At 31.7% G+C, this 144,179-nt stretch overlaps 6 protein-coding genes across 8 annotated transcripts; 4 read left to right on the forward strand and 2 right to left on the reverse strand.

Moving 5' to 3' along the window:
• The first annotated feature begins 3,260 nt into the window (after positions 1-3,260).
• LOC127706174 (uncharacterized) lies at positions 3,261-8,601 on the forward strand. Of its 2 annotated transcripts, XM_052210613.1 has the most exons (3): positions 3,261-3,356; positions 4,625-6,593; positions 7,993-8,601. In XM_052210613.1, the coding sequence occupies exons 1-2, from the start codon at positions 3,350-3,352 to the stop codon at positions 6,562-6,564; spliced, it is 1,947 nt and encodes a 648-aa protein (XP_052066573.1). In that variant the 5' UTR covers positions 3,261-3,349; the 3' UTR covers positions 6,565-6,593; positions 7,993-8,601. The 2 variants fall into 2 exon arrangements, with proteins under 2 accessions (XP_052066573.1, XP_052066572.1); XM_052210612.1 differs by having other exon boundaries at positions 4,625-8,601.
• Positions 8,602-16,730: 8,129 nt separating this feature from the next.
• On the reverse strand, positions 16,731-26,552 carry LOC127706176 (glutathione hydrolase light chain 1-like). Its single transcript, XM_052210616.1, has 9 exons — positions 26,355-26,552; positions 24,835-24,995; positions 24,119-24,265; positions 22,105-22,244; positions 20,654-20,841; positions 20,263-20,362; positions 18,884-19,027; positions 18,460-18,573; positions 16,731-17,148 (listed from the first exon to the last, which is right to left on the reverse strand). The coding sequence occupies exons 1-9, from the start codon at positions 26,405-26,407 to the stop codon at positions 16,969-16,971; spliced, it is 1,227 nt and encodes a 408-aa protein (XP_052066576.1). The 5' UTR covers positions 26,408-26,552; the 3' UTR covers positions 16,731-16,968.
• A 12,699-nt stretch (positions 26,553-39,251) lies between these two features.
• Positions 39,252-59,642, reverse strand: LOC127706177 (DDB1- and CUL4-associated factor 7). The gene is made up of 9 exons (XM_052210617.1): positions 59,507-59,642; positions 48,241-48,411; positions 47,162-47,263; positions 46,157-46,255; positions 45,291-45,404; positions 44,406-44,538; positions 43,052-43,203; positions 42,204-42,321; positions 39,252-41,399 (listed from the first exon to the last, which is right to left on the reverse strand). Exons 2-9 carry the CDS (start codon positions 48,400-48,402, stop codon positions 41,227-41,229), a joined length of 1,053 nt encoding a protein of 350 aa, XP_052066577.1. The 5' UTR covers positions 48,403-48,411; positions 59,507-59,642; the 3' UTR covers positions 39,252-41,226.
• A 231-nt stretch (positions 59,643-59,873) lies between these two features.
• On the forward strand, positions 59,874-101,460 carry LOC127706173 (PAX-interacting protein 1-like). Of its 2 annotated transcripts, XM_052210610.1 has the most exons (21): positions 59,874-60,060; positions 65,872-66,009; positions 66,587-66,630; positions 68,136-68,196; positions 68,951-69,064; positions 69,821-70,210; positions 74,162-74,371; positions 75,175-75,313; positions 76,897-76,988; positions 78,297-78,392; positions 80,973-81,107; positions 81,917-82,038; positions 82,854-83,035; positions 84,417-84,460; positions 84,951-85,042; positions 85,536-85,635; positions 87,932-88,100; positions 89,213-89,313; positions 90,508-90,639; positions 92,569-92,644; positions 97,820-101,460. In XM_052210610.1, the coding sequence occupies exons 1-21, from the start codon at positions 59,956-59,958 to the stop codon at positions 97,900-97,902; spliced, it is 2,625 nt and encodes an 874-aa protein (XP_052066570.1). In that variant the 5' UTR covers positions 59,874-59,955; the 3' UTR covers positions 97,903-101,460. The 2 variants fall into 2 exon arrangements, with proteins under 2 accessions (XP_052066570.1, XP_052066571.1); XM_052210611.1 differs by lacking the exon at positions 74,162-74,371.
• A 4,721-nt stretch (positions 101,461-106,181) lies between these two features.
• LOC127705397 (uncharacterized) lies at positions 106,182-117,291 on the forward strand. Its single transcript, XM_052209702.1, has 7 exons — positions 106,182-106,545; positions 108,260-108,688; positions 110,229-110,333; positions 111,557-111,638; positions 112,499-112,714; positions 114,255-114,425; positions 115,723-117,291. The coding sequence occupies exons 1-7, from the start codon at positions 106,392-106,394 to the stop codon at positions 115,724-115,726; spliced, it is 1,161 nt and encodes a 386-aa protein (XP_052065662.1). The 5' UTR covers positions 106,182-106,391; the 3' UTR covers positions 115,727-117,291.
• An 8,212-nt stretch (positions 117,292-125,503) lies between these two features.
• On the forward strand, positions 125,504-136,790 carry LOC127706997 (uncharacterized). Its single transcript, XM_052211760.1, has 7 exons — positions 125,504-125,951; positions 128,043-128,411; positions 129,018-129,494; positions 130,549-130,659; positions 130,839-130,920; positions 132,207-132,422; positions 133,336-136,790. Exons 1-7 carry the CDS (start codon positions 125,894-125,896, stop codon positions 133,559-133,561), a joined length of 1,539 nt encoding a protein of 512 aa, XP_052067720.1. The 5' UTR covers positions 125,504-125,893; the 3' UTR covers positions 133,562-136,790.
• The last annotated feature ends 7,389 nt before the right edge of the window (positions 136,791-144,179 follow it).

Genomic DNA, 144,179 nt, shown 5'->3' on the forward strand with positions numbered 1-144,179 from the left:
AGTTACGAATTGGCTTATAATTCCCAGTTCTATCAACATCAATAACATATCGTTTCACAAGTATGCTATGGCTAATTTGTAGATTCTTTTTTATGTTCTCCCCGAGTTGAGCCTAATTAAGACTTTATATGACGATACTTGTGACATATGAACACGACAATTTGAAAATATATAGAAAATGTGTAATTTGGATCCGGTATATCAAATCAAGTGACGTTCGGTCCTTCATTATTATCAAGAATGTAAGCTTAACGAGTTTCTTAATCATGGATGCTGTCGTTGCAGTTGCAAATCGCTAAGAATTGATAGTGAAATTGTAAAAACCCATCTGTAGTATACGAAGAAACTGCTATGCTCAGTATTTGTGTTATTTATGTTTCCTTATTGCCTATAATGGGAGCTTTCAGGAATGTGCCAATATATTCCCAGTTGTTATATCAGTTTTCGAGACTACGATAATTGAATGAAGATTAAATCTGTCCTTCGTTAAATGTAAAGGACAGACAAGTATTATTATGACATGAAAGAGATAAGGATTCAACTTTCAGTTAACATAAAGTTAACGTTAAAGCTTCGTAAATGATATAAGTCAGAGATGGACCCATGGTCCGAGAAAAGAGGGCGTTAGTGTCTAAATTAGCACAAAGCGTAGTACGACAAATTAATATGGACAATTTTACGACATTCGTTCATGGTTTTAGATCTTTAGAATACAGTTCAGTCGTCTGATCAGTAATTTTACCGACAGTGTCCTTTTTCTCGATTGCGACATTTTGACTGGGTGATAGTTTGCATCGGTGTTTATGCAAGTTCTTCAGTTTTCAGTTGTTTCCTTTATTTGTTTCTTCCATATCGATTGGGCAACTCAAATACTTTTGTTAAAGAAGAGTCATTCATGGACCGTGTCGTAAGATTAAGAAACGATATGATTTTGTCTATAAACAGACCTTACATAGTCCAATAGATTTTAAGAGCTTTCCTAAAGAATAATAAGAATGGGAATGGAGGATATCTTTCTATGAGGGCAAACAAAATTGTTATTTATGTTTTTACAGCTGTGATTTTGTCTTATGGGTATACTTTTAAAAGACGTGTCTAATATACCCCTTGACGTTAAAATATAATAATTCGCTCTTCTATGCTACAACCATTATGTTCTGGATCACGAAAGAAGTACCACATGGAAACGTAAAATTCGTATAAGTTAATTTTCAATAAATTGTTTTATTAGACTTGGCCGAAAGATACCAGAGGGACAGTCAAACTCATAGATCGAAAATAAACTGACAACGCCATGGCTAAAAAAAGAAAAAGACAAACAGACAAATATAAGTACACAAAACACAACATAGAAAACGTAAGACTAAGCTACACGAACCCCACCAAAAACTTAGAGTGATCTCAGATGCTCCGGAAGGGTAAGCAGATCCTGCTCCACATGTGTCACCTAACGTGTTGCTGGTGTTATTACAAACCCGGTAAATAGTCTAATTCGGTAGGTCACATTCGTGAAAGGAACAGTATTGTACTTACGACATAAGGAACATGTCCGACATCATCACCAATTTGTTGCGTCGAATATTCAACCTTATATCGTTTCAGAAACATATCCGGTTGCATACGTAAACGGTCGAAAAAATATTGCCTTAAATTTAAGAGTTTTATGATATTAATCATACATTTCATTGCAGTAACGCACCAGTCTTTTTTATTTGGTTTTCTATAAAAAAAATTTCGGAAACTTGGGGTTACCATGGTTACAGAGTTACTTTTAAAAGAATTTTTAGAGAATTTTATAAAAGCTTGTGGATAGGTAATAAAAAAAGGGTGAAGTTTGATTGGTTAATTTTCAGCGATGGTCATCAATAAAATAAAGCAATAAAATGTGGTGTGAAATTTTGTCTGTAGGCATGGAATACATGGAATAATGTTAAAGGGTGTACACATGATTTTTATTACAAGAGCACACTATGTACATTCATTAATATCAATGGCGATGCATTTTATTTTCAAGAAAAATATTTACCATTCAATTCCAAGAACATAAAATGTCATTTTTAGAAAGAATACAATTTCTATATTTAAAACAGTTGTTTGAAGTTTACTTTTACAAATGCGTTACTTGGTCGTTTAGTACGAAGAAACGTAATAGTAATACTGCAGATTCTTTCATATAATAAATTCAAAAAACATACATATCTATAATACATGCACACAAAAATCTCAATTGATACCGCTGGTGTGAGTATTCGACAAAAGAAAATACTACTACACGCAATAAAAAGCATGTTAGATCAATATAATACGGAATATATCATAATGGCGCATCCGGCAGGCTCAGGTTAGGTTCCTCTGTCTAAAGGACAGAACAATACAATCAAGTTATATATGTTTTATTGCGTGTGTATATTAAGTTGTACTCAACATAAGATATGGCATAAACATAAATGAAATTGTTTAGTGTAAATAAATTTCAGAGGAACTTATTTTGGAGGTTAAAAATTGTTATATGTGTATTTCATGTATTTGGATATTAACATGGCATGTTTAAAAATGAAGAACAAAATGACACATCTTTTCAAATACCTTTTGAATATGAAAATTAATTATCTGATTGCAAATTAATTGTTGTAAATTTGCATTGACTGTACATCATTTATGGATGATGATCTGTATCTTTTGAACAAGCAAATTATAGTTTAGAAGCTGAGATGTGAAAATATGAGTTGTTTATCTTGTGGTGGAGAGTAAGAGTAAGATGGTCTTCATCGGTTTGAATACAATCATATCCCGTTTTCTGATATGTCGCGTAAACGATACCAAGTGAGAGGTTTTATTCTCATCAGAATGAGCATTTGTTATTAAAAAAACAAGTGAAATTATCTCTGGTTTCTGATTTGCCGATTAAACGATAAATGCCAATAGTAGAGCAGGTTTAACTAAACATGATTTGCAAAATTAATGATATGTTCACATGATCAATGATTTGCAAAATTAATTATATGTTCATATGATAATAATTTGCGTGTTTTTAATTCAATATAGATTAAGATAGATTAAAGTTTGAATTTGAATCCATTGAAAAATGTTTAAAATAATATTTTAAAATATCAATGCATGCCAGTGTGTAGTTATCTATCAAATCTATAAGATTGTGTACATTGTGTCATTAAGTGAACCATAACATAACCTACCGACTTTTTGTATTATGGATACTTTATAGAATTCATAACGCGCACTATCCATTAGTACATAAGACTACCTATGAATTGGTTATCACATATCTGATCTATTGTCAGAAACAATCATATATTAAATTTAACACATTTATGTAGGATTAAAACTAAAAATGGAAGGTAATTATTTAATTTAAGAGACATGTTTTTATTTTGATATCATATGTTTGGGACTATAAAGCCATTGACTGAAATATTAACATCACTTCTCTGGTATTATAGACCAACTATAAAAAAAATACTTTTTTGTAAGTTCAAATGGTCGGAATAAACAATTAAACTTTTAAAAAAATCAACCAAAAAAATCTATTGTGAAATTGCATTTTTCTGACATCTATTTCGCGTTATTATTATTATTACATATAGCAACAATATATATAATAAATATATAATCAAGACACTCCAATTGATACACATAATTACGTGTGATCAATTAAACATCGTTTTCGCTTATTTTGTGTAATTTTCTTATGCACACACATATTATAAGTCGATTGCAAGTCTCAGGAATAATTCCTCTATTCGTTTGCTCTAAATTAAATATATGCAACAATTTTTAAACCTTTGAAAGCATCTGAACCAATAAAGGACAAAGCAATAAACATGTCTTTTCGGTAAAACTCAAGGTCGATGCCAACATATGTAACATGTCGAACATATGTGCCACTACACATAATTCAAGCAATTATTATATAATTACCATCCCATTATGGTTTTTGTTTTTCAAACCAGAAATAATGATGTTCATTTAAAGAATTCCAATCTTATGACACAGTAGAATTTTTTTATATAAACTTAATTATAATTCTGTTATTTGCTATACGAATAGTTTAAAGCATTGTCATTAAAATTATTGTTACCAATATTTCCTTACTTATATTACGTAACATAAGCTAGGTTAGCAAACTTGATGATCTTTCTTTGGTTTAAGTATAATATGAACGCTAAAAAGTATCTGCGCACGTCAAAAACATTTGGCTAAATTTGACATGCTTTCTCAAACATAACAAAAACTTAAATTTTGTAAAACTTTGAACGAATAACGATGGGCTTTAGTTCATTTTGACCAAGCCACGATACAACTATAATTGATTTGACGCAAACAATAGCAAAATACAAACATTTAATATTTTCCTACTCTTTTGTGAAAAAAATCATTTTCATAGATAAAGGTGTACACGTTTCAGTGTCCTTCACAAACATACATATTTGGGCGAACAGTTATGTTATATGGACACATTTGGAGGATAAGATAATTAATCGCTGTCGGTAATACTCATGATACTGATATAGAGTATATAATATTCAGATGAGTAATATGTCATCTCAGGTGTATCTAATTAAATTTTATAAATATTCCTTCTATATTGCTTTTGAATTTATTACAGATGACTTATCGAAATGCATTTCGTTAGCTCTGTACCAATATATGTGTCAAAACATAGTGGGATCAGAAAATTATGTAAGGACAATACGAATGATGAACACTGTTAGGGACAATTTAATTATCAACGATGAATGCGTTCCTATTACCGGAGGAAGTTTTGGAGAGGGACTTGATTTACGTGGGGGTGACATTGATATCGTATATGCGAACAAATATATCGAGGTTTATGAAGGTCGGAAATTCGCTTTTGATTATCGCAAAACATATTTGAAAATGGAAACTGAGACAACACAAGCAGGCTACACTATGTTACATTGTATATTTACTAACAATAACAACGCATTGCAATGCTGTGAGAAGATAAATGGGAAATATTACTTTTCAAACGCATTATTTAAACAAAGGTTTTTACTCGATCAAAACATGCTTATGGTTATTCATGGACCTTGCCTTTCGAATGAACAGGGAGACTATGACTTTGCACAAGCATTGCATAGTAAATTATGGATATCTGCTGCAAAAAATTGGATAACAAGATCAAAAAACGTATGGCCAAGTTATGAAGTCAAGCATAGTATTGTAAAACATGGTGTATTGTTTGTTCCAGTAGGCTATAAGGGATCTCCAAGCGAAGAACTTCAATGGAGGATATCCTTCAATGTGGGTGAAAAACTATTAATCTATACCTTTACTCATTCACAACTGCTCTGCTATTGTCTTTTGAAAATTCTTCTGAAAGACGTCATAAATGAACACATGGACGTAAAGTATCGTGAATTACTCTGCTCTTACTTCCTAAAAACCATTATGTTTTGGGTCTCAGAGGAAGTACCACCATCAATATGGAAACCAAGAAACCTGTTATCTTGCTTTATGAGATGTTTTAGCAGATTGATTTATTATGTCGAATTTTCCGTTTGTCCGCATTACTTCATTCCACAAAACAATTTGTTTGCGAACAGAATCATAGGACATGCACGCAAGGTTTTGTTAGAAAGACTTTGTTCATTATATAAATCTGGATGGGGATGTTTTAAATTTTCATATTCACTTTTTCTCCCGCGAGTCCGAAGATTTTATACTGAGCCTTGTATGAAATATTTAGAAAGAATTAAATTAAGTGTGTCTAATCTAATTCGAACAGACGCTTCTTTGATAGACTCATTTAGTTGTTCATGTTGTTTACAAGGGGCTATTACAGGAATGCATCCGTTGCTTTCATATAAAAATCCTAAAATACTGTATCTTTACAGATATAGCATGTCGATGTTATGTACACAAAAAGCCCAATTGATACCATTGAAATGTATTGTTGGGAACAAATACTGCTACATGAATTACAAAGCTATCCAGTATAATTTGTTGCAGAATATTTACCATGATGCTGTATCTGGTTGGCTTATGTTAGCTTCGTTTTTCTATAGGACAGAGCAGTACAATAAGGCAATTTATATCATATCGAACTGTGTTAACGTAAAGTTATATCCAAATTCAGAAATGATACAAAAATACATTAAATTGTGTACCGTGAAATCATTCCAAAAGAGATTATATCCTTTGTTGAAAATAGAGATTTGTAACGTAGTGCGGTTTAAATCAAAGTCTACGCTTATACCTCAAGAATTACAAATGGAAGTAGAAGACATATCACATTGTTTCCCATCAACTTCTTACACTCATTTTCTCCGTTTTCTTTGTCATTATCACATGGTCAATCTTATAGAATGTAATGAATCTCTGAGAGATCTTCAAAGAACTATAACGAGTTCAGACCGTTTAGACACTCCGACGTCAAAAGCTTTATCTTTCATATGCCTTGGAATAGGATTTCAGTTGCTTGGAAATAAAGATTCAGCTAGGAAAGCTTTTAATCAGGCGTTTAAATTTGAATCGTTTGGTGTAAAAAAAATTGCTAAAAATCGACTATTGATGATACAGTAGTTTTAACATTACTCTGTTATATCAACGTGGTATGTTTAAAAGTTTATGATTTTTACTTCGTATCAACATAAGATTGAAAGTTCATATCTGATTACAGTTAATGCCATATTGATGTAAAGTTTTTTGCCACTTGTTCTGATTGTAGGACTGGAAAATTTGTTCTGTTATTTGAAGAAAATCATCAAAATTATCAAATGCAGACAAATTAAGGCTTCATCTATTGTATGGACTATTGTCTATTGATAAAAGCTGAGTGATGTTCCATAAATGTCTTGAGTAATATCTTTGTGTGGTTTAGTTGTTGTCTTTAAATGAATACCCCACATCTCCTTTTATACATAAAAGAACATATTTTGTTTTACCTGAAAAAAGTATATATAACGAGTATACATTTGTGTGCTTTTTCTTGAACATTTTTTTTTTGGGGGTTTATTCTTAGATTGATAGTATACAAATAATGGAACTTAAAAGGGAGGGAAAAAATGAAAATTGCGTGTCCTTGTTTTTTGGGATATAATCAATTGAAAAACTGTTTTATAAACTATAGCTAGTCTAACAAATGAAATGTTAGTTGTAAATTAATAGAAATTAGGAGATAAAAATGGAAAATTCTTAAACAGTGACAAGTGATAAAAAGTGCAATAAAATGGCCATTGCTTAGATTATATCTATCGAATGAGCTGATTGGTTCTGTTTTAAACATTGCTTAATAAAGTCAATGATCTATTCCAGAGCACATGAGATCACCCCAAGCTTTTTGTGGGGTTCCTATTGCGCAGTTTTTATTTTATTATGTTGTGTTTTGTGTACTGTTGTTTGTCTGTTGGTATCTTTATTATTCTAGACATGGCGTTATCAATTTATTTTCTATTTATGACTTTAAATGTCCCTTTGGTATCTTTCACCTCTCTTCTAGTCACTTATAGAATACATTGAACAAAACCAAATAAAGGACATCAATAGAAATGTTTATGTGTCCTTTGAACTGTAAAATTGAAAGCAAGAATATTATCAAGGTCACGGTAGGTTATTAAATTTGTAGGTCCGAAAATGTGATTCCTAACAATACAGGAACACGTCTGCTATAATAGGGGTGCCACAAGTGCCCATATGATTACCCCTATTCTGATTTACTTTAAAGCCGAAACTTTTAAAGATGAGAAAATTTAAAGTTTGAATTATTTCTTTATAATTCCAGTAAGTATATCTGTTCGAATACGGATCTGTGGTATGACTCCTAAATAAAACAATTATCAATCAGATACCCAATAACGTAGATATAAGCAACTACGGGTCACATTACGGCCTGCAACAATGAGAAAACCCCATAACAAGACAAACTATTAAATAATTCAGTCGAAAACACCAACAGTCTGACAAAACCCTAAACGAAAAACAAATTGACAGACAGCAACCTCTAAATTACAGGTGCCTGAATTCGGGCAAACAATACAGAATGTGGTGGGGTAAAGACATGTTTGTGCTCACTCAACCCACCATTCTACTCCGATAGTGGCATATTAACCTTTTGATTACAGAAGAAAGCTTACCAAACCATGAATATGAATTGCAGCAAAATAATTTCGATCGCAATTTTCGCATGAATCATCAGATTGAATCAAAAATCTTTCTTCGGTAATATAGTGTGGGAGTAAAGTGTAGAGAGGTGGACAAATCATAACCTTCAACAGCACGTAATATATCTTAAACTGCCATATTCGTTCCTTGTTTTTAATGGAACAACTGTAAATACGCTATGTACTATAAAATTCGTTCAACAGTATTGTTAAATCTATATAAACTAAAATATTTAATTACTTATTAAAATGATTGGCCTGCATTGCCGATAGACAATTCTTCCATTCCGGTTATCTTGTTTATAACAAAAAATATAATGGTTGACTCAAGGTTGTTTTTTTCCTTCATGTTTATTTGGAACTGTTGACTACAAACATAATGTTAAGAACACGTAAACAGCATTTATTTTTTGTTAGCCAAATCAGTATTACTTTATTAAATATACGTCTATTTATAATTTATATGTTTTATCTCTATTTTTGGTTAAAAAAATTGACAAACCGTTTTTCGTGCATGATATGAGTTTCTTAAATTGGTCGAACTTTTCATTAGGTACGCTTAAGCCATTGTTTATGACAGCCAGGTAAATACTGCTACTTTTTGAGGACCAACAAGGGGTCTTTACTAACGTAACATCAAAACTGTGTATATTCCAACTTAGCCTGTAGAAGTTTTAAACAGCTGTGTTTAATTTCATATAGTACAAACAGAGTGGAATTAGTTCAGAGATCTTTTTTGTTGGTTAATTTGTGCACTGAATGCTAATGAATGACCACCCTCTAAGCGTTTTTGAAACCTCTATGAAATATTGAACAGAAGTTTTTACTTTGAGTCAATGGTATAGTCGTATTTCTGGGGAAGTCATGTTATACTTAAAAATTAAAGTTGTACGTGTTAGGGTTTTATTGAATTGCCTCCATATATTGACCTGATTTTAGGGGTTCATACATCATCAACAGTCAGTTACATATCGAAATCGCGTATCATTTTTGGAAATCTACTTCTCATCAAATGACTGATAAAGTACTTGTGTAATTCCACAGAGGTGGAGGGGACAGTTGGCTAGCGTATCGTCTTCTTTATTTTATATGAATAGGATATCAATAAAAGAAAATGTTTAGTAATCCGTAACTCAATCCAACAGTTCAAAAAAATAATATATTTCGTAGTCAATATCATTTGTTCTTATACGTCTCAAGTGGTTGTCAAGAATTTGCCAACATAATTTCTTTAATTGGTTCAGTTTCAAAGCTGAACTAACCCCATGCAAGCATTTAAAAATCCCCTGTCTTTTTTAATATCATACACAACACTGTGTGAATAGAAATATTTTGTTAAGGTTAATATATGTAGATTACTCGCGGTATTTAATAGTTTATTGCTTCATTATTATTCGACTATATTTAGCTCTACATTTACCTATGTTGTAAATATTATATGCCGAAACGAGTCTATTAGTATATGTATGTGTAATCTATTCGGGATAGAACACAAAGCAGTAGAATAAAGCATAACAAAACATATAGCCTTACTGTATTTATTTATCCGTCCTGATCAATGCATACGTAATAAGGTTTACTGATTCGCACAATGAATATTAATAATTGACTATTTATGTCTCATTATGATATGTCCATTATACTTTCATATATTTGCGAAAACAATATCATAGTATAAAGAAAAATCAACACCGATTGGAAATGGCAGGTAATTGTTTAATTGAAGAGACATACATATTTCTTATCAACTATTTTTGGATCATAAAACAATTGAATTCCAATATCAATTTTTATTATACTGTACTTTTTGAAAAATAATTTGAGAAAGTATAATTTATATATGTCAATAAAAAAAAACAGGTTGCAACGTTAACATATCGAGGAATATTTTTACAGTGAATTTGTCATGAAATGGTTTGTACAATTGACCAATATTGATGCAAAAGGCGCTTTACCGGTGCAATTCGTGCATATTAGATTTATGCGAAAGCTTTGTGGAATGAAACCGCAAAAATAATATGCCGCCGAAATGTCCTTGTATATAGTATTCATGGTATTATAAATCATGTGAATTCTACTTGAAGACCAATAACATTTTTTCAATAAATCTGATTAAATTTTGTAAGACCACCTATGGGTGTATGATTTTGATAATTGACAAGTGAAGACAATTAACATTCCGAAACTGACAGTGAAACCTAACAATCAGACGCACGTTAAGAATTTCTTATCAAACGTATAAATAATCTTTTCCTAAATAATTTGTTGAATGCCTGCCTCGTGTACGTTTGGTGTCAGCGGATATAGCCTATGGAGCAAGGAATCTGTGTTTCTTTCCTTCATATTTCTTTGTTATATTTGTTTTTTGTTTTTTGTTAGTTTTTTTTTTTTTGAAAATCAAATATACGAATTTTATATGCAAGAATATATGGTTAACAAATTTTGCAACTAGAAATAGAATAATATACAAAATATATGTTTATGTTTCAAGTGGTCGTTTAATGTTTGCTTTAACATGTTTAATGATATTTCTGTATAATAAAATGACATTGTCGGAGAGTTTATCACAGTATTTGTAAGATGTTTTTCCTTATTATAGAAATGTTGATGCTACCCTGCATCTCACTAAGTCTTCAATACATATGTGCAGCGTTTTTGACAACTGACAAAGATTTGTCTCCAAGCAATACTAAGGCGTGCATGAACTTATGTAGAGTTTTATATATTATTATGTTACCTTTATGAACTGCCAATCCTGTGTTTTGATGAGTATTCTTTTCATAGGAATAAGGACTTATCTGTTGTTACCAGCTTTGAATAAGTCACCAAGAATGTCATACGTAAAAGGGAGGCGAAAGATATCAAAGGAACATTCAAACTCATAAGTCAAAAATAACTGAAAACGCAATGGACCAAAACACAACAATAATATACAAAACACAACACAGAAAACTAACGACTGGGCAATACGAACCCTACCAAAATACGGGTGGTCATCTCAGGTGCTCTGGAGAAAGTACGGTTCACTTATTCGGTAAAAAGGCACAAAGTTAAGTTTTATAATCTATTTCAGAACGGACAACTTCAAACACATTATCAATATTGACAGGGAAACAATGTTCATGAAAAATTATGATATGAACCATGACAAATTTAATATAAGCCGTGCCAAATATGATATAAGCCATGACAAATATCGAGTCCCTTAACTAATATGAACGTCAATCGAGCATGCAAACTTTTGAGATTTTCAACTTTTGGCAACTTCTTAGTATAATATTGATTAAAATATATATTTGCATTTTATTCTAATTTTTAATTTTGTATGGTTGGCTTATGTTTGCTTCGTTTTTTATAGGACGAAACAATACATTAAGGCAATGAATGTTTTATCGAATTGTGTATATTTTAAACTGTACCCACGGTTAGATTTGGAGTACTCAAATCTTCAATTTTACAGCGTGAAAACATTTCGAACGAATTTTTTTTCCGTTAACGAAAATGATGCTAACAGATGGCATGTTTTTCCATTCAAAGTCAACTCTTATACCTGAAGAATCACAAATGGAAGTAGAGATTAGGCAATTATGTTTACCACCGACTACGTATACTCATTTTCTACGCTTTCTTTGTCATTATCATCTGAACAATCGTAGAGAAAGTCGTGATTCTCTCAGGGATCTTCAAATGACTGTCACAAAGTCATATCGTATACATGATTCGACGGCAAAAGCCTTGTCCTTTGTATGCATCGGAATAGCGTTTCAACGTTATGGAGATGACGATTCAGCTAAGAAAGCTTTCCATCAGGCGTATGAACTTGAATCGCGGGGTGTTAAAGACGTAGCTTTAAAACTGCTCACGTTGTTAAAGTAATTCTAACATTATTTTTGTCAAGGATGCAACCACGGTGTGTTAAAAATTGTAGGAATTAAAGTTCGTTCACAATACAGTTCAAATTCATTTATCCAATCAGAAAATTGGTGAATGATTAACATGAACTCAAAAGGTAGCAAGAACGAATGCATCGACAGCAGAGTCAGTGCTTACTGCTTGACATGCATCTTCCACCTTGCTTTTCCAGACCTATTCAATTTGTGATTGCAAAACCTTTAGTAGTTCAGTCGTTTGTCCTCATAACCAAACAAAAAAAAAACGTGATTTCATAAATATATTTAAACTTAAATAGATATATGAAAGTAAGAAAATGTGATATGATTGCAAACTATCCACTATAGTTCAAATGAAATGGGTTTAAGCAATTATAGGCAACCATTTAGTCTTCAACAATGAGAAAATCCCATACCGTATAAATGGTATAGTCGGACATAAAAGGCCCCGACATGACAAATATAAAACAATTCAATTGAGAAAACCTAAATCAATTTACGAAAAACAAATATGACAGCCATGAACCATTAATAACCCCTGAACTACAAGCTCCTGACTTGGGACAGGCACATAAAGAATGTGGCGGGATTTAACATGTTTGTGAGCGCTTAATCCTCCCCTAACCTGGGACAGTGGTATCACAGCACAACATAAGAACAAACTAAAAATAATCAGTTTAAAAAGGCTCAACTCATCAGATCGATACAAAGAAGAAAACATCTAACAAAAATACGGACCAGACATGGCAGGGTATTTATACATCTATCAACAAAAAGACACAAAGCACAGATCTGAGAGTACTCACAGTTACTGACAGCTAGTTCAAAGCCAATAACAACTAATAAAAGAAATTATGTATCTTAGACTAAAATATCAATCAGTACACATCCAACATCTGATGGATTTAGTGTAAAGACGTCATTAATAGTCAGGCGAAAATATGACCTTGTGCAATGTCAAAATATAGGTATCGACAGATTGTAGTACCTTGACAGTGCATATGTGTATAACAATACTATTTAATATGATTTTAGTTTACTGATAATAAAAATCAATGTTTATACCAATAGAAACAATATTTACAGTTTTATCTAGTTTGCAGGTAACCGGCGTATATATACATGAGGCTAGCCTGCAACGATATGCATGAGATGAGTCGACGTCCGATGAAGTGCTGTTGGTAAATAGAGATTAAGATAATAAAAATAACCTTTTGCTTCATATACGAAATATATCTGTTTATAACTATATACAATGTTTTATCAATAGGCAACTTCTGAAATTGGAATTGAACAACATTGATAATTAACTTCAAAGTAAATAGAAAAGGAATGCCTCAAACTGTATCAAACACAGACCGATTTCTTAAACATAATATGAAATAATAATAAAAAAAGATGATAATAATTTAAGTAAGATATAGTGCAAAAGCGATTTAATGTGCAAATGATTCTCTAAAGCAAGATATCACATGATCATACAGAAAAAAGCATGAAAACGGTTCTTTATATTATGTGTGTATCCCGTAAATTGAAATTCAGTTATTTTTATTGAATTCATGTTTTTATAGTTATACAGTACAGATATAAATATGCTCTATGTTAGCATTCCTTTCTTATTTACTTTTATTTTCAGTGTTTAACAAGACTTACAAGACGCAGACCTTGCAGAAGATACATATTGAGTAAAGCGTTAAGTAGATTTAAATATCAGAACCAAATTGGATATGATGTACAACAAATTTTGTTGTTATTATTATTATAATAATTTCTTACCTACAACACCTTATCGAACGCAGATCATCTCATAAATAGTACTAGTATCATCTTACCTCCTATACATTTCTAGGAATATGATTGGTTAAAACCAACCGCGTGGAGACCGTGTATATTCCATATTAGGTTAGTAGGCGGAACTTTTTTCAATACACGGTTAGTAGTGGTGTTACGTCCCTTTATAAAAACAACACGGTGTTGAGGTAAAATCTTAAAAGGTTTCAACAGACGAAAGAATTGATGATGAACGATTGAAATAATTCATAAAACAAATTTAAAGCTAACAAATTGTTATTGTTGGCATTTGTTTTTGTATAGACCAATTGAAGTAGGTTCATTTACTAACGTATTGAAGACTTGCTCACTTTGATAGGCCACAAGTCTATATACCACAAGTTAAGATAGCCGGTAAGATAAATTCGTTACATAGTGTGCTAGCGACCTAATACGATATATATGGGGTCAGTAAATTCCATATGGGGATTCAAGCTTCACTCTCATCCCATATGGAATTTACTGACCCCATATATATCGTATTAGGTCACTAGCACACTATGTAACTAATGTTGCTGGTTGGTTTTATACGATTATATGAATAACATCACACTAGTCAGGATGTTCATAGATTTTCAAGAATATTCTACTAGGTACTTAGTATTTGTAAAAGTCCTTTAGAATCTTTCATGTGCTTTTTTGGATAGAATAGCTTGTTTTCATCAAATTTTATTTATTGAATCTATGTAATCCAGTTTCGTCGTTTTATGTTTTATAAAGATCACATTAACATTAGCCGTGCGTATAAATCATAAACCACACTTTCCATCGCTACGTGGTTTAAAACTCAGATAAATTAAACTAAATCCTCAGGTGTCAGTAGTTACATAAATAAACTTCATTTTCACATGGAAGTTAAACAGTCTGATGCTTGAAAATGCCATACTTAATATTTTTCGTTTGAGTTACTTTAAACTTAATATTTCAAATATGGTATGAATGAAAAAGAGAGGCCAAAGGGACATTTAAACTCATAAGTCGAAAATAAACTGACAACGCCCAAAAACGACCAAAAGACAAACAACAGTACACAAATGACAACATAGAAAACTAAAGACTGAACAACACAAACCCCAGCGAAAAGCGGGGGTGATCTCAGGTGTTCCGGAAGGGTAAGCAGATCTTGCTCCACATGTGGCACCCGTTTACTGAAGATGTGGAAAAAAACACAATTCTAATTTGAGTGTTGAGTTACCCTACGACTCTATTACTATATGAGACAATAATAAAAGAGTATTTTATCATGGAATTATGCATGATATAGCTTTCAAAAGGAGTAGAAATGAATGTAATGATTGGTCAGAATGCGTTTTAAGATATTTAAAAAACCACTGATGAAAAGTTTTTTATCTATTATAAATCAGAGCATGTGATCCTACTTTTCGTCAATCATTCCGCTTATATGATTGAAAGACTTTCGATTCATTATTTCAGAATATGACGAATTGTTTATTTTTTATTTTTGCTTGTACACCAAAATGATGCAGCATTAATCAATTTCAGTATGTTTAACCATTCACAACGTTGCCATGTACACTTTTAAAATAGATACCCAGAATGCATTAGATTCAGAAACGGTTAATCGACTATCTTTTTTGATAGATGTTCTGTCGATCGTCAGGATAAAAACAGAGTAACGACGAAAACACTTTCAAACTAATAACGGGAGTGCTCCGGAAGGGTAAGCAGATCCTGCTCCACTATTGCCATCCCTGGTGTCGCTCATGGTAAGTACACATTCGGTAATAAGTCTCACCTTATCGCATGCGATCTTTTGTAAGATAGCTTACTAGTAAATTCAAAAATGTTTTCCTGAATTTATATTGCAAATTGTTGGGCAACCAAACGCAGAAGGTTCTTTGTAGCGTTTCAGGAAAGGCCGTTCACAAATAAAACTATAATAACTTTTAATGAAATACCTGTCTGTAATTGTTTCCCGCGTTTCGCAACACTTAACAAACATGGCAAAGTTCTGCATTTACAGTATCATATAAGTAGAATAGAAACTTGGTCATATGATTACTATTATGAAAAAGAGTTGCTAAAGACCAATGCTGATACTATAATCTATATTAACATAAAGAGTGTGAATTGTATTTCTATGCAAAAATCTGTTATCCACTGTAAAAAGCAAAATAAAAAAAAAACGAAATTCAAAACAGAAAGTTACTTATCATATGGCAAAATCAAAAGCTCAAACACATCAAACGAATGGAAAACAACGGTCATATCCCTGACCTAGTACAGGCATTCCTTTGTGTAGAAATGTGTGGATTAAACCAGGTTTTATAGCTAGCTAAACCTCTCATTTTTGTAAGAGTACATATTTTGATATCAATGCCTGACATAGCTTTAAGTTTTTTTTAAAGCGCTTGGTTTCGCCTCGTTTCGGTATTACTATGCATTTGGTTTTCCATGTTATATATTTCTGTCCATTTGACAAAGTATTTTTTCGTTCGTTCAGGTGGTTTGTTCGTTCTTGGTTACGGGAAAGTTCAGTTTTTGTTCTTAACGAAGCAACATAAATTCATCAAATTAATATCCTAACAAAGAGAGGCGAAAGATGCCAAAGGGATATTCAAACTCATAAGTCGAAAACAAACTGCTGAGGTATGGGTTTTGCTCATTGTTGAATGCCTTATGTCGACCTATAGTTGTTAACTTCTATGGCATGTGCTATTTTGTGGAGAGTTGTCACATTGGCAATCATACCACACCTTATTATTTTTGTATTGACAATGAAATGGCAAAAAAAGAGAAAAAAAAAAAACAACAGAACACAAAACAGAAAACTAAAGACTGAGAAACACGAACATCACAAAAAAACGGGGATGATATCAGGTGATCCCAAAGGGAAAGAAACGAAATATAATTATCTTTTGTTTACTTTTCAAGTTCATATACATTTTTACATCAACTGTGACAATTTACAACAACTTTTATCAAAATAATGCAATTTCATTACAAACTTAACTCATGGCACCTTCATTTCACGTCCCTGAATTCAACAGTTCCTAGAAACACTTTATAATTCTGGGACTAACGATTATCTTTACATTATGGTATCGTTTTAAGCATTGTGCAATTTACTTTAAGTGCAACCAGTATCACGTAAAAACATCTTCTTCGGTAGTATAAAACATTGCTTTTCCTGGAAATTTTCTTTCATCGGAAAACCCATTTATCTCCCCTGTGCGCATGTTTCTCGATACAGCTTGAACAACCGACATGTAAGTTTCTTGTATCTTCAACTCGTGACCATACTTCTTCAATTCTTCTAAAATGTCCTGTAATTGAAAACAGCTGTGTTTAAAAAAATACAACGGAATACCAAAATATACAATTGAATACCAAAATCTGGCATATTCTTCAAATACTAGTAGGTCATTATTGATTTTGAACTTAAATGTCTTTGTATTGTGATTTTTTTAAGATGTAAATTTTCGAACATGTACAAAATGAAGTGATATACAAACGGGTAATAGAAGCATTGAAATGCTTATTAAAGATTCTTGTCCTGTTAAAATTTTCACATTTACACATCATTTTGATATCTTACTAAGACAGCAAATATAAATGTACATGCCTTTTCTTTTGTTATACTTCAGTGAGAAACAAACTATGATTAGGTGATTATTTTGCATTTCAATTAAATTTTCATCTGTGTATAAGTTATTAACAATATACTTGATTGATTGAATGATTGGTGTTTAACGCCACTTTCAGCACTATTGTGCTATTTTGTGGCGATCAGTTTTTATTGGTGGAGGAGGCCGGAGAGAACTACCGACCTTCGGTAGGATAACTAACAATCTTAGTCAAATGAAATTGGAGTCGAGCGCACCTGCCACGTGCGGGATTCTAACTTACAACCTCAGTGTTGACAGGCTAGTGATACAGTAGTTCGACTACTTAGACGACTTGGCCACTCACCCCCCCCCCCCCCCCCCCCCCCCTATGGAATTTGAAAGTAACGCTAAAAACACAAAAAAATCGGCAAATAGTATGCATCTATTGTCCTATTTGAACTCAATTGTATGTCCTACAGTTGAAATTGGTACAATGAAGATGTCAACTTCAAAGTATCATATAAAATTGTTTCATATTTCTATCAATTCTTCATATACACAATACATCTTGTCAAATTTAAATTACAAGGACGCCATTTTATGGTAAGAATTATACGCATTGTTTCCCTGTGAAGTTGACATTGGCACACTGAAGATGTCAATTTCAAAGTATCATATAAAATTGTTTCATATTTCCGCATCAATTATTCATATACACAATACATTTTGTCAACATAATATTACAACGACTATTTTTTATAGTATGAATTATACGCATGGTTTCCCTATGATTCAGATGCCTCACATTCATAACAGGTCTTTTTGTAAACTTCATGAATAGCTGAACATTTCAAATTATGTTAACTTAGTTAATGAGTTACTGTCGTTTCTGCAAGGTCTTCTCCTAGTGTTACATATATATTGTGAAACGTTAAGACGTTTATTGTATTGTATACAAATTTGTCATTGAAAGGAAGTGCATTTCTATAAATATACTTATTGATATCATTTAAAAAAAAAATTTCTCACCTGTGGATATCCAAACTCGTAGACTAGATAATTAGGGTCAAGTTGATGATGTAATCTCTTTTCCCGGACTGCATCATCTATGTCCTGCCCCATCCATAAATTTCTAACGGCTACCTATATAAAAAACAAATTGCATACTCAATAACGTATTTCGTAGTTCACCGTCTTGATGGCTTTAGTAATGAAAAATTTAAAGGTTTAGTCCCAAAAATAAACAATCTCTTGATAAAAAGTTACATTAAAAGCTGAGAATGAAATTACCTTTGAAATATCGTCACTTAACATTTTCTTGATAATCATTTGGCTGAATCTATTTCATGCATGTACGAAAACAGGAGCCTGGATAGATAAGCAACAAGTAAAAACAACCCTATAGTATATCTTGCTAAATGTGAATGCCTAGTTTATATAAAATAAAATCAACCTGTATATTTGTTGTTGTTATTCGAGATCCTCCTGCATTGCCGATAATCATTTTTACACTTCCGGTTTTCTTGTCAACAAAAATGGCTGGTGCCATGGATGACAAAGGCCTTTTTCCTGCTTGTACTTTATTTGGAACTGTTGCCTACAAGTAAAATGTAAAGTTAATCAAACAAAAACAAAATTAAAACCATTGATAGCGAGAACTGTAGTAAAAGAACGTCTATTTGTATTAAGTTTTAATCTACCATTAAGAGATAGACTTCTTCGCTTCTGGACTGGGCCTATTCTTCATCGGGTACAATCAAGGCCCAACGTTAAGATAACTACGTACATGCTAATATGTATGGTGTATCCCAAAGGGGTCACTGCTTAACAACAAAATCCCTTTGTGTGCCGCTGCATGATCAGTAACGGAACGACCATTTAACCCGGAGGGGAAAGAGGTATAGTTTTTCTCTACAAATTATTCTGATTCCCAACATTGAAAAAATAATTATTTTGATCAAACAGAATGAAAACAAAAATCTAGATCCGAGCTTTTGCCTTTAAATTTGATGTTCAGGTCTAGAAAAATTTCCTGCGCTTTCATGCCAAAAAGCCATATACATATTATACACACACAAACTTGCAGATTGTTCAAGTGGTCATCTTTAATCTAATATCCTTGGATCACAGTGATTCACTCAACACTAAACAGAGTGATTTTAACCATGTCAACATGTTCCAAATTGTATGCACGTTATGAACTAATATTTTACTAAAGAATATTATACAATCCATGCAAGTAACGAAGAATAGTTCAAGAACTGTAAAATATAACACTTTATAAATTTGGTGAGTTGGATGACTTTTCATGATGGATTCATCAGGAACGCTCAAACCAAAAATTTTAAATGTATACATACTTAATACTTGAGAAGCTGTATAACCAATTAAAAGGGAACCAAAATAAAAATAGCAAAATCTAGTTAACGTCAACTTTGCCTAAGTGAGTTGGGACCGTTTTTTTTTTATCAATTCTAATGTTTTAATCAACTGAGAATTTGATTGTTCGGAGATTCTGTAACTTTGAAAATCCTGGTCCAATACCCCTCACCCTAAACAATCATCCAAACTGTAAGTTGAAAATTGACCTGCATGTTCTTTAATCTGAATTCAAATGTACATTTATAGGCAATAAAAACCGAATCATTGATTTGATCACAAACATAAAATGTCGGCAAATACATTTTTTTTGTACATCCATAAAGGTGTCTATGTTTGTCAATGGTATAGATGCAAACTGACAAAGATATAACATTAATTCTAAAGTTGTGCATTGGATATGAACAGAAGATAGTTAATTTATGTTCTTAAAATATATAATGCAACATTTACCTTCAGACCGAAGAGATTGCTATCATCAAACAAGGAGAAATCCGCCATCTCGTTGTTCCATATTATTCCAGTGGTCTCCGAAACCGTTAAAGATCCGAAACTAATAAAGAAACAAGTGTGTGTAAATTTACTTTAACAAACTATCTGATTTTAAAGTAAACGCCATTTAGAAACAACAAAAAAACATGACATATAAATCGAAAATGTGGTACCAAACATAATTATAAAATGGTTTTAATTATTTTTCTTGATATTCTAAAGTCTACAGTCTTAAAAGAATAATAGAAATTGTACACAAACGGTGGATTCATCTTTGTAATTCTATTTGCGATACATCTAGCTTCGAATTATTGTTTTACTCTTTCAACTATTTTCTAAGTTATATTCTTACTATGTATTAACTGTGCTCGTTACGGATACAGCATCCCCTTCCGGACTTAAGACGCTGACATGCGCAGTGCCTTGGTCATGTGCTGCCTCAGTCGCATTTGCATAATATTCTATATCATGAGTTTTGGTAAGATCTATTTTTCCACGTAAATATGCAGCGAATTCTTCAGATATCATCCTTTCTACAAGCTAAAAATATCAAAATTGTATTTATTTTCATGTTTTTGATTATAATGAAGATTGGGATGTAAAATTATATCTAAAAAGTTAAATCACAAAATTACTGAAGTCCGAGGAAAATCCAAAACGGAAAGTCCCTAATCAAATGGCAAAATCAAAAACACAAACACATCAAACGAATGGACAACAACTGTCATATTCCTGACTTGGTACAGGCATTTTCTTATGTAGAAAATTGTGGATTGAAACTGGTTTTATAGCGCTAAACCTCTCACTTGTATGACAATGAAAATGTATATATTTTTGTTATGATAATTGTCCGTCGTATGAAAAATAACAAATTAACGAGCAGTTACAAATACCACAATACAAAAACAGCAGCGAAAAATACAAAGACATGTGGTGAAACTAGAAAACAGTTGTCATACATGTACAACAATAATTTTTATAGAATACATCCCATTATTACTAGGTAGATATCGATAAAATCGCAAAACGCATAAAAGATACCATGCATATAAATGTGTACGCCACACGCGCGTTAAGTCTTCAAAAGACTAATCAGTGACGCTGGAATAAAAACAAGAATGTGTCCATAGTACACGGATGCTCCACTTGCACTATCATTTTCTATGTTCAGTGGACCTTGAAATTAGGGTCAAAACACTAATTTGGCATTAAGATTAGAAAGATCATATCATATGGAACATATGTACGAAGTTTCAAGTTGATTGGACTTCAACTTCATAAAAAACTACCTTGACCAAAAACTTTAACCTGAAGCGGGACAGACGAATGAATGGATGGACGAACGAACGAACGGACATCCGGACGCACAGACCGAAAAACATAATCCCCATAAATGAGGCATAAAAAGTTAAAAGGCCAAATAGATGACTGATTATTGATTGGTGGTTTTTAAAGCCACTTACGGTACTCTTGACTACATCATGGTTTCAAGTTGTATTGGTGGAAGAAGCCGGAGTACCAGGAGAGAACTACAACATTCGACAGGAAAACTGGCAATCCTGGTCAATTGAGATCGGAGTGGAACACACGTGCTTCGAACTCACAACCTCCTTGTTGACAGGCCAGAGATCACTGTAGCGGAAATACTTAGACCACCCGGTCAACGAGGCCTTTCAAGTATCTCTAGTGTACATGTCGATGAAACATAGCATTGCTAACGTAATCGTAACGTGACCAAAACTTTTTATGTTTATATGTTTGCATAAAAATATACTATTATCTACAATAATTTAATTTAATTACCTCTTTCACTCCATCTACAAAATCTTCATCTCCAAGCTTAAATCTTTCCCCATATGCCAATTTGATTGCTTCGATCATTTTATGAAATGCTAACGCTTTTGAGGGTGTATCTTTCAAACTGTCTGCGTTGATTCCCATGCCTTGTAAGATCAAAAAATATTTGTTTAATTGAAAACTTGCTTATATTGTTATTGGAATGTACACTTATTTAAATCAATATGACTATGGGCAACTGTAGAAAATATTAGAAGAAATAGTATTTCAGTTGTTTTATCAAGCGTTAAACGAAAATGTATGCATGTAATTGGGATTATTACAAAAGCAGTTATTTTGCAGAGTTTATTGATTTGATGCATAAACTCCGTCTTTCATTTAAAAACTAAAGAAAAAAGTTCTTTTCGTTGACTTTATTCAGTTTGTGAGTGAGTCGGCCGGTTTAAATATCAATAAAGTTGTTCAAAATAAGCTTTGTTACTATAATAACGTTGTTTTACGGACACTTACATAATTTAACGAGGATCCGGGTGTGTTCCAGAATAGAGATTAAAGGACAAAGCATACAGAACAATAGGCCCCAAAAAAATAAATACAAAACGGACCAAGATTATAAAGAATAGAGCATAGTTGGGTGTTAAATCATAACGAATAGAGAATAATGAGAAAAAACTAAAACAGAGAAAAATAGTCTATATATGGTGTTTATATATCTCAACTTGTTCGATTCGCTCATGTTTGTAACAACGTATTTGATTTCAACGAAAGAAATCTTTGTATTACTGAAAAATTATTACACCAGGGTTTTCTATATCACAAACTAGTCAAAACATTTACTAAATTTTATCATCGGTACAAGGACATCATTCGTAAATATAAATCAACATGCAGACATCTAATACGTTCAGGTATTTCACATCCAATATTTTATGGTAATATTCTTTACAAAGCACAAACATGTCGGCATTCACCTCAAAACCTAACTAAACGCTTAAACAGACTTATTCGGAAAGGATATAGTTACGATACTGTTGTCAAGTCAAGGATTGCATATTTTGGTATTAATATTGATTCACTCATAGGGTCTTTGCATCGGAAATAAACACATTTATTCTAAAACCAGTTGTTGGCATGATACGGGTTATGTTCTTCTCATATATTTTATGATGGTATGCTACTAAACCCCTAACGGGAGGGATTGTACTTGATTTTCATATGATGAAGACATAATCTTTCAATCAGTTTAATTGAGGTTTGGAGCTGGCATGTCAGTAACTGCTAGTAGTCCTTGTTCATTTATGTATCATTGTCATTTTGCTTAGTTTCTTATATTACCTTTTCTGACATTGGACTCGGACTTCTTTTAAACTGAGTTTTACTGTGCGTATTGCTATGTGTTTCTTTTTTCTACATTGACTAGAGGTATAGGGGGAGGGTTGAGATCTCACAAAACATGTTTAAACCCGCCGCATTGTTGCGCCTGTCCCAGGTCAGGAGCCTCTGGCCTTTGTTAGTCTTGTATGTTTTTTTAATTTTAGTTCATTTATATGTTTTGGAGTTTAGTGTGACGTCCATTTTCACTGAACTGGCACACAATATTATTTAGGGGCCAGCTGAGGACTACCTCCGGGTGCGGGATTTTCTCGCTGCATTGAAGACCCATTGGTGGCCTTCGGCTGTTGTCTGCTCATTAGTCGGGTTGTTGTCTCTTTGACATATTCACCATTTCCATTCTCAATTTAAAAAATTTAAAGAATACAGATATGAAGACGTTCTCCTCAAACCCCACCCCATCTCACTCAAACCAAGACCCTTAAAACTTGGGTATTCAGTAGAAGAAAGCTAAATCCAGTTCTTAAATGTTAACTTCTATGTCATTTGGTCTCTGGTAGAGAGTTGTCTCATTGGCAATCATACCACATCTTCTTATTTTTATATTAAAATTCCAAAGGAACATGAAATAAAATAAGTTTCAAGATAAGATCAAAATAAGTAAATAGTGATAAAAAAAATGTCAAACCTTCAAGAATTTTCATTGTAAGACCCATAACAGGTCCTCCGCTTGGAGCGCCATGGGTGAGCAGTATCATATCTCCTAGGTCAATCTGTATTCCAGAACTTTCTTTCACGGAATAGGATTCAAAATCTTCTTTTTGAAATATTCCACCTACACGAGTAGTAAAAGTAAAATGTCAAAGGTTTGAAATACAAGATAGTTTAAATTGACTTTCTTTTATTTATATTACGCTGTCTTTTTCATTAATTCGCACATTTGGAAGCAACATGTTATTAACCTAAGTCATTTTTGTCAGTAAGCCGATGATGTCCTTCGAGCTTCTTCAGCCATTGTTTACTCCATATCCAATAAAAACTCAAAAAACGGCATTTCAATATTAAATAAATTGATTGATTGGTTCGTGTTTGCTTTACGTCAAGTTGCAATTAATACATAAGTAAGTTCCTGTTATAGGGGTCGACAAGGATGAAGGGCGGGAAAATTCGGAATGTCACCAATGAATAAACACAATAGCCTTACTGTCGTTATGGGTACGTTGCTGTTTCAAGATTTCCTATTGTCTATCCTTGTCTCAAACATTTTGCGTAGTATTTGTTGATAGCTGACATTTTGTTGTTCGCTAAAACAAGAAGTTTGAATTTGTTCAAGACATTTAATCATATATATTTTTTTTATAAATATCATGATATTATGAACTAAATAGCATACTGACAACTGACCTAAATTCTTGATTTCCTGTGCCATAGTTTCTGCGACCTTGCCCTTATACATGTAATCAGGACCTACATCTGCTAGCTGTTTGTAAGTTTCTGCTAATTTGGGCCATTGAACAAAGCTTCCTTCTGGTAAAATTTGCCCCGTCTTATCACAGAATATTTCACTGAAAAATAGAAGAAAAAAAAAATTTTCAAATAATTTCATATTTGAATAGAGAAAGAGAGACTAGAAAAGAATTCATTTATAGGGCAACAATCACAAGTGTATGTCTAAATGAAAATTTCGTTGAAGTTCAATATTTTGAGGGTATGTTTTACCTGGAATATTCACATTAAAGTTACACCATTTTTATCACTTTTCCTTATTTTGATTACGACTATGCTGGTGCAAATAACATGTTCATGTGCTGACGCCAACCAGGAACATCGTTGTTATATCTTGTAGTGTTTTATCATTTGAGGACTTTCATATTGTTGGCACATCTTTACAAATCTTCTATATCTGTATTTGTTTGGACACAGTCTTCGCCATATTCATATGGATGTATTTTAATTATTGTGTTTTTGCAGTGTTGGGTTGCTATCTCATTGGCTTTTTATAAACTCCACATGCAAAAGTACAACATAACAAAGTATTTATAAAATACTTAATCAATTGTAACAATGGAATACAAATATGACGTACGACCACGAGAGAGATCGTCCCTTTGATACATTGAACGTATGTGGAAACATAAAAAACGGGGTTTTTTTTCCCATACTATAATAAATCTCTCTTCCTGAAGTAACGTAAGCATAAAACGTTTGAACAATTTGAAATGTATGTTACTGAAATCCCGATATTTATTATTATCGCTATTTTACGAAATTTTCCTTTGATCTTACTGACTGATAATTTCCTTTCTCAGCACAGTAGAGTGATATGAAAAATTATCGCTAGAAACTAAGGGCGCACGTGCTGTTGTCAATGAAATTTACAACGTCGTCATAGGTAAAATAGCGATAAACAGATTATCATTGGTCATCTCAACTCGATTGCTTTTCTCACTTTCGCCGTACCGGCTCAAGCGAGAAAATCAATCTCGTTGAGATGACCAACGATAATTAATCTATTTATAAGTATAGTTTTTGTTTTGTACATGTAGATAATGATAAAACGGTAGTATAACCATTGCATCAAAGATAAACTTAAATTTACTGAGGGGTATAAAGAGACAACCAATTGTTATTCGGGGGGAGGAGGATTTTTATAGATTGACTATATATTTTCATCTGCTGTTACGCATGCTTATTTGCACTTTTGTACACGATTGATTCCTGCACTTTGTGTTGCATGCAAGGTTTTTTTTTCATTTTCCGCTCCAGGCCATATTCTTTTTCAAAATCCTCCTGCCCCCTCCCTTCCCAGAAATCAAATGATTGTCCTCTAAAGCATCACATATATAATAATACCATATGTAATTTTCTATTTTTTTAAATAAATTATAATAAACTTTTTTTGAAGTATATAAACTGAAACATACCCAATTCCCCGTATTTCGCAGACACTATTAGTAGCAGCCATTACGCGCTTCATTGCACGTTCTACGGCATGTGAAACGTGGAATCCATTTTCTAGGAGGTCTATCGATGGTTCGAATAATCGTTTCCATTGTAATTTTCCATATCTTTGATGTGCTTTCCAATATGTTGCAATTTCACCAGGAACAGCAATGAATTTTGGACCTGAATAATTAATATACAAGATGCTGTAATTCTTTCTAAGATAGCATATTAAGTGAGACGTTGTTTCCATCGAAATTGTTAAACATTCAGTATTGCATTCTGAAACGTTCGAAAAGGACATCCTCATACATTGAGACATGGTCCCAATGTCTTAAGCTATATAAAGCAAAATACAAAATTGTTTCTAGAGCCTTATGCCTTTTCTTTTTACTTCAACACATGTATGTTTCTAGAGCCTTTAACCGTGTCTTGCTATATTTTAGAGCCTTCCCCATATCTTGTTACATCCTTAAGACATGATTGTGTGTTTCTAGAGCTTTATGTAGATTTTAGAGCCTTTCCCGTGTCCTGTTACATCCTTTAGACATGAGTGTGTGTTTCTAGAGCATTAACCTTACCTATGTACCCAGATTCGTTGACAAATGTTTCTTGTGAAGAACTTAAAGGTGCTGTCTCTCTTCCATCTATTACTAATGTTTTCTTGTTCTGCGCATCGTATATAACCATGAAACAACCTGCAATTAACATGTGTATCTCTTAATTTTCTTTACATTGTATCTTAAAATGAGGCGAACGATACCAAAGGGAAAATCAAACTGATGAGTCGAAAATAAACTGACAACGCCATGGTTAAAAAAAGACAGACTAAAAGACAACCAACATTACACAAAACATAACATAGAAGATTAAAGATTGAGCAACACGAACCCCACCAAAAACCGGGGGTGATCCTCAAGTGCTGCAGATCTAACTTATTTCTTTTTTGTCGAAATGACATTTTCATTTTTTTCATTATTTTTTTTTCTTGCTTAATGATATACACATGCTTATTTAATTCTTCTGCAATACGTTTATTTACTGTGCAGAATCTTTTCTCTGCAGAAAGGAAGGAGTCGTCCTGGATATACATGAAATGTTTGCCACTAGACGTAATCATTTTTGTCAAATAACATGCCCTTCAGATGTTGATTCGATTTTGCTAGAATTCTCATTAACTTGATATACATTATTTAGTTTTTAAAAACCTGTCGAAACAACTGGTCATTCATATCGAATCTAATTTCAATATGTTAAGTTCTTTTTTTCTGTACTGAAATTAAATTACATGTATATATGTTTTCGATTTGCTTTTTGTTATTTCAGAAATAGGGGAATTAGGGAAGACCGAAGATAAGTTTTAACTTTCTAAACACGCTTATTTTTTATGTGTTTTTTAACAATCCAGTGGTTGTTTCTTTCATCTGTATATTTATTATTATTGATAGCAGATCTTTGGTAATATCGATAAGTGATTTTTCTTACACTTCAATCGATTTGATATGAGGGTGTGGATTGGGTTTACAGAGAAGGAATAATGTGCAAAAAAGTGCAGAATAAAGGGTAAAGACGTAAAGAATAGAGAAAAATAGGGAAAAAATAAGAATAGAGAATAATGGGGTGCTAAAATGTAAAGAATAGAGAATAACAGGTAAAATATATAAAGAATAGAGAAAAATGCCATAAAAATTAAAGAATACAAAAATGAAGGACCACCCACCCCCTCCCCCAATCCAGACCCTCTTATATATATTTTTGTAATCGAAAAATCATCACATACCTCCACCTATCCCCATGCTATGAGGTGCCATGATACCGTTACACAACAGAGTAGCAATAGTAGCATCGACAGCAGATCCACCGTCTACTAGTACGTCCCTGAAAGAAGAAGTATTGAAAATATTCAAAATGTGATATTAACACCATATGAAGAATTATTTGCTACTAAAATCCATATATCAAAAGAAAATTTATACGAACTTGCATACAAATACTCCCTGTAACTGGATAACGCACAATAATTTTTGTCCAACAGATCTCGATATTTTGATATTCCTTGTAACGCAGCTGCTGCGATACTTATCTAGCTTTACCCATGTTAAGAATGAACTGTCATAAAATATTTTAAGTTAATTATTTTGTTATTTGGAGATTTTGGTGTTGATGGAAAATCTTTGATTTTTTTTCTGTTTTTTATAGACACCTGCATAATGTTGACTGAATGCTGCCTTTTAGATGTAATTTGGTTATTTTTGTTGGGTAACTTGTCTTATTTACGTTTATCCTGCATTGTCTTTATTCCTATTAAGCTGAATACAAAATCCTTCTAAATTAACCTTTTGCAGGTGTTATTTGTAAGTTCGTATAAATTTTCGTTAAATATATGGATTTTAGTATAGTCATTTAAGTTCTGATCTGCACAATTATTGATCTATGGAGGTTCTATTTAAGAAATATAATTTTTTTTTATTATAAATTTGATATTTTCCATAAGAGTTCATTCCAAAATATGAGAAGTAAATTACAAATTAAAAGTAATTTTGACTATACCAGATTAGTTAAAACTGAACTAGTGATTCATATTGCATTTATGTATCTTTGCTTGGTAAAACGTACCTTCCAATTCTTGAACAAACTTCATGATCAGCAACAACCGCTCCCTTTCGTACTGTGATTTTTCTAGGCTGACCATTTCCTCCCTTACTCCCAAGAGTAGCTGCCAAAATTATCACTATAACAAGTGCCAATAGAAGACTGGCTAGCAGTCCATAAATTACCCATCGGCGCCTTAAAAATCGTAAAACTTTGTTTTTACTTTTTCGCCGGTCTTTCTTAGATGAAGGTGTTGATGTTATGAAACTACAAAAGTGTAAATGAAGAGGATTCAGAGTTTTGATGAATATTTCTCATGAGCAACACTGTGTTAAAAAAAAAGGTTTATTATCTGAAGAACAACTGTTCTCTTATGGTTGTGGCTTGTTATCTATTTCTTGCATGACTAGATATTTCTCCGAAAAAGTAATACGAAAATCTGCGTTAATTTGATTGGCTTATCCAGCATCTTAAGATAATATTACGGCATTTCCATTGGCTATTCGTTAGGTCATTGATGACTTTCAAAGGTTAAGACGATGTACATTTCGTCCATGGCAACGGACATATGTGATTTCTTCAATAATGTGCAAAACACTCACACTTTTCACCTGACAGTCTTCATTTTGTCAAATTTTAATACATTCTGAAGCGTACTGAAAGTCTTAAAATGTCTGATATTAAAGTTTGACACCGGAAAAGGACACATGACATCATACTGGTGTGCCAGTGCAAAAGACTAGATCAACGATTTGCGGAGTTTTTAATTTAACACAAAGATAGTGTTGACCATAAGAGAAATACTAGTAAGTTTAACAACTTGTGAGTATTGGATGTCGCTTGACATCAACTCTCGTTATTTAATTTTAATAGTAATAATAAACTCGCCGTTGGCTCGTTTATTATCATATTATTATTTATGAAATTAAATAACTCGAGTCGATATCAAGAAATATCCCATTCTCACTCGTTATGAAACCTATTAATATTCACTGCGTATAATTAAACTTCATATCAAAATGCCAGTTTATGGTAACAATCTAGTATAACACATAGCTCATGCAACGAGTAACATTTTTTAAATGTTAACCACTCGTATTGTTAAATCAATAAAAAATACCCCAAAAAAATCGATACTTTCAAGACAATACTAACATGTTTGTATCTTTCAGAAATCAAGAGCTAGTAATTCAATAGTTGTCGTTTGTTGCTGAAAATTATATTTGTTTTTCGTTTATTGTTTTGGACATATATCAGGCCGTTAGTTTTCTCGTTTGAATTGTATTACATTTGTCATTTTGGGGCGTTCTATAGCTTACTATACGGTATTGGTTTTGCTTATTGTTGAGGGTCATACGGGGACCTATAGTTGTCAACATCTATGTCATTTGGTCTCTGGTGGAGAGTTGTCTCATTAGCAATCATACTACATCTTCTTATCTTTTTTTATAATAGAACATTCAGTATTATTATTTAGATAACGCGTATGTGAGAGGGTCATATATAAGAGTGTTACTCATATATTAAAGCATTGTTAACCTCGAAGAATATATAGACATCACTCTATTGTTGAAGACTTTTGAACTTTTGATGTATTTTTTGTTATTTTGACCGTTGGGTTGCCGTTTCACTGACGTATATCCCGCATCTCCTCTTATTCGTATAAACTCGTATGCACCAAAATGCGTCCTTTTGCACAACTTATCTGCGCTAGGAGTACGTTTGCGCCACTAGTTTTCAAAATACTTAGAATCATGTGCGCCAAAAAAATAAAGTATACATCTGTGCCAAATCTACAGACATGAAAACCAACGTCGTGATCTGTTGTCAGATGAACTGCCAGTGGTATCTTTAAAATAAGTGTAAAATAACCTGTTTATTTTTTAACTATATTGCTGCTTTTTTATGCTTTTTTATTTTATAAATATAGTACTTTACGGATAATCAGTCAATTATATCATAAATGCAGTTATAAACATACAAACATCATTTACTTAAAGCCCGTTTACTTGTTTATAAGATGGCTTCTGTATCACTCGCTGTGTTCGATATAAGAAGTACAATTAAGTTACACATCGATTTTTTGGCGGAGAACGAACTCAGTGTAAGGCTCAGACAGACATTTTTAGAAGAAAACAAACACAAACTATACAAAAGAGAACCAATATAAAGTGTATCATTCGCCGAAGGGATAAATAATCTTTATAGTTTTAAGACTTTTTTTTTAAAAATAGAACGGAAGAAGATTTATTTCAGATTGCATGGATTGGGCATGCACAAGTAATACCGCGGTGCACGTGATCATGAACGTTGATTTAATGCCCCTGATCCATGTAAAGTAATAATTCGTGCACATACAGTAATTGATCGTGCATGCGCATACATTAATTAGTCGTACGCATGCAAATAAATCGCACCAATGAATGAATTATAGAAGCGTAAGAACTTTACATAAGGACTAAGATACCCGAAGTTTAAAAAGATATGATTTTAATCAAAAAAAATTATAATTAATTTGCGAAATTGAAATATCATTTACATGTGTTTACATATTTAAGAGTGTTAGTCACACATACCTGCTGTCCTCTGCTCCTGTCATGTTTGTAACCTGTAAATAAAATGTCATTTTGCCAGGTTAAATCATGTTGTTTTAACTGTACAATTTGCTTGTGGTCATATTTCTATATATAACTTTCAAAATAACCTAAACTATGAACGTGAATAAAAAATAAAAGCGAAAAATGAAACATTTCTCTTTGATGGTGATAGATGGATGGATGGTTGTTTAACGTCTATTGAAAAATCAAATGCATATTAAAACAAGACTTTATTTGTAAGAATATTAACCCTACTGTGTACTAAAGCGGTACACTAAGGAGACTCTAAAACGTGCTAGCTAACAAGGTAACAGTCTGCAGGAGGCCATATCACCTTTAACAGGATACATTACTCTGACCTCGAGCCAACCAGTTTTTGCTTTGACTCCCAAATGTCACGCGTTTAGCGGAGAAGCAGCAAATATCGATTTCCAATTTTTTGGTTTGACCCGACCGTAATTTATCGACGAAACACTAACACGAGAGTCACAGACCACCGATGCGGTTTCTTTTTAAGAGATCTTTAAAAAAAATAATAAGTAAAATGAGAACCGATACTTATATGTTTGAAGCATTCAGAGAGAATAAAAAGATGCAAAGTTAACATGTCTTTACATGTTCTTCGCATACTAATTTTGGAATATTATCCGAAGACTTTGTGTCCAGTCTTTAAAATGGGGAATATTGAATATATTGGAATTATCCGACGACAATTTTGACACTGGACGTTAAACAATCAATCAATCAATCCGACGATAACTCTTTACTAGCATCAGTCTTGTTCAATATATTCACCGTAGCTTTTTCACTCCTTACTAAAAGACAATTGTCAAACTTTCCTGATATTTTAAGATTGCCAAGCTGGAAATGTTTTATATCTGACGGGAAATTTGAAATCATTGTGAAATAGTTGCATGGTCTAATTTGAAATTGTGTTTTTCGTATGTTTCAAAGATGAGTAAAAAAACAGTTGCGCTGTAATTTCTACCTCACGTTTTGTTTATCTGCAATGTTTGCTCTCTACTAGCTGTTACATAATTTGATATATTTAAACTTTTGAAAGGGCGAAAGCACGATAATATGTCGTGACATTATTGAACAAATTTGCATAAATTAAAGTAAATATACGCACTAGTTTTACAATCGTGATGATGAATAAAATCAAATGTGTAGAAATTTTGATTTGAAATTTAAACTACATCGATCCTTGTCCTTTTGTTTTAGGTGGAAAGTTATCGCTTTGTCAATTATACAACGCGTCTACTTATTTCTACATTAACACAAAATACCAGATACATACCTAGCAAGCTTAACGTGTCCAACTGTAAAAAAATATGTCTCACATGTATATTTTCTTGACCGATTTTATAAGCTTTTAATGCCTTAAGGATAATTTAAGAATAAAACAGGTTAATCTGTTTATTATTATTTGAAGACCAGACTATGAATTATTGACATGATTATAAATCCTCCAGACATGGAAGTTCCAGTACAAGCTATTGTTGAATTGTGTATTTTAACTGGGGAATTGCTTTTGGCGCACGTGTCTTTGACCTTTACTACATATTGTGGGACCGGTTAAACCTGCTTGTGGATATTTTCAGATTTTGAAACCAAGTTGATGAAATATTTGTTTACTAGTGTTATCACGAATTAATGCATGATTAAATATATTTTTTTATAATATGTTCATAGTTGGGTTTTTTTTTTGTCAATATTCTTTCTTCGTAAATCTTTTTTACAAAAATGTGTTAATACTTTTCCCCCTACTCTCAGCTCACAATCATGGTGTATTGACGTTGCAAGTTTTGCACAGTTTACATGAGGGTGAGGATGGGGGTATACAGAATAGAGAAAAATGGGCAAAATATATAACGAATAGAGAAAAATGACCCCCTCCCCCCCCCCCCCCCCCCCCCCCCCCCAAAAAAAAAAAAGAAAAAGAAAATCAACAAATCAAAGGATACAGAAATGAAGGACACTAACCAGACCTTCTTACATATAAATATAACATTTTATTTGTTGTTCGGTTAAAGGAATATGATCGAAGGAAAAGATGGACAAAAAATGAATTACTCTAAAGAACAATCATTTACGTTCACCATCGTGTTCATTTCTTCTTACATTAATATGTTTGTTCCGAATAACAAACTAATAAAATAGGCATTATATATTCAAAAGTTTAAGTCACTACTGTCGTTCAATTAAAATTGTATATCCAAACTGATTAGTATATATTACGTATTTTACATGTCTTCTTACCTTAGAACGAACTTTTCAAGTCTAGTTGGATGTTTGCAACGTGATGCATGCAAACACGACAAAATTGATACCTGATCCTAACTTAGCCAACAAGATCAAGTAGCCTCAATAACCACTTTCTGGTCAATTTGAATTTCCAACGTGGCGCAAACACGACAAAAATTCATACCTACTGCTGTCAATACTTACTATCAGGCCAATTTGAACTTTTCCAACGTGGTACAAACACGACAAAAAAGTCATACCTGACCCTAAGTTAGACATCAAGATTAACTTACCTCAATACCTACTATCAGGCCAATTAGAACTTTTTCAACGTGGTGCAAGCACGACAAAAATTCATACCTGACCCTAACTTATTTTTACAAAAAAGATTAACTTACCCCAATACGTATACTTTCTAGTCAATTTGAACTTTTCCAACGTGGTGGTGCAAACACGACAAAAATTGATACTTGATCCTAACTTAGTCAACATTAGTAGTTTAAAGATGACCTAGATATGACTTCTTGGCCTGCTATTTATTTTAAAGAAATTGATGACAAAATAATTTTGACTGAGATATGGTTATTTGTTGTGTGATACGGTTGTGATTTGTCTTCCCAGGACAATATAACTGGTAACTTTCATTATGTCCACTTCACGCTCTAGTTTTTCTTTTGTATGTGTATCAATGCATCTGGCTCATTTGACTGTGATAAAAAAATAATAAAACTATGATGTTCCATGATAATTAAGGTATTGATAATATAAATAGAAAAATAGATCTTAAATTCTAAAAGTAAATCCATTGATATAACTTCGCGTTATCCACTAACCTGTCATGTTTCTGACTGATAAATAAAAAAAATAAAAATAGAAAAAAGTATTTTATTTTTTTCTGTTGATTATCTAAGATTGAGTGATTCATGAAAACGCGTATCACTTTAATTGCATGTAGTTGAAACCCTGTTTGTTCTATCTCGGAGCACCTGAGATCACCCCCAGTTTTTGGTGGGGTTCGTGTTGCTCAGTCTTTAGTTTTATATGTTGTGTTTTATGTACTATTGTTTGTCTGTTTGTCTTTTTCTTTTTTAGCCATGGCGTTGTCAGTTTATTTTCGACTTATGAGTTTGAATGTCCCTTTGGTGTTTTTCGCCGCCCTTTTTCTACCCTTTTACCACAAAAACAAGTGTTGCTCATACAAACATCAAGGACTTATTCGGTTCATTGAATAATTGATGGCTGCGTAGCGTCCAGTGGCAAATATTAAACGAAGGACAATAACATGTTAATGAAACACGAATACTAGTATACGCTTGTTTGTTCATGGCCGACACATTCAGTTGGATTTTGCAATATCCCCCTACCAAGACACCTTATTTTTCTAGGAATTTAATATAGTATTAAATATTTTGATGGGTTAAATTTGACTTAACTACCAACAACTTTACTTTGGTCATGTGGATCAGTGAAAAATGCAATTTTATTTCTTGAAGGATTTATTTCTAAACTGGGTCATATTCTAGAAGTTGTAATCATATGTTTGATTAATATTTAAAAAGTGATGACATGACGGCCGTTACATTGGGTATATTTCGTCATTTCTCCAAGGATTGATTTCAAATTAAAAACATATAAGATGAAGCCGTTTGCGGCCAATTCGAAATTCGCGTTTTCGCGTTATTGCCTTTGTATTCCAAAGGCGAAAAAGGGAAAGCGAAAACGCAAAATTGCAAAATGAATTCGAAAACTGAATTTGATTTCGCGTTTCCACCTTTTTGCGAAATTGAACGCCCCGGCTTCCAATGTAAATAAAGCGGAAATGAGAATTTATTTTCTAGGTAGAAAGGAAACTTGACATGACCACGGTCAACTTTTTAATCCTTGAAACATGTATATACGCTTTCCTTTTTTTCTTTCATTATTATTAGATATATATTAGGTAATTACTAAACACAACAAATAGTGTGATGACAGTATTTACACTTACACGTATTCTCAAAGCTCTTTGAGTTAAGTTTGATTAATCAATTACTGATTTATTAACCCAATCAGATAAATAGGAACTTGAACTGTGCTGAGCTGCTGTTTTTTAAATAATTTGTTTTGTCCGCACAAAGAATGATGTGGTTTTAATATCAGATTTGTGACTATAAGAAATTCTATCCTTGAGACGTAAACTAACGATTTTGGAGATGGAATAGGTTGTTTTAAGTTTTTAATAGAGTAGCAGGCGTCTGCTAAAATTGAAACAATTACTTCGAAAGTAGTATGATCACCATCAAGCCAAGTTAAAGATTGTTTTTTTCTAATCTGCCTACAGGCATATATTGTCACAACTATAACAGACCTACCCTTCTTTGGATTAATCCTTACTGTTGCTGTAATATTTGTCACTGTACGATAAACATTCAGAAAGTGCGTACAATGTATACATGATTGTTTTTAATTTTAGATGTGTTAATTAAAAAAACTTTATCTTTGGGCCTACATGTACCTTCTCTTTTGTAGATGATATTAGTTGTTTGAAACTTAAAACACAAAGAGTAGCAGGCGAACAATAAAACTGAAGCTATTACTTAGAAAGAAGTATGATCGCCATTACACCAATGCAAGGAATGTATTGTCGCAGATACCCACACGTAAATTAACACAGAAAAAGTAGATGATATATATAAAAAAGAAGATGTGGTATGATTGCCAATGAGACAACTCTCCACAAGAGACCAAATGACACAGAAATTAACAACTATAGGTCACCGTACGGCCTTCAACAATGAACAAAGCCCATACCGCACAGTCAGCTATAAAAGGCCCCGAAATGACAATGTAAAACAATTCCAACGAGAAAACTAACGGCCTTATTTATGTAAAAAAATGATGGATAACAAATATGTAACACATAAACAAACGACAACCACTGAATTACAGGCTCCTGACTTGGGACAGGCACATACATACAGAATGTGGCGGGGTTAAACATGTTAGCGGCATCCCAACCCTCCCCTAACCTGGGACAGTGGTGTAACAGTACAACATAAGAACGAACTATAAAAATCAGTTGAAAGAGGCTTTACTCATCAGATGGATAAAAATACAAATACTACAAACACAAGTGAACGTGGCCGGGCACTTGTACATCCAAGCAACAAAAAGACACTAAGTACAGATCTGAGAGTACTCGTAGTTACTGACAGCTAGTTCAAAGCCACTAACAACTAATAAAAAAAATCATGCATCTAAGACTAAATGTGTATGCATTTCTTTAGTGCCGTGAATTAAGAAGTTTACAACAAGGTACATCTGTTTACTTTTTGCAGTGTGTATGTAATTTTCATCACACGGTGTCAACCTGTCAGGAATCAACGAGCCTTTCTTGAACAGAACTTCCAGTGGCAAATATTTCATCCATATCCGTATGAAAAGAGTAATTTAAACTATAAATCAATCAGGCAGGTTCTGCAAAGTACATATACGAGATGAGGACAGAAAGTTAGAAATGTGTGTATGCTGTAATCAGGTAGAAATTTTGCATTGTAAAAGTGAGGCGGCTCTTCATGGGGGTGTCAAAGTAATCACATTTTGTTTGCCAATATAATCACATAATCATTAATTTTTTTTTAACAAGATAATCAAATAATCAAAAATACAGTCCTAGATTATCAAATAATCATGAAATATTTGGTCTGGTAATCAAATAATCACTATAAAAACGGCAAAGTAATAACATAATCAAAATCCCCATGAGGAGGCTCAAAAGTTCACCCACGGTCCCCTCAAAAATTTTTTTCAGAGGGTTCATTTACATAAGAAGAAAGTTACGTCCTCCACCTTGCCCCCAAAAATAAACAACAAAAAAACTCTGCACTGAAGTCAACATCTCCGTTCTGACCAGGTGTTATATTAATACTATAACAGACCTATTCTTCTGGGGATAAATCCTGTAATTGGATGTAATATTTGTCACTGTACAAGAAACCAGCTATCTGTTTTTCTGCCCAGTGGTGTAATCTGGTCAAAATGGAGAGATTTACTTCTGTGTCTATTTTGACCCAAATTGTATGAGAACTCCTTACAGGAGTAAAGGAGTTCTTGCCCTTAAATGACCATTTTTACAATTGTTCTTAGTTTTTGCCCATCATCTTGAAAGCTATCTTAAAAGAGAAAAATAATCAAAAAGACAAAATCTATAAATATTCATTTTGGGCAAATACTTCAGTAGTTTCAGAGAAACTGTGGACATCAAAGATCTATGAAAGGATCAAATATTAGCTGAAAATATAAGACAACCCCTTATATGAGTTATAGCCCTTTAATGGTGATTTGTTTTCCCCAATTTCACATTTTTGGCAAAAACTATTGTATAGATATAGAAAAACTGTTAATAGCTAAAATTATTGAAAGTTAATATAGCCGAAACTTTCAGTCAACTCCATACATAAGTTATTGCCCTTAAATGAGGATTATTTACCCTATTTTTATATTTTAATAAAAAAGGATGTGACAACAGATGCCAAGTGATGAGAAAAACTCACACTGGTACTTTGGGAGAATGAACAATCTGCCAAAAATTTCCTAAATTAGAAAAACTCAGTAAGATACAAGAAGACAGTTGAAGTTTTTTTTTCACAGGTTCAAGAACATATGGTGGGGTCAACCGATTTTTGAGATCTCAACCCTACCTGTTTGCATCTCAATCAGTTAATGCATTTCCTCAAACATAACTTATAAACCTGGGTGATTAATACATGTATCTAAACTGCTCATGTATCAAATCAGAACTGTTGTTGCCATTTCTTAATTTTTCCAAGTAAGTCAAAGAATTTAAATCTACAGTTATCACAAGCCTTCAACAATGAGGTTGTCGGTTCCAACCCTGCCCGTGAAAGGAGTGTTTGACTTAAATCTTACTTAACTAGGATTGCAGGTTTTGCTGACAAACGTTGGTTGTTCTCTCCAATACTCCAGCTTCCTCCACTACTGTATATAATCAAAAGTGTTGAAAGTGGCATTAAACATCGGTTAATCAATATAATTGTCCCATAGGATATACATGTGGATGTTTTAAATGTGTGTATACCTTGTGTACATGCATATCAAATAGCATTATATGTTGTTTTTGTAGTTTTCTTTTTTAAAACAAGCACATTTGGTTTTTTTTCTCAGTTTTATAAAACATGGGGGGTGGGTCCTTCATTTCTTTTTTCTTTAATTTTTTAGGCCATTCTTCTCAATTCTTCATTTATATTTCTCATAATTCTCTGTTCTTTTTTTCGTCCATTTTTCTCTATTCTTTTTTTTTAAATTTTGGCCCTTAATTTTTCACTTTTTACCATTATTCTCTATTCTGTAAGCCCCATCTAGACCCTCAACCATGTATGTCTTTATGAACTGCTCTGTGACAATATCAACTTTAAAAAATATCATAAAATGAAAACTCTATAATGACAAGTAATATTTATTCAAGACATAAAACTAAAAGACATAATTTGGTAATGCCAAAAGCAAACACATATAAGACATACTATAAACATACAAATCCTGAAAAAAAGGAAACTAGATATTTCAGATACCGGGTATAAATTTTCATGTTATGAAAAGAAAATGTGAAAAAATATTTCTTTGTGGATTTCATAGTTAATAAAAATTTTATAAAATCATAAAGCATATTTTTGTATTGGTAACTGTTCTGCTTAGTGTTTGAAAAAATGAAAAATGCATAAAAAACTTAAATCCATGATTGAAAGAATTTTCACACAGTAAACAGAATGAAAATGAGGCTAAATTGTATCAAAATGAGGCCACCCTGTTAAATTAAGTAAGTAAAACAAAATACACTAACCAAGGCTCTGACAGTTCAATGGCGGTAAACTGATTTTATACTTCACAACTTTTTGTCCCTTATGACCCCAAAGTCAAGTAAGAAATGCCCGTCTGCTGCCAAATCTTAAAGGCAGCATTTTTGTGATGCAAATTTTACTTATTCAGGCAAATTTTCTGGTATTTTTTGTATTTTCAAAGACGTTTCACAAGTAATTAGAAGCAAACATATATAAATAGTACTTAAACCATAATGACATTTAATAATAAAAAATTATATACAGCTACTTACTAGAATACTATCTTACTATCTAAATGTTTAAATAAACACTTCATGTCAAAGACTGCTCTACATTATACACTTTTTGTAAGCTTTTAATTATTTTCAAATCATAACAGATCGGGAGATATTTAAAAATCCTTAAATTTCTTGAAACCAAAATTATTCCTGTGGATCAGGTAAACTATTTTATTTTTAAATAGGATAAACTCACCTTTAACAAGAGGTCCCTATCTGAGCAATTATACATTTGTAATTTCAAGAGTAAACATTATCCTTTTACATGTTTTAAGGCTAAAACATTTGACAATTTTTTTATACATAATATGTCAGGGTTCACTGAAAATATTGGCAGCTATATAACAGGAAATTAAATTTCAAATAAAATGCATATATACAAAAGACATGAATGATTGGCATGTTTTTTACATTTTTATGAGGAAAATGAGTTTACAAAAGGGGAACGGCAGTTTATGTCCTTTGTTAAAGTAAAAAACCAACATTTCGCTGAAATATAAATAAGCCTATATACATTGTTTGTGTGACTGGAATGAAAAACAAATAAAATTTCAAAATTTTTGTCAAAATAATTGGGATAAAATTCAATATATGAATGAATGCACATATGATTACCAACAAGATATGTTTTTAATACATCAGATGCTTAAAAATTCTGACAAAGTTTTAATTTTGTTATAATTTGTCATGTATTTTCAGGACATAGTTTTTTGTGATTTGGAAAACATTTGTAATGACAATAGTCAGTTTTTTTACTTGATGGTTTAAACTAACAAAAAAATACAATTATAAAAAATCCAAATCTTGTTTAATATTTAAATCTCTTGAATGTCTACCTCTTTTTATGTAAGTAATAAAAATCTGGTATATCAGGAACAATATAAAATGAATCCATAGGAACCTGAAACACTGAAGGGGTAAAATCCTCTTTATCCAGAAATGAAATTGAAATAATAAATATGCAAGGGAGATTACAAAATAGCTATCTATTTGGCCTTTTACATGATCAAGGGTAGATAATTCAAACCATGTTTTTTGTCTGAAACGTAAAAGTATTATCAGTAAAATTACATATAATTCAATTGTATTCCTTAAATACAAACATGTAAATTACTATTGGAAGATGTCTTTCCTTAACCAAATTACCAAAGGGAGATAATCCATAAATTCCATTTTTCTAAGCAGAAAAAGGAAACTTTTTTTTAAATGAGTCCCCTTAGAAACTTGGTAAAAGGAGATACCTCTGACAAATAAATGTTTACTAATTCAATATGGTTTTACATGGAACATTCTGATAATATATTACACTCTCAGAATCTCAAGACTATTGTTATAACATATGGCGATCCAATCTGGCTGTGTTGATGACCACTGTATCTGATTTATCTCCCCTGCTGCTGTATAGGCCAAGATAGGATCCTCTATTGCCCTCGGCATGGACTGTATATCCCAAATCAATGCTTGATGGTCATCAGCTATAAATGAAAATTAAATAAGTTACTTCATTTCTTAGGGCTTTTCCATTAAAATGTGTGTGGGAGGGTAGGAAGGGACTTTCAAAATATCCCTACAACCAAGAACCATTTTTTAGATAATTTTGCATAATGGTAATAGACGCATACTGAAAAAAGACCCATGACCCACATTCAATTATTAAACTTCCCTTCCTACCCTCCCACATACATCTTAATGGAATAGCCCTTAGGTGGATTTAAACGCTTCATGCAGCCAAGAAGTGCATGAATCAACCTTTTTGTTTACTTCACCAAGTTTGAACAGAGACAGTTATTCTGTTTATCATACATTAACCTATATATATTGTAAATTGATTTTAAATTTGTTCTTTCATATTCCAAGTATTGGGAAGAAGAAGAGATTTAACAAGGATGAACAATATACACAATTTGATTTAGAAATAAACTGTTGTCGCACAGATATTTAATATCTGTATGTAACTTGGATGGTATAATGCAAATGTTGAAATATAAATTGCCAAACTCTAACATGTAGTTAATTATCATTAACTGTGGGGACGGGCCAAACAAACTCTATGGAAATGCTAGAACAACTGTATACCAAATATCATTATCTTTCCACAAATAGCTGCCAATGAAATCCCTTCTCCATTAAAAAAGGTATAATAGCTGTTTTACATATACAAACAATATTTTTTTCAGTATTTAATTAAGAATAGTGAAAATTTAATCCTTCCATGTTATAATTGAGCATATCTTCTATTACTTCTCATAGAAGACATGCTCAATTATATTAACTCTTACCTGCTGTACAAATATGACAACTAGAATGTGGAGCCCAGGCAATACTGTTGACACATGCTCTATGGTTGTTCAATCTAGCTACTGGTGTACAAGGTACCCTCACATCCAAAATCACCACCTAATATATCAGTAAAACATTATAGTTCAAATTATTATATATGCTGTGTCGGACAGAAATTGACCTTATGCAAATGAATATCAATACATCTGTTATATTATTTTGGGTTGAAAAATTTCTATGCAAAGTCTGAAACTGTTTGAAAATTGAGATGATATAAGAGCCCTACACAACATACCAAAATTGATCTTTTATTTTGTATTTGAATGTTCTAATATCAATCAAAGTTATTTGCCAGTTGTACGGTTGCCTATATGTGCACTTGCATAAGATTGATGTCTATCCGACGTAGCTCATATTTTAAATTTTAACAGAGAACTGGTTGACGGATGCTTAATTTGAAAGGCAACTATAACTGGCATATTTAGGACGATAACATGTTAATGCCATTTACATTTATATACAAAGTTTCATGAAAATCATAAAATAGGTTCAGTGATATACAATTTGTTCAGGGCAACATTTTCATTTTTCCATCTTTACTGTTTCTGGCCTTCGCATAATCTTAAAGCAAAGAGTCTCTTCTGAAATGGGTGTTGGTTAAAAAAAAACTTCTTGAAAAAGATCTAGAAATGCTGTTACTTTTAGAATGCAAACATTTCGTCAATTAAAGTAGAAATCAGATATGCTAAAAAACTAATAATCATAAATGTCTCAGGAATTGTTTTGCGTAAAAAAAAAGAAATTGAACAAGATTTCCACAACCATAAAAATAAGTTGCCATGGTTACCTCTAATGCGTCCATTGCCATGGTTGCAAGGTAGTTAGGATCTTGTTTGTTCCACCCAAGTCTTAGTAATGGATGGTGCTGTGGGTCTTCATAGATAATTGTAGAATGTTCTAGATGTCGAAGGTCAAACATTCGAACTGAACCGTCTGCACCTGAAAGATTCCACAAATAGTCGTAATAAAATTCTTTTTCTAATGGTAGTATCTTATAAAAGAGCGGAAGAATATATCAAAGGGATATTCAAATCCATAAGTCAAAGATAATTTGACAATGTTTTACCAAAAATTGAGAAAAAAAAACGACCAAAAGACAAACAACAGTCTAAAAAACACAACATTTGTTAAGGATGTTTGCTCCTCTTGTTTTTGATTTTTTGTCAGATAATATATTCGGAATCCTCTGGTTTTATCCATGTTTTTCCATTAAGAAATTTTGTCCACCAACCCCTACTTTTCTTTTCATGATTTTATTACATATAGTTTAAAAAGCCATATTTGAAAAAATTATAAAATCCTTGTTACTTTTTCAATGTTTTTTGAAAGAAAAAAGGTGCCAATGTTAAATGTATGAAAAATCTAGAGAGAATCATTTCCCGCCAAATTTTCAATGGCTTATATCTCGAAAACAAGCACATGGACCCTTCATTTTTTTCTGCTTTTTCAGTTCCTTCATTTATATACTATCCATTTATAACAGTCTTTCAAAAAGCTTTTGAAACAGAGTAGCGAACATCCTTAAAATTACTTTCTGGTGAGATAAAATTGGTACTGTTAATGTTATTACAACAAATATCATCAATGAATTAATCAATCTTGTGACTGGTCATTTTAATTTAACAAGCAAATAATTGTCTGATGTTGAAATATATCATGTTAATATTACTCAGGGCTGTTCAATAAAAACAGACATGAAACCTAGGGAAGACACTTTGAAATCTGAAATATGGGTGGTAGCTTTTTGTAATGTGTAAAAGTGTCAAAGAAATTCAAAAATTGCCTCTACAATTTACCTAAGTCCCTACTGAACAATGTTGGTTTCAACACCTGAAAAGTTCTGTAAACAGCTTGTCAAAAGGGAAAAATGGAGTGCCACTTAAAGTTAAATTGGTAAACATATAGTGGTGCTTTTGACTATTTTGCCATTCAATCTATTTAATGATTTTTTTTGTGTGTCCCTAAATGAATTTTAAATATCTTATTAAGTTTGATATAAAATTATCAATTGACCATGGACAAGGCCAACTTGTGTTATTCAGAATTTTGAATACAAGTGGCAAATAGGTTCAATCTAATTATTTCAAACTGTAATCAGATGATTTTTCTAAGGTTTAAATGTGATGTGAATGTGCCCTTACCAACACTGGCAAACATATCTCTGCCACCTCCTGCCCGACTGAAAGCGATATCATACACCTCTTTATCATGTGCTATCAGCTGTGTCTTTACATGACCAGATACCAAATTGACTCGTCCCAAGACCTGGCCAGTCTGAAATGAAACAATATTTTTTCCTTATAGTTTCTTTTAGCAAAATTAAAAGTAAAATACTTCTTACAAATCATCTGCCTCATTGAGGTCATCAAAATTTTGCTTTTTGTTGTTGTTTAACAAACATGTAGAACTCCAAGTTTAACTTTTCATTAAACTTTGATAGAATTCAATTGGAATCAGACAACCAAAAATGAGGTAAGTTTAATATACAAAGTTAATAGAAATGAGTGAAAAACCCATCTATACTGGTAATGAAACAAGTTCATTAAAATTGAGAATGTAAATGGGGAATGTGTCAAAGAGACAACAACCCAACCATAGAACAGACAACAGCAGAAGGTCACCAACAGGTCTTCAATGCAGCGAAAAATTCCCGCACCTGGAGGCGTCCTTCAGCTGGCCCCTAAACAAAAATATATACTAGTTCAGTGATAATGAACGCCATACTAAACTCCAAATTGTACACAAGAAACTAAAATTAAAAATAATACAAGACTAACAAAGGCTAGAGGCTCCTTTGCTTACATTAATATGAGTGAAGGTAAAAAAATCATTTTATCGATTATATTAAGAGAAGATGTTGTTATTATGTCTTCATTCAAAGCATTGAAATAAACAGATGTTTAGTGATATATCATAACTTGATATAAGTTATATTGTAATAAACTTTTAATCATTGCCTAGAAATATGTCAATCAATTTTTTTTAAAATTTGTATGAGCCAAAAAAGTCCATCTCTTTATACCAACCTCAAGTCCCCAAATTGTACATGTTGTGTCTATACTTGATGTTCCAAGAAGGTTTGGATCAACTTCATTCCAGTCAAATGATGTCAATGGTGCACAAAAGTCTGAGTTTTTATTCTGAAAAAAAAAAAAAATACAGCCAAGAAAAAATTATTGCAGGGTCAATTTAAAGCAAAATAAATAGGAAAAGAATGCAGTATAGACATACAGTCTAGCAGATATCGCAGCCAGAACACAATTTTATTGTTTATCAACCAATAATAATCTTTTCTTTTTATCATGTTCATACTGTCTAAAATTTCTGTTGATTACATCAAGAACAAAGATTGCTTTTGTTATTTCCTGAAGTAGTCCATTGAAAAAAAAAACACATAAAAATGTATAAAGAAAAACAGATTCTTACATTGATTCTTGTTCAATATGTCATTTTTCAAATGATGACAATTTGACTTTCTTTAAATGTTCACCAAGTCTTGTATTTTAATGTATCATTAATTCTTAAGGGAAGAAATGGCTTACCAAATTACCTTTATAAAATTAGAAATTAAAACTCAATGCACATGTGCAGACAATCCACTGTGGATGGATCAAAAAAGCTAATCTTCATGTACTGTAGTGTATATTTATGATTTTATTATGTTTAAACTAATAACTCATCATAGATTCTAGGATTAAAACTTTAAACAACAGATGCGTGTTTCATCTAAAAAAGACTAATCAGTGACATTTGAATAAAAAAAATGAAAAAATTTCAAATAAAGTAAGAAGTAAAAGAGATTTGGTATGATTGCCATTTGCCAATGAGACAACTATCCAACAGAGTCTAAATACCATGGATTCAAGCAATTATATATAGGTAAATTACTTACATTGTTTAAGAGACATTCTAATCTTGTATCATTATCACTCACTCTCCATACCCTTAGGTAATCACCACTGGTAGCTAGCAGATCTGGGAAAACCCCTTTCTAAAAATAAAATACAGATAGATAATGAAATGTAAAGGTTATCTAATACAATGCATCTAAAACAAAATGAACAGCTAATCTTACAAACTTTTCTTATTTGTTTTCTTACACAAAATTTCAATGAATTCATAATATTCATTTTCTTGATATTTTTCCCACAAGCTTGATTTTTTATTGGTAAAAAGACAAGGATTCCATTTAAAAACAACTATATGCATGCAGAAATTATCTTTTGCTTAATGAGCCTGTCAGTTTAACAGTTTATTTAAAATATGCATAAACTGGAATAATTTGTAGATCAGGACATAACCTTGAAGTAAATCATTCTAACTCTGAAGAAGACCAATCAGTTTACTTAAAATTGTTGACCTTTGTCTGATTGTAAAAGTAGTTAATGAATATTTTATTACAGAAAAATTCCCAAGGGTACTTTTAAAAGCTTTAGCGCACTAAATTACAGCCCAAGCGCACTGGTGAAATTGATATACAGGAGAAAGGGATAATTGATCTAAGTAGGAAAATTACAGAATAATTTGTCAAAATATGGAAAATAAATGAAATTAGCATTTGAAGATCAAAGGAAACACCAAAATCACATAAATAGGTAATAACTAAATTTATCAAATCACTGAACTAGGTGGTAATGAAATCACTTGTGGAGGAGGATCTGCTTACACTTCCAGAGCACCTGAGATCACCCCCAGTTTTTGGTGGGGTTCGTGTTGCTTAGTCTTTAGTTTTCTATCTTGTGTTTGGTGTACTATTGTTTGTCTGTCTTTTTCTTTTTTAGCCATGGTGTTGTCAGTTTACTTTCAATTTATGAGTTTGAATGTCCCTCTAGTATCTTCCGCCCCTCTTGTATAAGTAGTACCCCTGACTGTTTAAAGAAACTATCATATTACTTACTGCATCAGGAATCCACATGATTTTGGTTGTAGGATATGGATGATCAAAAGTACTCTTGGCTGTAAATTCAGATGTTTCTTCATCAAGGGAGACTATTTGTACCTATAACATAACAACAAAATTATCAATCCTGCCATTTTTTTTAATCAACCATTTGTTACAATTTTACAAATGATTAATGTATAAAGTGTATTTATCAGATTTTTGTACAAGAACTATAGATTTATTATTATTTGTGGGGTTACCAATTTTTTTTTGCTTTCAAAGGTTAAGGGTTAATATAAATTCAAAGATTCAACCAAATATGAATTTTCTCTAGGTCTGTTTGTAGATGAGGGAGATTCCATAAAATAAAATATCTACCAAAATACACTTTCCCTGCAATCCACAAAAAAAAATATAAGAATCCACAGTACTTATTAGCAGTATATAATAAAGTACCAAAAATAGCATAAATTTGTTTTAAATAAGTATCGAAAACTCTTATGAAGCATGGATTAAAGAGTTTCCATATTCATCATGTTCATAAGGATAATTGATTTGAATTTTCTAATTTTTACAGTCATGATAATATTGTTAACATTTAATTGATTTAAGAATTATGTGGATACTTGAAGACGGGTTCAGAAATCTGCAGTCTGTTTGTTTATCACAATGAACGTATATAAAGTCTTGTAGCATCCAAATTTTGATATTTTTAACCTTAACAAGTACTATTGATTTTTTTTTTTGTGGTACATGTATTAAGATATTATCTCATTCATTCTACAATGTATATTGTTTTTGGGGTACAAAGAGTAGATATAGGAATATGTGGTATGAGTGCCAATGAGACAAATCTCCATGTACAGTTCAAATTTTTCAATACAGAGAAAACTAATATTTTTAAAATACTCTCTAAGTGCAATAAAATTGGTAGACTTGTAGATTCTGCAGAATGGTGAAGCATGTGAAGTATATTTGTATATGTATGGCAAATTTATGTCAATTTTTAATACATGTAAAAAATGTAACAATGAACAAACAGTACAGATATACACAACAGTTTTTCTATTTTAAATAGCTTTCTTTTGTCTTACTTTATTGTTATATTCCTCCACAAAACTACCAAGAGCTAAGCGAAATCTTTTATCAGGCCTAATGCTCCAGTTCATGCTATATACTGTCCATGGGGCATCATACTTATAAATCTCTTTCCTCTTTCCAGGGGGTGGAGCAGGAGGGGCTGGCAAGGCACACATTTTTTATTGCTGAAAACATATTCGTAAAAATATCATCATTATGGAAAATTAATTGTATTGTCAAGCTTGCATAGTGGTACAACAATAATTACTAGTCAGAGTTCAGACATAAGGAGCCTGTTGTTCAGTGGTTGTCGTTTGTTGGTGTGGTTCATAGGTGTTTCTCGTTTTTTATATACATTTTGTAGATTAGACCATCAGGCATTGGTTTTCCTGTTTGAACTATTTTACACTAGTCATTTTGGGGCCCTTTATAGCTTGCTGTTCGGTGTGACCAAAGGCTCTGTGTTGAAGGCTGTACTTTGACCTATAATTGTTAACTTTTGATACATTGTGACTTGGATGGAGAGTTGTCTCATTGGTACTCATACCACATCTTCTTATTTATATAAACAAGCCTTTTTTTATTCCCGACTTGTAGAAGTCAAATCATGTATTTTGATAAATATGATAAAAATGCATTTACAATTTTGGGCTTGAAATGACAGACTTGTTTGAGTCAATTTATGCTTTACAAAACAGGATCAAAACACATTATTTGACTTTATGGTACGTACAGCATTTACGAGGCCCCTCATGGGAGTGTCCAAGTAATCACATGATCACAAATGTTTTGCCAATATAATCACATAATCATTAATTATTTTTTTAAACAAGATAATCAAATAATCAAAAATACAGTCCTAGATTTTCAAATAATCAAATATTGAAATAATCATGAAATATTTGGTCTGGTAATCACGGTAATAAAAAATCACTATAATAAAATGCTCCGCAGGGCGCAGCTTGATACGACCGCAGAGGTCGAACCCTGAACAGTTGGGGCAAGTATGGACACAACATTCAAGCTTGATACAGCTCTGAATTTGGATTGTGATTAAATATTTGACACAGCATAGGTTTCTGACACAGAATGAATGTGGTCTAAGAACTTAAAAATTTTAAATTGGACATTCACCTATTATGGTCCAATATCCAAAATCTAAATACATGGTTAGATTCAGCATATCAAAGAACCCCAAGAATTCAATTTTTGATGAAATCAAACAAAGTTTAATTTTGGACCCTTTTGACCTCAATGTGGACAAAGTTGATAACGGGGCCCAAAAATAAAAAATCTAAGTACATGGTTAGATTCAGCATATCAAAGAACCCAATATATTCAATTTTTGTTGAAATCAAACAAAGTTTAATTTTGGACCCCGATTTGGACCAACTTGAAAACTGGGCCCATAATCAAAAATCTAAATACATGTTTAGATTCAGCATATCAAAGAACCCTAAAAATTCAATTTTTGTTAAAATGAAACTAAGTTTAATTTTGGACCCTTTGGACCTTAATGTAGACCAATTTGAAAACGGAACCAAAAATTAAGAATCTAAATACACGGTTAGATTCGGCATATCAAAGAACCCCAATAATTCAATTTTTGATGAAATCAAACAAAGTTAAATTTTGGACCCTTTGGACCTCAATGTGGACCAATTTAAAAACGGGGCCCAAAATCCAAAAACTTAATACACGGTTAGATTCATCATATTAAAGAACCCCAAGAATTCAAGAATAAAACCCCATTGAAATTGATCAAGAAATAAGCAATTTATACGAAGTATCTTCTTTTGCACAATACTGTGCAATTGAATATTTCTTGCTATTGCGCAATACTGTACAATTGACAATTTCTTGCTATTGCGCAATATTGTGCCAATGGATATTTCTTGCTTTTGCGCAATACTGTGCAATTGAAGATTTCTTGCTATTGGGCAATACTGTGCAATTGAAGATTTCTTGCTATTGTGCAATACTGTGCAATTGAAAATTTCTTCCAATTGCACAATACTTATTATATAATAATTAAAACATCCTGTTTGGTGTTTATCTCCTACCATATCATTATTATTTGCTTTTAAATATAAATCAGAAATAACCAACTTAAAATTGAAAATTTTAAAAGAAAAAAAAAAAGGAAAAAAAGAACCCCCCCCCCCCCCCCAAATTTTTTGAACCCCCTTATGATTCATCACCCCAAACTCAATCCCAGCCTTCCCTTTGTGGTATGGTACCTTGCAGTACAATTTCAGAGAGATCCATACACTTGAACACAAGTTATTGTCTGGAAACTAGAAAAATGCTTATTTTTGGCCCCTTTTTGGCCCCCAATTCCTAAACGTTTCGGGCAATTACCCCCAAACTCAATTCCAGCTTTCCCTTTGTGATATGGAACCTTGTAGTACAATTTCAGAAATATCCAAACACTTACACACAGGTTATTGTCATGAAACTAGAAAAATGCTTGTTTTTTGCCCATTTTTTGGCCCCTAATTCCTAAAATTTTGAGGCAGTTACCCCCAAAATCAATTACAGCCTTCCTTTTGTGATATGGAACCTTGTGGTACAATGTCAGAGAGATCCATACACTTACACACAAGTTATTGTCTGGAAGTTACAAAAATGCTTATTTTTGGCCCCTTTTTGGCCCCTAATTCCTTAACTGTTGGTACCATAACCCCCAAAATCAATCCCAACCTTCCTTTCGTGGTATTGAACCTTATGGTAAAATTTCATGGAGATCCATTCACTTAAACTAAAGTTAGAGTGCGAAAACCAATGTGTCTTCGGACGACGCCAGACGATGCCAGACGAGGACGACGACGACGACGCCAACGTCATACCAATATACGACCAAAAAATTTTTAATTTTTGCGGTCATATAAAAACGGCCAAGTAATCACATAATCAAAAACCCCATGAGGAGGCTCATCTACAGGTAACAATATATGACGATAAAATCTTTTCTGAGAATTTACAAGGACCTAGTCTATCTACATTGAAGTATTGATTTGAATGAACAGTTTTTTGTTACATCTTACATGTCTAAGTTTTATTCCATTTTAGTGGTTACATTTTACAGTGTTCTCCCCAGATATTTCATTTAGCATCTTGGTAAACAGGGAAATTAGAAATACCCATCTTGTTTCTAAAAATTATAGCTACATCCATAACATAAATCTATAAGAAAATCAATAGACAACTTTCAAGTTCGTTGCATTTCCGTAAAAAATTTTGGTTTTAGTGAACATCTTTCGCGCGTTTAGGGGCATCATAACTTCCTTCCCATGTTGAGCGAGTGGTTGAAAAAACATAATGATGTATTGCACGAATTATTCGACAAACTAAACTTTTTAATTGATAATCAGTACTGGTGTCATTAGGGAATAATGATTACATGTAAGTACCTACGGAACAAACATTACTTTTATCCTGCATAATGACGATCATGAAGACGCTTGATGAACTTTAATAGTGCAGGGATACAGGCGATCCCCTCTATCTGGTAAATGAAGTCATAAAGGCCACATAATTGACGAACTTTTCCGGTGAAGGACATAACTTGAATGTGGTCTATTCAGATACATGTAGCATCACATTACCATAATGCTACAAGGCCCTGGGGAGAACATTGAGTTAACTTTTATAAATGATTATATATTAGAAAGTGATTGAACATTCTTCTCATTTCTTAGAATCGAACTCATATTTTTCTTCAGAAGACAAAGCATTGCCTAACAATGTATCTCTATTTTCAAATAAAGGGAGAGAACCAATGAAACATACAGACTTAGACCTCTACGAGTCAAGATCATAATTAGACTTATTTATGTCTGAGCTCTGACTGATTACATGTACATGGAATAAAAAGAAAACCCTTTGTGATTTCTTTACCTTTCTATTATCTAAGTGATTAGTTAGGGGTCTCTATGACCTATTTGACTTGTAGAAGTCTAAGTTTGTATGTTTCATTGGTTAGGGATCTCTATGACCTGTTTGACTTGTAGAAGTCTAAGTTTGTATGTTTCATTGGTTAGGGGTCTCTATGACCTGTTTGATTTGTAGAAGTCTAAGTTTGTTTGTTTCATTGGTTAGGGATCTCTATGACCTGTTTGACTTGTAGAGGTCTAAGTTTGTATGTTTCATTGGTTAGGGGTCTCTATGACCTGTTTGATTTGTAGAGGTCTAAGTTTGTATGTTTCATTGTTTAGGGATCTCTATGACCTGTTTGATTTGTAGAAGTCTAAGTTTGTTTGTTTCATTGGTTAGGGATCTCTATGACCTGTTTGATTTGTAGAAGTCTAAGTTTGTTTGTTTCATTGGTTAGGGATCTCTATGGCCTGTTTGATTTGTAGAGGTCTAAGTTTGTATGTTTCATTAGTTAGGGATCTCTATGACCTGTTTGATTTGTAGAAGTCTAAGTTTGTTTGTTTCGTTGGTTAGGGATCTCTATGACCTGTTTGATTTGTAGAAGTCTAAGTTTGTATGTTTCATTGGTTAGGGATCTCTATGACCTGTTTGATTTGTAGAGGTCTAAGTTTGTATGTTTCATTGGTTAGGGGTCTCTATGACCTGTTTGATTTGTAGAAGTCTAAGTTTGTTTGTTTCATTGGTTAGGGGTCTCTATGACCTGTTTGATTTGTAGAAGTCTAAGTTTGTATGTTTCATTGGTTAAGGATCTCTATGACCTGTTTGATTTGTAGAGGTCTAAGTTTGTTTGTTTCATTGGTAAGGGGTCTCTATGACCTGTTTGATTTGTAGAAGTCTAAGTTTGTATGTTTCATTGGTTAGGGATCTCTATGACCTGTTTGATTTGTAGAGGTCTAAGTTTGTTTGTTTCATTGGTTAGGGGTCTATGACCTGTTTGATTTGTAGAAGTCTAAGTTTGTATGTTTCATTGGTTATCTCCCTTTATTTGGCAAATTGCTAATTGATTCAATGTCACTGGACCATGTCCTAAAATAAGGGGCAGAGCCTCAAAATAGTTGTCAAACTGATATGTACTGATTGTAATGAATATCATTGATCTATCACAAGTAGATCCTATCAAACTAACTTAAGCAGAAATTTTAATAATTGTTGATGCCGTGGCGGGAAAAGCAATCCTTACATACCGTCTTTTGGTATGTACATGTATAGTGCACACATTTATACCCAAGGTCATGTTTCTTGTAAGGGGGTGCATGTTATACGTACCTACAGACAATTTCTTAGTCTTTTTTCAGGTCCAAACTCCGACAAAGAAATTTCCAGGAGAAGTGAAGAGTACGGAATACTTTTGCTAAAACCTCGATTGTTTTTATGTTTTACATGTTATATTTGTAATATGTATCTTATTGTTCTTGATTTGTCATGTTTTATTCAAATAAAAAATATTTTATATCTCTGTAGTTACTTTTATCGTGTAAATATGTCCATCTGTTTGCAATCCGGAAATTTGCCATGTCTTAATAAAGACACAATAAAGCTTTTGTTGTCGGTTGAATTAGCCTTTGCGTTTCTTGTTGTCATAACTTACTGTTTTTGTATGTGTTCATCACGGAGAGTAGAAGAAAAGTGTATGAAAATTGAATAAACCACGCTCGTTTTGAAAAGATAAACCATTTTTTCTAATGTATTAGAACATTAATTTGGATATTTAATCTTGTCCTTGATACTCAAACAATTCATTAAATTTGGTTTTAAGAAAACAAACTTAAATGTAGATTTATCTCAATCTAATAAAATTCTTATTCATTTATCAGAATATTTGTAATTTCATATTAATTAAGTATTCTGTACCGAATTCTCCGGTGTCCATTTAAAAAAACTTCCTGTTTACCGATAGACTTCCTGTTTGCCGATTTTGGAGCTGTTACTTTTCCGAAAATGTCTTTGAGTCTTATACGAACAATAAACTTTTTTTCTCACGTTTCTTGGACCATAAAGGGGGTGGGCACTATACACCCCAAAAGACGGTACCTGTCAACCCTCCCGTTTTGAGCGGGAGTCTCCTGCGCAAACGAAGAAATTCCGGAAATCTCCCACTTTCGGATATTTTTACCTGAAATGACCCGCATTCGTAATTCTTTGGCTTTTTCCTTACTGTCAATAGAAATAAATAAACAATCGGCGATCACTTGAAAACTTTGATCAGTAATTTTTATTTTCGATTTATAAGTAATGGAAATTCATTTCTGCTATGTCAACTCCTACAAGATAGAGGTCTTTGTCTGGACCAAGCTGCAGTGTAAAAAAGAAGAAATAGATAATTGCAAATCGAAATGTCAAGCACTGAAGCAGATTGAATGAAAGATAATTTTAAATTTTTACAACCAAGTTCACTTGGTAATGAATCTTCATTTTGCACATCATGTTCAATCAACTTTTTGGTTTCTTCTGGTGGTCTGTACGACATTTGAAAGCATGCTTAGTGTGAGACTTACAACAAAATCCAAAATACGGAATGTTATGAATATTGAGACTCAGCATGCTCAGAGGAATTGAAAAGGCAAAAAAAAAAAAAAAACCTTGTATAGATTATTACAGTGAATTGAAGAAATAAAGTATATTTATTAACTCTTGTTGGTGTTTTGTAGATGAATAAGTAAACAAGTCATATATTTAACTTGAAGATGTTGTTCACGCAAAATCTTCCCCTCAGCTGTCATACATATGTAGCTGTGGGGGAGATCTCTCTCTTTGAAGGTTTCAGAGGTTGGCAGGTATGTCCTTACATCTCACTTTCTGCGACTTTCATTACAGGCAAGACAAAACCCAGATACCAGACATATACAAAGTGGAAATTTTAACTTATTACTTCATACATGTACATTCATGTATAGTTTTCCTGTTATGAGTAATGGAAAGAAATAATGCGTAATTAAGTACCTATAAAATAATTAATTGACTGAAATTGTGGGCTGTTTCAGAAGAGCGACAGTAGGAAATCAATTAGAATAAAGGTTTTCTTGTAACATACACTTAAAATGTGTGCGCATGTGCTAGGAAATGGACGTCTAAATTGCAGCTCTCAAAAATATTTGGAACTTACAGCTTTTTCTAGAGTAATAAATCCCGGAACTTGCTATTACATCAATATTTGGCTTACATTTGTCATTGTGTGTATGAAATTATCAAAAAGTTTGATATTTCCTTGTAAATTAAAATATTTGTATACGTAAATTTTTGATTCACATTTGTACAGTGGCGGGAAAATTATTTTCCTTATATGTAAACAGTGTAAACCACTTCCGGTTTACTTTTTTGTTTATTTTTGTTTTGATCGTCAAACAGAGTCTCTGTGATTAAATAGGTAATAATATCCTATCTATCAATCCTTACACCTTATATAATATGGCTTCCTAGTGTGTTTATCCTGTGTCCTTGAGTCGCCCAAGGAACGAAGATCTAATTTGTCATCAACTACTAACTGTCTTATTAAACATGTTATGAATGTGTATGAGAGTCACCATCCTTCTCTTCACTGATTATATTTTTGTGACACTTAGACTCTGTCAAAATGTTTAAACATAGCTTAGTCGTGATTTGCTCAACATTTTTTATTTTTCTGAGCACAGTCAATGAGTTTAATATACAAAATAATATACTAGAATCCAACAAATATGAGGGTATCACTATCAGCCTTCAATGTGACACAACAATTGAGGTATCTACCCAGATTTATTACTGGCACTTGCATGTGTCCAATTTTAAAAATAGATGTGTTTTTGGCAAATCAGATCGCCACATTCATCTTTTGATTAGAATTCTTTTAAGCAACCAGGTTGAAACCAACCCTGGCCCATCAAACTTGAACGACTCCAGTTATCCATGCTCTATTTGCTCGCATGAGTGTACCTGGGACAGTGATGCTATTGTTTGTGATAACTGCGATAAATGGTGTCATATTGGATGTGTAAATATAAGTCCATCTATGTATGAAAAGTTTGGAAATTCATCAGCACTTTGGATATGCCCGATATGTGATACTCCTAATCACTCTAGAACCATTTTTCAATCATACCTCTCATCAGGTAATTCTATTTTGAACCCTAACTCATATTCAGTACTTTCTGATAGTTCAGCTTTTTCCTTAAGCTTCAATATAAATGATAATCATGAAAATTTTGGAGACCCAGTTGCTACATCATCACCAAAACCACCAGTAACGAAGCAATCAAAAAATAAGAATATTAATAGACAAAACTCATTAAGACATGTAAGAGTTCTTCAGATCAATTTTAGAAGTTGTAAAAATAAAGTTCCTCAAATTGAAAATTTATTAACGTCATCTAAACCAGATATTATTATTGGTAATGAAACTTGGCTAAACAAAGATGTATTATCTTCTGAAATTTTTCCAAACACACTATTTGAAGATGTATTCCGAAACGACCGGGTCGGAAAAGAAGGTGGAGGTGTATTAATCGCCATTAAAAAAGGTATTATTTGCCAAGAAGTATATAAAAGCAAAAATGTAGAACTTATTGCTGCCCAAATTAATATAACTGATACTAAATCCTTAGTTATTATTTCTGCATATAGACCACCAAATAAAAATGATATAGACTATCTCAAACAAATGATCATTGAAATTAATGAACTTAAATTAAAATTTAAAAATTCCACCTTCTGGCTTGGTGGTGACTTTAACCTTCCAGACATAAAATGGCCGGAGCAAAATATACCTGGCTCATTGTATACTAAGGAGCTGAATGAAGCATTTATAGATATGCTGAACAACTTAGGCATTGAACAAATGGTTGATTTTCCAACTAGGAAAGATAATATCCTTGACCTTTTCTGCACAAACCAACCTGCATTGATAACAAAAATAAAATCCATACCAGGTATATCTGACCATGATATTGTATTAGTGGATGCAATCTGCAAGCCCCAAAGATCTAAACAATCACAACATAAAATTTATTTATGGAAAAAGGTTGATATTAAAAAGATAAAAGACATAACATCTCATTTTATATCTGAACTTATATCTCAGGCTAATGAAAATTTAAATATTGACCAATTATGGAATAAATTCAAAGAAGGTAGTAATAAAATAATAGATGATAATGTACCAAGCAAAATAACTAAATCTAAGTACACCAACCCTTGGGCAAATAGGGATATAGACCATTTATGTAAAAAACAACGTAAAGCTTACAACAAAGCTAAAAAAACTGGTAAACAAGAACATAAAGATAAATATAAAAAGTTAAAAGCTACTGCTCAAAGAGAAATAAGAAGAGCCCAGAGCATGTACATGCAAGAAATAATTAGCCCCCAGTTAGAAGAAAAACCTAAATCTTTCTGGCAATTTATAAAAAGTAAAAAAACAGAAACATCTTCACCATTAAGAGGAAAGGATGGCTTATTATATAATGAGCCGAATACACAAGCTAACATCATGAACATCCTAAATGAACAATTTAAAAAGGCTTTTACTACCGAAGATACATCCTCTATGCCAAATAAAGGTACAAGTCCCCACCCCACTATGCCAGACATATTTATTAGTAATAATGGCTTATTAAAGTTACTTAAAAACTTAAATCCACTGGCCCTGATAATCTGCCAGCATATTTTTTACATAATTTTGCAGAAGAATTGTCTCCATTTTTGACATTCTTTTTCCAAAAATCTATTGATACTGGTAAAATCCCAACTGATTGGAAGCAGGCTAATGTTGTACCAATATTTAAAAAAGGTGACAAGCATAACGCTATTAATTATAGACCAGTTTCACTAACTGCAATATGTTGCAAAATTCTAGAACACATTATAACAAGCAACATAAGGAAACATCTTACAATTAATAACATATTAAATGATAGTCAACATGGGTTTAGAAGTAAAAGGTCTTGTGAGACCCAACTTATCATCAGTTTACAAGATCTTGCAAAATCATTGGGATATGGTAACCAAATAGATGTTATACTTTTAGATTTTTCCAAAGCTTTCGATAAAGTCCCCCATCAAAGATTAGCCCAGAAATTAAACTTTTATGGTATTAGGAATCAAAATTTAAATTGGATAAATGACTTTTTAGCCGACAGGCAACAGCAGGTACTATTAAATGGTGTTAAATCTTCAAAATTAGCTGTTGATTCTGGTGTCCCTCAGGGAACAGTTTTAGGCCCAACATTATTTTTACTCTTTATTAATGACCTACCCGAACATGTAACTTGCAATGCAAGACTTTTTGCAGATGACTGTTTATTGTATAGAAATGTTAATAATAGTTCTGATGCCAAATTACTTCAAAAAGATTTATCTAGTTTAGTACAATGGGAAGAGGACTGGCAAATGAATTTTAATCCTGAGAAGTGTTATGTTATTCATATTTCTAAAAAAAGCAAACCTTCCACTTTTGATTATATATTGCACAATCATGTTTTAGAAGCAGTAAAAGATAGTAAATATTTAGGCGTAACTATAAGCCATGATCTTGATTGGGGAACACATATAAACAATATTACCTGTAAGGCAAATAAAACCTTAAGTTTTCTTTGTAGGAACTTAAAAAACTGCACACGTAAGGTTAAAAACCTTACGTACACATCACTTGTCCGTCCAGTCGTCGAATACTCTTCCCCTGTATGGGATCCGTACAAAAAGCAACACATCACTCAGGTTGAGCAGGTACAGCGTAAGGCAGCCAGGTTTGTCTTCAATGATTATAAAGACAGATCACCTGGAGCAGTTTCAAATTTAATTAAATCATTGGAATGGGAAAATTTAGAAATAAGAAGGAAAAAAGCTAGATTAACTATGCTATATAAAATAAATTGGGGGTTAGTGAAAGTTCCTAAGGACAATTTAACAATATCTGATAGACGTACTAGGGGGAAACATAAATTTAGGCAAATATCAACAAATAAAGATTTCTATAAATTTTCTTTTTATCCTCGCACTATTTCGGACTGGAACTCACTACCTGAAGCAATAGGTATGTCTGACACCCTGGAATCCTTCAAAAGTGGCATATCCACTCTAACATTTGAAGGAGCCACAACAACTTATTAAACTACAAAGCCACTGTACATAATGTATATATGTTATTGTTAATGATTTTTCTTTGTCATATTATTTTTAAATTAAGTCCATATGTACATAGCACACAAGTTCCGGGAAGTTTTACACTCCTACCTAGGAGTCTACTCCCGTATTCGGAAGAAGAAGAAGAAATTGAGAATGGAAATGCATGTTTTAACAAAGTCGTTTCAAATGTAAACAACGAAAGATTCATGAAAAACTACGAAATTTGTAGCAAGAAAGCCATATAATTACCGATGAACTGTTTATCGTTGATAGATGTAGAACAAAATCACATTAGAATGTAAAGAAGTAGTTCATTTTGCCTGATTTATGACATTTTTTGCTGTTTAAAACACTAGCCTGGAAATGTCTTGGTCAATAAAATAGAAGTACGACTATCGTAAATTCCGAGTTTTAATTGCCAATCATAAAATTTATGAAATACTTATTAATTGTATTTGATAAATGAATAACAATTAGTTAACGATTAAATTTATCTCTTTCGATTATATATTTTGATTAAAAATTATTTTGTTTACGACAACAATCGTAAATCGATTTTAAATCGACGTATAAGTAATGCTTTAAAATGTCTCAATAACTGATCGTAGTCGAAAGCGTTTAACAGATTTTTGTATGTTTTATTTTGGGCAAGCAAAAACATTCAGCGGGAAATGCCTGAAATAAATTAATGAACGAAAATGACAGAATTAGAAGGATCGGAATCCCGGGAAAAGCCCTTAGACGTTCCTGAGGCTCTATTTAAGGATGTGAAATACTATGTTGTTGGCGATATTGCAAAAGAGGTCCAAACATATATTCAATAATCAACAATTTTACCTACTTTTCTACTTTTACTTTTAGTGGCTAATAATTTCTCTTTGCCTGCATTTCAACTGAAATATATGGATTTTATATTCATTCTACTATATTTTTAAAATGACTATTGCACACATTTTCAAGGTTTAGAATAGAACACAGGTGCTATTTACAAATGAATATTATTTTTATGAAAAGCAACATGTATGTAAATTATTTGATTGAAGCAGGTTCTACCTTAGTCCAAATAATAATCACGCCTTGCAAGGCTATTTTTAATTTTTTTCTGTGATGCCTTCGGAGTTCCTACGACGTCATAATGCTGAAGCTATTTTTTACGTCTGGACTTTGAGAATTTTGGGGGGAACTTTGAGACCCAATTTTGGCATGAAATCTTCATACACCTTATCGCTGTTTGTCCGCCATTACTGGACATCACACAAGTTCCCGGAAAAGTGATTGTTGTATGACGTCAAAAGTTCGAGCGGGACAGATTCTCGGGTCAAGCGGTAATAGCGATAAGGTGTATTGCTGGCTAGAAATGTTTGCATAGTTACAAAGTTTAACCGTTTTTGTGCTTATTGATGCACGATATCTCCAGAAATATCCAAAAGTATGATAAATTAAGATACGATTCCATTTGAGGTGAGAAAATATTTACCTTAATTTCAAAATGGTTTCCCAGAATTTCCAAAATACGTCACATCCGGAGAGTATAAAATATCAAAATCGGTAAAATTTGATGGACCCGAATTTCTGGAACGTTTGATTTGTATTATCCGGAAATTAGCGTCTGCCGATATTTTGTATCAATAAGCACAAAAAAGGTAAGACTTTGTAACTATGCAAAAATTTCTAGCCGGCAATGAAGATTTCATGCCAAAATTGGGTCTCAAAGTTCCCCCAAAAATTCTCTCTTAAAGTCGACGTCAAAAATGGCTTCAGCGTTATGACGTCGTAGGAAGGTGTCACACAAAAAAATTAAAAATAGCCTTGCAAGACGACATAATTATTAGGACTAGTTCTACCTGATCATGCCTGTGAGCTCCAATAGGTAATTGATGGACGTTTGTTGAATTTACCATCATCAGTTCGTTAATTAGATAACAAATTTGCAGGGGAAATTGTATATTCCTCAGATACAAATTTGTTCGAAATCATATGCTCCTTTATGACGTGTATGATGTGTTACCAAAAATCCCAAGAAGGAGTATTGTCACCATATCAGGCAGCCCTCAACGTAGGTTTAAATACCAGGTAGCCTTTTGGCCAACAGATATAAAATTTCAATAGCCAATTCAAAATTTTAGTGGCCAGAAAATAATTACAGGTCACCTAAGACAGTCTGCGACGTTAAGTGGTAGCCCGAAGCCCCTGACTAGTAAAAATCTCATCGGACTTGTGCAGAAGCACTGGTGATTGCCCGACCGGTCTAGTGAACATCTGAAATCGTTTGCGAAATTGTAGCCGTTATTTTATTGAATCTATGAGAACAAGTTATAAATTGTTTTCATCCGTTAACTGGTAACCCTATTCAATTATATACGGTTGATCACCCTTCTAATAAAAGGAAACCAGTCATCAACGCGATATAACTAAAGACCAACGAAATCGAAAACGAGGCTCAACCACGTGCTTGCAATAAACACGATCTATAAATACCGCTCAATGTAAACAAACAATCAAGAATTCGATCTCATTCGATACTGAAATGGAAACCGGGGTCTATCCCAGGTAAAACATTGAAAAGTTGAAAATTCCAACATGAATAACCGGAAAAGTTTCGAGTTGCAAAAGCCTATGCAGAAAACGATCTAGGCATTTTATTATTTTTTTAAAAACAAAATTAACGAAAGTGACAATATAGAGGGTATTGATAGTTTTTTTTTAGGATAAAGAATAATGGGCAATAAAACATAAAGAATATTTGTTTACAGAAAAATTGCCTAAAAAATAAAGAATTGAGAAAAATGAGGTTTTAAAATAGCATAACAAAATAAATAATAAAGAAATGAAGGCCCCTTCCAGATCCAAAAGAAGTGCCAGACTTGACTGACTTACTTTTCCCCCTAAAAAGTAACAATCCCTAAGTTGAGTAATAATTTACTAGGGCTTATTTTACTTGAAATGATACAATTTTATGGAAAAGAATTTTTTTTTTTTTGGCAAAAGAACTATTATAATTTTTTATTGGAGAAAATAAGAATTTTTCATTTGATCTGGAGAAAAAAACAAAATTTTTTGATTAGCTATATTCACTTTCAGATACAAAAATGTAACCTCAGAATGCAGGATTTTACATCTAATCTTCCTAAATTTTCTTGGGGGGGGGCATGCCCCCAAAATTTAAACCCTCCTAGGAGGTTCGGATCACTTCGTGATACTCACCAGTGACACAAAATTTTTCAGGTCTAGTATACATCAATTCGGGCTAGGTAATTTTTTAATCAACTATGGGCTACTGCTAAGAAATAAATTTGTTATAAAAGTCTAGTCAGTAGAGCTAATGAAGACTAGTAAAAAAAACATATCAATAAATTTTGTAATATTTTTCTTATTCGCTTAATCAATACATTAGAAGATGTACTTGGCTCTTCAGAAGCCGGAGTTTCTATGGAGGAACTCTCCGCCCCTTCTTTTTGTTTCTTACCTGGTGAAACATCGTTGTTTTGGGTAGTTGTTTTGAAAAATCTGGACAGCAAAATCTGTTTGGCTGCCATGATGTATTGGCACCGAAAACACTTCATCAGACGCTTGAATTCCCAGTTAAGTTAAGCGCTTTGTAGACCCTGTTAAACATGGTTAAGATTAAAAATGTGTGAAATCATATTCAAGATTTAGCATACATTCGAGCGCTCGTACATGTATGACTGTGAATAAAAATATGACCAGAGGCAGGTTGATTATCTGGAATTTTACAGTCGCCAGGTCCAAATAGTACCAGTCGCCAAATGGAAACCAACAATGAAATTAAGGTCACCAGGAGGCTTTATAGGTCGCCCAGACGACTGTTTTAATAGCCTAAATTGAGGGCTGTCAGGGATCAGGCGACTTGGGCAAGGAAGTCACTTTCCTGTCCATCAATTTGCCTTGCCGACTGTCCAAAGCGATATGTTGTGCCCGTGTGTTCACCAAAGTCGCTTTTTCATTGCCTATGTTTACTAAGTCGAAACAAACTTTTAATTATGACATTAAACAGTATTAAAAATCCCTAATACTTAAAAACCATTTGTAGTTTTGAAAAGAGGGCTTGACAATGAATTCCTCTTTAATATGAGGCAGGTGTAACTGTGTTACCTGTGAAAGAGGACAAAGTCCATATTAATTGTTCTTTTTATATTAGACATTTTTGCAAAATTAAAACTATATTGAAAAACAAAATATATAATCCCAAAATAACCATGATACATGTAACTGCTGTTGAAAAAATAACTGAAATACGAAAATGTATCCAATTTTTGTTCTGTTGATAGGAATTTTATTTATGACGTTACTTTTAATGTAAACAAAGAAATGCAGTCTGCTTCAGTTAACATCTTTTTTTTTCATAATAAAGTATCATTTAATTGATTTTAAGTATGATAATTTATACCTTAAAAGACGAAAAAATTGGCTTATCATTATTTTACATGCAATAGAATCAGATTAGCAGTCATGGGACTTACTTAAATGAGTGATTTTCTAAATCACTGATTCAAGTAACATTATGTCCTTAAAGGTTGGAAGTAAGAGTTGTCTTTCTTTAATAATCACCTATTTAAGTAGTACAAATTAATCACTAGACTAAGTGATTTAATTTTATTGTAGCTTTAAATATAGAATACTAATGATCCAGGGACTAATTATGTTGCTGAAATTATCAGAACCAACATCTGTGTTGATAGGATGATTGGGTCATGTAAGGTGATGACCTTGTACTAAATCTAGGATAATGACATAAAAATCACTTGTTTAAGTATCATACCTCAATTTCCTTCCAAAAAATCACTTCTTTAAGTATAAATATTTTAATAACCCCCATTAATTTCAACACCCCTGAACAGTGAAATTTTGATCGCGATCAGTATTTATTACATTATCTATAAGATGAAACCTTGAATTTTACAGGAAAAATACTCCCACTGCTGGGAAAAATCTGTTAAGAAAGTATCAGTTCATTATGTAAAGCCATTTTTATAGCATTTTTTCAAGTAAAATAGAATTTTCAGCTAAATGATTGCATCAAAGGCATAAACCTTGCTGCTTTAAAGAAGCAAAACGTTCATTTCTGTTCAATTTTACTAATGAACAGATATTATCTAATCCTATGTGTTTAAAATTTCGGTAAAACTACAAAATCACAATTTGTGACAAACTTCGAATTTGCTACTTAAATAAGTGATTTAAAAATCACTTACTTCAATAAGTCCCCTGATCGATTAGGATACAAATCTGCCTGAAAAGGTAAGATTTCCAAACTCATTTTGTTTGCTATTGATTACTTCAAAATCGTTAAATAAGCACTATATTCATTTTATTACGTAGACAAACAGACTGAATTCAAAATATTTGTCCTCATTTTACAGTCAAGGGTGTAACTTAGATAAGTTGTTAGAGAAAAATAACATACATGTTGTTATTACAGATACTTTCATGAGTTGTCTACTCTTTTTTTCTTAATCTGTAGTAACATATGTTTGTTATTAGTTAAATATATCATAAATATCTTTATTTTTAGTGGGCACTTGGGAATTCTTGAAACTTTGCGCAGAAACGTAATGCATAACCTTGATAACTAATTTTCCAATTCAATTAATACATTTTTGATCAACCATGGTAAATCAATGAGACAAGGCATTTAAGGGATAAACTAAGCTGTAATAGCAAGGCTTAGTTATTACAGGAATGTAACTTATGAAATGAGACACTTGGGAACCACTTGGAATCTTGCGTAGAACCTCATTGCATGCTCTGATCATTATTTCTTACAATAAATTAAAATACATTGTGATATACAATGTATGTCTGAGCAAAGGCTTTGAAGAGATGAAGAGAAGCTGTAATAACACCCTTTAGTTATTACAGGCATACATGTATATTTTCTGTAATAACATAGGTGTACTATGCATGATTGGCAAACTATGAACTGTTATATCTATCTAAAGTTTAGTATACATAAAGACAATAATAATATCAATAGAACGTGTATACAATTTAACAAAGTAAAGGATGTATATTGCCCCTTTGAAACATGTAACATATATATACATCATGTACATATGTTATCACAGTTTTTTGATTTTTTAGTCCACAAAAACAAATGCATGTTATGTTTCTCTAATAACTTATTTAAGTTACACCCTTGACAGTTTTAATGCCATTATTCTTTTTGGTAATCAAATATACAAATTTGCTGGAAATGGTATGACTTGCAACATCATGAACATGTCAACAGAACAGGAACAGGGTAATACGCAAGCGCAACTGTTAGAAAAAATGTTTAACGATTTTGAGTTCATTAGTGTTTTGATTTTTTGTTTTATTGATTTTCTTACTGTTATTTGGGACTTTGTCCCCATATCATCCAATGTTTACAAATTTCCATTGAACTTGTGGAAATTATGGAACCACAAATTCAAAAGTTCTAAAAAGTGCAAATTTGGTATCTGCATTAATCATGCTGAAAAAGGAATGTAGCTCTGTGTTGAATTAATACCTACTTCCCTTTACAATATTAATGATCATAAAAAAAGTCAATACTTCCATTTGTTTGTTTAAGGTGTGTACAAAATATAAATTGATTAGTATTTTATTTATAGGTTTTGGAACTCCTGAATGCTGGTGGAGCAAAACAAGACACCTATCTGAGTGAGATGGTCAGTCATGTGATTTCTGATGACCCATCACAAGATGAATATTCAGAAGCCAAGGAATTATTTGATCTACCTGTGGTCAGGGTAAATATACATGTAATACATACATGGCATATAAATGAATATATTTTTACAGTCAAGTTATTCTTTAAAAAACTGTGGGCAACTGAATTTCAAGTTTTAATTTATCAATTACTAACATGTACGCTTTATATTCATCGACCATGCTATCTACTATTTAGTTGTTTATTTGCCAATAACTGATTTGATTCTGATATTACACATTTATAACATTGGTAGTTTCATGTTGCCAAATATAGACTAGTCTAGTATACCGCACAAAATGACAAAATGGGCTGTTGCATGATATATTGTAAGTGATATATACATGTATATGTTTAAACAAAGTCAAAAAAATCAAGTGCATATCATGCATATCAAAACAATTTGTTAAAAAAAACCCAATTTTCATGGAAAAGTAAGACTGCAGTGGCCTGTATGATGAAAAATCATTTCACATTTCTTGAGCTAATAAGTAAAACATACATTTGTCTTATCTTACAAACTGACATCTGTAACTAGGAGATAACAAATATTGGTGTCCAACAGTGACTGATGAATTCACAGTATTGTGAATCTTTTTCTTTGTTTTTTTTTTCAGTCCAGCTGGGTTTACCTGTCCATAAAATGCAAGAAACAGCTACCGTATCCTTTGCAATGATAACATTTTACAGATAAATATACATTTATATACATGATATACATGATATAGGAGGGAAACCAAGGCTTGCTGAGCTTTTATCAGTATTTTCAGGAGCACTAATCAGTAATAAATGTTTTATTTTTGGTGAGTGCATTTACTATTTGAATCCTGCATACATGGCATAAGGCAAACAAAATATACTTTTTTTTCATCTGAACAAAATTTTACTTTGAATTCTATCTGGATTTGTCATTTCACATGGAGGATGAATCTTTCACAATTTTCAATCTGCATGATCTGATGGCAGCAGTTTTGTTCAATTTTGTGATAAATGGGTCAGCATAGAAATGATTTATAGTCAAACTTTAGTGCTCAAAACTTTTTTCTATATCTTTATTTGGCAAGCTAAGGCAACAAAATGTCACAAGGTCAAGCAAATTTTGTACACAAATTCACAAATTAAACTATGAAGAGACTGCAATAATTTGTTCACAAAGAACCCCATCATCTGTAAAAAATATAAACATCACCATAAAAAAATGGAAAAGAGCAGAGGAATTTCTCAAAATGGTGCATAATGAACACAATTAACACATCAATCATTGTCAATGCTGTACTCAAATACTCTTTGTCTGCGTAAGGGATTTCTGATGACTATGTTTAGTTTGAAGTAGCTGTGAAGTCTCATAAAAGAATGCTAGATCATAGATGAAGTATTTAAAAGCGACAAATCCAAAAATCTACGCTCTCAAATGAAAAACTTTAAAGAAATCGCAATGAGTAAGTGAACAACAATTGGAATTCATTACTTTATCATCACATATTGACTTCAGAAGTTAAAGCATGACTTGACTTTTTTGAGTTAGAGCTCTTAATAAGTGATATTCAGATAACATACAAATATTGCATGTATTGGCATTTTTATGCCCCCGCCAGTTAGCGGAGGGGGCATTAAATGTTACCTTTGTCCTTCCAATCGGTACGTCCCCAATATTGGTTTTAGTTCTCTTACTTTAGTTTGCCTCAACCAAATGTTATAAAACTTATACACAATGCTTATTACCACAAAACACAGATCTAGTTTGAAATTGGGTGGCATCACTTTTACCTTTCATGAGTTATGCCCCTTTATAAACATAAAAATTGCTGAATTTTTCATTTCTGTTCTCTTAACTTTAGTTTGCCTCAACCAAATGTTATGAAACTTATACATAATGCTTATAATCACAAAACAGTCTTAACTACATGAATCCTGCATCTGTATGTGAAAGTTGACGAGTGCATATTTACAAGCGGGGGCATCTGTGGCCCATAGACACATTCTCCATTTATTTAAAATTTTATTTGTATAGTAAAATGACAGATTGGAGAATGGATTATATGAAATTAATCACTATATGATTATATCAATATTTTGACAGTTATTTGACTCAATTTCTCGATATGACTTTTACATTGTTACTTTTTCATAGATTTAAACACTTATTGTTATCTTAACTGCCTAAAGTATTCCAGTATTTTCTCCAGCAGACCTTCTATTCTCCGGAGTTGTAGCATGCTCATCTCAGGTAATACTAATAATATAAAAATAAGGAGAAGTGGTTGATTGCTAATAAAGACAACTTTCCATTAAAGACCAAAAGGCAGATTTCAACAATTACCGCTCATTGTATTGCCTTCTAAAATGAGCAAAATCCATAGTGTATAGTAAGCTATAGAAGGCTTAATAATGACAAAATTTGAAACAATTGAAAAGAGAAAACCAGTGCCTGATTTATTATAAGCCAATAAAAGAACAAGAATCATGGCAGACAGCAAACATTGACAATCACTGGATTGCAGGCTCCTCCAGACAGGCACACTAATAGTGTATTTATGGGATAGTAATTTTGTTTGAAATCACACACAAAAATATACACAAGTTCCAATGTACATTTGAAGAAATTTGTAAAAAAGAATCACAAAATTTGAAGTATGAAGATTAACATGCTTGCACAATATGATTTAAAAACTAAATGCTTAATATCAGCTATGAAGGATTATTCTGCTTGGAATGAACCAACACCCTTGGTCAGATTATTAATGTACACTTCAACAGTAAATTTCATTGAAACATTAACTTAAGATAACAAAATTGAGGTTATTAAACTTTCTCCAGTAGACAGTTTGTTTACATGTTTACTTTCTTGAGATTGTCTATTTATAGCTTGATACAAAAGATGTTTTTTTAACATGTTTCCTTTCTTGAGATTGTCTATTTATAGCTTGGTGCAGAAGACAGTTTGTGTACATTTTTACTTTCTTGAGATTGTCTATTTATAGCTTGATGCAGAAGACAGTTTGCATATATGGGGAATGATAACTTACAATGGAGGGAAATGTCAGCAGAAACTGGACAGTAAATGTACACACCTAATAACTTCAGTTACAGAAGGAGTAAGATATAGTAGTCTAATCAAATTCTTATTTTTGACTTTTATTTATCCTCGTTAGAGACATCAAGACTCAGTTAAATATCATTTTAGTTGTTATTTCTAACAGTTTTCAACAATAAGCAAAACCCATACCATAAACTCAGCTATGAAATGCCTTGGAATAACAAAAATTTGAAATAAGTCAAAAGAGAAAAACAGCGGCCTTATTTACTACAATAAACTAACAAAAATTGTGATAGATAACTGCCAAGCACAATGATTTTTTTAGGGAAAACTTTTATTTGTAAAGTTTTTTTTTTAAGATGATGTATCAAGAATTCAATTTGTAATAAACCTTATCGCTATTTGTCCACCATTACTGGACATCACAAAAGTTCCCGTAAAATTTCAACATCACAATAGAAAATGTCTGACGCCACAAAGGAAAAGTAATTGTTATATGACGTCAAAAGTTCAAGTGTTGCAAATTCTCAGGTCAAGTATCGCAGATTCCCAAATAGCGATAAGGTCTATTATTGCTAAATGAGAAATTGTTATAAATATTTCTTATTGAACATTTTATGAAAAAATAATTTTTTTCAACTTTACTATTCAGTAATAAATTTGGACCATAAAGGATATCTATATTGGCCAAAATCCTTAAATAAGAAACTCTCTACAAGCCATACACCTTCCAACCTTACCAACAAAAACTCAATTTGGAGTAACCCGAGAGTTAAACCATGTGAATAACTTTGTTATTGATCTTTATTTGTAGGCAAAATATGAAGCAGCTTTGAAACATGCAGAAAAGGTTAACATAGTTACACCAGACTGGGTAACAGATAGCCTCCAGAAAGAGGCCAAAGTGGATGAATCTGTATATCATCCACGACTTATTGTATATCCTGAACCTGAGCCTCCCACACCCCCAACACCGCCTGCAACCCCTCCCCAGGAGAAAATTCCTACTCCACCTTTGCCACAGCCTATGGATACAAGTGAACCACAGACAATGCCAATTCTAGATAGATCAAATGTTGGTTTACCAAGGCCAAACTTCACAGACTTTCCAGAGAAAGTACAGAAAGGTCGTGTTCGTCCTGACAAATCTCCAAGACGCTCACCAGGCCACCAGGATTCTGCAGGACGGAACATGTCAAAACAGGTGATTTCTCAACAGCTGGTAGCAGCTGTTTTAGAGAGACGGTTATCCAATGAAGATAAAGGAATATCCCGCCCTGACACACCCGGTAGTTCAGCACGTCCTGGCACCCCCAGTGGCACTGCAAGAGAAGCACTTGCTCGTATGGTCAACAATCGTATACAGGTTTGCCTGCTCGCAGCTTCTTTGCACGACATGCATGTCACTGTTACGATTGTTGTGGTATTTTCTCTTGCATGAATTCAGCCCTAGGGTCATGTTTCGTTCCCCTTCTTAGTTGTCCCTTATATAAATCATTAATGTTCTTAATAGATTTTTAGTTGAATTTAGTCATTTGCTTTTATGTTATTGTTGCATATTTGAAGGATCATGCAGAATGGATTAAATGTTTTTTTTATTCTTTGGCCATAAATTTATACAGGTTTAAAATTTCATTTTGTTCATCTTCCCCGAACAACAAAAAATATTTTAATTTGTTTTGTTTTTGTGACCCTAGTGTAATAACTGTTCTTTTTTTCAAATTTTGTGCACAGTTTGTTTTCTTAAGAAAGTCAAGAGTTAAATAAATTTGACAATTAAAATGGGTGTGCTTATTTTGGAAAAAAATTGCAGCTTTTGAAGTATTATAAAGGTCATACAACAAAAATGACAAAGAGTAATATTTACTTATTTTGTAAAATTTCTTTTTTTACCTTTCTCCTTTTTTTCCTTTAAAAAAAAGTATTCGGCTAACTAACCAATATACCCCCTTCAGTAATAAACAACACAGAAATTTTGTTAGGCCTTGCTTGGAGAACATGTCTTTTATTTTAACATAGCTGCATGTATAATTCTTCAACAGACAATCTGATCTTTATTTATATAGATAATGCATACATGTATATATGTATAATGATATAATTATATTTACCATGTTTAAAGATGTTGAAAGTTTGTGGTCATCATAAGTAGATTTTAGCTAGGATTTTAGGGCATGGGGGTGGGGGGGGGGGGGGGGGGGCACACTTTGAGATATTAAAGGACATAATAGTGGTATTTCTAGTCTGAAAGTGGACCAACTTAGTCATGTTAATAAAGTAAAAAATTAATAATTAATAGATAAATGTGTTTTTGGGTTTTAAAATGTTTTAACTACAGTTAAAATGATTTATTTGTATCGAAAAGTATTTATTTCCCATCAGAAAACAGACTAAAATGCATAGGGCAAGACTATAAGAGCAGAGGGGTGCACAAAAAGGGCATAGGGGAGCACATAAATGGCAAAGGGGAGCTGCCACCTCTAATTGGGGCTAGCTAGGACATTGTATTCCTTGCTTCTTATTGGATACACTGCCTCATAGGTGATACAATATTTTTCAAGACAGTTAAATTTTCTAATTTAAAACTTGAGGCATGCTGTGTTTTAGAAATTAAAATATATAACTATTGATTGTGCAGAAGTGGTGTATAATACAAGAGAAGTTGTTTGAATCTATTTCTATAATTTTTAGAGAATAGAATTCAAGCTTAAGTTTCTTTTTCAATGCAATTTTTCTGAGAAATGTCACAATAGCAAGATCTGAAGAAAATTTGATGTCATAAATGAACCGAATTTTGACCAATGAAAATACTCCGAACTACTGAGCTGCATGTTCATTATCAAATTATAATCAACTGGTTAGTCAAAGTAGAAATTAGATTGCACACTTTGAGATATTAAAGGACATAATAGTGGTATTTCTAGTCTGAAAGTGGACCAACTTAGTCATGTTAATAAAGTAAAAAATTAATAATTAATAGATAAATGTGTTTTTGGGTTTTAAAATGTTTTAACTACAGTTAAAATGATTTATTTGTATCGAAAAGTATTTATTTCCCATCAGAAAACAGACTAAAATGCATAGGGCAAGACTATAAGAGCAGAGGGGTGCACAAAAAGGGCATAGGGGAGCACATAAATGGCAAAGGGGAGCTGCCACCTCTAATTGGGGCTAGCTAGGACATTGTATTCCTTGCTTCTTATTGGATACACTGCCTCATAGGTGATACAATATTTTTCAAGACAGTTAAATTTTCTAATTTAAAACTTGAGGCATGCTGTGTTTTAGAAATTAAAATATATAACTATTGATTGTGCAGAAGTGGTGTATAATACAAGAGAAGTTGTTTGAATCTATTTCTATAATTTTTAGAGAATAGAATTCAAGCTTAAGTTTCTTTTTCAATGCAATTTTTCTGAGAAATGTCACAATAGCAAGATCTGAAGAAAATTTGATGTCATAAATGAACCAAATTTTGACCAATGAAAATACTCCGAACTACTGAGCTGCATGTTCATTATCAAATTATAATCAACTGGTTAGTCAAAGTAGAAATTAGATTGACTGATTGATTATTAGTGTTTAACACCACTTTCAGCAGCTTTTTTGGAGGCCAGTTTTTTATTGAAAGAGAAAGCCATAGAGAACTACAGACCTTCAACATTAAAACTGGCAAACCTAGTCAATTAAAATGGGAGTGAAACATACTTGCCATGGGCAGGGTTTGATCTCTTAATCTCAGTGTTGACAGGCTAGTGGTCACTATAGACAAACTACAATATTTGGTCTCAAAATATATAAGTTTGTACTGTTTAAGCTATTTTCAAATCTGCTATTTAGTTACTTCATTTGAACAATTACAGATCCATGCCTAAAGGAGGCTATGGCTTAACTTCACGGTTCAGTGGTCACAGTTATGATATTTGATATTTAAGCATGAATATTCTGCTAGACATAGACATTCTTCACATGTTATTAGCTTCATAGCACACAATGTCCAATGTTCACTGATATTCTGGTTTACTAAGAGTCAATAGTTGTCATGTAGTTTAGCAACTTTTGTAGATTTTTTACCATTACAACAGATTATTAGCGGTCTAGTCTACAAAATTAAAATTCAATATAAAAAACTAATGGATGGATACCCCATATCCTTTGTTTTTCTATTAAATTTGGTAAATATCAGGGGGAAAAAATTAATATATGAATTTTTTTACAACCTATGCTTTCAAAAGTTTTTATCAAGCTGTTCACTAAAAATTTAAAAAAATTTATAATAATTTGCAAAATTTCAAATTTTAAGAAATAACAATGAAACCACCAAATATTATTTTTACGATTTTTGCACGGTTATATTTAAAAAAAAACCCAACTAATTAAGCTACTGAACAGCAAAGATAGACTTTGATTTTTTTACCAGTCCATGGGAAGAACAAAAGTCTTGACCACCAAATCCACCCATATGGAGCGTATAGGCCTTTTATCACAAGACTAAAGGGGAGGACATGGTTTTGGGATGTGTGATATTGGGTAAAAAAGTGGGGCTGTGTCACATAGGGGATAAAAAAATGTTGGATCTGGGAAAAAGAAGGAAAAAAGTTTGAAGTGGGAAATAAAATTAAAAAAATTGGGGTTTGGGTAATGGGCACCCCGTCCTCAAAACTTACAAGTAAAATGCGTTGACAGAAAGCATTTCAGCATTCCAACAAACAAGTGATAAAAAACATTGATGGATGCCGCTCACCAGAACACAAAGTAAATTATTTGCAATTTATTTAGTTTAAAGTAATGTAAAACTTGTACCAAAAATTGAATTTGAAACAATGTTTGGACCAGAAACCTCTAATAAGAGATACAAAAAAATATACTATTTATATGAAGTTTAAATGAGTTTAATTGTTTTTAATGATTTTGCAGTTATAGTTAGTTTGTAACATGACATGATACAATGAAGAATGATTTATATTTAACTTTAAATTACTTTCTTAACAACTCTCTAATTTGTTTTGGTTACTCTTCACTATCTAGTCAGGTTGTTGTAAATTTATTTCTTGAAAAGATGAAGAAATTCATGATATGTCATGTTACAACATTTGTTATACACGTGATCAATGCACATGTAGAGTTTTAGACAGTGTTTTGATTTTTCACACAGGGTGTTGGTGTTGGTAGTAGGAGTGGTCACATCCCCGTGCCTAGGATGCCATCCATGCCCCCTTACCCTCTCCCACCACAGTTACAACAGTTTCAGCAAGGTGGTGCTCCACACCTATCTCAACAGGACTTTCTGTCTCACATGAGGACACTACGTAATATCACAAACAATGAGATGAGGCAGGCTAGACCGCCTCCACCTACAAACAAGGTACAATCAAGCATCCAATTCTGTAGTAATGTTAGAGGAAGTACATCACTAATTCATGACCCCATTGCTTTCTATGTTAAATTTCTCAATTTCAAGCAGGCACAGCTCTTTTGTCAAGTTCAAATAAAATGACAATCATTGCATGTCAAAGAAACACCTCAGGATGTCTTGTACTGGAAACATCAACATGCCTTTAATTGCATATAAGAGAGAACTGGTTATCGGAACTTCAGATGTACCAAAACAGGTACTTTAGATCTGACAAACAGGCAAAATACATGTATACCCTCCTTTTTAAATTTCATGCAAATTTTTTAGTATTCAAAATTATCAGTCAAAATTTTTTTTACAACGATCACCAGTCATTCAGCTTTCATTTGATACCAAAAATTACTACAATATTCTACATATTTTGAAAGTTACACCCATGGGTAGGAACTATTTTGTGTTAAATATGTACTACTTTCTGGTATGTGCTTTCCAACTGGGCCCAAATTAGTGGTGTTACACCTTGATCTTATGTACAGCCTTCATGAAAAGTTTTGGACTTACAAGACGGATTATCCATCTTTCATAAATTTCTTTAAATTTATATGGAATGTGAGGCATTGGACCAATCAAAAACACAAGTGATTTTGAACTTAATTGTACTTTTTCATCAGTATTTTTTTTATTTTAAAATTTTCCCTACTTCAGTAGTTATTTTGAAAATGGCAAAACTTTGTCTCTAAAAAAAACATTTCCATATCAACTCTATGTTATCAATCTTAAATAGATTTCGTAATATGTGTCTATTATTTCAGGTCAGTCAGATGTTAGGTTTGAACATGCAGGTTCCTCATCGACAGCCCCCACCAAGGTACACGCCTCCATCTCCTCAAAAGATGGGTACCCAACAGCTACAACAGTCACCTTACTGGGGACATGAACCTTCTGATAATGGTAAAGTTGTTATATATGTTACTTTGTATGAATTCATAATTGCTCCAGTAATCATAGAAATAATCATGCTAGAATTTATTAAACTTGTGTTGAACATTTCGAATAAAAGCGTAATCCCTAACATGAATTAAAAAAAAAGTCAATAGATTATGAAGTGAAATGTTAATTTCATTAGAATATTTGGTCCAAACATCAGATCCAGTGTACTACATTAGGCCACTCTTAACAAATCTTTGTTTGATGTTGCCTACCCATGCCTTCTAGGGTTGGGTAGGTAGGTAGGGATTTTATTTTATTTTTTCCTACAGCATAAGTTACATGTTTTAGATAAGAAAACAACGTTAGCGCAGGAAAAAATCTTTAAAAATAATTTGAGAAAATTTGTGTCATAATTTTTTTTCGGGTAGGCTGCTTTTTACTTATTTAGATGGGTAGGTAGGCTTCATCAAGCAAATTAAATTTTATTTTTGGCCAATGTATGACATCAGATGATCAAGTCAGATTTGAGAAGATTTTAATTGTTCTTTTTAAAATTGTGTAACTCATGTATTTCAGAATTGTCAAAAGTGAAATTCAGAGACATTCTTGTTTTTTATTAGCTCACCTGGCCGAAAGGAGTTATTGAACTTTAAATGATAATTTTTCAACATGTTTTTGCATTTTTTGCCTATTATCTTGAAATTTATAATAGATAAATAGAAACTTTAAAAAGTAAAAATTATCAACAAGATAATTTCTACAAATATATGTCAATGTGACTGAAATTGTCAGTTAAATCTTAATAGAGTTATTCACCTTTTTTGATGATTTTTACGAAAAAGTGCCTATTGTTGAAGATACAGATGAGCAACACAGGCTCTTTAGAGTCTCTAGATATAAAAAAAATTCCGTTTGAAAACTTCTAAATTAAGGGAAGATATCTTTTTTCCAAAAAATAATTTGTTTTAATAGCTAGTAATTTTTAACCTTAAGATATTAATTCAGCAAATAAAAAATATTTTTGGAAAAATGATTGCTGAAAGAGAAAAAAAACTTAAAAAGAGCAAGTGATTTCCATGAGAGTAAATTCATCTGCGATGGTTCACTTGTGTAGCATTTGGTATTAAGAAGTAAAAGCTAAGACTGGTTTGCTTAGAGTCGGAAAACAATGTGTAAAATTAACTTAACATCCCTGCACGCATTTGTGATCCAGCACATTAAATCTTACTCAAGAGCAGGGTATACACCATTCAAGTGTCATCTTCCTGAAAATGCATGTAATAGTTGCTACTAATCATACAACAACCATCAATCAGATTTAGGACTATTCCATTAAAATGTATGTGGGAGGGTAGGAAGGGAAGTTTAATTATTGAATGTGGGTCATGGGTCTTTTTTCAGTATGCGTCTATTACCATTATGCAAAATTATCTAAAAAATGGTTCTTGGTTGTAGGGGTATTTTGAAAACCCTTCCTACCCTCCCACATACATTTTAATGGAATAGCCCTTAGTAATTTCTTGTAGGGAAAGCACCTTATAATAGTGATATTTTAACTGTTACCCTAGCAGGAATCTGCTTATTGAAACAATTTCTCATTTCAGTTCCAGCAGATATGTGTCTTCTTGGTTGTGTTTTCTTCATCACAGATTATCAAAAGATTCTTGGACAGGAACAAATTGACAACTGGAAAAAGGTTTGTTTATAAGTTGAACTTCAATTTCTAAGTTTTCCCTAGAAATGTTTTAAAGAATGATGGAAATGTCTTTAAATTTAATGCCTAGCACACAGGGAACACTTGATTTCACATTGAATACTGTGTATTCATTTATTTTCAAGGGTTCCAATTTCCGTGGGTTGAGGAAAAATTGCATCTTTATTGATATTTGATTTAGTGGTTTTGCTAAAGTCTACATACAAGCCTATAGAAAATTTGTATTTCGTTGAACATTTAAATTCATGGTTCACCTTTGCCCCCGAAATCAAAGAAAAATGGTATCCAAAGAATAAAAATGAATCCACTGTAATTAAAAAATCTTAAAAGAATTTTGAAATGCTCAATATTCATTAGATAGAGGAAAATCATTAGATAGAGGAAAACACTAATAGCAGTTGTTTCTTGAAATTATCAGTTTTCAGTTTTTTTTTGTGCATCTTAGGGTAAGTATAAAATACTTTCCAACACCTCCATACATTTTCATTTCTAAAATTGAGAATGGAAATGGGGGAATATGTCAAAGAGACAACAACCCTGCCAAAGAGCAGATAACAGCCGAAGGCCACCAATGGGTCTTCAACGCAGCGAGAAAATCCCGCACCCGGAGGTGGTCCTCAGCTGGCCCCTAAATAAAAATGTGCACTAGTTCAGTGAAAATGGACGTCATACTAAACTCCAAAACATATAAATGAACTAAAATTAAAAAACATACAAGACTAGCAAAGGCCAGGGGTTCCTGAATTGGGACAGGCACAAAAATGCGGCGGGGTTAAACATGTTTTGTGAGATCTCAACCCTCCTAGAATAGTCTAGAGAAGAAATGCTTGTAAAAGTTATAAATATTTTAATATGCTACTATGCACATGTATCCTTCAATACAATTTAAGCCTCAACTTGCCTTCAGAAGTATATTTCTTTGAACACTTATTGATAAGACAATTTGAAAATTTTGAAAAGAAAGTGAGAAGATATCTTAGGGGTAATAACAAAAAAAAGGCAGTCAGCATCCCAATGAAAAAAAAGACAACAAAACAAACCATTTCTCCTAGGATGAAATAAAAAAATTATCCTTAAAATGTGACTTTCTGATTGAAGTTACTTGAAATACGCATTTAAAGTCAGATTTTGCAAAAGTTTCCAAATTGACGTGTTGTTTTTCTGGCACAATTAGTTGATATAAATCATAGATTGAATAGAGGACTGGCATAGAATTGTCTCCCTTTGTTTATTTATTGATTCTTTTGAAATACAACATTTTTGAGAAAGAACATTTACCTGTATTTTCAGGTGATAGAACAGCATGGTGGACAGGTAGACACATCATATTCCAACAGGATTACACATATATTGGCAGCCAATCAACACAGTGATGTATTCCACCTGGTAAGGGTTTTTTCTCAAGGCTAGAGGCATTTTTTTGGTTAAGCGTTATATTTTTTCCAGAAAACTTTTGCGTTTATTTGAGATATTTTTTGGCCCTTTCTATTAGCATTTGAATGAAATTAAGTGATTTACCTTTGAAATGGTATAAATATATACAATATGGATAGAGAAATAGATTTACTAATTAAAAAAAAATTAGGGGGCTGGTGGAGTAATTTTAAATGTTCTTTTTCCCTAAAAAAAAACATGAGGTCGTATATTTGTTAAATAAATATACAGTGCTACAGAGCTGATTAAGATGTTAAAAAACAAAAACAAAACATACTTTTTCACATTTCCTGTAAACTGATGGTTTAGATTGTACTCAGTTGTAGTAAGCAACATATAGATGTTGACTTTATGGCTGTTTAAATTTGAACTTTATTTCAGATGAATCAAGTAAGTAATATATATAATACACAACCACCTTGCATACCTTGTATTCATTTTAGAGATGAAATGTGATTACCAAACACGATAAACAGCAATTTGTAAATCTGCATTGATCTTTGATGCTTCAATATAGCTATAGCACTAAGATTTGTGGGTATTTGCAATTTTTATCGGAAGTACTCACATTTTACTTTGAGATGACCCCTTGCTTTATCACTTGGAATTGTGGGATATTTTTGTATAGCTACATATACTGAGTAAGTGCAATGTGGGAAGGTTATAATCAGAAACTTACCGAATGTGTTTGATCTTTTGGATTTGTGGTATTACTTAATAAATTTTACCAGATTGAGTGTGGCTTAGAATTAAGGCTCTATGTATTGAAGGAAAGGTAATTCATGTGTCAGTTCTTCGTCAGTGCAATGAGATTTTGAAGATTTATGTATTACTAAATACGTGTTTCAACTCATTCTTTTTCTTCCATGAATTATATATAGAATATCCTTGAATTACGTAGAAGTCTAAGTAAGCCATGCCCAACCAGGTAAAATTGATTGAGTAATAATGTTTTGTTTTTTGTAATCAGATAATATGTACTAGTCATACTACACTGCATAGGTCTTTTTAAAAAGAAATACTAAATAGTCTAGTTTGAATTTTTTGAATTTGCTTCTCCGTTTGTAAGCTAGAGTACTTCCTGTTTGAGTTTATTGTTTCACAATAAAACAGAATTTGCTCAATTTTCACTTTCTAATTTTTATGCCCCACCTACGATAGTAGAGGGGCATTAATTTTTTCCGTCTGTGCGTCCGTTCGTTTGTTCGTCCGTCTGTTCGTCCGTCTGTGCCGCTTCAGGTTAAAGTTTTTGGTCACCGTAGTTTTTGATGAAGTTGAAGTCCAATCAACTTGAAACTTAGTACACATGTTCCCTTTGATATGATCTTTCTAATTTTAATGCCAAATTAGAGTTTTGACCCCAATTTCAGGGTCCACTGAACATAGAAAATGATAGTGTGAGTGGGGCATCCATGTACTATGGACACATTCTTGTTAAATAATGAAATCAACTTTTCTGACTTCTTGCTTTACATCCTTTGTACATAAGAAGTCTCAATACCTTTCGAAAAGGAAGTGTTATCTAGCAATGAAACTGAAAATTTAAATGCTTAATTGAAGCTTAGGTTAAAAATAGCAAAATTTCAACTAAGTTCAACCTTTTAAGCAAAATTTCATATTGGCTCAAGAGAATTTCTGTAAAGTCCTGTTGTGTAATGAAATTTAGAATATTTTGGTTTTTAAATATTTATGATATATTTGCATTATAAAACCAATTGAATTAAAGAAAAACATGTCTATTTATCCTACTGTCAATCAGAGGTTTATCCTACTGTAAAGTAATGGTCAAACAGAGGTTTTGAGTACTTTTCTTTTAAAAGAGAGTCATAGAAAACAATTAAGATTACTGTATACAGTGTTATTTCACTCGGAGAAAAGCATTAATGTGAGAGAAAAAAGTGATGTTGAAATTTCTTTTAAGTGAAACAATAACCTCAAATTTTAAATTTCCAAACCCAATATTACATATACATATTCAAATACCTTTTCTTTGTCCTATGAGCTAAATCTTGCATTTTATGCTTTAATCTGTTGATATGAAGAAAAAAAATTCCTATCTTTAAGCCAACATAGAAGATGAACTTTTCTATCTTCCAATTCTTCACTAATCTTTTGAAAAAGCTTAAAAAGTCAATGTACCAATTAGCATGTTTAGGCATTGAAATGAGTGTTGATTTTTAATTATTTGTTTTCATTAATTTTTATTTGTTTGTATATCTTTAATGAATAACTGTGTATTTAATCTTGATTTAGAGTATTATATACTACAGTTTTGTAGTGATGTTTTGGAAATTATATTGATTTTTCATAAGGACTAGTCCATTAAAATGAATGAGGGCAGGTAGGATGGAAGTTTTATTTTTTTGCTAGGGCCAATTACGATTTTATGTCAATTTTATGTATGTAAAATTAATGAAATAGTAGTTTTTGAAGGTACTTTCCATCCACCCTAATTTCTTAATGGAATAGTCCAAAGAAATTATAAAAACTCTTCCCTTAAGTAACAAGTGTTTATCATCTTATATTTTGTAGGCATTAAGAGATCAGAGAAGAGTTGTAACTGCTTACTGGCTGAATGATGTATTAGTAAAGAAAAAGATGATGCCTCCATGGCAAGCTCTTCACTTACCTCTGATATACGGGGAAAACAAACCTTGTAGCAATCAGGTAAGAAGATGTCACAACAAGGCAAATGTACTGCAGATTTATTTATTTTTGTGGGTACCAATTTTCGTGGATTAAGGATAAATTTCGTAGATGTGTATATTTGATTTTGGGAGTGCCAAAGACTGCAATCCTAGAGAAAATTTGTACTTTGTGAAAATTTAAATTCGTGGTTTACTTATACCAATGAAATCCAAGAAAATTGGTATCCCAGGAATATAAATTAATCCACGGTATATGGTAAGGGCTATTCCATTAAAATGTATGTGGGAGGGTAGGAAGGGACTTTCAAAATATCCCTACAACCAAGAACCATTTTTTAGATAATTTTACATAATGGTAATAGACGCATACTGAAAAAAGACCCATGACCCACATTCAATAATTAAACTTCCCTTCCTACCCTCCCACACACATTTTAATTGAATAGCCCTAAATATTCACACTACCTACATGCGATTAAAAAACTTTTCTTATTTACAATTGAATCCCTTTTAGGGCTGTTCCATTAAAATTGATGTTGGAGGGTAGGAAGATCGTTTTATTAAAAATCCCCAAACAAATAAACTTTCTGTGTGTAATTTTGAAAACATCAAACATGAAAAAGGCTCATATAACAATAGATAGCCAAGCATAAAACTTGCCCATGTTTTGCTTTTGAAAAAGGAGTTAACCTTTTGTATTCAATATTTTACAAAATCTGAAGTTTAATTTGTTGAGGCAGGAATGGGCAAACCACAATTGGAAAGGCAGAAATGTATGAAGTTTACCTTAAATGTAGAGTAAGAAGACATTTATATATGTATTTTTAGGTTCTGTGTATGACTAATTTTGAAGGAGAGGAGAGAATCAGAATTAAACAGATGATAAATGCTATAGGTGCAAGATACACAGGTCACATGACCCATGGAAATACAGCGCTTATCTGCAGAAAGTAAGATTATAGATATTTACAGAGGTGGGAGTAGGTTAAGGGAGATAAGTCTTAAAATCAATGGTATGTTTGTGCCAACCATTTTAATGAAAGAATTCTTTTATGGGAGTACCAAACACTTTCTGACTAAAGTAGTTTTGGCTCGTTTAATTTTTATAAAATTTTGACAAAATATTTACTTTGACATGTTAAAAAAATGAAAATTTCAAGAATATTTAACCACACCATTTACAGGAATAATTTCATTAGATTTTGATCACTGAGAAGCTTGATTTCTGTTTACTGCAATTAAAACGTTCAGCTGATTTTCAAAGAGTTCACTCCCTGTAACCCCTAAAGCAGGATTTGTGCCACTTGACTGCTTAAAAGTATTGAAGAAACAGGCCTTACTGGTTGATACGTTCTTCACTCAATATTAAGTAAAAATGAAATGAACAACTAAATTGTAAAATCTGATCAGCTTACAACTGTTCAGTGTATATTTTTTACACACCTTTACAAATCATGTTTACTCAAGATTTTTTCCTAATCTGATGCTAGACAAAATGTCTTCGTGCTAATAAATTAAGGGTAAAATTTGAATGTATTCATTGTTAAGTCACTTGATAATTATCTCATTCTTGTATTGTCATGTTAAATATTAGTATTGTATTTTTATTATTTCAAACTGAATTTATATCAAACTTTTATAATGAAAAAGGTCAGATTAAACAGTAATGGTTTTGGTATTCGATACTCAGTCCTTTCCGACAGGTAACCAGTCAACCGTTGACATCACTTTTTGATATATATTAATCTATTTTTTTTTATCACAGACCAGAGGGAGAAAAGTATGAAAAGGCAAAGGAATGGAAGTTAGCAGTAGTGAATGTCCATTGGTTGACTGACCTGGTACTTGGACACCTGGATGCCCTTAAGTTACCAGTTCAACCAAAGTACTTACAGCTATATCCTGATCCCTTCCAGATGGATATGTCATTGGTCCATCATCTAATGGGTATGTGGTTTTTGCATATATTTATACTCCCGCTGTAGGCGATTGGAGCATTAAGTGTTACCATTGACTGTCTGTCATTCCGTCTGTCTGTCCCATTTTTGTTGCAAAGCTTGAGCAGGGCCATTCATGTCCTCAGACACATTCTTCTTTTATTTTTTTAATGCTTTAGTTCCCTGTTTTAATTGTGTTAATGTGGATTCATTTATTTTTGAGGTTATTAGTTTTCATGGATTCATCAAAAAATGTATTTTCGTGGATCTTGATGATGTGGTTTTGCCGAAGTCATCATAAAAAGCTGTAGTAGATTTGTACTTTGTAAATTACGAAAGATCCACAAAAATTGGTACCCCATGGATAATTATTAATGAACAGTATGATGGAAGTTTGATCTCACAAATTCATAGCTTGTGTATTGCATTAAAAGACATTGGTCAAGAAATCAATCAAAGTAACTGGAAATAAAGGCGAAGCAACAATGAAACAATATGGTATTAAGGTGGTACATCACACTTCAGGGAGATAACTCTGTAAAAATCTGCTGAACGTTTTAATCACGTTCTGTTGTTAGGGAAATATTAAGCCTCTCAATGATCAAAAGTAGTGTTTGTCAAACTGCTATATGTCCAATGAAATTTTTCCAATAAAGTGTGTGGTACAAGTTTTTTGAAATTTTTATATTTTTGTCAAAGGGTCAAAGTAAATATTTTGTCAAAATTTTATGAAAATTAAAGGAGCTAAATTAATTTTAGTCAAGGTGATTGGTACCACATTAAGTATGTTCATATATCATTAAAGTTTTTTTCTGATTTTATAAAATATTATCACAGTTAAAATTATATTGACATACCAGCAGTTATGAGGCAGTTTCTGTTCTAAGGTACATCAAAAGATATGGATCTCTAGAAATATTCCGTAATTAAAACAGAGCTTAGTGGGGACAGGTGAACCACAAATTCAAATATTCAAGGAAATACAAATTTTCTATAGGCTTGTATGCAGACTTTTGTGAAACCCTGAAATCAAATATCCACAAAAATACAATTTTTCCTTAATCCACGAAAATAGGTACCGAAAAAATAAATGAATCCACAGAAACTGGAATGACCTAAATATTGGACAATACAGCAGAAAACAAATAAGACTTTAAAACAAGAACGAACAACACAGGGTCAAGATAGCTGGATTTGGTACAGGCACACAATGTGTTGGGGATAAAGCACATTCAAGTACTGGGTAGATGGTAAACTAATGGCAATTGTCAAAAAAGGATTAAACAGATAATACTGGAACTTTAATTAATTGTAATATTATGATTATAGATAATTCAGACAATTTAGTATGTACATTTTGTAACAAAATTATATCCCATTTCTTTTTACAGTCGGATGGAGATCTCCACTGAAAATACAGAGAGAAACTTGGAAGGTATGTTACGATGTATAAAAGTAGCAGCAAAGTTAGATGACCCTGGTTGTATAAATGTATACATGCAAATAGGACATTTCTGTGAGAATTTTGATAATATCGGGCCCGTAGTCCGGATGTCATGAGGGGTATAATAGGGGTCACGAGGCTCAGAATTGAATATTGTATTGCATGCAAATTGGTAAAAAGTATTTTTATTAGTTTTTATTTACCTTGAATTGGACATTTTATTTCACATTCTTCTGTACACATACCCCACTCCTTTTTACTACCATCTGTGATATCCATCTTGGACACATTGTTATATTATTTATGCAATTGTTGAGACATAAAATCTTCAATGTATTGAAATTATATTTGTTTTGGATAGCCGTGTTTATCAGTGAAACTGAGTTTCACGGTAGAAAAGCTTAGAACTGGTGATATGATGAATATGTGATTATATTTTCTAGACAATGTTAACTAGATAATAATTTTTATTCATTTTCAGAAATTTTTACCACAGCAGAAGTTTAGATCAGCACCTGCTCCAGGTCAGGAAAACAATGTAGAGAACACAGAACCTCCAGCAAAGAAGAAAAAGTAAGTTTAAATGAGCTAGGAGTTTCCTGACTTCTTTTAAAATTATACATTTGTACAATTTTGTTGATTGTATAAGGTAACTGGTGACCTAGTTAGCTATACAGACCATCGAGTCTGATTAATCTCACATTTAAGAATTGAATGCTGCTTCTTGTAAATTCATTCTAAAAATGTGCGCACGGTCAACATACAATGGAATTTTTACAACCCTATAAAATTACCAAAAGAAGCATTCAATACTTATAATTACATTTATTGCTAGGATCTGCATGAAAACACAATTTATATCAAGTTTTTCTTTTGTTTACCTGTGCACTTTATTGTTGAATCTCGTGTCATCATGAATGTTACATTTCATGTTGAAATGAAGATTAATTTCAGAATGACGCGAGATTGCTGTTAACCAATCAAAATAACCTATTATAATAAAATATACATGTAATGTAATTATTGTATTGTATATAACTTTATATTCTTATGTGTAATATTTCAGACAGGAGAATGAAGAAATAAGTATTCAGATAACAAATGCTAATGGTCCTAGAGTTTTGTTCACTGGTTTTATGAAAGGACTGGCCAAGAAGTTGCAGGCAGTAAGTAGCATTGCTAATAAAAGCTTTTATCTAAATTTTAGAATTCTTATAACAGGAAGGAACCTTACATTCCCAAAATTTTTTACCATATCTGTAAATTATATTTTTATGCCCGATGCAAATGTTTTGGTATTTATAAAGTCAATGCAATTGTTTTGGTATTTATAAAGTCAATGCAATTGTTTTGGTATTTATAAAGTCAATGCAATTGTTTTGGTATTTATAAAGTCAATGCAAATGTTTTGGTATTTATAAAGTCAATGCAATTGTTTTGGTATTTATAAAGTCAATGCAATTGTTTTGGTATTTATAAAGTCAATGCAATTGTTTTGGTATTTATAAAGTCAATGCAATTGTTTTGGTATTTATAAAGTCAATGCAATTGTTTTAGTTATATTGATTTTTTTTTTTAGTCCCTTACCGACGAAGTTGAAGGGGACTTTAGGTTTGCACTCTGTCTGTCTGTCTGTCCATCTGTAAGTCCGGCAAATCAGTTTTCCAAACTATTTAGCTCACCTGGCCCGAAGGGCCAAGTGAGCTTTTCTCATCACTTGGAGTCCGTCGTCTGTCGTCGTCGTCCGTCGTCGTTAGCTTTTTACAAAAATCTTCTCCTCTGAAACCACAGGGCCAAATTTAACCAAACTTGGCCACAATCATCATTAGGGTATCTAGTTTAAAAAATGTGTCCGATGACGCCGCCAATCAACCAAGATGGCCGCCATGGCTAAAAATAGAACATAGGGGTAAAATGTAGTTTTTGGCTTATATCTCTGAAACCAAAGCATTTAGAGTACATCTGACATAGAGTAAAACTGATTATCAGGTCAAGATCTATCTGCCCTGAAATTTTCAAACAAATCTGACAACCTGTTGTTGGGTTGCTGCCCCTGAATTGTTAATTTTAAGGAAATTTTGCAGTTTTTGGTTATTATCTTGAATATTATTATAGAAAGAGATAAACTGTAAACAGCAATAATGTTCAGCAAAGTAAGATCTACAAATAAGTTGTCATGACCAAAATTGTCAGTCGACCCCTTTAGGAGTTATTGCCCTTAATAGTCAATTTTTAACAATTTTTTGTAAATTTTTGTAATCTTTTACAAAAATCTTCTTCTCTGAAACTACTGAGACAAATTTAACCATACTTGGCCATAATCATTATTAGGGTATCTAGTTTAAAAAATTTGTCCTATGACTGCGCCTTCCAACCATCATGGCCGACTTGGTTAAAAATAGAACATAGGGGTAAAATGCAGTTTTTGGTTTATATCTCTGAAACTAAAGCATTTAGAGCAAATCTGACAGGTGGCAAAAATGTTCATCAGATTTATATTTATCTGCCCTGAAATTTTCAGACGAATCCGATAACTTGTTGTTGGGTTGCTGTCCCTGAGTTAGTAATTTTTTACAAAAATTTTGCAGTTTTTTGTTATTATCTTAGATATCATTATAATATTTAATATCTAATACTATTAATTATGATTTTAACCTATTTTACATGATTTCCAAAGCATCAGTAAATACAGGTGAGCGACACAGGCTCTTGAGAGCCTCTAGTTTCTTCATGTTTGAAAGTATTTATTTGAAATTTGTTATATAGTTTTATCATGACAAGTTACAGATCAAGTTTGAATTATGTTCCGATCTGATGATTTTGTGCAGAATTATGGTTCTTGGACTTATAAAATTCGCTCAAATAATCAGTTTTCCACACTTTTTTTTTGTCATGCTTGAAGATATTGACTTGATATTTGTTATATAGTTTACACTATGACAACTTATATATCAAGTTAGCATTTTGTTCCAGTACAATTCTTAACCGGTAGGGGACTATGTATTGCCATGCAATACTCTCAGAATGCTTGTTATCAAAATATTAGAAATAATAAAATGTCAAAACAGTACCGGTATATATTTCATTTGCAAAATATGGTAAAATTTTATGGTGAATGAAAATATGTGTCAAAGTGCTAGTTCGTACAGACAGAGTAGTCTCTTTCATAAAATTCAAAATGGGAAGTTAAAATTGACCGTAACCTCTCCTGGCCAGCCAGTCTTCATGATCTTGCATCATATACATTTTTTATTACCAATCATCAGCTGGGACTGGATCTTGATAAATGTCTGATATGCACAAGAAAATGCAATTTCACAAACACACAGTATAAACATGACAACAAAATATGAGTAGACTACAATGGGTTATTATGAAAATGATAATGATTGTACATTGCTTTGATATTTTGTCAAGTAATGTTAATTAAGTCTGAAATGTGTTTTTTTTTTTGTATTACAGAATGTTATTCAGCTAGGTGGCATGGTCACAGAAAATCCCAAACAATGTACACATGTTGTAGCTCCAGCTATCTCACGAACAATGAAATTTTTCATAGCTGTCAATGTATGTAAATATGTGGTCACCAAAGAATGGTTAGAAGATAGTATGGCCAAGAATAGGTTTGCAGGTAAATGAAATTTTATCTCAAGAAAAATGATGTATGTGCTATTGGTGTTACTGTGACTTGACTGTTAGTGTTGCTCTCCACCTATTGCAACTTATTCAAAATTCTGACCAAATTGCAATTTGTTTTATAAAACCAAACTGTTCAACTGGTCAGAAATTTGAACAAATGCTGTAGAAAACCACAGTCAAGTCGTGAAAGTGCAAGGTGATAAAATAAAGCATACTTACAATCCTACAAGACTTTAAATCCACTTCAATGTTATTATGAAAAATTAATCTAACAGTTTGTATAGAAATTTTATTGTTATTGTCATGCTAAAGGTGATAGTTAGTAATTTAGAATTGCTATAAAAATGTCCAAACTAAGCTTTCATACAATTTTTCTTTTGAAAAGTATTCTATATTCATAAGAATCAGACATCATTTGAATTAAAACATCTTATATTCAGTAAAATATATGTGAAATTACAATACGTTGTTAATAAGTTTCCATGGGAGATAACCTAAAACATTATTCTTTTGAATATAGAAGACATTTCGAAAGAAAAATTGTATGAAAACTTAGTTTGGACATTTTTATAGCATTTCAAAATTACTAACTATCACCTTTAGCATGACAATAACAATAAAATTTCTATATAAACTGTTAGATTAATTTTTCATAATAACATTGAAGTGGATTTAAAGTCTCATAGGATTGTAAGTATGCTTTTTTTATCACCTTGCACTTTCATGACTTGACTGTGGTTTTCTACAGCAGTTTGTTCAAAATTCTGACCAGTTGAACAGTTTGGTTTTATAAAACAAATTGCAATTTGGTCAGAATTTTGAATAAGTTGCAATAGGTGGAGAGCAACACTAACAGTCAAGTCACAGTAAAGTTGGATGAAAATTTAGAATTGCAGAACCAAAATTCCTTGAAAAAACTGTCTTACTTTTGTTTCGAAGAGAAGAGTTTTCTTTTTGTCTTATGTGCTGTCTCATTTAGTTATATCAATGAAAAACAAATATTATTTTGTTAAGTCGATGTTGAATAAAAAAAGTAGTAATCTGCTTTATGATTTATTGATATATTTTGATTTTATCAGATTTTAACATATAATTTCATTTCAGATCCAAATATGTACGCCCTTCGAGACATTAAAGCTGAGACAGAGATGCAGTGTAACTTACAGGATTCAATCTCCAGAGCTCAAGCAAAACCATTGTTTCAGGTAAGTAATGCATATTGTAAATAGAAAATGTTGGTGTGTAATCATGTATTAAATTATCAAGCAGCTTTTCTTTGTTTAAATATGATACTGACTGGAAGAAGATGAATCTATTTATGCCGCACCTACGATAGTAGAGGGGCATTATGTTTTTCAGTTGGTGTGTCTGTTCGTCCGTCTGTTTTGCTTCAGGGTAAAGTATTTGGTCAAGGTAGTTTTTGATGAAGTTGAAGTCCAATCAACTTAAAACTTAGTACACATGTTCCCTATGATATGATCTTTCTAATTTTAATGCCAAATTAGAGTTTTGACCCCAATTTCACGTTCCACTGAACATAGAAAATGATAGTGCGAGTGTGGCATCCGTGTACTATGGACACATTCTTATTTTTTAAATTATTGATGTTTTATTCATGCAAATTTCAACAAATACAAATAGATATCAAACATACATACATACACAGATTAGCACTACACTTTTAATATCATATATCTGGAATATTAAACTCTGTTGAAAATTCTTGTTACAAAAAAATTTTAAGTTCAAATTTCCAAAATGAAGGATAAAGATGTATCTGAACTTTAACCTCTTCTTGGTCCAATGCAATTAATGTATCTCAAAGATTTGATGTACTGTAAATTCAGAAATTATTGTGTGCATTTATTATTGCGATTTTGTTAATATAGACTAAAATGCGATTTTAATTTTTACGATATTGAGAAAAATTCTGTTTAATGCATATAAAAAATTTCAAAATGCGAGTTTAATTTATTGCGATTATAACCCTGTCGCACTTTTCACAATAACAAAAACATCGCAATAATTTCCGAATTTACAGTAGTTCATATAATTATATTATTTGACAACTGCTAAATACTTTGTTATTTTGAAGAAGAAATTCAAATTGTCAAAAATGATAGAAATTAAAATGGAAACTTTTTTAACTTCTTATTGATACAACGTACATAATTATAATTCCTTTCCTCAATTAGTGAAAGTGATATCAGTGTTCTCCTTTGGGCCCTATAGCACCATCATGCTATTGTTCTACCTGAATAGTTTAATGATAGAGTGTATTATAAATGTGGTGCTATAATTTGGGGGAAACAGTGCTATTTCCAATCCCATGATGCTACTTGAAAATACTGGGTAGAATCAGATTACAGACATTAAATTATTTGAAATAATATTTACAGGATGTGACCATATATGCTACACCAAGTTTAGTACCACCCATATCAGATCTAACCAAAATTGTTGCGACAGCTGGAGGTACAGTTGTCAAACGGCTGCCATCCATATCTTTACTACAGGAAAAAGATGATCAGGTGAGGGCTATTCCATTTAAATGTATGTTGGAGGTTAGGAAGGAAAGTTTAATTATTGAATGTGGGTCATGGGTCTTTTTTCAGTATGTTTTCTGTTACCATTAAGCAAAATTATCTAAAAAATGGTTCTTGGTTGTAAGTATATTTTGAAAGTCCCTTCCTATCCTACCACATACATTTTAATGGAATAGCCCTGAGTAGAGATGTACTATTAATTTAGAAATTACTGTGTGCGTTTATATTATTGCGATTTGACACAAATGGGAGTTGAATTATTGCAATTTCAAGAAATGCTACTAACAAAAATTGTTATCGCAGTTTAAAATGTGAGTCTTCATTTTTGCGATTTTATCTTGTTGAAATTTTTACAATGATAAAAACATCACAAAAATTTCTGAATTTACAATATTTTGTCCAATGCCAACTTTCCTACTATCTTTGCAATGCCCTAGACTCTAAAATATATATAATGTTGGGATTTGGTATGATTGCCAATGAGATAACTATCCACCAGTGACTAAAGGATGTTGATATAAACAACTATATGTTACTGTATAGCAAGAAACCATGAGCAAAACTCATACTATACAGTAAGCAATTTAAGACTAGAGCATGACAAAACCTGAGCAAATTCAAACAAGAAAACAAACTGTCTGATTTATAGGTAAACTTATGTTGATCAGTTTCTGTCACATTGATTTTTTGCCTATTTTTCGTGTTCTCTTGTGTGTCATTATTTTCTGCATTTCCACATGACCTCTTGTACTGGAAAAAAGAATATGACATACTTGTAATCAAAATCAATGCTAAAACAATAAACAAAAAACAAAAATAACAGACAACTACCAATGACAACCACTGAGTAACAGGCTCCTGAGTCCTAAATTTGGACAGGCACTTACAGATAATGGCAGGTAAAACCTCTTTGTGAGTGCTCTAAAGCTTGGTTTCAAATCATATGGTTTTGACTATTCCCTTTAAGTTTCTTGTTATATTGGTTATGGCATGCTTCCTCTTTTGCCGTTCACACATTTGGCTCTCTATGCTTCTGAGGACGTTATACCCAGAAAAGATTTTCAGATGCAACAATTTAATGTTCTACTTTGATGTCCCTTGTAGCTTTATTGAAAATACTGTCATGTCAAATTTATTTACTAATCCATAACTTGAAAATAATTGAAATTTGTTTAGAGTGTTAAAGGAGCTATTTAAGCAGCTTGTATAGTAATTGTTCAATCAAAAATTTCATCCGGTAAACTGAGAAAAGTTCTAGTGGAGAAACTAAGTTACAGTTAGGAAAAAGGATAGAACACAAACATGATTTAAAAATTAGCTCTTATGTAGTGTTAACTGATCTTGCTAGTCCTTTTTAGTCCCCTACCGACAAAGTTGAAGGGGACTTTAGGTTTGCACTCTGTCCGTCTGTCTGTCTGTCTGTCTGTTTGTCTGTCTGTTTGTCTGTCTGTAAATCCGTCAGTCCTGCAAATCAGTTTTCCACACTTTTTTTCATCATGCTTGAAGATATTAATTTGATATTTAGTATATAGTTTTATCAAGACAAGTTACAGATCAAGTTCGAATTTTGTTCGAGTTATGGTCCTTGGACTTCGAAAATTTACTCAAATAATCAGTTTTCCACACTTTTTTTCGTTATGCTTGAAGATATTGATTTGATAATTGGTATATAGTTTTATCTTGTTCAATTTTGTTTAACAATTTGTCAAGACAGGCTCATTGAGAGGTGTACATGCAATGTAGACATTATTTAGTTACTTATATTATGTATATGTTGATTTCTTAATATACTTTTTGGTTTATTGTGTTGTTAGTTTGTCGTCTCATTGATGAATACCCCACATTTTCAGTATTTTTGAATTGACTGTAAGATATATGCACAATAAATAATCTTTAATATTGATGTTATTCCAGGGAAATCCAACCCACATTGTAGTTACCTGTGAAGATGATGTTCCTATGTTGAGGAATGTTATTGCAAAGAAAATTAGTAAGTAGTTTAAACAATCCCAAAACATTGCATACAGCTTATCACTATTAAGTCCAATCGGGTAAATACTGTTACTTAGACAACCTCCTGTTGGGGTTAAATATTGCAAGAAATAAAGGACATCAGTAATGAGGGAGAAAAAAGTTTAGAAAGAGAACATTTTTTAAATTGATAGTTTATGAAGCAATTTGTCAAAGACCAATAAAAGTGATTAAAAATGGTTTGTTTGGAGTGTTGACAATGGTTTAAACATGATTCAATGAAAAGTTCTATGCACAAACCATTGTATAAACAGGGCCCTAGTTAGCTTCAACTGGTTTGCGACGTCATGAAAAAATTGTGTAATTTCATAACTTATAGGGGTTGAGATAAATGGCGAAAAGGTCTATTGTTTTTAAAGCAATTGCTTTAATGCTATGGCGTATAGCTATCTTTGTGACCCAGATCATGCCAAAGTTTTTGAGCAGATTCCTATTCTGTCATTCTAAAAATCTTTGTATGTTTTCTAATGAAATACATTAATTGAAACAGTTGAAAAACAACAGTGGGTTTGTGAAGTTTCAACATGTGTTCTTGTAGATGAATTTTTGTATTTAAGAGGACAACCGTTTGACTATCAAGGAACGTAGAAGTTCGAGTGAAAAGGTGCATTTTTATACCTGCAATTTCGTTCTTGAGATGTTTCAACAAAATATTGAATTATGTCAGTTGATGTTTTAATATTGAAAATTTGACAGAATTATCCCTTATAGGGTTTAATGTTATTTAATTCGTGTTTCTTTTTGAAAGAGGTCAAGTTATAGTAATGTAATCTTATCTCACATTGTTTGTTTTAAATTAAAAGGAGCACAGTTTATGCGTTCTGATTACACTTACCATGTTTTAAGGCCCCTACAGACGAAGCGAAGGGGACTTTAGGTTTGCACTCCGTCCGTCTGTCCATCTGTCCGTCTGTCCATCCGTCAGTCTGGCAAATCAGCTTTCCACACTTTTTTTCTTCATTCTTGAAGATATTGATTTGATATTTGGTATATAGTTTTATCATGACAAGTTATAGATCAAGTTCGAATTTTGTTCCGGTCTGATAATTTAGTCCAGAGTTATGAACCATAACTCTGGACCAGGCATGGGGTGAATTACATTACAATGTAATGCATTATATTACAATTACTTTGACCAAACCATGCATTATATTACAATTACAATTACATGCATTTATCAAAGTAATGCATTATATTACAGTTACTTTTGCAAAGTAATGCCTTGAATTACACATTACATTTGAAAATTTTATTAGTGAATAGAAAAATTAAACATTTTGAAAAACAACTAGAAGTCACAAAAGATTCTAGCATATGCAGTAACTGTTCCATGAATTGAATATAAGTATACATGTAAAAAGTCTATTTAATTTGACTTTTACAATTTTTAATTATTTTAACTTAATGTTGACTTTACTTTTATAAATATATTTTTTGTTGTTTTTTTTTAATTTTAAACGAAATATTTAATTACTGTGAATTACTTCCCTAATTCTAAAATAAAATAGACCTTAATTAATGAACAATTGTCTAAATGGTGAAAATATTGATTGTTAAACAAACTAATTAGTGTTTTATAACAAAGTTTAATTATCTTTTATTTAAGCAAATCAAAGTTATTCTTTGATCTTATGACAACAATACAGCTATGCTTTTCATATATATATCAATTTTTTTATGCAGGAAAATGTAAGAAATAAGATGAAATAAAGAATATATTCTAATGATTAATATATTCTTAGTTAATCAAGAAATCTTAAATTTGGTTTAGTTAAAACTCAAACAATATGTTAAAGATGTAGTATGTGAAAAAAGTAATGACATGTAATGCCATGTAATGCATGAAATTACACAACTTTTTGCTAAAGTAATGCATTATATTACAATTACATGTAATGCACAAATTGCTGCATTACACATTACATGCAATTACTTGGAAAAATGTAATGCATTACCATGCATTACAATTACAAATTTGCATTACCCCATGCCTGCTCTGGACCATATCTAATGTTAGAGTACTATGTTAAACCATATTTCTGTACAAAGGGAGATAACTCATTTTTTAAAAAACATTCTTTGTTAATTTATTTGAAAAATTTTTTGGCAGGTTTGTTTGTTATTTAGTATAAACTAATTTTCTAAATGCTATATATATAAAAAAAAATTATGAAGAGAAATCCTTTAATTAGATAATAATCTATTTTTATTAATGTATATATTTCAATACATTACATTGTGTAGATAAAAGTTGTTGACATTTTATAGATAAGTTACAAATCTATATTAGTTTGTGACAAATGAAAGAAAAAATATTTGGAACTACTGTAAATTCAGAAATTATTACGTGCATTTATTATTGCGATTTTGTAATTTTAGACTAAAATGCGATTTTAAATTTTTGCGATATTGAGAAAAATCCTGTTAAATTCATATAAAAAATTTCAAAATGCGAGTTCAAATTATTGCAATTATAACCCTGTCGCATTTTTCGCAATAATAAAAACATCGCAATAATTTCTGAATTTACAGTATTTATTATATTTGATTATAATTTGAAAATAGATATACACTGTATTACATCATATCTAATTTTAGAGAACTATTAATCATATCTAATGTTTTTTTTTCACTCATATAATCAGTTTTCCTCACTGATTTAGTCATGCTTGAAGATATTGACATGATATTCACTTTTTGATTAAACCATGACAAGTTGTAGAACAAGTTAGCATTTTGTTCCAGTAAAATGAATTTTTACCCGGTAGGGGACTATGTTTTGCCATGCAATACTCTCAGAATGCTTGTTAATATATACTTTTGTACTTCCTTGAAATTACGGACCCTGTTATTTATTATGGGTTTCCTTAATTGCTGATTGATACCGATAGACTCCACTCTGTAAACAAATGATATAATGATCAACTGATCAAGGTTACTTCTCGAGACAGTGTCAAATGTCATAATGACCCTCTATGAAATTGAAAATGATTACCTGTAATTCTGGGGAATTTAAAAAGTTTTATGTTTTTTTATTCTGAAGTTTGACGCCCTGTGCCCTTTTTAAGACGCCCTGCCCGATTTTGTGAATTTCTACACAAAATAATGATTGTTGCTGATTTTGAACTTTCCCAAGGGAGATAATCATGATCAACTAATCAAAATCTTTGTTTCTCGTGACATTGGCATTGCAAACATGCTAAATTTTGAACTTGTTTGGAAAATTTGAGTTGTAGTCCTCTGTCTGTATGTCAGAATTGTACAAATCGTGATCATGGTAGATGAAATTTTATCTGGAAGAAGGTTCTTACACAGCCTAAGAAGAAAAGCATGGCTGATGGACAAAATTCAAAGATACAGTACTACCATAAAACTTTTAAAGACGTTTGAAGGAAGACTTAGAAAAAGTAAAGAAACAAATAGGAGTTTGAATGACTCCTTTTGTACTACATGAGTGTTTTAAAAATATTTGATTTACAATCCTATGCAGAAAATCGTCAAACGTATTGAGGATGACTTCATGAAACTTTTAACTGAAAATTTCTTTATTTTAAAATCTGTTGCATTAAATTTTTTAAGTTATTATGTCATTATTAATGAAAGGGGTTTTATCCCGCAATCAGCCAACTATTGTACAAATAACAGGTACACAAATACATTTTTGCTTTATTTGTACTTGTACAAATAAAGTCTCCTGTTACCCCTCTTCCATGTTGAGCAAGCGGTAATGTGGATATTTCTTTTTGCGTACCAGTTCATTTTGGGGTCCTTTGCGGTCCGCGTTTAAATTATGTCGATTTCGTTGAAAATTAGAGAATGATTTAGATTTTAACAACTAAAGTTTCAAGTGTTGGGTTTAAATTTCAGGATAAAAACAATATATGTACATTGTCGGAAAATATGAAATTTATTTGTACTCGCTGCGAAACAGGAGAAAAGCTTGGCGAGCCTCGCTTTATGTCCTGTTTCTAAAGCTCATACAAATAAATTTTATATTTTCTGACAATATACATATATTGTATATAAGCGTTAGCCAGTTCCCAGGTTAATCGACAGTTAACGTGCATTTCATGAAAATTTCAGAAGCTATTCCCATCTTCAAATCTTTAATCGTTATGTGTGAATGATTCTTATTATAAAAAAACTATAGTTTGGTAGAACACTCGCGTCACGAAAGTTGAAGTCATCAACTGAATGGTTAAATTTAAACTAATTATGATATACTTAAAATTAAAATAGAAGCAATAAAGATAATGAAGCCAGGTGCGTGGATTGTCATGTAAATTATTGCCCAGTAATAAACACTCTACAAGGGGATAATCTGTTGTTTTTTTCAGGAGGTATACATTTCCACAAATATATTTGATTCCACCTTAAGGGCTATTCCATTAAAATGTATGTGGGAGGGTAGAAAGGGACTTTCAAAATATCCCTACAACCAAGAACCATTTTTTTAGATAATTTTGCATAATGGTAATAGATGCATACTGAAAAAAGACCCATGACCCGCATTCAATAATTAAACTTCCCTTCCTACCCTCCTACATACATTTTAATGGAATAGCCTAAGCCGAGTAAACGTCTCATTCCGGTGAGAAATGTAAAACATTTTAAAAATGCCTTTGCTGGATAAGTCTTTTATTGATATAAAGGTAAAACATCGTAACTTCTCACTAGAGATGAACGAACGGACGCACAGACCGAAAAACATAAAGCCCCTCTACTATCGTAGGTGGGGCATAATAAGTTGGTTTACAGTAGTTTGCTTCAGTACTAAAATCTCCAGTTAAATCTCTATAATATTGACCAGTATAATATTGTATTTGAGGATTAAAAATCAAATATGCAAATTTTGAATTAAAACTATTTGTAATATTTCTTGAAATACTTTCAGAAACAAGTATTAAAGAGAGCGTGGCAATGAAACAAGCATGAAATCTGATGTGAAAATATGCCTTCTTTGCAAATATTTTTTATTGGATATTGTAATTTTTCTTACATGAGTTCCTTGAAAATTAATGACCAATATGATTTTGTTATTAATCAGTAAGTTAGACTTACCTAAGTTTTGCTTTTCAAATGTTTTTCTAACCAGAAGATCTATTATTCAGTTTATTTTCATTCTTATTTTCAGCAATCCACAATGCAGAGTTTGTGCTGACTGGTGTAATGAGACAGACATTGGACTTTAAAGCTTTTGTGATAGATGTGCATTAATGTGAATTACATGTATGTTCCTAACAATCAGACATTCTAGTCTTCCAAAGCAGCATGTATATAACATTTTATATATTGTATCAAATATCAGAAAAAAGAAGAATACTCGTATATTTTGATACAGGGTGGTGAGGATGTTGATACCATTCTACACAGTAGGAAGTTGAGGACTATTCCATTACTAAATGCAAGGGGACATGAGCAGCACTTTTTTTTACTCCAAAAACCCTCATATAATATTTTCATTTTACCTATGAATCTTAAATACAAAATTCTAAGGGAAATGCAACCAACCACAAATAATTAATTTGAGTTCCTCCAACTATAACAAAATTTTGGCAGGATAAGAAAGAAAGTTCTTATTATATCTCTTTGTATTTACTCGATTGCAGGTCTTATTTTGACTACTGGTATGACTAATTACTTCTCATGCTCATTGTTAATTTACAGGACTGGGCTATGCAAACATCAATTTTTCAATAATTTATATTTTAGCTTTTATTAAATCATTGACAAAAACAACAGATTTGATTAACAACTAAAATTTAAACATCGTTCAGTGGTAATTGACATTTTTACATCACAATTCAATTTTTTTTAGGGCAAAGTCCATGATACTCACAATACTGTAATCACTAGCCAGTCAACACTGAGGTTGTGAGTTCGAACCCACTCGTGCGGGTGCACTTGACTCTAATCTTAATTGACTAGGATTGTCAGTTTTCCTATTGAAGGTCGGTGGTTTTCTCCAGGCACTCGAGCTTCCTCCACCAATAAAAACTGGCCGCCACGAAATAGCCCAAAAGCGGTGCTTAAAAGTGGCGTTAAAAACACAAAAGATAAAAAAATCAAATGATACTCACAAACATCCTCAAAAACCAATAAATGATCTGTTGTGTTGGTATTGCCAAAAATATCAAACTATACTACCATTTCAAATTTATTGCAAACCAAATGAAACATTTCCTCAGAATCATCTCCTCTTGGTCAAGGTATTTAAACTTTTGTCAGTTCTATTGTCCCATTGAATAAATACAATAGCTATTGTTCTCTGTGTAGTTTATTCACTGGTACATTTGGGACCTTTAAATTTCTTCTAAGAGAAATCCATCACTCATTGATTAATTTACCTGAGTAAAAAAATATCTTCTAAGTGGATGAAAATACATGTATCAACTCTCTAAACTGCATGTGATGTTGTATTTATTCAATATCAATAATATATTTTCAATATGTTCAATGTAAACACTTGATTCAAACATAAAAAGTTGATTTCTAACAAAAGTTTCAACATTGTTCATATTGAAATTTTTTTGTGTGTGTTTGACAAATAAAAACTGGAAAATGACGATGCTTAAATTAAGGCCTTCTTATATGTATTTTTTAACTAAACAAAAACAAAAAAAAAAAGCAAATTTCAATAAGAACAGAAATTAACTTGTTATGATTAAATCAGTGTTTTATCTTTATGTTTATATACAAAGAGGAGATGACTCTGTGGAAATGTTTCAATTGGTTCACAATAAAAAAAAAGTTGAGTTATGTCCCTCTAACTGTTTTCTATTTTTGAAGTATAGCACATTTTTAAGAGTACATTTCTTTTAAGTCTCAAATTAAGTTTAATAAAAAAAAATATATTTTGTCAGAAATTTAGACAGGTCTGATTTTTTTTTTTTTTTTGGTATTAAAATAGTACATTTTAATCTAGACCCATGCTAATGTATGAATATATGAAGATTGTTTGCTATTTTATCATAACAAGGCTTAATTTTGTTTTTGAAAATTTTTGAATTTTATTCATACATTTATTATTGCAAATCTTCAACAGGTGATAGTTGTATGAAATACATTATTATATATATGAATGTGATTCTTTTACCTTTTTCAGTGGTAGGATTTTTTTTTATTAAGTTTGTTCTCTTATATGTTTGCAGTAATCAAAACATGGCCTTGATTTCTGAATTTACAAAATGCAAAAAATTATTGTTCATCCAATCCTCAAAAGAGAGCTTCATAGTTAATATTTCATTTACCAAAACAATGTAAATTTGTTTTAAAAACGTTGGGATTTGTATAAAAGGAGTTACTCATCATTTAACTTTTTCTTTTTCATATTAAATTTCTTTCTGTGATGTAAAATATGAAGGCTTCATAGTTGTCTTTCATTTGATATGTATGATTTTTAAGTGTACATGTGTTGATTTTTAGATTATGTTAAAGATTTTGATTTTTTCTACTCTTGCATGAGAAGTAAGTGTATATTGATATAGTTGTTTTGCAAGAAAGATCCATAAAATTGATGCATTTTTGTTGGTTTATTTCAAGGTTGTATTATGTATTGTATATTATTTTCTTGACAAATCAAAACCTATCATTTAGGCCATATCAAAATTAATCTAAATACTTCATTTCACCTTTCTATGTGTTATTTACAACATGATAGATAAAAGGACCAAAAAATAAAATCAATATTCACAATGTAAAAATCAGTTATTTGAGATTTTCTTTTAAACTTCATACCATAAGTATATTTTTGAAGAATGATTATTTACACATCTGGCAAATTATAGTGATCAGTGTCTTAATTTTTAAGTTATTTTCTTCACATTGCCTCAATTTTGAATATATACATTTCATAAAGTCCTTGATAGTGAATTGTGGGCTCAAAAAAATTATTTGGCAAACATGCAAAATATTTATTATCCAGTGTAAACCTCATGATTTATTTTTCCGGCCATAAAATGCATTTTATTTATTCATTGTTCCCAATTGGAGAGGAATCAGCTGCAGTTGTGTTCATTAGAAAAAAGGGAAATAAATAACTCAGCCGTGCAGTATTTTATAGGTAGAATATCTTCTTTATTAGCCCTGGTATCTTCCTAAAACACTCTTATCAGACTGACAGCTCTGAGGAATTAATCTAGGGGTCTTGGGTATGAAAAACAGCATGGAATAATCTACTTATCACAAATAAAATCCAGTGGAGATGCTGTTTGGGCATGCCTTAAAAAAATATACAGGAAAGCATATTATGGATATCCGACAAAAACAGATATGATTTTAAATGTTGAATGATTAATATGACATGTACGAAGAGTGTTTTACGATATCAAAATTGAAGATTTAAAAAAAAAAGATAATTGAATTGTGATGCAAAATTAGTGTACCCAAATTAATTTGATGAGTCTATACTCATTCACACATTTAATTTAATTTGATGTGTCGTACCTTTTATTTGTTATCATTGGTGCTTCAAAACCAAACATTTGAATTCAGCAAAACAATGTCAAACACAGTATTGCATAATAACTGTCTCAGCTATTAACTCGTCATTTGTCCTTAGACCAAAATATTTAATCTCAAAGTTAATTCATATGAGATATTTGCTCTGTCCGAGTATTGGTTAGTGAATTTTTTATCACTCTCTTGTATATTTTATATATATGTATATGTATAATGAATACAGTTTTATAAATTACTTGAATACAAGAATATGTGTTAGTGCTATTTTGTGTTTACATGTTCTTTTCAGAGATAAAGAAAACTATCCTGTCTTTTTTCAGAGTTATGAATATGTTTCGCCATTACCTGTGTTCCTAAGCTTTGACCACATTGATTTATTTTGCTGGAACAAAGTTTCTTCTTTTGTAAATTCATAAGACCTGCATGAAGGATTCCCTTCAAAATTATTGGTTTTGGAAGCAGCCGATTTTCTGTGAATATATTTTTTGAAATTATGATTATTGACACCAAATATATAGCCATGCTAAAATAAATGTAAAAAGGCTTAAGACACATTTTGTTTACTCCCCAAAAAACTATATCATGTACATGTACTTTTAAATTAAAAACTTTACAAAAATAAAACTAAAATAGGCTTTTTTTAAAGTTGGTTTTCTTTAATGAAAGTGAAGTTATCTTTGTAGACATAAGCATTTGAATATAAATTTTCAGTTTCTAAATTATTTAATAACTTAATGATCTTCAATTAATGTTGACCTTTATTGGTTATGGTACTGTTTTTTTCCTTCCACCATTTCATGTGTTTTTCTGTTCAAATGTTCGATGAGGGTATTTTCTATTATTAAATCATGCACAAGCTGATACATGTATATATCAGTAATAATCTGCCTGTCAACACTGATGGTTCTAGTTCTAACCCCTCTCGTGGCTAGGTGCATTATGACTCTGATCATAATTGACACAGATTATCAGTTGTCCTTCCAAAGATCAGTGGTTCTCAACAGATACTACCGCTTCCTTCATCAATAAAAACCTTGATGTAAATGAAACTGACGTTTAACAATACCAAACAAACAAAAATTATGTCAGCAGCATCAAAACGGCCTAAGTTTTTGTCTCGCCTGTGATGAAAGTTGCGGAAAGCGAGACATAGTGATGACGGCGACGGCTAATATCAGTTTGACAACTATTTTGAGGCCCTGCCCCCTAGGACATGGTCCAGTGACTGAATAAATTAGCAATTTTCAATGTTAAGTTTTCTGCTTAAGTTAGTTTGATAGGATCTACTTGTGATAGATCAATGATATTTTGTATGAAGTCACATTACTATCAGTACATATCAGTTTGACAACTATTTTGAGGGCCTGCCCCCTAGGACATGGTACAGTGACTTTGAATTAATTAGCAATTTTCAATGTTAAGTTTTCTGCTTAAGTTAGTTTGATGGGATCTACTTGTGATAGATCAATGATATTTTGTATAAAGTTGCATTACTATCAGTACATATCAGTTTGACGACTATTTTGAGGCCCAGCCCCCTAGTACATGCTCCAGTGACTTTGAATTAATTAGCAATTTTCAATAATAAGTTTTTCTGCTTAAGTTATATTGATAGGAACTACTTACTTATGTTGGAGTATTTATACGTGGCATAACACTTCTAGGGCGAGCTTGAGCTGAACAGATGATTTAATCTCTACCAAAGACATGGAATTGTGATCTGGTAAACGTTAAATTGTTGGGCTACTTTAATTTGAGATTTTCCAACCTATAGATTGCCGATAACGTTGTTTCGTAAAGCAGGCATACATCTTGACATACCAGCATTTCACATTGTCAGTTGAACACTTAAGTGTTATACACGATAGTTGCTAGTGAAATTCATGAACAATTTATTCAACATGGTAATTAGAACCTTCGTTTTTCAGGTCTTGAAAATAGACTTGATGAGTTTGTACTGGCACTTTGAATTTTAAATACACATAAAGTTACTAATTGCTTAAAGGTTTAAATATCTAATATTCATTTGATATTGTCAACTTTTTTAAAAAAATGAATCTGACATATACGTTTCTTTTTTTATATTCTAATTTACGTCACCATTTATATTCTAAAGATTCTGGCAAAGAAAAGCTGCATCAATAAAAAATTATGAAAATAATAGTTAAAGTACAAGGATCCTTCCGGTTTTAAGTTGTTCAAATATTTTCGATCTAGTTCTTGACTTGATTTACTAGACTTATAATATTTTCAATATTTTCTTATCTCATTAAAGACAGTCATTTGCATTTAGTTGGCGTACAGAATATTTCATTCATAATCAGTCGCAATTCGATTTATATCCGTGATAGGGGCAACTTTGTCATAGATATGGTATTGGACAGATGGCTTGACAGTTTGGCACTCTAAATATAAAAGCAGTGTTCTAAAGCAAAACTAATGTGTATACTAGCTGAATCTATATAATGATTCATTTATTTGCCTACACATTTGAACCATGTTATGACAATAAAAATATATACACAAAACGTGAAATTTTACAACAGGAAACAATGTATACATGTGACAAATAAGATTAGAAAACTATGGATAAGGTGACAATTAATTTACAACAAAAGGTTAACAAATAATAGAATTGTTTATTTGTTAAAATTAATTTCTGTCGATATTTTTCAATTGATTATCAAGTTTCTAAATTAAGACCAAGATCAATGATTTCTTGGCACGTAATAGTTGTGGTTGCAGCCCTTTAATTATTTATGAAACTTTCCCTGCTTAATCATATACTTGTACAGTCCGTACAGCCACAAGTTTGTATACAGTTTCGTACAGAAAAATTACCTTTACGCCCGGGTTTATGTATTAGGTCCGAAAGAATAAAAGGTGTGATGAATGTTTAAATGCTGGAGGGTTATGCAAATAGGTTTTAGTGTCAAAATGTAATAATAGATTAGGCGCATAGAGAACCATTCGTCCATTTAATTCTGCATTGATATCATTTAACTGATATATTTATTTGACTTGTTTCAGTTTACAAATGATGAAATTGCACTTAAACTAATATCATAACTCCTGCAGACAATGTTTGCCAAGATACTTTTTTCCTAGACTGTAAAGGCACATGTGGTTTGAAGTTTAAAAACGTGTTGTGGTTTTTAGCTAATGGTTTTGAGCATGCCTAGGTTCTCCTAGAAATAACTGTCAGGTGAACTGGTATCGGTATTATTATTATTTTTTATTAGTTCTGGACACTCAAGTATATTCAGAAAACCATTTTAAGAAACGAATTATACAGTACGTTCTGAATTAGCCTCATGAGGAAACTGGGGAATTCCAATTGCATGCAATACTTAAACAAACCAATTCATTCTAACAATAGTGATGAATAAGGAAATTCCTTTTAATCTTATGATCACTTATGTTATCCTATTATTAGTCCATTATATTTATTGATATATAAGAAACTAGAATTGTTGTTCTATAAACCCGTCTAGAAAGTGAATTGGTATAGAAATATCTAAAAGAATATGAATATATCACAGTCTATTTATGCCGTTTCTTTGATTGTCATTATCAAGTTTTACGGTAAGCTTTTATTGGGTTTTATCAGCATTTGATATTTCCTGTTTTGGGATAGTTTTGAGATTAACAAAATGTCTCACCCAATACGAGTTTTATATGGCTTATGAATGTTCTAGCGATAAACAACGTAATTTTTAAAAGCTCAAAAGTGTTTACTTAATTTGATTTAAGGTCGGAGAAAAATAGTAATTTGCGTATGTGAACATTTAATAGTTTTCAATAATAATTTATTCCAAAAGCAATTTTCTGTAAACTAGGACTTTTTGAATTGTGTAAACCATGTACAAAAATTCTTCTTATGAACACTCTATAAAGAACCGACTACAACATATAGACCAAAGCAAAATTTCGATACCCCTTATTTACCTCTGTCAACAGGGGACAACTTGCCGTATAAAGACCAGTTTACAAAATAATTCAGTAAAATCGTAGACAGTTAATGAAAATACCTATGTCGGTCAAAATTATTTCAAACTATAGGAAGCCAAAATTTTAAACAAACTCAAAGTAGTATTACTTTTGAACAGATCACATTCAAAACATGCTTGTACTAGGATGTAAAGGTGAACAGTGGAGAAGTTACTAGCTTGTCATTAGGCGTTTGGATCTTGTCCAGAAAGTATGGCGTAGATCAAGACCCAAAAACTATGATGTACTATAGATACGTATTATTGTGGAATTGGAACAAATACGTTTGCTATATAATTCATGTTCATCCTATATCTTTCTTTATTCTTTTATATTCAAATAATTTAAATATGTGTCAAGTATGATTGCAAAAACATTGCACAAATGAGGGATAAATCAGTGATTAAAATAATATTTTAATACCCGCTTCCACTTTAACCAACTATTCCCGTGAACAAATGTATAAATTTCATTTTACATACATTTTCGAAAAAAAAAATTCCTTCGTTTTAAAAATAAGAGAAGTTGAATGTTCATATTTAAGTAGGCCGTCGTGATTGCATGTAGGCCATTTTTAGACTAAGGATGATTGATTAGCTTGACACACTTGTTTATTGGTGACGACCGTATGTTGACATCCAGACGTCGTTTCTTTTGTTTATGTAATTTAGGTAGGGATATGATAACATTGGTCTTTCAGAACTGGTTTCAGCTTATATAAACAAACGTATATTCGTGACTCGCCTGTACTAAGTCAGGAATATGACAGTTGTTTTCCATTCGCATGATTCGTTTGAGCTGTTGATTTTGCCATTTGATAAAGGACTTTCAGTTCAGAGTGCTGATAAGCGCACCTGGTGATTAGAATTGGTACCGTCAATATTACAATTATTCAGAGAACTTTTGCATAAATCATATCTTAAATTAAAAACCAAGATAAATCATAAAAGACTAAAAACTATTTTAATGTACTAAATCTCTATACAAAATATAAACTAAACAGCTTTAAAATTAACTTATTGATTTTGAATTTCTTTATAGCGGTATATTCCATTACAGTCGTCATAAATAAAAACATATCCGGAGTAATTGGAGAAGGCGGTACACGAATACAGTGCTCATACACAAGACACAATGCGACTAAAATTTTTGCAATCGAGTTAAAAGCTAACAACAACACATCTGTAACATTCTTACCTGACGAGAAACCAAGATTGACAACAAAGGGACAGTATTTGGAAGGAAGAGTAACACTGATGAATATAAGTAAAGTGTCTACAGAAGCTGTCATGATATTCGATAGACTAACCTGCGATGATCAAATGAGCTATAGTTGTTCCCTTGTTTATCTTGACCAAAACGGTAGAACAGAAGAACGTAGTTCAGGAACGACAACCATTACTGTTAAAGGTAATAGTGTTAAGAACTTTAAACGACGAAAAGTACAAATCAATTAGATAGAATAAACATCTTTAAAAATCGTACTATTTGAAATATAGGATCGAAAAATTGCCATTTATCATCATCCTTAGTATAAGATTCCTGATCCATTATTAACCTGTCGGATCAACGCCGCTCGATCAAAATGTATGTAAATGGATCAGAAAGTAAAACAACTGCTTTCGTAGTTTATAATATATATATGCATGCTAATATAAAATAAACTACTTGATCACAACATCATTATTGTTGCGTTGTCTAAAAGCTCTCACTATTAATACAAAATAACTTGGTTATAACCAAAATATACTGAAACGCCTACCAAGACACGAATTATCTGCATAAGTCTCATCAGTGTCGCTTGAATTAAAACAGGTAAATGACAAATCAGTTACGTTTGGAGGACGTGTTTTTCAACAGACTGTCGGAATTCCAATGGGAACCAATTATGCCCCTCTTCTTGCCGACTTGTTTCTTTATTATTATGAGACTGACTTCATACAGGAACTTCTTAGGAAGAAAGATAAGAAGTTAGCAACATCCTTTAACTTTACATTCCGCTATATAGATGATGTTCTCTCACTGAATAATACAAAATTTGGTGACTATGTTGAACAAATCTATCCCATCGAACTAGAGATAAAGGATACTACAGATAAAGTTAAGTCTGCCTCATATTTTGACTTACATCTAGAAATTGACAATGAGGGTCGGTTGAAAACAAAACTTTACGACAAAAGAGATGATTTCAGCTTCCCAATTGTGAACTTTCCATTTCTATGTAGCAACATTCCAGCAGCGCCTGCATACGGAGTATATATCTCCCAACTGATACGATATTCCCGGGCTTGTATTTCCTATCATGATTTCCTTGATAGAGGATTGCTGCTCACAAGGAAGCTATTAAACCAAGAGTTCCAAATGGTGAAAATTATATCGGATATGTTCCTTATGTCGTAACTACAATACCCTTCCCTTTTCACGAATGTGACCTACCGAATTAGACTATTTACCGGATTTGTAATAACATAAGCAACACGACGGGTGCCACATGTGGAGCAGGATCTGCTTTCCCTTCTGGAGCACCTGAGATCACCTCCAGTTTTTGGTGGGGTTCGTGTTGCTTAGTCTTTAGTTTTCTATGTTGTGTCATCTGTACTATTATTTGTCTGTTTGTCTTTTTATTTTTGGCCATGGCGTTGTCAGTTTGTTTTCGATCTATGAGTTTGACTGTCCCTCTGGTATCTTTCGTCCCTCTTTTTGAAGAGCAGTGAAAACAGATATCCTACAAATTGTCCGAATTGATTTATCATTGCCTGAAAAGGAACCGATCTTAATAGACAGTATATATTCAAGGACAATAAACATGTTTATGTATGTGGTAGCTGTTATAAGGTGAAGGAACAAAACAATGCTTCCAAAACAACATTCATCTCTCTTGTTTGTAAAGAAAAAGATATTATATGATATTAATTTTGATATGTTAAACAAGAAATTATTTTACACGATTTGACTATCACACGAAAATATGGCACTAACACAAATAAGGCCTTATAAAAGATCCTGATATGAATTTTGTAAACGTACTCCTACTTTTGTAGGGTTAACATTTTTTAATCCATCCGTCATATGTCCAGCTCATACAAGTTAAATATGTAATCAAAATGTTTATATGTTTTTGCAGTTCCACCATCAAAACCTGAATACGTAGCGATTGTAGATTTATTAGAAGATGAATCAACAACTGTATTGCAGATTCAAAATACATCTTCGCCTCCAAATTTTACTAAGAGATCTACTACTAAACAATCTACAACCTCATCCATTATGAAAGAAGGAGAAATCATTACATGTGTCTGTGCCGGAAATGTTGGAAAGCCTCCAGGAAAATTTATATGGCAAAAATATCGACATGGAGAAAAAGTTCCAATGAACTACACAAATACTACTACAATAACGATTTCAGTTACGGACAAGTGCTCCTACTATGGTACCAGTTACCTTCAGCTCCGAGTAACTGCTTCGGATAACCAAGCAATCATTCGGTGTTTCATTGATTCGCCTTTGGCAAAACCATATATGTATGTGGAAATGAAACCGATAGACGTTATGTGTAAGTATTTGTCTAATTTCATGGCGTTTATGATTTGAGATTACAAGTAACAGAATGTATATTGCAAACATTATAAAAAACATTTACATGTCAGCTATAGATAATAAGATAATCAGATGTCACTATCATGACTATTGACAAGGTTAGTTTTGAAACTTGTTTCTAAAATTATTATTCAAAACCAAACAAAATTTTTAGAAGGACATGCTTTTTGGTCCGATAATCAGAGAAAGCCAGGTATTGGTATTTGCTACTTCTGCTTATGAAGGATTAGGAACTATTCAGATGGGTGGGATTTTAACTGAAAAAAAATATGTCTCGGTATTCGAACATCTTTTTCAGAATACTGTTTCTTTGTAACAGAGCACGGTAATAATCTGAGTTAATCTAAAAAAAAAAAAAAAATATGCAAATTTGTTCTACATGTCACATATGGAGCAGTATCTGTGGAAACTTTCAGAGCACTTGATATCGTATTACTCATTCTTCATTTAGTTTTGTGTTGTGTTTTGTACACTGTTGTTTGTCTTTTGTGTGCTTTTTGTCTCGCCTTGACGGAGTCAAAAAGCGAGACATAGGTATGCTGTTTCCGGCGTCGGCGACGACGACGACGACGGCGGCGGCGGCGGCGGCGGCGTCAACAATGTATTAGTTTGTGATTAGGTCTAGTTTATGGCGAACCACAAATGGTAGGTAAATGATATTTTGTATGCAGTTGTATAAGCATTGGCATTTCTCATTTTCAAGGAGATTATTTGGCTCCTTTTCCTTAGTCATGGTCTATTGACTTTGAAAATTTTGTTTAGTTTACATGTATTAGTTTGTGATTAGGTCAGTTCAAGGGGAACCATTAGTGGTAGGCCAATGTTAATTGGTATTCAGTTGTATAAGCATTAGCACATCTCATTTCTATTGACTTTGAAATATTTGCTTAGTTTATATGTATTAGTTTGTGATTAGATCAGTTTAAGATGAACTGCTAATGTTATGTCAATGATATTTGGTATGCAAATTTATTGGCATTTGCAAGTCTTATTTCCATGGAGATTATAAAGCCCCACCCCCTCATCATGGTTCATTGACTTTGAAACTGTTACATAGTTTACAAGTTAATGTTTGTGTTTAGGTTTGTTTAAAGGGAACGACTTATGATTAGTCAATGGTATTTGGTATGCAGTTGTATTAACATTGGCACATCTCATTTCCATGGAGATTGTTCAGCCATGTACCTTCAGTCATGGTTCATCAACTCTGAATATTTGCATAACTTACATGTTTAAGTATTGCTATTTTAATTTCAACATTGGCATTATCAAAATTACAAAAAGGCGAGACATATCTCTGTGATAACAGTTTATTTTTTAAGTGACGATGAAGTTAGTTTGTCTGCGACTTATAAGATTGAATATCCCTTTGGTATTTTCCAACTCTATTTAAAAATAATCTGGCTTAATCTATCATAAATCAAGGAAATGCATATACTTCTTATTGTCATACATATGAATATTAATCACCTATCAATCTAATTTTTATTTGACAGCTATCCATAATGATACGACCACGGAGTCTTTACTAACGTTAACGACCATGAGCAATAATTTCACTGTTTCAGACGCAGCAGCAGAATCACACGGTGGATACATCGGTAATATTTGAATAAGTTTTGGCAAAAAAAAAAAAAATAATATTTCAATTAGAATAGTTTAGCAAGGAGGATTTTGTAGTAAAACGAAAATATAGGACAAAAGATAGATATATGTAAAATATGCCATCTTGAATTACATTTGACTTCAACATCAACATACAGCATTAGATTACAGACCTGGGGTCAATTACATGCCAACGTAAATAATAACATTATATTGATTTTTAAATGTAATTAATTACATCACAATTACATTGATTTTCAAATGTAATTAATTACATTACAATTACATTGCCAATGTAATTAATTACATTTCAATTAGTTTTATCCAAAGACATGTAAGATTGATTGATTGATTGTTGGTTGATTAACGTCCAGTGGCAAGACATGTAAGAGCTATATCATTTAGAATAAAATCATAAAAATGACAACAGGCTAGAATAGGATGAAACTTTTCTATATATGTATATATATGCACTTTTTAACAGTGCAAACATTTGAACAAGAATTGATTAAAAATTTGCTTATATAATTTCTGATGTCATTGTTACAATTAATCACCATTAGAATTCCAATGCTGATTATTTGAATGCAATTCTTTTTTTATAGGATAACAATTTATAAAGAAGTATATATAGATCCAGATTAATCTATTTTTTATTTTAAAACAAAATCTTAAAATTTAAAGTTTCTACTAAAAATGTTAATTTAGATTTTTAAGGTTTTCTTATATGTAACTCATGTGGAATTTGATTTAACTTAAACACTTTCATTTATTACAGAAAGGTAATCATTAAATCAATATTATTAAAACATGTACAGTTTGATTCAATTTCAAGTGAAAAGTTAACTCTCATATTAACGGATGTTAAACACTTACAATTAGATGATCTTGACATAATAAATTCCTTGCACATGACTCAAAATAAAACATTACCAAAGTTGGATATTTGTAACTTCTATGCATATATATCGTTCGCAAAAAAGGAATATATAATTAATTTCTAATTGCTGACAGTGGCCATATGGTGTCGTCAAATTCATTTATTTTCCCCCCTCCAAAAAAGTTATGTAAAAGTTCTTATATAAATGAACATTTGTTCACATACTATTTACTAAAATTTTGAAGTATGATGACTTTTTTTTTGTTTCTTTATCATACCAATATACAAATGATATAGTTTGTTTTGTTAATTCATATTTGTTATCTTATCTTTTTGTAGATCTTGGTATTGTTATTGGTGTGTTGGCTTTGGTTATATTGAATGCATATGTAATTTATTTATTTAAAAGAAAACAAAGAGAGTAAGTATATTTGATTATATGTAGATACATGTATAAGTGGTTTAACGTGGATGACAATCTAATTAAAATACAGATCATGTGTCTAAGCTTTGATTACAAGGATCTGACAATACTCCATTTTACTTTCGGTTCTGGTAATTATCATATCAGCCAATGAAATTTCAGTCTTCAATTTTTGAAGGTGTGAATCAATCCGACAAAACCAGAGAATCACAAATGGTCTGTAGAACAGAAAGTTGTATGGAGTGTTTTCAGATCCTTATTAGCTAAGCTTGGACACACAGGATATGTATTTCAATCAGATTGAGTTGACGAATAACTGAAAGCAGCCAATTAAATTCTAGGAAATAACGAAACTTTTTAAGTCCAGCTCTTACATTACTGTTTGTTATCAGGACATTGTAGTCTTTTCAGGAAATATGTTTGGAAAACAAATAATACGATTCACTTTGAATTGTTTGAATTGCCGCGTATGTCTCTTCTTAAAATAAAACAATAAATAGAAATAAGAAATAAGTACAAATGTTTCTATAAATACAAAACTAATATAAACGAGAACATATGTTACCGAATATCGATAAACGATTGTATCAACATTTAAATTCATTAAGTTGGTTTAAAGATATAGAAATGTATAGCGACAAACCAAAATTGATGGTAAAAAACGATTTTAAGCTATTTTAGACTGAATATATTATTCAATTTGAATTGATAACGTTTGGAATTGTCTCTCAGGGAGAAATATAGTCATACAAGATGATACCAATCGCCTTCATATTTTGCAAGGTAACTTTCAATTTGTACACTGGATCATATGTTCAATTTTTATACTTAAACACATAAACACATACTTTTTTCAGGAGAAGTTATGCAGTGCAGAGAGAATCGATGAACAGCAATTTGAGCAATAGAGACCCACCCATACAACAGAGAGGTCACTGTGAAATCATTGCGATGACTGATGATATTGGCAAAGAGACATCAGTGGGTGCTGACGTAAATATTGAAGATACAAGATTGCATAACAATGAAAATCTGACAAGACACGAAGAAAATGAGGACAACCAAACCCCGACGTATGTATTGGAACTTGGTTCTGTACTATATGTTTTTGTCCACTGACATAAGACAATAACAATTTGTCGTCTTTGTGCTGGAAGAGTACACCAGTCAAACCCGTTTGTTTCTAACGACCTTGTATGCTATTATCCTTGTTGATCAATCAGAATTCATTTATCAATTTTCCGCTTTCCGTTGGCAAAAACCATTACAACAACCATGTTTGCATACGAAAAACAAACTTTTTGCCTGATGATTTCAATCTGTGAATCATCTATGACATCCGTAGTTTTGAAATTTAATTTGTATGAATTCATGATAAAAAATGAAAACAACACGTTTTAAATTTCATGCTTCCGAAGCGCTTTTCTGGATTTACCTTCACCAGGAACGCTCAATGCCAAACATTTGAAAGCCAATGATGTATAAGGACCGACACAGTTGAAGAGCTATTCGACCAAAAAGAACATGGAAATAGCTTAATCCATCTAAGGACAACTCTGCCTGAAGAAGTTAAAACCTTAGTTTCTAAATAATTACAAAATTTATAAACGGACAATTTAAGAAAGGTTTGTTATAAATATGTCAGTACCGAAGTACTGACTACTGAGCTGATGATACCCTCGGGAACTGATAGTCCAAATGCAGAGGTATCGGCCCAGTGCTATAAAAATGAGAACAACACGTTATAACTTTCGTGTGTCCGACGCGCTTTTCTAGATTTCTGGATTTACCTTCATCAAGAACGCTCAACCGAAACAGTTGAAGAGCTATACGACCAAAAAAGACATACAAAATAGCCAAATCCATCTAAGATAACTTGAATACGTAATGAATTGTTTGGGATGTTCAAGACTGGCAAAGGTAACATTAAATACATTGTTCCATTTGGTAAACAAATCTGTTGAATGTTACCCTGATCCTTAAATATTCCACATTCAATTTTAACAAATTGTACCATTTCTGGCGAAAAAGTCTGTTGAAATATGGAATCAAATTGACTTAAATCGTCAAGACAACCATGATGTTATAAAATTTTAATATTGAAGATAGCAACAATGATAGCTACTACAGCTTGACATACTGACACAAGGTAAACAAATAGATATTATAGATATTATGCGACGTCGATAATGTGGACTCTCTTATTTTCCGTGGGTATAAATTTCCGTGGGTATAAATTTTCGTGAATTGCGGAATTTCGGTGATATCTAACTTCTTGGTTTTGCCAAAGTATGAAATACTTTCCAATCGAGTAGTTGTAATTCGTCGAAAATATAAATTCGTGATTCACCTGTAACCATGAATTCCACGAAAATTTGTATGCAATGAATACTATAGAATCCATAGTAGTTGACTGTTTTTTTCATCGGACAAATTCTGATGCTAAACGTGCTGCCAGGTAAAAACGTTATATAGTCTCAGCATTTTGCATCAATCTGAAAGCCGAAAACGTACTTTCCTATCATGCATTATATTTCAACACATTTCTGAATTAGTTTATTGTACTTTTTACAACAAACCGATTTGTTCATTGATGATATTATCTTTTGGCAGCAATATATCTCCTGAACAAACAGATCGTATAAATGCTCAAGTGAAAGAAACAGGCAAATCTCAGATTCCAAACAGAGACCACAAAGACAAGAGCAGAGAAAGAATATACACAAAGAATCACAGTAAAGAACAGAACAAGATAACAGAAAATGTCAAGAAGGAAACTAGCTTGTAAGTGTGATAAAATTATTTTGAAAATTAATTCTAATACACAGAGATGAAACCACTGTTTCAGAATTTGCGTGATTTTCTTTTTCTAATTCATTGGCAATTTAATCCTTGTCGGACCCATCGTATAAAAAATTATATAACGTGAGGTTGCCGATGATCTCAGAAGATGATTGGAGAAGTTTAAGTATCATAACCTTTATCAGCTCACTGGATGCATCAAAATGTGCTAACAGGTGATAATGAAATTGACAACTTTGTGGAATGTGGAAGGCACTCGAAAACGGTTTTCTCTTATCAAAAATGAAAATTTATTTGATAATCATTATAAGAACAGATTCTTAAATAATTACTCGTGGATTATCGGATTTATCCAAACTCGATAGTTAATAATTAATTGTAAAGTCCTCGCCGACGCTCGGACTTTAAAATTCGATAAGTTAACTATCTAGATTGGATAAATCCGAGAATCCACAGAATCTATTAAAATGCATGTCGTGGTTAAATCAAATGAAATTGCACGAATCAACATTTTCCTTGGGATTTTGTAAACATACATAAATAGGAAATATAAAAGTTACAAGTAGTTATAATTCGAATAATCTAAAACGTCCAAAATAACATTAGAGATAACCCTGAAAAAGTTGAATCCTACTGTTGTATCACAGTCTTAGAAGCGAAAACAAAATCGATGAGGAGAAACAACACGATATTAAATGTATATTAAAGAGCATGCACGACAAAGTGTTATGGATAAACTGTCTAACTGAATCAATTTATTAAGAATAAGTTTAAGTTTTCTTAAAACGGGTCATGGTTTACCTATAAGTTTAAACTCCTCATGTTTCTAAATGTGCAAAATTATAAATCCCTTGCAATTACTTTTCCATCAAAACAAAATAACTTTAACGTGTCTGTCCATTGCCTTTGCCGTTTTTCATTGTCCTATTTATCTTATCTATCACAAAACAATTAAAGGTCATGTAGTCACAATTTTAGTATAATGGTCACGTCACATTAAAAATTCCAAAAATTAATTGAATCTGCATCAACTGTAAAAGTGGTGAGGGCATGTTTTCTTTTATTACAGGTGTGCTTTTTACAGGGAAGCTATTAAACTTTACAAGTGATATTATCAACATACATTTTATTTCTTGACCTTTTACTTGGTACCGGGCGTATTAGCTTAATGTTTGCCGGAAACAACTATTGTTTGCGTTAAAACCCCTAATTACTGAATAAAAATTGTTAAAACATGATTTTTTTTACTCTTACCCTGATAAATATTTTAATATTGTAGGTAACAGGAAAGTGACGACATGCAGAACAATATTCAAAACAAAACTTTCCCAAACAGGACTTTTGAAGATTGAATGTGCTCACCCACAAAAAAGAATACATACGCCACCATCTTTTTTATCAACTGTAGTATACTAGTATTCAGCAGAAAGGCTTCCAAATTATAGAAAATAAACCAACACAGCTCAAATATTAGCTTTGCATGCTATTTCTAAAAAAACATTTTAAAGGGTTTGAATCAACGATTTTGTTAAACAAACCCTCCGAGTGTACTTTTTTAATAAAAGGTCAAGATTGATACAAATGATACTTGGATTAAAAAGCCTTGCAATCCACATAGAATTAAATGTGTTTTCTTTTCTTTAATATCAAATATTTTAAGATGGTTTAACGTTGAGTATAAATATTAATCACGACCTTATCTTTGAATTAGGCATGTTAGATGTATGTCTGCTTTTTAATTCACCTTGCGTTGTTTTGACATTAATTTAAAATTTGATTAGAGAATAAGATGACAAACATTGGCAAATAAAAAAGTCAATATTTTGATTCATTTTGTAATAATATTAACAATACGAATTTTAATGCACCAGATACGCATTTGGACAATGTATGTCTCTACAGTGATGCTCGAGGCCGAAATATTTATAAATATACATTACAGATCTTAAAAAGTTGAAAAATATGATAGGTTCGTGACTTTGTTTTTTTAGATACATTGTATAATCAATTGAAAATTTGGCGCGAAATGATTTTCTCTAGTTTTTCATACGTTTAACATTGCCACCTGTTTTTATTAACCAGCAATTATAATAGATTTTTCATACAGTTGACATTGCATCCTTTGTTTTTTGTTAACCAGCAATGTTACCAAGCTATCATTTATTTTGCTTTTTAAGTTCCGTTATTTATATACTATCAATTCATAACAGCCTTTTAAAAAGTTTGTTATTTTGAAACAGAGGAGCGAACATCCTTAACAAATATAAGTTCAATATTCGAACTAACGAACGATCTGTTGAACAAATGTTGAATGAGTGACCATTTGTCAGTTTCTACGCAGCACTTCACATTTTTACTCATTACTGATAATCAACACGACCAAAATCATTTAAAAAAGGTTTCATTTGGGATTTATCAGTTTTCCCTTTCTTAATCCCTGTCAACCCCTTATTATTTAAAAAAAATTGATAGATGTTAATTTATATTTTGGTTTTTATTATCTATTTGATTATCAATGTTAGTTTTGGTTGGTGGACATCTGTATTTCTGATAAGTTATGTTGCATAAACTTCATTCAATATTTGTATTTCTTTGTATAGTCTTAGTTAACCCCTTCCTATGTCAAATTATTGAATTATTTAATATGTTAATATTGTTTTTATGTTTTTCAGTCATAATTATATTGTTGTACAAAATTATAAATATTGTTTATTTTATATGATTATTTTTACTATGAATAAGTTAAAATGTCACAAGTTACTTTTTGTTTCTCCATTCTTTATACATTGCTCAAGATAATGTCAAAAAGAGATTATTGATGAATTTAGACAAATACATGTTGAACCTCCGGTTGTTTGTTTTTTTTTATTTTTTTATCTAAAATCTGATTTATTGCACTATTGCTGTTATAATGTCTACAGCATTTGACAGGGCACCCCTGTAGGATTAGTTTTACTGAACAAACAGGGAGATTGCTCAGTACATTAATAATAATAAATTGTTAGATTTACATTCTATGTATCAATACAACAGATTACTTCAGAAATTAATTTCCGGAAAAATTACAATCGTGGACCGCTTTGACTCTGTATATGTTAGTTGACCTGGTCATGACCTGTTGATCAACGATCATACGATGGAGGCAAGCTAACTGGCGAAGCTGCTTGTACTTATTATTAATTATGTAGGTATACATACTTGGTTGCGAATTGATGTGTTTATATCAGTTTAGTTATTTGTGAATATATGATTTAAAAAAGAAGTAAGGCTGCTTTTAGGATAATTGGGGTTTAATGTTTTATCACTGATCATGATCATGACGAAGTCCACAACACGTGGTCTAAAGATTAAATAATGATGAGACACATGTATTGCTGAATAAATATAGCATATAACATATATGCATAAAATAATAATTATATGTACAAGCTTATTTCTTTCAAAATGTTACCATGTTTAACTCCTGTTAGTGTCGAAATATTTAAATAGTTCAAAAAATCTTTTTTGAACAGGGCATATACATCAAGATTTGTAGTTTTATAATTTGAAATGTGAGTACACTTGTGAATGGAAAATGTAATGAGTGTTACCAAAAGATTTATGTCATGATAATTGATGTCCCAGATTTTATATCCTACTATGAGATTTCTGTAGTTTAGGATATGATGACCAATTTTAACTTTATTTAATAGTATTTTGATCTTTTCCCAAAAAGCTTCAAAGTATTGACATTCCAGAAAAAAATGTTTATAATCTTCTGTTTCATTACATAAGTCACATTTACTGTCTTCTTTTATCTTCCATTGAAAGAGCAGTTGTTTACAAGGAAGGATATGATGCAACAATTTCCATTTAAATAGTTTTAATCTGTTATCTTTTAAATAAGTAAATACGAAATTTAGCATTGATTTAATTGGGATTAAAGAATCTAAATTTAGTACACGTTTCCATTTTAAGAAACCTGAAGGTATGTCTTCATTTCTACTATTAATGTGTGTGTATATCTGTTTTGTTTCCATTGCTTGTAAATTTGTCATCTTATTTTTTTCTTTTGTCTTAATACAAAGGTTAAGTTTATTTTTTACTTTTGATTTTATTGATTGATCTGATTTAAGTGTCTTGAGCCATTCATTTGGTATAGCATATTTAATTTTTGAAATTTCAAACATTAAATTGGATTTTGAGGGTATTTTATTAGATATTATATCTTGAGAGATGTTACCATTCTGGTCAATAAGATCATTAACATACATAATACCTTCTTTTATCCATTTTATAAAAATTAAACACTTTCCTTGAAACTTTATCATTTTATTTCCCCATAAGATTTGTTGTCTAATGTTTTTAAAATTCATCGTGAGTTTGGTGTTATTTAAATTTTGTACTTTGAACCAGGATTTTACAATTTCTAAGTAGAATTTTGGTAAAGTTTTATGTAGGTTTTGTATGGAGTAAATGTTATCTGGATTCATGTAAAGTAACATGAAATTAGCACCAAATTTATTGAAGTAAAATGTCGGAATCACTTTCCAGTTAGCAAAATTATCTGCAGTTAGTCTTTTAATCCATGCTATTTGTAGTGCAGTTATATAATTGTCTATATCTGTCATCTTAAGACCTCCATCAGTAGTATCTTTACTTAATATGGTTCGTTTTACTTTTTCTTTTTTACCATCCCATATAAAATTATAAATAAGGGTTTTAAACTGTTGAATAAATTCATGTGGTAGGTTTGTGACTGAAGCCAAATATGTAAGGTTTGGTATAAGAAGAGATTTTACAATTGTTATTTTACCTATCATTGAAAGATTTCTTTTTTTCCAATTACTTATTAATTTATCACATTTTTGTATTATTTTTTCAGTATTAAGCTTATCACATTCAGCTCGATTTGTTCCAAAATAAACTCCTAGACTTTTTATTGGTCCTTTATTCCATTTTATGTTTTCAAACTTATCTTTACAGTGTTTTAATTTTCCTAACCAAATGCCCTCTGTTTTTGATCTGTTAAGTTTTAAACCTGATAGTGTTCCAAAGATTTCAATAATATTAAGAGTGTGACATACTTCATTTTTTGATTTTAGAAAAAGTGTTGTGTCGTCAGCTAATTGTGAGATCTTTAAACTATGTGTTTTATTATCTAGCTTAATTTGAAAACCTTTGATGTTGGTGTCTTGTCTTATTCTGCAGGACAAAATTTCTACGGCAATAACAAAAATCAGGGAACTTAACGGGCAGCCTTGCCTAATACCGCGCTTAATGTTGTATGACGATGAGACCCACCCATTGTTTAACATACAACCTTTTATATCTTTATACAGAGTTTTAACCCATTTTATAAAAAGATCTGGAAGTCCAAATTTCTTTAGTGCTTCATACATAAATGGCCATTCCAATGAGTCAAAAGCTTTGGAAAAATCTATGAAGAGCATTGCTCCTTCAATATTATAGTATTCTGCATGGTCTATTATGTCTTGAATCTGACGAATGTTGAAACCTATATACCTATTTTTTATGTAACCATTTTGGTCACTATGGATAATTTTAGTTAGTATTGGCTTAAGACGTAATGCTAAAGAATATGCCATAAGTTTTGTGTCAACATTGAGTAAAGTAATTGTTCTATAGTTGTCCAAAAGAAGAGGGTTTCCTTTTTTATATAATAAAGAAACTACCCCTATTTTGTGTAGTGTGCTCATTTCTTCTTTTTGATAGCATATGTTAAATACTTTTACAACAATTTCTTTTAAATTTGTCCAGAAGGTTCGATAAAATTCTACACTGAGCCCGTCAATACCTGGTGATTTATTTAATTTCATGGATTTAATAGCTTCTGTACATTCATTTATAGTAAGCTCCCCTTCTAGATTTTGAGTTTCCTCCTGAGAAAGAGTTTTATCTACTTTTGTTTCTTTTATATATTTTTTTATTTCATTTTCATTAGGATCTGTACTTTTATATAAGTTTTCATAAAAGTTTTTTTCTAACTTTAGAATTTCAGATGAATCTGTTATAGTTTCTCCTTTTTCATTCGAAAGGGCAGAAATATTTTTACGAGTTTGTCTGGATTTTTCAAGGCCTATAAAAAATTTTGTGTGTTTTTCTCCTTCTTCTGTCCATTTTACACGCGATCTAACCTGAGCTCCCTTTGCTTCATTTATGTAAAGGTTTTCTAGTTTTTTCTCAACATTGTTTATTTTATTTTGAACATTATTATCCTGGAAGTTTTCTACATTTTCATTCAATTTTTTTAATGACAGTTCTAATTTAATTATTTCATTTTTATTTTCAGCTTGTTTTTGCCTGCAGTATTTTATGGTTATGTCCCTTACTTCAGCTTTAAAAACATCCCACTTAACTTGAGGATCTAAAGCCTTTGTAAGTATTTTTTGTTTGTAAGTTTGAATCAAATTATTAATGAGATTTTGATATTGTATGTCGTTCAGTATACTATTATTAATTTTAAAGAAACCTCTGCCTCTGCTTTGTGCTTTGTGTCGTAACTTTAACGAAATTGCTTGATGATCAGTGTAAGAAATAGCAGCTGGTCTAATATCTGCTGCTGTAATATGTGGTCTTATGTCGGAGCTGATAAGAAAATAATCTATCCTGCTTGCTATGTTAAAGTTATTTTTCCTTCTCCAGGTAAACTGTGTTTTGTTTGGGTTAACTTCTCTCCATATATCAATTAACTTATGTTTCTTTATTAACTGCTTTAAACTATTTACAGGTTTATTAAATTTTTGTGTACTCGTACTTTTTCTGTCCTTTTCAGTCAGACTTTCGTTTATATCCCCTCCAAGTATTAAAATACCTAATCTGTTATTCTCAATTAAGTTGCTTATTTTTTTAAAGAAAGAATTTCTATTTCTTTGTATATTTGGTGCATATACATTTACTAAAGTGAAGATGTTATTATCAAGTTCAACATTAATTAAAATAAACCTACCCTCTTCATCTTTAGTTTCATTTATTATTTTGTGATTTATATTATCTTTAATTAAAATTGAAACACCTCTAGATTGGGAATTGCCAAAGCTGTGGTATATCTTACTTTTAGTTTCACTGTTTATTGTATTTATGTTTTTATCAATGAAATGGGACTCTTGAATAAACAAGATGTCACATTTTTGATTTTCACACCAGATATGTAGTCTAACTCTTTTTTCTTTTTGTCCTAACCCTTGTCAGTTCAAGGAGCAAATATTTAAATTATTACTCATCTAAATTTGAAACCGGTTGTTTGTTTTGTAACAGAAAATTATGCAAATCAAGAGTCTTGTGTTTAAAAAAAAATAAGTGTTTGATTCAATGACTGTAGTTTGCTTCATGTCCAGTGATAAATTTTGAGTACATATTATTGACGATATAATTATAGTTGACGCAAACCTAGATAAACAAATTCGCGGGTTTTTGCAAAATAGATGCATAAAGATGAACGACTGAGTGCAATGTACTGACTATACAAAGAAAAAAAGCATTGCAACATGTTATCATATACCGATCGATGAGTCTCTGAAAGTGTTTTCTCCAGGATTAAAAGGTAAAAAGGGAGAACATATACAATTTGGGTAAGTAAAAATACTATTAGTCGAAGACAAACTCATGACCAAAAAGAAAACAACCAAAAGTCGAAAAGGCACTATGCCGAAAAGTAAGAATTGAGCAACACGATTCACCAAAAATCCAGGTTGAAAATAGGTAATCCGACAGAAAAAAATCAGTTTCCATTCCACTAATATTGAGTTAATGGTACTTACATTGACACTGTTTTCGATAGTTGAACATTTAAATGCAGAGTTGAACTTTAAAAATAAAATCACAGAATTGAAAAATAAACCTCAACAAAAAATGATACGTATTGACATGTAATAACTGTGAGGAATTCATGATATCAATATGTTCGTGTTTCCATGTTGGAAGCATCGCTAGAATTCTTCTTATATTATTGGGCAGTAGGGGTCGACTAATTGTAACAACACTAAGAAAGAAGGTTTCTATTCGATAAGCAGTCATAAGACACATCTTAAATGAAGTTAATAAAATTAGAAAAAATTAATTTTAACCATTGCGTTTCATTTGTTTTTCAATTTATTCATAGAAAGGTACAAAGAAAATTACACTTGGTATACTTATTTATTGTATTTCTTTAAGATTACGTATACGTGATAAAAGGGCATTTCAATATTGCTTTCCTTAACGATAATCTGATTTAACATTACATATCCTGAGCTCAATCAATGTTAGATGTTTTCCACCGAAATCTATTAATATACGTTAAATCATATTTAGCGGAAATATTTAGTTACACGATTAGTTACATACATAGTATATATATATGTATATCGGAAACTCATTCTTAATCGATAACATTTATATGATTAAGTTTCATGATTTATGTCAAACATCCTGTAAGGTTATCTTATGAAATGTTTACACTTTCTTTCAAACACTTGTATATAAATGCCTATTAATGGAAAATCCATGTCACATTTCGATGAATACGTATTCAAAAGATTCCTTAATTTAATTATATCTTCGTCAACAACCATCTTTGCTATTATTATAATACTCAATGAGGTTAATGAACTTTGGAGTTTTAAATTTTACAGACAGTGATATAAAACAGTAAAGAAGTGATGTATGTGTTATTTTACTTTTTTTTGAATTGTTAGATACTGTAGGCCTAGCGCATCACTGAAAATAAATTAAATATCGAAACATGCATATTTTGCAGTAAAATTAGTACCGTTAAAGATGTAACTACTACGTATATTACAAAATACTGGTCTTTAAAAACTACATGTAACATTTAAATATGTGTTCATGGAAACTTTGCCTGTGTTTGCGTAGAACAGAGGTACGATCAAATAATTAAGCCTTACAGAAAAAAATTCTCCTGATTTAAGTATAACTAATTTCTGCTATAACTTTTAACTAATTATTAATGATAAAAAGCACGTTTCTACATTACATCTGAAGAATAAATCAGAAGCTATTTCCAGAGGTGAATCAATTTGGTAGCTCATGAAATGAATAATGAACTTAATTGAAGGATTTTGTCATGGCAGGGTTGGGGATGTTTGTCACATGTTCGGACTCTTTGGTTTTTTCCTACGATACAGGGTAAAATATTTTGCCCCATATCACCCACTTTTCTTCTTTTCATATAAGACTTCAGTAGCTCATAAAAGGTTATTTATCAAAATTTAAGCAAATTCTAGATTTCTTTTCTTAAGATTTGAGACCCAAATAATGCCAATGCTAAATATAAAGTAAAAGTCCGAATCAGCCTTTTCTCTCCATTAAAAAAAAGATCTCGAGAAAGGATTTCCATAACCTATCAATTTTTTATCTCAGCTATTGCTCTTCTTATTTATAGTATCAATTTTAAATTCTAGATTTTTAAATTTACTCTGACTGCACCATTAACAAGCTCTGGATAATTGTTATATCGTTTATCTGACATAAGGAAATGCCTGTACTAAGTCAGGAATATGACAGTTACTATCCATTCATTTGATGTCTTTGTGCTTTTGATTTTGCCATTTGATTTGGAAGTTTCCGTATTGAATTTTCCTCGGAGTTCAGTATTTATGTGATTGAACTTTTTATCGATATTTAAAATTCTAAACAAGAAATAATTATGAACGAGACTACAAAGAAACAACTATCCTCTTCATTTTTTCAACAATTGCTTGCAGCGGTAGATCCATTCTCTCTATTGTCATAATTAGTTGAAACTGTCCAACCCCCCAACCCCCCCGGACCACCCCCCCCCCCCCTCTAAAAAAAAAACTAAAATAAAGAAAAAAAAAAGATGATACTGCTTTTCCTTTTACATCATGTACGGTTTCAAAAGGTTTGATAAAACCCCAAACATATGTTCTGGTTATGGTCTCGTGACCGAATTCCCGTGTTCTTTAATTTAACAGGATGTACAATTTTAAGCCAAAAATACATTCCATCAGTATGACTAATGTTTCTGAAAGGACAAACTTTTTCATGTACGCTCAAAATCTTTCCGATGAACTCATCCAAATAACTGTTTTTTTAACAGACCCGCGTTTCGACTACATTTAACTCATCAGTGGAGCTCAAATCAAAATCTGTTGGTAGGCCAATTCAAATACGTTGTTGAAGTGTATTGAACACCAAAATGTGTGATAAGTTATGTCAAATACTAAGGCTATATATATGTAAATCCAGATATATAGAATGTTATTGTTCTTAAAAGCTATGAGGGATCTGATCAAGAAAGCCAAAAAGGAACCTTTTGTTAAGTGGTTGTCGTTTGTTGATGTGGTTCATAAGTGTTTCTCATTTCTCGTTTTTATATAGATTAGACCGTTGGTTTTCCTGTTTGAACTGTTTTACACTAGTGATTCTGGGGCCCTTTATGGCTTGCTGTTCGGTGTGAGCCAAGGCTCCGTGTTGAAGGCCGTACTTTGACCTATAAATGTTTACTTGTTACACATTGTGACTTAAATGGAGAGTTGTCTCATGGCACTCATCATGCCCATGCCACATCTTCTTATTTCTATTCTATCTATTTTGCTACATTTGGCTTTTGTTTTTAGCCACCGGCATTGGGTGCTGCTCAATATGTACTGTTTCTATGAATGTAATTTGTCTTTTCTACGTCGTAATTTTGGCCATGATATTGTCTGTGACTACAGCTCTTCGACTCAAGATTTTTGAACGTCGCCATGGTATTTTATCCGCTTAATGGCAGGCAAAATGTTGGGTTTCGGCCTGATTAAAGGATACCAAAAATCTTGTTCTTTTCTAAAGGATCATAAAATGTGTTCAAGGTTTGATAGACAATAATGTTACCTTATAGAAAGGAGTTTTCTTTTGAATTAACCAAACCGATGGACATCGTAGTGGCGTTATGACTCTTCATTTGATATCAGTTTCAGGTGACACAGAAAATGGAAAATCACCTATATATTGCTTAACAAAATTATTTTGCTTTAATCTTTCGAAGGACAAAATGTCATTACACTAGTAACAATAAACTTACATTTGTACAGAAAGTACACAGAAACGTATAAAAATTAATTCAAATATTAGTGTAATGTATAAAATACATGTATTTACGTCGATGAACGGTAACGATCTTACATCGTAGATGAAACAGATTCTGATTTTTTTAAAAGTTATTGTTTCATTTAAAAATATCACAGAAACAACTTTTATAGAAAAGCATACAGTCACGCAGTAATCTGATATCATATGTGACTTGTTTAAAAGAAAATACACGGAATTCCCCAAAACTTAAAAATATATCTTCAGTGATATGTATAATGAGTGGTAAGTAAGGGAAATCCTTTAAAACATATGATCACTTATGTTATCTATTTTTAATCAGAAATATGTATATATAAACAAAACGTAACTTTCATAATTCACTATATTAATATAAATCAAAGCAAAGCAAAAGGACAATGAATCTGATCAAATGTGTTATAACTTTGTGTCTTATAATAATAAGCGAGATACATGGTAAGTGTCCATATTTTTACTTTCATTGGATACATACAGAATCAGCTAAATATAAAGAAGGTGTTTTCAATTATGCCGCTCACACTGCTAAAATCGGTACGTTACTTGTCACTTGTTATTGATAAATTAACCTTTCTAGATTACACAAATTTGGTAAAGACAATACATTAAAGAAACAGCATGGACTCCTGACTAATCACGCACTGGGCAGAGTCAACATATATTTCTGGTTGATATATCTACTGGGCTATCTGAATTATGTCTTGTCCATTGTTTTTCATTAGTCTGCAAATACGAGAATATATCTGAGTGAAATCTTTTTAAAACTTAATAGAAGTTTTTACAAAGCTAAGATCAAATGGATATATATTAAAAGAAAATATATTTTGATTGATAAAATATCTTATTATTTCAAAACTTTTCGAAAGTACAATGTAACTGTAATAAACTGCATTGACAAAACATGCTTTTAAGTTGATCTTCTAATATTTTTTTTTGTTGTTGATATAAATGTAACTATATAAAATAACTTTCAATTTTACACAGATGTATGTCTATTCATGCATGTATTACCACAATTGAACTAATTATGTTTTTTTAGAATGTTTAATTATTTAACATTAGCATGAATAGGTGTTACTTTTTTATCGGATTTATTTCATAAAATATATTTTTACATTTTTATGACAGAATAAAAATTTATACTTACGCTTTTTCAAGACTTTGATGATTCATTTGTTTACACTTATTACGTATACATAATGTCTAAGAAATGAGTAAGACATGATAGAAATGAATTTATTTCCCATAAACTTGTAGAATTTGTAAAGATCATGTCTCGCAGTCAAATTTTTACAAATTTTCTTATAAGTCGATTGCCTGGTTAATGTTCTATTGCGACAAAAATAAAAATGAAAAAAACACGTTATAAATTTCATGCGTCCGAAGCGCTTTTCTTGATTTACCATCATCAGGAACGCTCAAAGCCAAATATTTGAAATCCAAGGATGTATAAAAACCGCGCTATATAACAAAACGGACCTAAAAAAAAATACCCAAATCCACTAAAGTCAACTTTGCCTGAGGGAGTTGAAACCATAGTTTTTTTATAATTCTAAAATTTATAAAAAGACAATTTTAGAAAGGTATTTTATAAATCATGTCAATACCGAAGTACTGACTACTGAGCTGATGATACCCTCGGGGACTGATAGTCCAACAGCAGCGGTGTCGACCCAGTGCTGTAAAAAAATGAAAACAAAACGTTATAATTTTCATGCATCCGAAGCACTTTTCTGGATTTACCTTCGGTAAATCAGCAAGTCATATATAATTCTTCTTTTCGAAGGATAAATTATTAAGTTTTACTGAAACCATAAGTTTACAAATTGAACATGAAAAAAGTCATCTGATAAAAGGAAAATCCTGTAAAGAATACTTTGATGTGTGATCGATTGCCATTGTTTAAATGTAGTACAGTGAACCTTAGATATATAAACTAATGTGATCAACCACAACATCAACATTTACTCATTTATGTAAAAGGAATTAAGGATTTCATTTATTGTACAGTTTGATGTTAATACGCGACCTGGATGATGGGATATAAGTTTATCGTTCTAAATAACATAATGGCCTACATGATCCGTAAAACTATGTTTCTTAGAAAAATGTAAAATAGCAAAAATACCGAACTCCGAGGAAAATTCTAAACGGAAAGTCCCTAAGCATGCTTTATTGAAAATAGTTTCTCTCAAGTAAGAAGACCTATATTAAATGACAGTTTAAATATTACAGTATAAGGATGCGGAGAAGTAAATGTCATGCATTTTCATCTGTTGTTTCAATATATTCTCGTGCCTAAAATCCTCGAATATTTAACCAAGAAAATTATAAAACAAGTTTATTACAACAATTGAAGGACCTTATCTTGACAGATAAGTGTCCTTTCCTGTTTAGTTCGTTTGGTTTACAAATTAATCGAAGCAATTTAATATTCATCGGAAATTAAATAGAAATTGCATATACTAATGACAATGTAATAAACGTATCTAATAAAGAGCACTTTCCTTTATTTATTTTATTTTTCAGATGCTTATTCTATTACTGTGCGAATAAATCAAAATATATCCGGATCAATAGATGAAAGTGGTACACAAATAAAATGCTCATTCACAAGGCATAATGTAACCAAAATATTTGCCATCGAGTTGAAAGCTGATAATGACACAGTTGTAACATTCTTACCAGATGATAAACCAAGATTTACATCAAAAGGAAGGTATTTGGAAGGAAGAGTAACACTGATGAATATCAGTAAAGTTTCTACAGAAGCTGTTTTGACATTTGATAATCTTACCTGCATTGATCAAATTAATTACAGTTGTTCCATTGTTTACCTTGACCAAAACAGTAAAACAGAAAGAAGAAATTCAGGGTTCACATCCCTTTTCGTTAAAGGTAACAATCGTATAGGCGTATAAAAGAAAGCTTTCAAAATTATAAAAGAAAGAAAAAAAAAAGAAAATTTAAAACATGAATTACCGAACAAATCATAAAAATACAATAAAGAATCTAAATATACTATTCATATATTCATCAAATTAGACGACCTGAATGAAGGCTATGCTTTCTTAACAATGAACTGGTTCCCTGTATTTCTATATATGAAAACGACAGGCAAACATTAATCATGGCTGATTTATATTACGTTTTAATAGAAAGGAATGTATGAACTAGTATTGCTTTTCTCAAACGGAAAAAAGATACGAAAACTCAATTTTCTTATAAAATGTTTTATTTGTTGAACCCGATTTAAAAAAAAAAGGCATGAAAGATTAATGACTAAGGCATTTTCAGTTGAATAAACAACGTAGATGCGTTTTTGGGTAACCTCAACTAATAACCAATTTTTACCGGTTCATTGTTTCCGTAATTTATTGTATATTTCCTTAACACGGGGATAATTTCTGCGAACTATATAAATCAGTTAATGTTAGAACAAATGTACAGTTTATATCATATGCAGAGCTAAAACAAGCTAATCATTTATAATTTTTTTTACAGTTCCACCTTCCAAACCTAATATCGTAACTATGGTTTATTCATTTGAAGACGATACAACAACACCAATAACGACAGAAAACACGACTTTCCCTCATTTTACTGCGCGACAAAATAGATTAAAAACGACTATTAACCAAATGATTTCGAACAGGCGAACAACGAATGATGAACATTCTAATGTTACCTCCATAATCTTAAAGAAAGGAGATAATATAACATTTCTATGCACTGGAAATGTTGGAAATCCACCAGGAAAATTCATCTGGCAAAAATATAGGCATAGCAAAAATCCAACAAATTACACAAATATCGTAACAACTATCCAGGAGGTATCGGATATGTGCTCCTACAATGGTTCAAGCACCTTGACAATCCAGGTAACTGCTGAGGATAACCAGGCCATCATTCGATGTAAAGTAAATTCACCATTGGCGCAAACAAATATGTATATAGAAACTATACCAATGGAAGTTCAGTGTAAGTATTTGTCTAGTTTTATGACATTACTAATTGAAGATTACAAAAGTAAAATAAGGTTACAAATTGAAAAAAAAAAACAGTTTCTGCGGAGGGATTCAATATATGACAAGCAAGTATTGTACCATTAAGGATGTACTAAGGTGAAATTAAAAAAAAAATCTAGAATTTAGATTGATACTATAAGTCGGAAGAACATTAGTTAAGAAACAAATTAAGCTAAACACATTGATATGTTATGGAACTCCTTTTTGAGATATCTGATTTTTTTTTAAATGACGGAAAAAAGCTAACTCGAACTTTTACCTTAAATTAAGCATTGGAATTATTTGGGTCTCAAATCGTAAGAAAAAAATCTAGAATCTGCTTAAATTTTGGTAATGACCTTTTTAAGAGAAGATATTGAAGTCTTCTATGAAAAGAAAAATGGGTGATATGGGGCAAAATATTTTACCCTGTATCGCAAGAAAAAACCCAAGAAGTCCGAACATCTGACAAAAAATCATAAACCTGACCTAAGTATATCCTTAAATTCTTTCTTTGATTGGTATGATTAAACCCAAAGCTTTACTGTTAAGTGTCCCCTGTTTGGTAATCGTCAGATTTTTTAGGTTTACATAAAACATACACATGTTAAACCTTTCTTCACATTTGATGTTCATAACCATTTCATCTATGAAAACCATATATTGACAGAAATGTATATAACATATAATAATAAGTTCATAAGCACTTACATAATTGCACCAACATCAGCAATTTAATTGAATAATGTCTGGTTCACCAAGAGTGAAGCATTTCGCTATAAGAAAAACATTAGCCAGCTTAGACTTAAAATAATGCATGCATTTTTGATAGAATGGCTTTCCTGCGAACTGTCATTTTGCAGGCTTGTTCTCTTCAACCCTAATTAATGTGTCGGTCAAGTACAAATCGGGGTAAACTCATACGAACTTGCTTTACGCTGCTTTCTGAAAATGCATGAATTATTTGCATAAAGTATTTGGCACGTAATGCTTAGTATTCTTCAATTTGTTTTTTTTAACTTTAACAGCTCCTGATTTGGATACGACAATAGAAACTAGACGAACAACATTAGGTACTACGATAAGCAATAATGTTACAGATTCAAACGAAAAACCAGATTTGATAAGTGGATACATAGGTAATGTTTGGTTTATCATGTTTGTGTGTTAATATTTGTCACGTTAATATAAGAAACGAATGAGAAAATTGTGAAAATTTTCAATTTAAAGTTTAAGTATTATGATATTTTAATGTCCGTGCAAAACGGCTTTTGTCTAGATCTAAGGAGGTATATATTTATTTTGTTTCTTTTCACAGGTATTGGTATTGCTCTTGGTGTTATTCTTTTATCATGTTTATTGATAATTGGAATTTGTTTATACAAACGAAAGAAAAAAACGTAAGTTCAAACTTAATTTGTTAAAAGTTCACAAAATTTGAACTGATAGTTGTCAAAAATAAAACACAATCGATTCACAAGAGAAACAACTGGGATGAGTACCATTAAATAATTTATTAACAAGTTTAAATAATTTTGTGACTCAAATCACGTAGAAGGCTCTTGAACTAAAAAGATGAAAATGGATGATAAAATGCTTATTTGCCTTAGGTTTGATTTGTTTTACGCTTTACAGTACCATTCCCCATGCTCAATTAAAAGTTCGATCACATCGTTTCATTCAACAGCTAGGCCACTTTTTACAACTATTGGAATTAAAGATACAAACTGTCTGTTTTAGGTTATGAAAGAACAAAATCGATTCAATCAACAAATAAATCGAAGATCATATTATCAAAATGCTCGAAATTTTTATCGACTATAAATATTTCGAGTTTGGTGGACTGATATTTCAACTGACTATCGGTACACTAATAGTCACTTGTTGTGGATACGACTGGCCGACTTGTTTACGAACTCATATGTAGCAGACTTATACAAAACCTTCTCAAAGACAAAAAGAAAAACATCTTGTAAAGTTCTCTAATTTTACTTTCAAGTGAATGCTTACATCCCATATATCATGCTGATCTTGGTATAATGAATACTAGAAAAACTAGATTGTCAGCCTTTTATCTTGATTTTTTTATTGATATTGATACAAATGGATGACGTCAAAATTAGAAGCTTTGACAAACGTGACGAATTTATAGCTTGACAATTGTCAACTGTCAATTTCCCAGGAGCAACCTTCTCTCTGCCCTATTTTATGATGTTTACATGTCTCAATTAAGACGCCACGATCATACATGTTTATACAATATGTACATCATTAACATGGGGTATATCTACTGCATACTCACAAACTATACTAACAAAGTTATCTGGATCTAATTAAATCTACCCAATTTTACGGTTCCATCATGAACTGCCTGACCTATAAGGTGTGTCTGTGTCTCACTTTACTAACGACATGTGTTCGCAATATAATATCTTTAATAATAGTTGTCCGAAATGTATTTTTACGGACTGTGTACTTTTGTAACAATTTTACGGAGTGTGGATTTGCATAGTTGACTTACCCTGTAAAGCCAACCGGTTTGGCGCATTTGGGGGTGCATGCTATTCCCTCAGTTTATGTTTGTAACTGTATTTGCATCTTCTTAAGTAATTATAAAGATATGAATATCAGAAAAATACTTATGCCTAAATTTAAGTAAATTAATATGAGTTTAGTTTTCTTTCAGGAAAAGGAGTCGATATCATGTCGTTAAAGAAAAATCTAATCCTAGCCAGTTAAATCAAACAGTCCAATTAAAACAAATGTCTTCGACAGACAGTTATGAAAAAATTCCGTTGAAAAATGATACTGGAAAAGAGACAGTTGACATTGATGACATTAAAAAGCAGAACATGGTATACATAGGAACACAGGAAAAAGATGATAAAAATAAATTTTCCACGTATGTATTAGAAACATGTTTTTAAAGACGAATCATGACATCGTCTATAAGTAACCACATTTGACGGAGGCAATCTCCCAATACCTAATTACACAATGAATGGCACAATCATGCTGAAGATACTTGGGCCACTAGGATATAAGGAATTTGCAATTGATAAAGGCTATATTGTAGTTGTGAAATAAAAAATGTGGGTATAGTTACTTAGACTATACGTCAATCGATACTGTATCAATGTTGCAGGTCAAACCCCTAAGATATAATCAATGATCGTATTTATAATGGCGCTGAAATTTATTGTCTATTATGTACAAATCCGATTCAAGGCTGAACTTTGGTTGTACAGCACTGTCCCTAATGTGGATGTCATATTTGGTACCTGACGTTACGGTTTTAGAAATTAACCAAACACTCTGTCAATATATGTGTTAGTATATCATTATATGCTTTCATGTCCTGTATCTAATAACAGCAATTGTCTATTCCAGCTCTAGATCAATTTTGAATAATTAACATGGATTATCAACGTTTTTTAAATCTCATCAAATTTTCAGAAGAATAAAAGCATTGCTAGTTTACTAAATGTTAAGCTCGATGAATTTGATAACAAATGTGTATATTAAAAAATACAATAAATATTGGTACATTCAAGACTCGTCACACAATAATGAGCAGATGGTGGTATTGGCCTAACTATTAAAACGATGTATCTGCCGATCTAACTACCTGCTCTTTATGAACAAAACGTAATCAGGGTTCAGCATTAGAATACGATAACCATCGCTATCGGAACTGTGGATAAGTCCGTTGATTATTTTAGTATGATGTTCAGGTAATAGTTGAATGTATAAGTATGTTTGCTTGATTGTACCTTGAATAACAGTAAAAATAACAAATTTCTACGTCTATTTAGGTTTCGCAGAAATTCTCCTTCACAACATGCAGTATATGCCCAAGTGAATGAAGCAGGAAAAACACAATATTTAAACAATACGCAGACCCAAACAATTTCTATTCAAAAGGGAGAGCAATCTCAAGATTCACCAAAAGGCATTAACGACCAGTCTGCAGAGAGAATAAGCAAACAGAATCACAGTGATATAGCTCAGAATGTCAACAAAGAAACAATCGATTCGTAGATAATTTTATATTTTGACATCTCAATCTTTTATGAGAACAGATGATCGATGCAGAGGGTCTGTGAGATAATGGTCCACAATATTGCTTTAAAAGCCAGATGAACTACTTTAATTCGGCGCCGATATCATCAAGTTGTCTCGACAGACTTTGAACACACCCTACATATTGAAATGTAACTATATTGTGAAAATGTGTATATAGGTGTTGTCATAATTTTGTAAAGTGTAAAGTTCTTATTGTTTTCTTAAAATTACCACTGGTTCATTTATCAGAGTAAGTTGAGTTTCATCTTTATTCGTTTAAAAAATAGTATGATGTTGTAATTTGCTTTGGTATGAATTTGGTTAGATCTTTCAGTGACACCTTCCTACTACTAAATTAAATATCAAATGGACAATCGATAAGATGTGTCTGTGTCTAAACTTACAAGCGATTTACTTATGGTTTTAGACGGTAAAATACCAGAATAGCCATGTGATCTGATAATTTACCGATTTTGCCTGATTTCTGATTGTAACAATTTGTCTGTATGTACATTGGCTTTCCATGTCGACTCACCTCGTATTGCTCCTTTTTCGGGGTTATGCGATTCTCTTAGGTTTTTTTTAATTTGTATCAATAAATAAATTGTATCACTTTATGGATTTAGGAGATTTGAACATACATTTGTAAACTACTGCTGCTTCAACATGTTTAAAAGGAATTGTAATTTTGTGTGAAAAAATGTATCACATTTATTGAAATCAGCGTGTTGATCAGGCATACAGCTGACAATGTTATTTCGGAAATCATCATTTAAAATTTAAACGGACGAAAATCAACTGTATATAAAAATTACGATGTTCAGATGATTTGGGACATTTTTGTTATTTCTATAACTTTTTACAATAATGATTATCGTCGAAGTGTTTCTTCTTAAGACACTTTGTGAATACTTTGTCTCAATCCATATCATTTCCGGAAAATATCAAATTTTATACATAATCATGTGAAGATTTTAAGGCACGTTACGCATGTAAGAAATGATAATTACAAGTGGGAAATATGACTTTAGTCATAGTGCGCCGATAAGAAGTGTCCTAGTATTAAATAGCATAGTCGCATGCTTTGACAAACAATAATCTCTATGTAGATGATAAAGTCAACTATTTACATGTACAGAGTGTATTATATCTTTAACAATAGCGTTTTGGCAAATTTACATTATTTTTGTCATAATTGTAACTAGTTCATGAACACAAAGACGTGTGCAATTGAAGACATTGTTACCAATAAACCTAATAAGCAAATATGAATCAAATGAACGGAGATATGGCTAGTCGTTTTTTTTTTTAACTTTTAGTAAGATATCAAAATTTTTGCCCGCAATCTCCTTCTATCCTATTTACTAAAAGTTAAAAAAACGACTAGCCATATCTCCGTTCGTTTGATTCATATTTGCTTATTAGGTTTATTGGTAACAAATACTTATGCCTAAAAGTGGGTAATTTGACATTTATCATTTTTTAAGGGTGATTGCATGTTTAAGTCATGTTATCTGTTTGTGTTCATATATTTTTTTAAAACATACTCAGGTTTTATAGATAAAACTTACCTTTCTGTGTTTAATTGTGATTACGATGGTGGTCATATTATGTTATTAACAGAAAACATATTTTTATGCTGCTCGATTTTTCAGTACTCCAGCAAGACGCGACATAATCGGGTTTTTTTTAAGCGCTTCGGACACAATGAGTTATAAAGCTTCAGTTAGATTATCCAAATCAAACGTTTCAAGTATTTATATCACATCGTATTCTATCAATTCATTAAATGAATTCAGATAGTCAGCATATGTCATTTAAATGTGTGTTGCAACAGGAGTAATACATGCATACGTTTCATATCATACAAGTTATAACTGTTGAATTTATTAAGCAATCTAAAGTTTAGGCATCTAGCGTGGCATACATGTATGTCATCTTCACTAAAATTGATACCATACGATTATATTGATATGTTCAATTAATATTGCTATGTCAACCGTTTCACTTTGCTTAAAATAACGGTTTCCAGAATGTAACTATTTTAGTGTGTCTTGTCGGACTTATTTTGAATCAAAATGTTTATAAAAATTGACAGATTCAAACATTGCAAATAACACTTATAGGGAAATTCGATAAATGTGGAAAAGTCATTTTAGATAAGAATATTGTTTTTTATTGGACAAGATATATAAGATAAATAAAATTCGTGAAGAACTGCATTACTATATGGTATTTGTTTAATCTTCATGCCATTCCTGCCCTTTAATGTCGGATACATAAGGAAATCCGTAAAATAGAAAATTGTAAGAGTAGATATAGTTATAGCCAAATACATCTGATAGCTTATGATTATTTTTGACCATAAGAACACACGAAGAATACACAGACAAAATTCTAAACGGCCATTTCTTTGACTACTGAAATATAAGATAAGACTAGTGGAATGATGTGTAATTTTTATCTGCAATATCTTTGTTAACGATAGATTATAAACTCTAGAGACTAAAAAAATTGAGAATAAAACTTTACATTTTTTTATCTTGTTTCTCGTTCCTTTTTGCATAGTAAGGGAAATAATATATATTTAAATTATATGAAATACCCAGAAAAAAATATGTAAAACATAACAAAGTAAAAGCGCGTATTTCGTTTGATTGCAATCGCAATAAATAAAGACCTTTCAATTTCCAAATTTTATTTGGTATCAAAATTGTGTTGAACGTTTTGAAATTTTACACTGAATAAGAGAAGGTGTACACCTAAACTCAATCCCTTACATGTTAACACAAGTAATGTTTAAATTAATTGTGACGTGTTTCAACAATTATCTATAAGTGCTAGTATTTACTTTTTCCTGTCTACTTTATCATTTAAATATCCATGTTCATAGGGCTTTGTGCATCATCCATCGCAAATAGTTAATTTAAAAATACTCAATAATCATATGAAAGCTGTTTGACAATTCCCTTCAATAAAAACGTGTGATGACTCGTGATTAACTCCTTTTACAAGTTAGTTATGTAACATTACAAATGAATGAAAATGTATATGATTTCGTTTTATCAAAAGCATTGAATGTTTATCGATTTTTTTTTCATTTTTTTGGATACTATGTAATGTTCAAAGTTAGTATTATGTTTAACATGTATCAGTTGTGCGTGTTTATAGAAGAAAATTGTAGAAATATATCGAGTGTATTTAACAGTTATTCTTAAATCTTTTATCCGAAAGAAATTTCAAGGGTGAAGTAACACAACTCACTCTTTAATATTTATGACGTCTTAAATTATCAGATTTTGACAATTGTCTTTAACTAGTGAGTTCAATTTAATATAACACAGGGCTTTTTAACAATTGTAACTTATACTAGAAATAGTTATGTTCTGATGTGACAGCTAAGGTAATTTGACCTTTTCTTTTTCTTTTTCTGAGTTTCATATGAGCTCTGTTGCTTTCAACACTTACACTAGCTCTCTAAATACTAAGATGACCACTTGCAAAAAAGTTGGGTCACACTTGACATATCTTTTCGGTTGAAAACTCTTGATTAATGATTAATCTAGTAAGCCTGTCTGTGAAGCCAAGTCTATAAAATAAAACATATGATTTTGTGCATGTGCAATACATAATTATACTTCCTATTAATATACAGCAGATGATATAGATCGAACGCACAAATATGTCAGTAATCCAAAGAATGAGACATATTCTTAACTTTTAAACGGTCTGTGGATTCTTTAACTTTTTCGTCTAAAGTATAATCGAATCAAGGAGTATTTGGTATATGTCATCTACGTACTAATCTAACCTATTTTCATATAGTTTTATTTATTTTCCATTCACAAAAAAATAGGAAAAATGCATTGCATTGACATCAATGAGTGATATTATACTTAATGTAAACGAAACAAAAGCCTAGTTAATGCAATTTTGTTGCCAAAAACTAGTGCTAAAAGGTGTGAGCAATCGAGTGGTCCTACGTATGCATCTCTTTGAAAGCCCCTTACTGAAAAGGTTATAAAACGTAATGCTGTTTCTCCTGTCACTTGGTACTAACACTTTCATTCTGTATAGTGTTGGTAATTAGTCATACACATACACTGTAGTTTAGTTTCTGTTTATTCATCTATTTGCGTGTGTACCAATTTTCATGGATTGAAAAAAAAATATTGTAGTTTCGTAGATATTGGATATCGTGGTAACATGTATGTCAAAGTCTGCATACATGTCTAAAGAACGTTCGTACTTCGTTGATAATTTTAGTTCGTGGTTCATATATACCCACAAATTCCGAACAAAATTGGTATCCCATGAATAATAAAGAATTCACAGTAGTTAACATGTTATGTATTACTCTCCTAGCTTAAAAATTTATTGGAACAATCATACCAATTACAAAAAAAGAACAATACATTGTCATTCCCACTAGCAAAAATATAACCCTGCAATATGTTTATCTAAGGAATACACAGACGTTTGCTATAACCTAAACAATGCTAAAAGCCCTGTTGTAAGGAGTACCTGAGTTCTACCCCGATTGTTGATGAGGTTCGTGTTGCTCATTCTTTAATTTTCCATGTAGTGTTTTGTGGACTATTGTTTGTCGTTTCGTCGTTTTCCGTTTTTTTTTGTTGTTATAACAATGTCAGTTTCGCTGTGGCTTATTAATTTTAAATTCCCCCTTGGTATCTTCCGCCTATTTTTTAAAAACATTTTTGGGTATTTTTCTATTCACAAATTCAATTCTCAAGTTGAAATATTAGTCATAATGTACTACATACGGGTACAAATTTACGTTTGGCGTATTTTTTAGCTCTTCAACCTCTGTATTAAGCTTTTCAATTTCAATCAAATATTTTGACCGCGAGAATCACTGAAATTGTCGACTGCGCATCAGATGCAGTAACAATGCTTTTGTTAATCGTGTTGATGTTAATAACTTTTTTTCTAAAATGATAAATTTTATATTTCATAAATCTAAGGTTGTAAATACAAAAAGAAAGTTCATCCAAGGTGATTTACCGTTACTCCGTTTTATGAATACAAGCATGTTCATATACCCCATTAAGACATTATGAATTGATTGATTATTGGTTGCTCATTGTCTAGTATCAACATATAAACAGTACATGTAATTCAAATACTCTGAAAAAGGACATGTATGATTCTTTGAAAAACAAACACTTAAAATATTCATGCGTCCGAAGCGCTTATCCTCATTTACATTCATCAGGAACTCTCAAAGCCAAATGTTTGAAATCCAAGGATGTATAAAACACGAAACATTTGAAGAACTATATCATGTATATGAAGAAAAAGAACTTAAAAGAAAGGTTTGTTTTAAATCAGTCATCACAGAAGTACTGCCTACTGAGCTGATAACACTCTGTATAAAACAAAAACAATACTTTAAAAATTTCATGCGTCCGAAGCTTTTTCTGAATATATAACTTCCATGACTTATTACGTGATAATTATGTATGTAACTTTATATTTGATAAATATTTGTTGGATCTATAAATAGGCTTTACATATATGATTAATGGCGATTGATGAAAATCCACGAGACCTTGTGATCATGTATGTATTTCATATGAAAGTAAAATCACAAAAATACTGAACTCCGAGGAAAATTCAAAAAGGAAAGTCCCCAATCAAATGGCAAAATCAAAAGTTCAAACACATCAAACGAATGTATATATTTGTAATTTATAAAAATAGAAACACATTACATTTTATATTCAGCCATTGTTAAATACTGCCGATCTATAAATAATGAAAATGCATTGCTTACTGATTTTATCAAGTCTCAACACTAATCATTTGTTAGTGGTTCATGTGGTTAGTAAAGAAAATATACAAAATTGTCGGACCATCAAGTGAAAATGTCATTGTAACTTCGGGATTATCATCAGTAATTATAGCATTACGGTATCTGCTATTATTGTTTGTAATGTCAAATAATTAGAATTAAAACATTCAGATTTTTTCTTTTGATTTTTTTTTCAATTACACAATTTATTTTCCTATTGATATCTTTAAAAGTAAAGTTTATGTATTGGTCAATTCTTATTACATTCTTATTACATTCATTTTAATGAATTAATGTCAGTCGATTTGACAGTAACCCATCAACACAATTTACCTTTAAGACATTAAGGCGTATTTTTGTAGTATAATCAAATTTATTCATTGTCGTTTGACTTAAATAGAAAACAAATCAATGGCCATTATCAGTGTAATAATATATTTCCGTATTTGTTGGTCCTAAACAATTATACAAAAATTCAAAAAATATAATTATATCTATCTAATTTAAGCGACGAATAATGAAAATCCTGGCAACCTTTAGAACACTTTTTCATTTTTAAACATTGTTTCAATTATATATTAGATAATGTTAAAAAAACCAACTATTAATATTTCATCTGTACGCTATCATTGTTCACGTCGGCTTAATAAAATCAAAGATAATGGTTCTCACACAACATGTTATGACTCTATATCAGATTATAGTTGTCAGGGTGTATGGTAAATGACTACATATTTGTTATTGGTATACAGGTATCAAAATCTACAAAGATACACAGAACATAAAAAAAAAACAATTGCAAATTATGGGACATGTTGTATAAATCTTATATAATACAGTTTACTTTCTACTTTTGTAGTTGTATACCCCATTGCGGTTCAGATAAAAACAAATGAATTTGAAGTAGTAGAAAAAAATGTTCATACACAATTAAAATGTTCATACACGAAGGGAAACGCAATTAAGATTTTCGCAGTTGAAATAACAACTGATGACGAGACGATTGCAACATTCGTACCATATGATATACCAAGACTAACAACAAAATGACATCATTTTGCTGAAAGAGTGACATTGATGAATATAACTGAAGATTCGTCAGAAGATGTTATGATATTTGACAATCTTAGTTGTATTGATGAAAAGAACTACAGCTGTTAGGTTATTTACCTGGACATGAATAGTAAAACAGAAATAAATAATTCAGGACTTCTAAGCTTTGTTATTAAAGGTAAATTTTTAAATAAGTGCGAGAGGAAAGTAAACTGTTAAATTGGTAAACGTATGGTAATTAAATCAATGCTTAATGAAAGTAAGAACAATAAAATAAAAACAAAAAAATAAAATAAAATATCGTTTGATTCTTAGCAAACAAATATGATACCTAAATACCTAACATTTTATTGCTCGATGAGCGACCCCCACCTCCTTTATAAAAATCCTATCTTATATGAATGATTTTGTTATGAACTTATACAGATACCGGGATTACAATTTTGTTCCCCAGACGCACGTTGTGCCAGGCAATGGGTAAAACGCGAGAAAGAAGATGTAGATACTCTTTCCGAATGGATTAAGGCTGTGAGGTCGTTGATACAAATCAGAATTCAGAAACTGAATGGGTCTATTGATACCTATGCTACATCAATCTTTAAAGAACCAAATGTTGCAAAACACTTGTCTTACCCCAATGAGAAATATGTTGTTGTCCCCGCAACATCGTTTTTGTGTGTAAATCACATTACATAAACTGCTTGATAAATGAATTAGGTATTGACATTTCACTTGGGAACTAGATACTACCACGACACTTACTGTAGAGGAAATCCTGGATACTCATAGGTCTGATCTATGTTCCTTTGGCGTTTCAATCAAAGATGAAGAACTGGATCTTCCATCACTGTATTGGATACCTAAACTACATAAGTGTCCTTCCAAACAACGGTATATTGCTGAATCTTCCAAGTGCTCTACGAAACCTCTTTCTAAATTATTAACATCAATTTTATCATCAATCAAAGCCGGGCTTCAAAGTTACTGTGTAACTACATATTCTAAAGGGGGCGTGAATCAGCTATGGATACTAAAGCTTCCAAAGATCTTTTAGAGTACATACAATCTAAGTCTCTTTCATCTTGCAATAGTATCAAACATTTGACTTTTATACACTTTACACAAGTATTCCCCATTCAAACTAAAAGACAAATTGAGAGAGTTGGTCCAGCTTTGTTTCATAAAAAAAATGGCAAACGTAGAAACAAATATACAACATATTTGTTACGTTTGGAAGACGTGTTTTTCATAAAAAAATCTGCATTCCCATGGGAACCAACTGTGCCCCTCTTCTTGCCGTCTTGTTCTTCCACATGAGGCTGACTTCATACAAAAACTTCTTAGGAAGAAAGAAGACAAGATAGCAGTATCCTTTAACTTTACTCTACGCTATATAGATGATGTTCTCTCAGTAAATAATTCAAAATTTCGTGACTATGTTGAACGGATCTATCCCATCGAATTTGAGATAAAAGATAATACAGATACAGTTAAGTCTGCCTCATATCTTGATTTACATCTAGAAATTGACAATGAGGGTCGGTTGAAAACAAAACTTTACGAGAAAAGAGATGATTTCAGCTTCCAATGGTTTTCCCATTTCTATGTAGCAACATTCCAGCAGCGCCTGCAAACAGCGTATATATCTCCCAGTTGAAACGATATTCCCGGGCTTGTATTTTCTATCACGATTTCCTTGTTAGAGGGTTGCTGCTCACAAGGAAGCTATTAAACCAAGAGTTCCAAGTGATGAAGGTGAAATCATTCCTTCGTAAATTTTACGGACGCCATCACGAATTGGTTTACCGTTATGGAATATCCGTTTAACAGATGATAGCAGATATGTTCCTAATGTTGTAACTACAATCCCATCCCCTTTACCGGAATGTGACCTGCCGAATAAGACTTATTTTTGTTTGTACTAACATGAGCAACACGACGGGTGCAACATGTGGAGCAGGATCTGCTTACCCTTCCGATGCACCGGAGATCACCCCCAGTTCTTGGTGGGGTCGTGTTGCTCAGTTTTTAGTTTTTATATGCTGTGTTTTGTGTACTATTGTTTGTCTGTTGGTCTTTTTTTTTGTGTTATTTCATTATGTTATTTGTATTAACCACGTTATATGAGTGTTTTGTAGTGTTTATTCATAAGTTACTGCAAATAATCTGTGCAGATTTTCTTTTTACTGATATCAGCAAATTTCAATTCACAAATGTTTCGGTTAGAGCGTTCCTGATGAAGTTTTATCCAAAAAATCGCTTCCTTCGATTGCACTATATTGACAAAGTGATCATTATATTTACTATCATTAATTCAAACCCCACACCTTGATCTACATAATTATTTGTTTTGTATGAGATAATTGTTTGCACATATGATAAAATTTGCCTGTTACGTCTAGATGTTATTCATTTTTTCTCAATACTTTTGTTTTTATTTCATTAAAGTCTAACACATACATTTATCTTCAAATTGTTATCTCAGGCAGTTGAATAACATGAATCAATATCTTCAATTTATATACTGAATATAAGTTAACAGCGACCATTGTTATTTTTAGAATAGTTGTTTAATCTGTACTTTAACCGATTATTCGCTACATTAATAATCACTGAAAACGTTTCCCCCTGTTTTTCAAGGGGGAGGTGGGCTTTTAAACAAAGGGAAACTACAAAAACAACCAAAGCAGTCCTCGACCAATTTTGCCTGACGGAGTATAAGTATCTATATAAGCATTGGTATTTTGAACCAAACGTAGCGCCTCGATAATCTTCAGCCTTTCAGACTAGTATTCTTTTACACAAAGAGAATAAACGTTTTTGCCTTTCCCTAAATTTTATCATTCATTTTTGCCAATTCTACTATAGTATTGCTTGTAACGTTTATTTTTACTGGATATCGCCAACATTTTCAGAAGATACAATTGATGGTATAACCTTGTGCAAAAAACTCTTTCTTGCATAGAGTCTTTTAACTGCAAAAAAAATAAAAAATTTTTTCTAGGAATATTATCCAGGCTGGCCGATTGTTTTAGTAAAAATGTTAACCTCCACAAGCTTTTCGTAATGAAAAATTTCTTGCAATACAGCTTTAGAAAGACAAAAAAGAATATTTGATTCTCTTGTTTTGTCTACTTATGTGTTAATACATGCCAACATTATCATGTTTATTAAGCTGTACGTCACACCCCGTGCATACAAAATTTGCTATAAAATCCTACAATAAACGAAAAGATTACTCAAATTTGTAGTTTTGTTAAGAATATTGATTACTTATAACACCTAAGCACCTAAAATTGTCAGCCTGAATAGTCTCAAAATACGTTCTCAAACCATGTATCTGTGCAAAACCTTTAGATGATGTACAATATATATTGTGGACCTTGATCTATATGATGAATCTTAATTATACATTATGTGATTACTACACGGGTGCTTTCAACCATTTCTAGACAAGTGTGTCTAACGTACATTGCGGTATAGAAACTATATTTCAAAGCTACGTTTTACAATAATGTACAATTACTTATAGTGTTTTGAAAATTATATGCAAAACATCAAGTAGATTATCTTTTTGTGTAAAAGATTTTGTTGTCAGTTTCGCTAAATGAGTTTATGCAAAAAATCGAAATAAAAAGCAGTTTTGTTTCAAAAATTAATATGTCTAATAAACTATACATTCCTTCCATAAGAATTTTCAGTTTATGTTATAATAATTGACAGTCT

The sequence above is a fragment of the Mytilus californianus genome, unplaced genomic scaffold (assembly GCF_021869535.1).
Source record: "Mytilus californianus isolate M0D057914Y unplaced genomic scaffold, xbMytCali1.0.p SCAF_6, whole genome shotgun sequence".
Lineage (NCBI taxonomy): Eukaryota > Metazoa > Mollusca > Bivalvia > Mytilida > Mytilidae > Mytilus > Mytilus californianus.

What these genes read in the sequence shown, in the direction of transcription:
- LOC127705397 (XM_052209702.1), top strand. Translation starts at nt 106,392, where the DNA reads ATGAATATAAGTAAAGTGTCTACAGAAGCTGTCATGATATTCGATAGA. An exon ending in GAAACCGATAGACGTTATGT is followed by an intron (nt 108,689 to 110,228) that starts GTAAGTATTTGT and finishes TTTATTTGACAG; the next exon opens with CTATCCATAATGATACGACC. An exon ending in GAGGACAACCAAACCCCGAC is followed by an intron (nt 112,715 to 114,254) that starts GTATGTATTGGA and finishes ATCTTTTGGCAG; the next exon opens with CAATATATCTCCTGAACAAA.
- LOC127706177 (XM_052210617.1), bottom strand. Translation starts at nt 48,402, where the DNA reads ATGTGTGCCTTGCCAGCCCCTCCTGCTCCACCCCCTGGAAAGAGGAAA. An exon ending in GTACAATTTGGGGACTTGAG is followed by an intron (nt 44,539 to 45,290) that starts GTTGGTATAAAG and finishes GTTTCATTTCAG; the next exon opens with ACTGGCCAGGTCTTGGGACG. An exon ending in TGGCAATGGACGCATTAGAG is followed by an intron (nt 42,322 to 43,051) that starts GTAACCATGGCA and finishes CTGATATATTAG; the next exon opens with GTGGTGATTTTGGATGTGAG.
- LOC127706997 (XM_052211760.1), top strand. Translation starts at nt 125,894, where the DNA reads ATGAATCTGATCAAATGTGTTATAACTTTGTGTCTTATAATAATAAGC. An exon ending in CACATCCCTTTTCGTTAAAG is followed by an intron (nt 128,412 to 129,017) that starts GTAACAATCGTA and finishes TTTTTTTTACAG; the next exon opens with TTCCACCTTCCAAACCTAAT. An exon ending in TATACCAATGGAAGTTCAGT is followed by an intron (nt 129,495 to 130,548) that starts GTAAGTATTTGT and finishes TAACTTTAACAG; the next exon opens with CTCCTGATTTGGATACGACA.
- LOC127706176 (XM_052210616.1), bottom strand. Translation starts at nt 26,407, where the DNA reads ATGAAGCGCGTAATGGCTGCTACTAATAGTGTCTGCGAAATACGGGGA. An exon ending in ACAGGAAATCAAGAATTTAG is followed by an intron (nt 24,266 to 24,834) that starts GTCAGTTGTCAG and finishes CTACTCGTGTAG; the next exon opens with GTGGAATATTTCAAAAAGAA. An exon ending in ACGAGTTTGGATATCCACAG is followed by an intron (nt 17,149 to 18,459) that starts GTGAGAAATTTT and finishes TTTCAATTACAG; the next exon opens with GACATTTTAGAAGAATTGAA.
- LOC127706173 (XM_052210610.1), top strand. Translation starts at nt 59,956, where the DNA reads ATGACAGAATTAGAAGGATCGGAATCCCGGGAAAAGCCCTTAGACGTT. An exon ending in ACAGTGATGTATTCCACCTG is followed by an intron (nt 78,393 to 80,972) that starts GTAAGGGTTTTT and finishes TATATTTTGTAG; the next exon opens with GCATTAAGAGATCAGAGAAG. An exon ending in CCTCCAGCAAAGAAGAAAAA is followed by an intron (nt 85,043 to 85,535) that starts GTAAGTTTAAAT and finishes GTAATATTTCAG; the next exon opens with ACAGGAGAATGAAGAAATAA.